The sequence below is a fragment of the Ammospiza nelsoni genome, chromosome 5, assembly GCF_027579445.1.
Source record: "Ammospiza nelsoni isolate bAmmNel1 chromosome 5, bAmmNel1.pri, whole genome shotgun sequence".
Taxonomy (NCBI): Eukaryota; Metazoa; Chordata; class Aves; order Passeriformes; family Passerellidae; genus Ammospiza; species Ammospiza nelsoni.
In genome coordinates this window covers 50,589,016-50,704,471 of record NC_080637.1, presented here as the reverse complement: position 1 = coordinate 50,704,471, position 115,456 = coordinate 50,589,016, and the positions used below count along the sequence as shown (strand labels likewise).

Sequence of the window (115,456 nt, the reverse complement as noted above, 5' to 3'; positions counted from 1 at the left end):
AACAGCCCTGCAGTCTGCATCCAAGTCACAGCTCTCTTTTGTGCATGCTTAATCAGCTCCTTCTGTGCTAGGCATTTTCTGTCATACTTCCAGGGGACCATGCCCTCCACCAGTGCTCTATAGTTTAATTGCTAGAGATGTATGCTTTCTAGTTTGCACATTATCCTCCTTTCAAGAGCTGACTTATGCAGTACTCTTCATTCACTCCTGATGAACACCAGATACCCTGCTTGCTGCTTTACTCGTTGTTCCATCAGCTGCATCACTACAAGAGTTTCATTTGTTTTTCAGGACTGTAGCACATCGGTTTTGCCTTTCCAAGTCAAAGGGAAAAAGGATGTAATCTGTTCAGGCACTGCTGTAAACCCCTTAGCAGTAGTTTCAGGTACTTAAATCTCTGCACAGCCACTTGCAATCCCCTCTGAGGGGTGCAGCAATCCCAAATGCATGTGCAGTGCCCATTTCCAGACTCACATGGAGGGCAGTTATTGATCCAGCAGGCAAGCAGTCAGATTGCACAGAACAGTGCCCCTTCTCCTCTGCAGCTACACAGGGCTGGCCAGGCATGGGGAAGGAGAGCACCTGGGACTGTGGTTGCAGGATGCTGGAAGCTGCATGAATGCAAATTTGATGATGTAATGGCAGCCTTCACCTTCATCCCAACTCATTCACTGGTGCCCGGCAGGTTTGCCCTTAAGGAGTGATGTTTCAACAGGAGGAGGCAACAGACAGCCAGAGCAGGGCAGCTGTCACACCACTGAGGTTGCCACCACAGCATGCCCAGCTCTCCCAGGGCTGGGAGAGCCAGGGCTGTGGTCACAAGTCCCACAGGCACAGCCAGCAGTGAAGCTGGGCTTGGCACCCTGGTGCAATGCAGAGAGAGAGCTCACCGCACTTCCTCAGGCAGAGCTGAAACCTGCCGGCTGGGCAAAGGCTTGCTGGGGAGCTGGGGCCAGTCAGTGCTTGTCCTGCTTGCAGACAGAGCAGGACAGGGACTTGGTCCACCTGCAGCCAGGGTGGTGTTGAGATGCCACCAGCAGTGGGAGCCAGGGGAGCCGCCTGTGCAAGGCTGTTGTTTGTGATAGTTGTGCAGGTGCAGGTGGGTGAGAGGCAGGCTTTCATCCAGGCAGCCAGTTTTCCTGTGATAACAGCCAGTGTGCCAGCATTCTGCAAAATGTACAGCTGGAATTGTTTTGGTGGGTTATGGGAGGAACCCGTGGTAATCCTCCAGGGAGGAGTTTCCTTGAGAAATCTCGGGATCCCTGTTCTCATCCTAAAACACTGCTTGCTCACCGGCCATCCTCTCTCCCCCTGACCAGGCCAGCTCTGACTCTCTCTTGTGCTGCATGCTTAAGCCTGCATTCCCACCAGCACTGCTGGTGCTGCTGAGAGCTGATCCATGGTATGACAGTGCTGGAGATATCTGTTTAGGAGATATCATGCTGTTTCTGGAACCATCCATACACAAACCAGAAGACTGAACAGCATTGCATTAAAAAGAAAAGTAGGAAACAAAAGCAGTGTATTTCATGTTTCAGCCTCTTGGAGGGCCCAAAGGGTATACTTTCTGTAGTATTTAGAAATACTACAGAAAGCTAAAAAGATATATGAGCCCAGCTGTGAAATGTAATACATTTCTGCTTTCTGGCATCTCCTGGGGTTCACCCCTCCCTGCCCACTGCAGGTACCCATACCCTGGCACAGTTCTGGGGCTCTGCATGGCTGGGCTGAGCCACCCTTCCTTGGGCACTCAGCACAGAGGGAGGCCCTACAAACATACAGGGTGTCATTCTACCTTTAGCAGACCTGTGCCAGGCCAAAAAACCTCAAAGGACATCAACTTTTCTGAACTATGTGTGAGTCTCCCCTGAAAAAGGGAGAGCACATGCCCAGCAAGCTAGACCATCCCATCTCCAGCAGATCTCACCCCCTGCCTAGAGAGTGCTCATGGAACATTATTTGCCAAGAGCCTGCCTTTCTCAGAAAGTGTCCAGTGTCCCCATGAGAGTCAAGTTACTCTCCTGCCTCATCACTCAGAGCCAGGTTACCCTCCTGCCTAAAGAGGGATGGTCAGCTCACAGCATGGCCAAGCACATTCCCACTTCTGTATGGGAACAGCAATACAGAGCCCAGCATCTCAGTTTCACCCTGAGAGGTAAAACCATCAGTCTCCCAAGTGAGCTAAGATGCACCATGTGCTAGGCACAGCCTAACCTTTCTGCAGTGGGAAACAAGTTTCACAAAGGGAATCTTGATGAGGAGCTGGTTAGCATCCAGGCTCAGTCCTTGAGACTGCTCCCCAGGCAGCAGCAGCTCACCAGCTTTGGTCAGTCAGCTCTTCCCTCATATTGTATGCTTTCAAGAGATTCAGCATCTCTGAGGCTGACCTGACCAAACCTCATCAACCCTGTGATTCCCAATAATGGGTCTGAGGGGTTGGGTTTTCTCTGTCAGGGCTGCCCTGAGCAGAGCCAGGGATAAGGAGATGGGATTGCAGCAGCAGCAGAGGCCCTGCATGAACTCCATCTCCTTCCCAGCCCATGAGACACATCACAAGGATGGTTCAATCTACACAGAGCTTGTAGCAAGGCTCAGGTGTGGGTGTTTTCGCCAGAGAGACTTCCAGAAAGTGCTAGGTGCTGCCTGTGGTTTCTGTGCTGTGTGTGGGGTCCATGCAGGGCTGGTGGAAGGAAAAGAGTGGATACTGATGAAGCAATGGTGAGCTTGAAGGATGGCCAACTGAGACACCCTGAGAAACAAAGCAAGTAATAAAATCCCAGAGAAAACAGCGCTCCGCACCCAGCCGGGCCCTCTCCTGGAGCTGCCAAAAAGGCATCCTTGGCTCACAGGTACGCAGTCATAAAATGCAGGGAGAGACTTCCCAGGGAGGGAAGGTTTTACCTGTCGAGCAAGTTCATGGGTACCCTCCTCAGACCCAAGCCTTCCTGCATGGAGAAGCAGTTCTGTCTCCTCGTAGGACTGTCCCTCAGCACCCCGGCCCCACCAGACCTGATGGGTCCTTCTCTCAAACCCTGCTCCCCCTCCACCACTCATCCCTGCTCGCCCATCCCTGCTAGTGGGCACAGGTCCTCATGGACTCGCTCAGCAGGTAAAACATCCCCTGCCCACAAAGCTGAGCTTGCACCCCCAGGGCAGATGAATAAAGCACCACGTGGGGCAAGGCCCTGTTCTGCTCTCTGCTGTTTCTGCTTCCCTTTCCCCCAAATAAACAGAACACCACAAAGAGAGACAAATGCCTTTGTTTTCCAGGGAAGGACTGTCAGAATGGCGTGTGTCCCTGCATCTTGTTAGGGGTTAGATAAGTCCCCAGGAGCCATGGGGAGCTCTGTCACACAGCACAAGTCATTGCTGACAGTACCATTGTTAAGAAGGGGTGCATTTTGGGAGGGCTGGGGCTTTTGCCCCCTGCTTGTTTCTCTCCAAGAAAGTCACGGCTCATGCCTGCTTGCCCAGGGAAACTTCCCTCCCCAACAACTCTTATCCTGAACAGACAGTAGATTGGCAGTCACTGAGGGGTGTGGAGGCTGGCCTCCATTTCTGGACCTCTCCACATGCCCCTGGGCTTGCAGGCACTTCATGGGGTGCCAAAACTGAGCTCTAAAGAAGTTGCCTTCTTTTGGGGCTGCCCAGCACCAAGTTCACAGTGCTCCAACCAACATCTGCACCCAGCAGTGGCCCTTGGATTGCTCCTGCCAGCAGCAATCTCCCTCTGCTCCCAGCAGAGCCAGTGAAACAAGTCCAGGATGCTCACCCTGCCTGGTATGGGGGATGCCTTGCCCAGGGCTTGGCTTAGGGCTAGGTCCTGCAAAGGTCCTGTCCCACTCGGGGCAAGGTTACACAACAGCAGACTCTGCAGGGATGGAGCTTTCCCTATAAGGTTACCTCCTTATCATGGGCTTGACCTGGGGACTTCTCTCATCTTCCATCTTCCCTTTAAAAGAGAGGAGGTGGATTATACCACAAATTGAACCTGCCTGACTAAATATAGCCAGTGCAGAGTCCAGAAGAACCTCCCTAGTTTTCCCCTGTTTGCTTTGGTGGGAATGGAAATAATGAATCCCAGGTGTTGCCTGCTTCTGGAGCAAATGCCTGAGGACCTGGAGGCCAGTACCTCTCAGACGTCCATGGTTTTTGAACATAATCCACCCTGTACAGGGAAACTTTTAGATGGTGCAGTGGCCCTTGGCTTCATGGTGTGTCTGGTGAGCCCTCTGTGGGCTGAACAGACAGTGTGGATATGTCTCACAGGCTAGCTGCCTATGGGGAATGGAGGCTATGTCCAAAACCACCTGGCTGGCTGATGGACCCTCCCTTACCTTCCATGCTGGGTGAGAAGAGCAGGCTTCATGCTCACATGAGCAGCACTTGCCACCAAAGCACTGGTGTGTGGATGCTGCAAGGGAACGTCCATCCCTCTTCCCCCAGGTTCCCACTGTGACAAGGTGAATCAGAAGCTGATATTACATCTCATCAACTCCTTGCTCAATCTCTACCAAAACATCTCTCAACCAGCAGCCCATGAGCTAAATATGCTTCATAAAATCCTCAAAACTGTCCCACAGAAAAGCCCCCCCACCTAACACATGGTCAGGCAGTTGGCTGGCATGTCAAGATTTACCCCTTCAGCAAAAGGCAGGAGTTTGTCAGTGCTTGGCCTCCATGTCCATCACAACAACAGCAAGACTACAACCCTGTAGAACAAAGCCATGTTGTTCACCTTGGCACTAAGTGCATCAACATGCCTCCCGCCCTTCTCACAAGTCACCCACTTCTACTGGGATATGAGCTGGTCCTTGGCCTTCTTCTTGAAAAATGACCCAATTTTTGTTTGGGAAAGGAGCTTCTGCCCAGGAACACAGGCCAGGAGAGGGAGAGTACATCTGTGCTGCCTGTGCTGGGGGTGTGTGAGCTCATGCTCCTGACAAAATGACCTGCATTACCACCCCTCCAGCTGCTGCTGTGAACCTGCCCCAGCTCAGGATCTCTAGGAGGGAGCCAAGGAGATCCCTAGTGTGGATCCTATCTTTTGCATGAGGTGTGGACAGTTGACACCTGGACTAGGCTAAGCACAAATGGTCAACTCTGTCCAGGTGCTGCAGGCTGGCAAAGCCCAGCTTGGGTGTTGGTGGGCTGCTTCAGCACCTGCTCTCTGCCCAGGGTGCAAAGGAAGCTGGAGAAGCCAGAGGTAAGGGAGAGCAGACCCTTGTGAGGGACATGATGATGAGTGGTGGATCTTCTTGGTGGCAGCAGCAGAGATGGCTCTGCAAAGGGCTTCTTTGGAAGGATCCATTTGCAAAAACTCCCAAAAGAGCAACACAGCCTCACCACAGCAATGATGTGTGCATGCCCACCAGCCTCAAAAGTGTCTGGGCCCCCTTGCAAGGGAGTGGGAACCAGCAGCATGGCAGAGAATGACACATCCCAGTGCTTTCCACAGCCTCCAAACTGTGATAGCATCAGAAAGTGCCCTGCACTTTCTTCCCCCCCCCAATAGTGTAAGCCTCAGGAAAATGAGGGTGCCAAGCCCTGCTGAAACACCCTCCCATTTCAGCAGCTGATCCTGGCAGATAACAGACAGCTTAACAGGATAATTGTTCCAGCTGGCTCTAGGGTGGCAGGCAGCAGCTGCCTAACAGAGCTCACAGACCCCTAAATGTTTGGGGCATCCAGTGAAGGATGGCACATGTTACTGGAACCCCCAAGGGTGTTTTGGGGGACTGAGGGTCCCCTGTGGAGGACAGTCCCAGGCTGCACCAGCTCTGTCCCTGCCAGAAAGATGCATCCATGCTGGGGAATGATGAGCTAGCTGCCCACCCCCCACCCCACAGGACCCCCAGGAAGAGCAGCTGCATGTCTGCCCAACACAATTCTGTTTTCTCCAGCCCTTGCTGTCTGGTGGGGCCCCATTCCCCTCTGAAAAGGCCAAGTTGGTCTTTTGCCTGCCTTGGCTTCTGTTCAGCTCTGTTGATGCCTTGTGGTCCCATGTGCTTTGGAAGCTCTCCAAGCACGAGATGTGCTCCTAATAGGGGCTCGTGGGCTGGCTGCAGATGAATGCAGATGCAATGGCCCAAGCAGGGTTTGTCTCAGGGAGTAAAACCTGATGTGCTCAGGCTCCCTGCTGGTCTCACCTCCTGAGCATCGCTGCTGCTGTTTCTGACGTGTGGAGACAAACATCACAGTCTACACCCTAGGTACCACTTCCCATAAACACAAAAAAATACCAAACAGGTGTTTTCAGGCTTCTTGTCATTCCTGGCAGCAAATCCTGCTCATGGCAACCCTTGTCTTCGGGATTATCATTCCACACTGGTTTTTACACACATTGCTTACTGAAAAATGGCATGCAGGTGAGTTTCGGTCTCAAGGGTGTTGGAGAAGGACGTGCCTGTGTTCCATGAACATATTTCTCCTGAGCACTGTTTGTTGGAAGACCTGAAACCAGCACCTGGGTTGCTGCAACATGTTCAAACACAGCATCCACTTACAATTTGCATATTAAGTACAGCAAACAAATTCTGCCTGGCGCATCTCAAAAGTCACTTTAACAAAAGACAAAAAATGAGACAGCAAATATGCCTCAGCAGGTTATTTCTAGGCTTGAAATAGGCTCAATAAATGGCAGGTTCCTAAGGCACCTCAAGGACACCAATTTTGGTGTTGCAGCAGCACAGAGCCAGTGGCCACAGTCAGGCAATAGCCAGCAGCTCTCCTGCTCCGGCACACCTGTGATGAAACATCTGACCCTCATGCATGGAGCTACATTTCCTCGCCCTTGAACTTCCAGCACTAATGAGCAGCACAAGAATAATTCTTGGCGTCGTATTTTAGCACAATTATACTTTTCAGTCCTGCAGCGTGGTGCTGGGCTTATATTGCAGGCCCTCTGGAAGTCATTAGCCAACATCCAGACAAGCAGTGGCAATGTTTGCCCCTCTATAGTCAGCATCTGCTGAGCTTGCAGCCCTGCTTTCAAAATTTGTCATTTCTTATAGGGTAGGTTTGAAGCCTTGCCTTCAGAGCCCACACAACCTGAACAACACATGCTGAACCCCAACTCACTTTCAGTTTTATCTTTACCTTTCCTTCTATGTCTTTGCCTTGATTTATTTGAAGAAAATTGGAAATTCATGCCACCGGTCAGAAGTAGATTTTCCGCTTTTTATAAAATAAGAAAAATATTATCGGCTTCAAAGTCAGAGTTGTATGAGGTCCCTAACTGTACTTTGTTCACAACAGAACTTAAGACTTGCTCCATTCACTGTCCAGCTCTTCCCAGTTTGTTGTTCCACTCCAGCTCAAGCAGCAATTGCCAGGCTTTGTTTAACCTGTGTTTGCAGCTCTTGGAAATACTCTGCGTGCAGAAACCCACTGGTCCAGGCTATGTCATTGTGAGCAACCTCTGTGTCAAAACCAAGAAGGTGCTTTCCTGAAGCACTCCTCCTTGACTTGCCTTTGCTGTGCTGCCCTGGGCCAAGCGCCCTTAAACTGAAGAGCAGATGGCCTGGAGCCTTCCTGATTAAAGATCTGCTAACCCATGCTCCAGCCTGGCAGTCGGGATCCTTCACCCCAGCAGACAGAGGAGTTAGCCCTCATCAGTGGGTGTCTCCTTGCTGGTCTCACATGCCAGGACAGTACTTGAACAGCTTGGGCCTGCCACCTCCGCGGGCTGACACAGGCTGGTCCATGTTGCTCATGGCCACGACCCAGCACCAAGCTCCGTCCTTGCCTCCCTGGTCAGGGTGCTGTGTCCATCCCACAGTTACAGGGATGCCACCCCACTGACAGACCAGGAGCACTCCCTTCCCCACCAAGCGCTGCAAAGACCACAGACTTTGCATCCCAAGAGGCGAGATGGAGCCCAGTGTGAGCAGCCAGAGGTGCAGGGGAGGAGGTGGGGACCATGGGTTTGGGAACCTTTCAGAATACACTTAGAGGTGTGTCTAACACATCCCAGCATCATTAGTGCAAGGAGTCATTCCTGCTTCCCCAAGCTGTAACATCAGGCTCGCCCAGATAAATCACTTGTCCAGGTATGCTTTGATAACATTTGCAGGATTATCTTCACCACTTGGGAACATATTTCCATACTGATTTAATGAAAGCAGGGATTCTGGAGTCAGCAGGAGTTGGAGCCTCACAGACGGCTCCTAATCCAGGAAATTGGATGTGGTTGAAAATGTTTCAGCAGTCAAAGCTTGGGAGATCCTGCTGTGGCTCATTCCTGATGTGAGGCTCTGTGTCCGCAACATAATAAATCTGAGTTTAGCACACCTAATTCTTAGTTTAAAGTACCACAGGCCACATAATACAAAGTGGCTGAACAGGTAAAAAGGCTCCCTCCCAGTGGAAAGGTGTTGCAAATCACTGCAAGAGTAACTGCAGCCAAAAGAGGCTTTTGCCAGTTGAAGAGCACAATGTACAAGCGGGCTTTGGTCCACAGGCTTTTCAGCCAGGCCCTTTCCCAGTTCCTCCTAGGTCATCAGTGAGAATGCCCTCTCTGTTGCTGCAGTCCTCACAAGAAGATCTGGGGCAGATGTTTGCTCTTTTGCTTCAGACACTTGCCTGACTGAGTTTCTCCTTTGGCAGCTGCCAAACCACCTTGTTTAGAGCCGCCCCTCGGCTCGGCCCGTGTTCCAACTCAACCCCAGAGCTTGCACCAGCTGGACTCCAGCCCTCAGCCTGCAGCACCAGTCTGGCTATGCTGAGGCACACCAGTGCCTATCAGCCAGACCAGAAGGCATGCTCTAAATCAAAGCTACTCACAGTGATGAAACTCTCTTTTAGCAATCACGTTTCCCTCTTCAACCTAAGGTGTATTGCAGCTTGGAGGTTGGGAGGTGTGAGGATGTCCATGAGGGAGGCTGTGATCTCAAGAAAACGTGCCATCTCAGCATGGGGAGATCAGCCTGGAATCTTTGAGTGCCAAGGAGAGTGTAGGAAGATGGCTGAGGCCCTGAGAAAAGAGCCCCAAGGAGCACCATGAGCAGCCCTAGGGACAGATTGGGATATCTGGCCCCTTGTATGGGAAAGTTGAGTTACAGCCAGCACTGGGGGATGGGTTCAGGCCCCAAAGGCATTAAAAGCTCGAGGACTGTCTGGGATTGCTCACAAGGGCAATTTGCACTTTCCAAGGACAGTGAGCAGATTGTGCAAGGAAAGGCTAGCGAGAGGTTAGCCAGTTGCTCCCAGGAAGCAGGTGACTGAAGCACAGGCCACACTGGAGGTGCCCATGGTCAGGTCTTGCATGGGGTGCCTACACCTAGCATAGTACATGCTTGATGGGGTCTTTGCTGTGGTGCCTGGGCTTGAACATCTGTGTGAATTTGGTCTGTCCCATCATGGCAGCTGGCTCTTCTACACTCCCTTTTCTGGCCCCATCTTGTCTAGGACACAACCCCAGTTTGCAGAAAGCAGGTGCAGATGCAAACACCACCTGCCTCACCCTCATAACCAAAGGTGAGGCACAGCTGAAGTCATATCCCACAGTCATTACTCCTCTCTCCACACTCATGGCTCCCTCTGGCCAAGAGTTTGGCATGGACAAGGGCGCTGTTTGAAGCAACAGCATCACATCTACTCACTCCCTTTGGACTGAGCAAAGAAGACCTTTGCCTCCCAAGTTACAATGCAGATCAATGACTCTCCCTCTAATACAAAGCTAGGATTTGAAATGTTATGCAGGAAAGCTCTTCTGGTGAGGAGAGGCAGGAATGGTGGAGGAGAAGAGCCCTGACCCTGTGTAGAGTTCCCACACAAGCCCACAACACTCTAGTCTGTTGTGATCTGTCCTCATCTTCCTCATCTGCATCCTTTGCAGATCAAATGGGCTGCTAAATTGCTGGCACATCCCCTGGCTGGCCCACTGCACACTGATAAGGAAGGAGGTGACAGGTGGTGAAGACTGCCAGCTCTAGACAGTCTGGCTCTACCCTTCCCAGCCCACAGTGGCTCTTCCTACACCACATTGCTCCTAAAAATCACAGGCAAGCACCTCTGTGTCTCCAGTGTGGTGGAGTGGTGTCAGTACACCTGGGGACACCATCCCTGCCTGCTGTGACACCAGGATAAGCAGGGACCTTTCCTCCCCTCAGTTCAGCCATCCCTTGTGAGGAAGCTGATGCTGAAGTTTTAGAGTTTGTCATCTCATCACGATGTCTCCAACAGGAAGGCAGATGTGACATTGTCCTGACGGTGGACACCCTGTGGCCCCCTTGCCTGTGGTATTAGCCTGTTGTGCTAATGCCATTTAATTCAAGGTTTCATGAAAGCCAGTGGAGACACCTGGACTTCTATTAGACAAATGCAGGCTGCTCGAAAAAGACTCAAGCCTGGAACCTGAATTTCCTTGATGTGAAAAGCTATTTAAGCACCTTCTCTGGAATGGTAGCCCCTCCTTCATTATCATCTCTTAGCCATTAGCTGGTCTCTAATTTCCCCAGCAGCATTTGGAGGAAGGTCCCTGGACAGACATAACTCAAGGACTTGGTGGCTGCTAAGGTTTGGTCACAGTGCTCAGCTGCCAGAAATGCTGCAGAAAACACAGAACCTACCCCATAGCTTTTAAAAGGCCTCCTCCACCTCCATCTCCTAGAGAGCAAATATTTACACATTTCCCTTCCCCATCCAACAGTCATGACCAGTCCAGCCCCCTAGACCATGGATCTAGCAGCAGCTCAAGTACTTGGAGAGATGCCTGGGGTTTAGTCCCACAAAACCTTGGATTTGAAAGGAATTGATTTAATAACACACACATCCCAAGTAGAGGGAGGCTGACTCTATTTACTTTTTCTCCTCCTCATATGGAGCACTTCTTGTCCTGCACCACATGATCCCTTGATCAGGCTCAAGACTGACCCCTAAGGCAAGTGAAGAAGGAGAAAGGGGGAGCAGGCATGTCAGAGCAGAGAAGACCACTTTGGCTTTTACTCTAGGCCTCTTGTGTCACGGAGTGATCAGCAACCTGGACAAAGTCTGGGGCCTGTTTCTGCCCTCTCCAACAGGCAGGCAAGAGGGTCTCCCTGCTACCTCTGCTGGCATTGATGGCATCAGCTGGAAGTACTCAGTAGTGCCACCCTCAGGGGTCATACTGGAGGGGGGTAACAGGGCTGGGGACTCTCACATCCTCAGCAGAGAGGGAACCGATGGGCCTCACAGTCATGGAAGAAAAAATTGTTTCAGAGAGTTTCAGTTCTGGGCCTCTTAAGGAAATCACAGAGCGTCTTGTGACTTAGAGACAAATATGCAAGGCAAGGAGAGCTCTAAGCCACAGACTTGGCACACTGCCTGAATTTTTCCCTCCTCTTTCAGTGTAATTACAGTTGAGCCATGTAGTAATTGGGTAACTTTTTCCAAAGGAATCCTTTCACCCAGTGAATCATACTTGCCACAGAGAGAACACAGAGGCAGATAAAAGACATATAGATCCTATGGCTTATTGTGATGGAAGCATTTTGCCCCCATCCCCTTCTTCCTCAGGCCCCTAGCTGTGTTCAGGGTAGAATCAAGAGCCAGGCATGGCACATTTCCAGATAATTTCTTCCCAACCTTCCAAGGCTGCTTCCTCCTGACTCACTCTGCCCTGCAGCCAAGACAAACTGTACAGCTTTGAAGGTACATATGGGTTCTGTAGAAAAAGGACTGTTTTCCCACCTTTTGTTCCTATACCTACAAAAGTGGGTGGTAAAGGCTGGGTCAGCAGCTGGGCAGTCTCCAGGGACAGAAAGGATTCATAGTGCAGCTGGGTGACTCTGGATGCAGCTTCAGTCCTCTGTTACTGGGGTTTCACCTGGACTACAAAGAGCTTCTGAGGCACTATGTGTGCTCAGTGACATTTCTTCTACTCCTGATTTAACTAGTGAGCTGAAGATCCTTCCCCTCACTACAGACCCTTCCCGCCAAGTCTTGATCCATTTTCCATGTGGGATAAAAGCCTTGGATAATAAAACATTCATTGTAAAACTATTTTCCATTGGATTCATGGTCACACACAGCTGGATCTCCTCCTGGAGTGGCCCACTGCCTGCTTGGAAGGGCTGTGTTCAGCATCCCGGAGAGGAGGCTGGGTGAGTGTGGGAGGAGGCAGCTCTGTCTAATAGACCCTCCCTCCTCCCAAAACCAACCCTGCTCCCCTTCCCATTGGTGCCTGGGGTGGAGAAGGGCTGGCACAACTCAGCTCTGCATCTATTTAAAGCCTAGGGTGGGGCTCTGGGAGTTACTTGCCTGGGACCCTTGCGCCTCAGCGGAGAGTAGCAGTACCCTGCAGAGCAGCACCATGTCTTGCGTGAGTAGGGAAAGGGATGGGGCAGCTTTGCTGCAGGTGGGACTGTGTTGGCTGGGTGTGAGGGTGCTTGTGCTGGCCTGCACATCAACCCCGGTGTCAGAGGGTCTGTTAGAGCTGGGTGCCTGCTGCATCCGCTACCGAGTGCTGGCTGCTGTTTTGTGTTCTGGTTTTTTCCTGTAGGATCCCTTTGGGGCAGTACGTGTGGGGATCCTCCCTGGGTTGAGTCCTAACCTGTTTTACTGCAGCTCTAGTCGGGAGAAGCTGCTGCAGTAACATTTATTGCTGTCTGAGCATCTTCTCTGGCCTTGCTGCTTGCTTTCTGCTGAAGTTTTCATGAGTCATTGAATTGTTATTCTTCTCTTTCCTGGAAGGAGTGTGCCATACAGAAGTGTTCTGTGAATGTCAAGGACTGCATTCAAATACCTTAAGTTAGAGAGGTTATCTTAAGGGCAGGTATCAAAAGTATGGGGCCAGACTCTTTACAGAGTTGCCCAGCAACAGGGGAAGGGGCATGAGGCACAAACTGAAACAAAGGGAGTTAGAGTTGAATATGAGGAAAAACTTCCTCACTGTGAGGGGACTGAGCACTGGAACAGGCTGCCCAGAGTGGTTGTGGAGTCTGCTGCTCAGGAGGTATTCAAAAGCCACCTGGACATGACACTGCAACCTGCTGTATGTGAACCTGCTTTAGTAGGGGAGTTGCATCTCCAAGATCCTTTCCTTAGCTGTTGTGCTAGGGAGATGCTTGTGTTTGAAGAGTGATTACACTTCTTTGACTTGATTAAGCAGGGATTGTCCCAAGTGCAAGCTTATTTTTTAAGGTGGGATAGGAAAAGATTTTCAGTATTCTTGAGGTCCTGGCTCTGCTGTGATGAAAAATGAATACATATGAGTTTGCCAGGATGCTTTGGTCCTCCTAGAGAGAAGGTGGAGGGCAGGTATCTCTGTGGAGCAGAAGAACGTTCTTGCAACTACTGAATCTACATAAAAAAAAGCTGCAGCTGTTGGGAGATGGGAAGCAAGGTGTCTGAGTCCTTGGACCTGGGCAAGGCTTGAAGTTCAAACACGAGCTAGGGGAAGGGAGTGGAGTCTCCATCCGTGCCATCCATCCCAGACAGATTTGTGTGGGATGACACAAGACCCGCAAGGCACATGGGTGTGTTTGGGATGGGGTGGGTGTGATTGGAGTGTGCAGGTACTTACACTTCCCTGCTGTGAAATACAGAGATGTTGATGAGAGCAGCAGGAGACAGATTAGGAAATCGAGCTCCAATCAAAGGTACCATGTGATTGGGGTAACTTCTCTGGGATGTCCTTGCTGCCTTGCCCTAGGGCAAGGGAGCTTCCCTGTTTCTCTGTGGGTCCAAAGCAAAGCATGTCTTGTGAGGCAGCAGGGAAAGCTGCCAATTCAGAACAAGTGAGCCAGCAGGTACTGAGCTAATGTCTCTGCTTCCACATTCCCCAGGGACCAGTGTGCACCAACTTGGGTCTCAAGCCTGGCCAGCGCCTCACTGTCAAGGGGAAAGTTGCACCAAATGCCAAGAGGTGAGTTATGCTGTGCTGCCCAGGCATGGCCAGGGCACCGCACTGAGGGGTCTGCAAAAGGACTCTGTCCCTTGGGGAGAAGAGGAGAAGGGGTTAACACCAGCAGTGCTTCCAGTGAGTCATCACCTAATGCACATTGCAGACACAGTACTGCCAAGGGGCTAAGCCAAAGCAGATGTGAAGTTCCAGCTGCACACACTGGCAGTGACCACATCCTTCTAGTGCAGGGTGAAGGAAATGGAAGCGTGTCTATACTGAGATCTGGTTTGAGATCATCTGCTCCACCACATCCTCTCCCCTGCACGAAGATGCCAGGAGTAGGGACATTTCCATGCCCCAGTGGATTTGGTGCTCTCACATGGCAGTGGGGAAAGGAGGAAGAAAGGTGGTGAGCAGGCAGGTGGGCTGAAGGGGAAATGTACCCCTAAATGTGCAGGGATTGGGGTGGCTGGAGTCCCAGTGAAGCCTGTGCAGCAACCCCCAGCCCTTGTGCAGGTAAGGTGGAGCCTGTAGCTGCTGTACCAGAACTAGCGGTGTTCCAGGAAACAAGTCCCAGCTCTTCCCAGTGCCTTTGAAGTTTGGTACTGTCTGAGTGAAGCCTCCCAGGCTTTCTCTTGCCAAATAATGTGCCTCTTCTCATCTGGGTGAGAGGCCTGAAGGCAAGGTGGACACAAGGCTAGGAAACTTCCTCCCACTGCTGTTGCAGATACTTTGGGATAGCTAATGACATGGTAATTATTTCAGCTGCCTGCAGGATGGGGAGAAGACAGTGGCTGTCAGGCAGGATGCAGCACTAGCTAACTGTTCAGGACTGAAAGGAAATCTATGGAAAGCAACCGACTCCCTGGGAGTCGGTTTGCGTGTGTGAGAAGTCTGCTCAGGGCACTGTGTACTGAACCTTTCTCTTGTTAAAAGGTTTGAGGAAGTGGTGTTCTCCCAGGGATGGCACTCTGCAGCCTATCACCCCAAAAAAGTGCCTCTTACAGCATCATCTTTTTAGGGAAGCTGTGCAATTTAGCAGAGGGTTTCTCTTAGGTTACCCTCGGCAGGGCTTGAAGAAACAGACCCAGGGGTGCTCATGGTAATGAGAAACATGCTACCATAGTATTGATTTTATTTTTTTCAGCTGTATTGATGTCTGCCTTTTTTTTTTTCTCTGCAGCTTTGTGATGAATCTGGGCAAGGATGCTACCCTCCTTGGACTTCACTTCAATCCCCGTTTTGATGCTCATGGCGATGTGAACACCATCGTGTGCAACTCAAAGAAGGTGGAAGAGTGGGGTGCAGAGCACAGGGAGGCTGTCTTTCCTTTCCAGAAAGGGGGCACAGCAGAGGTGAGCCATGCAAACATTTATATATGTATATAGACTCTCTGTACATGCTGTGAAGGGAGGGTGTTTGGCACAGGACACCCAGCTGCAAGGGCTGTCTCAGGGCTGTCTGTACAGGAGCTGGCTGGCTTCTCCTGCTTGGCCAGTGCCACCACTCAGGGCTCTGAGCTCTGATGGAGGGTGGGGATCAAATGTCTAAGCTCCATCTGTCTCAAAGATGTTGCTATTGAACAGAGCAGGGAATGGGCATCTCTTGGGAGACCAGAGTAACACTCCTGCTGTTGAACAGGTTATTCTGCTGAGCTTGTTCACCCTATGAAGCAGAGGGTGGCACAGCAGTGCTGCAGAGGCTCAAGGAAACTTTCTCTAACTTTTCCATTTGCCTTGCAGATCACTTTTGCTGTCAACCAAAGTGATGTGACAGTCCACCTGCCAGGCCACCAGTTCACGTTCCCTAACCGGCTTAACCTCTCTGTCTTTGACTACTTTGATACACAAGGGGACTTCACACTCCAGTCCATCAGCTGGGAATAACTTCCTCTGACACCTCCATCTCAAAGATACAGAAAAAGCAATCAATAAATAAGAGTTTTGATGTATTAAGTCTCAAAATCTAATCTGTTTAATATTGCAAGTCCTCGTGGGTTGGGCACCTTGCTGGGAGTGGGTGGATGGGGTAGCCAGTGTTGCTGGAGTACCCTAAGTGGAGGCAATTGCCCAGCCTTGGGCCTTGAAAGTCATGGATGGAGAAGAGAATGAAGGTTAAAATCCTGAAAACACAGGTTAAAAGTCCAAGGAGAGTTGCAGGCGGAGGCATTGGGGCTAATTGTCACTCAGAGGAGCGTAAAAACATCCTTTAAGCAAGGTCACAAGCTGTTGAGGTCTAGACTGACACTTTACACTGCCTGAATTAATTACCTAAACTAAGCACTCCTGGCTGACATCAGACAGCATTGAGTGGCTGGGCTAGCTGAGCCTAGTGGGGCATGGAAGAGGGGAGGTCCTCAGCTGTGCTAGTTTTGGCTGCAGCCTTCTGTAGACGCTGTAGGAATTCCTATTCCTGTGTCTGCTTGGGACCTCTTACTGCTGTATGGAGTCAGTAGAAAAGCTGCCTTGCTGGGTGTGGCCGAGCATGTAGAGGGTTCCTCATCCAAGTCCTTTCTTCCAGTAACTGTAGGAGCACAAAGTGTGCTGTGGCACAGGAGGGCAGTAACGTGGAGGTGTCTGATTTTATTCTGCCCCTTCTGCTTTGCCTGTTCACATCCAGAGCTGAGGGAGGCAGCAATGTCCAGCTGGAGGGTGGATGCTAAGGATATGTGCTCTATGCTTTCATTCCCGTTTTACTTGGCCCACATGAACCTGAGCACTTCTCAGTCTAAACTAAGCCAGACTCTGAGGAGACTGAGGCAGTCAGGCATGTTTGATGTTACTCATAGCTGCCTTGGGGTCTCTCAGTCTAATGCTGCCTTGGTGCTGCTGCTGAGCATGCTGGGCCTAGTGGGTGTAGGAAAGGTGGCATCTGCCCTCTCCACAGTGCACAGCAGTTACCAGGTCACTCTGAAATGAAAGGCTTGGCCACAAGCAACACAAAGCACTAGCAATTTGATGTACTACAGAATTCCCTGCAGGCCTGGCTGGGCTAATTCCTCACATTAAGCAGTCTCCAGAGCAGCTGGAGAACAGGGACTTTCCCCTGCAGCAGCTGTACCTGCCATTCTTATTTCATAATTCATGAGGCTCTGCCAGGTCCTGTGTCCTGGGTGCCTGTGCAGAGAGAGGCTGGGCTGCTAGGAACTGTGAGTCTGAGAAGGAAGAGAGATGAGAGCTTAGCTGAAAGGTAGGGGCACTTGGGCTGTATAAGCAACTTGAGGCTCTGCAGCTGGATCTCTCTTGAAGTCCTGTGTTGCCCCAAAGCCCATCTGCTTTGGATGATCACATCAGACTCTTTTTAAGGCTCCATCTACAATTGTAAACGTGACATCTAGCATTGCCACCCTGCACATAGGCATGGTAGGGGGACAGCATAGCTTGGGGACTCTTCTCATGGCGTGATAAGGATGAAGCCATCCTTTCTGGAGAAGAGAGGCTCAGCAGTATGGAAATGAGCTATGCTAGGCTAGATGGTCTCAAGGCAAGAGACCGGGCTCAGTTTACACAGTGGTGCTGGCACAGTCTGGCAGATGGGTACATTTGGTAGGCCACAGAATTGGGTGTTTCCCTCAACCACAGCAGGGCCATGGAGCTGGTGAGGGTGCCATGAACTGTCATGATGGAGACAGAGGAGAGCTCTCTCCTTGCAGCTTCCTCTGCTGGGCTGATCTTGAAAGCTAAGCAAATGTACTGGACTCCCCGGACTGTACTACAGGGGAATCTCGCAATGCCTCTTAATTGCGCTTGGCAATCTTTCTTTAGATTCTTCAAAGATTTTTCTGTGACGGTTTCTCGAAGAAAGCTCAGTGTTAGCTTTACCACAGGAGTATGAACCTTAGTGAGGTCTCCTGCTCGCCTGGCTGTTTCTTGCAGTGACTCACTGTTCTTGTGAAATCTATGACTCACTGTTGTCCTGACTGTTATGGCTTGGCCCGTTGCTAGCAAGGAGATGAGGGGTGGCAAAGGTTCCCCAGATATATAATTTAGACATATCGAAGCTGACTGCTCCCTTCCACCCACTCCCCAGCCTTGTGCAAGGTGGAGGCTGCAAGGTGTGTGAGAGCTGATGGATCTGAGGATGAAGTCAGGATCCCTGAGACAAGCACTCTCCCCACCCAGCTGAGCAGGATGAGCAGCCATGCAAAGGGGAAAGCACTGCAACAACATTGATGGAAGACACTGCATGCTGGCATGGAAGGTGGCACACTTTTATTTCTCAACATGACCCAGCCAAAGGTCAGATGTTCCCAGCCTGCTCAGCCCTCGCTTTCCCTCACAGACCCCAAGAGCTCCCTGAAAGCCAGGGGGATGCTGTGGCTCCCCGCAGCCTGCTGCGAGGGCACTGCAGGCCGCGCCATGCCTGTCCCAGTGCGGCCACGGCGCCGGCGGTGGCTGCTGGCAAGCAGGGTGTACAGGAAGGGGTTGACACAGCTGTTGCCATAGGCCAGGCAGGTGACACCGAAGTTGAGGTAGGCCTGGGCGGTGGGGCCGATGCCCAGCCCCTCTCCCTGGTACAGCCCGGCCAGCTGCCAGGCCCAGAAGGGGAGGAAGCAGGCCCAGTAGGTCACCACGATGGCAGAGATCCTGCAGAGGAGCCGCCGCGCTGGGGCCCGGCCGGGCAGCGGCAACCCCAGCCCCCAGGCCGAGGAGCGGTACGCCCGGGCCAGGCGGGCGTAGACGATGCCCAGCACGGCGCCGGGTGCCAGGACGCTGGTGCTGAACAGCACGGTCAGGTAGAGCCGGAAAGCCGATGGCGTCCAGGTGGGGACGCAGATGCGCTTGCGAGGGCCGTCCTCCTCCCGCAGCCGAGTCATCGCCATCATGGGGGCCGTGAGCAGGAGCGAGAGGAGCCAGAGGATGGCGCTGGCCAGCCTGCGGCAGGCACTGCTGGCCCGCCGGGCCCGCAGGGGCTGGGCCACCGCCCAGTACCTCTCCAGGCTCATGGCGGTCAGGAGGAAAATGCTGGCGTGCATGGTGAGGAGGTCCAGGCTGAGCAAAAGCCTGCAACCCACATCCCCAAAGAACCAGTCGTGGGTGAAATAGGTGCAAACCACAAAGGGGATGGTGGAGAGGTACAGGAGGTCAGCCAGGGCAAGGTTGATCATGTAGACCCCCAAGGAGCCTGCTGAGCAGCCTGCCACCCTGCCAGAGGCCACTGCCACTGTGTAGATGTTCCCCACCATCCCAGTGAGGCACATGACCAGCAGCACTGCACCCAGCGGCCCTGTGACCAGGCTGTCCCCTCCTAGGTCATTGCTGTCATCACCCCCACCACTGCTTTCTTCCAAGAAACTGCCACCCTTGGGATCCTCTCTAGGACTTGGGCTGATGAGAGAAGTGTTGTAAGACATCTTTGGGTAAGTTAAGCAAGAGCAAATCAAGCTCTCAGAGACCTGTTCCTTCCTCCTGCCTTCCACCCTTGCTGTACTGGACACGACTATCCTTAACAGCAAAGCAGCCAAGGGAAGAATGGGGAGAGTTCATCAGACACAGACAGGGTGCTCCAGAGAAGTCTATTCCTCACCTCCAGCTGCCCAGTTCATTTTGCTGATGTTGTCCATCACAAGCTCTGTCCGGTTGTTTTCCTTAACCATGGAAGAGCCAAGAAAGGGACACTGCCTTTTCCTTCAAGACCAATATAAGCAAGGTAACCTCTGCCAGCCAGGAGGAAAGGTCTCTTTTCTTTGCTAGCTTTGTTGCTTCTCCAGAGTGTGCTGGGCCCGCAGAAACAGTGGATGAACAAGTAGATTTCTGCTCCTAAGTCTGTCAGCTCAACTCAGACAGACTTTGGAGAGGTGGGCCCTGCCTCGCTGAGCCAACCCCCTGAGAGCTACCTTGACCACTGCATGGAGGAATGTGCCTGACTCACAGCTTCACACACTGGTGTGAATACAGTTCCAAATTTATACTGGGCTTTTAGCCCCTAGCTGAGGAGCCCCACTGGCTCCCTCCTCTTTCTGGCAGACATGCTTTCTTCCCCCATATCTTCCTTTATCCTGCTCCGTCTTCCTTCTTGTTCTTATTTCCCTTTCTTTATCCCATTTCTCCTTGTACAGTTGTCCTCATTTGGGATGAGACAACTGATCCATAATATGGCAGGGAGGATGGAAAGCATCATGCTGTGGCTTTAGAAGGAAAACAGGGGCCAGCCCTGGAAGTGCAATAGGCAGGGAGCAGCCACACAGCTCTCCCCAGCCAAGCCAGACTGAAAGAACCTGTCCCACACTCCCTCCCAAGCACATCAGGGCCCTTTGAGGTTTGGGTGTTCTGGATATAGTCCCCAGTTTGCAAGCAGGCCCACCACCTCTCACATTGTCTGTCCTGGCCCTTTTCCACCTTTGCCCACAGGTCAGCAGCAAGCTCCTAGAGACACAAAGGACTGGATATTTTAGACTCCGTTTTTCCTTCCTCTCCACAAAGACCATCCTCCTCCTCTGAGCTTTCCCCCTCCTCCCCTCGCAGCCCCGGGAAGCTGCCCCGGGGCAGAGCAGGGAGCAGCAGCCCATTGCTTGGCACCACCGCCTTCTAGCGAGGCACCAGCACATGACACCCGCGCCCAAAGCTACCCGGCCCTCTCCTCACTGACAGCTGAGCCTCCTCGTCTCAAGGAAGACACGGTGGGACAGAATTTGCTAAGCAGAGAAAGATGTGCCATAGCTTCATAGTGGCTGAGTCAAATGCCTCTGCTCATATTCAGCAGTGGTAATTCAGCAGCAAACAGGAGGAAGAGGGGGCATCCCATCAGTACTCCCCTCACTGTGCAATGACCTTTGGTTTTCAGGAAAATCACGCTCCAAACTAGGAGAGATGAGCACAATGCAGTGAAAATATACTTTTAGGTGGATATTTCCATTGCACCATGGTAGTAGGGTGAGAGATGCTTCTACTCATCCAGAAAGTTGATGCTCCCAACAGATTGTGGTGGTCTTGGCATAGAGTGGGGTCCCCAGAGAAGCAGAGGAGCACCATGAGTCTGCCCATTTGGCTCTGATGGGAACAACCACAGTTCACATGCCCCAGGAAATACAATGAACAGCTATGGCTTTTTGTTTGATCGTCTGTACTTTTTTCCAAGAAACAACCTCATACCTCAGCAGTTAACATGTCAGCTAATTTAAGACGTTAAAATAAATTACAATGATATTTTTAAATTATTTCTTTAGGAGCTAATTAAAATACTGGTTGTCTCATTGATTCCATTTAGCTCCCCTTAACACACGAGATACCTTCTCTCACACTGCCTGATAAAACTGCAAACACATCAGATACTACAGCCACCAGCAGAACTCAGCTACTCCTCCCAGCATGTGTAGCACAGCTCTCCCAAGAGAGCTTCAAGAGATGAGCTTTAAGACATGAATCATGGGTTGATTTTGTGTTTTAGGCTAACTCTTACTAAGAGAACATGAACATACAGATATGTATGTGTGATGGGCAAGATAAACATATGCAATGTGCAGGTCAGAATGAAAGTGCCAGGCCTTTGACATACAGGGAACGAGGAAGAAGAGATCCATGTATTACCATATTCAGCATCAACCCTAGGCTCTAGTAGAGACAGCAGACTCTGAACTCTATACACTTTATCAGCTCCTCTGCAAGACCCAGCCCCTCTCCATTGGTCTGATAGAGACTCAAGTTGGGCAGCTGATCTTCAGTGGCATGAAAATCCCTCACAGTATCTTCCCTAGGGCAGTATTCCACCTCCATCACTTTTTGTTATGTGTGTGCATGTACATTATCCACATACACAAATGTATATCCACATTATTTATCCACATACCCAAATGTATATCCACATTATTTTTGATATGATCTCTTAATCTTCTCTGAAGCATTTGGTGGAAGATCTGCACACAAATGTCATCTGAAGAAGCTTTCAAACCCATACATGGCAGAAGGAAACAAGCCTCACATCTGGCTGTTTCGGTTACATTTTTAAGTGACCTTTCTCAACCACTGCACTAACTGGTCAAATATCTAGATGTTTGACATCTCTGTCACCCGCAGATATGGTATTTCTTGTAAAGGAACAGGCTCTTTTAGTCCAGCAGTCCCTGTAACCCGCTGTGGTGCCTGGCTCCAGCCAGGCAGCTCTTTTATTGCATCAGGTGGGTGCCTGTCTGCAGTTTCATGCAGGAGTGATGCTGGGTCTCACGTCCAACATAGTAAGTGCCAAAGTTTTCAAGGCCTGACTGACAGGCAAGACCTGTCAGCATCCAGCCACATAACAGCAATTTAACAGGGACAGGTTGTACTGAGGATTCAGACACACAAAATCTTGCACTTGAAAAGAAGCAGCTTAATCAGGCCCTCAAAATAAAGTGGATATCCTATGGGGGCAAAAGTGCTTCAAAGGGTGCTCCAAGAGCACTGTGTTTCTCTGATGTCAATCTCCTCTCCTGTCCTGACAGCCACCCAATAGGACCAGGCAGAGTTGAGTCATAGTGAGATTCCTGCATGGCTTCCTAGGATTTAAACTTGAAGTAGGCTTCAACTGAAGAGAAGAGAAGAGAAGAGAAGAGAAGAGAAGAGAAGAGAAGAGAAGAGAAGAGAAGAGAAGAGAAGAGAAGAGAAGAGAAGAGAAGAGAAGAGAAGAGAAGAGAAGAGAAGAGAAGAGAAGAGAAGAGAAGAGAAGAGAAGAGAAGAGAAGAGAAGAGAAGAGAGAGAAGAGAAGAGAAGAGATAGAGAAGAGAAGAGAAGAGAAGAGAAGAGAAGAGAAGAGAAGAGAAGAGAAGAGAAGAGAAGAGAAGAGAAGAGAAGAGAAGAGAAGAGAAGAGAAGAGAAGAGAAGAGAAGAGAAGAGAAGAGAAGAGAAGAGAGGTGGTGCATTAGGGAAATACCCTGAATGGGAGTAGCAGGAGGGGAAGGAAACAGCATCCAGGCACTTACTTGCATATTCTTGTGGTGTCATGGCCTGGTTGATGACACTAGTGAAGGCTCTGACCCACTCCAGCTGGTCAGTCTCTGTCTCGCAGGTGAAGAGGTATTCCCGGTCAGGGGTGACAATGGTGATGCCGTAGTGCCAAGAGAAGTTGCCCTGTGTCCCCGAAGGCAATCCCTTCTGGACACTGTATCCATTCTCTCCACTGCCCACAAACACCTCACCCTTAGCAAAGGCATCCTGCACATCAGGAGGGAAAAACAGTGATTTATGGAATCCCAGAAGAATAAGAGAACAATTACAGGACACCTAAGGACAAGAGGACAGTGTGTGAGGATCAGGAATGTAGCAGCAAAAGGTTTTGGAGGTGGTCAGGGGTTCAGAAGAGCAGTGAGCCTGTGCTCAAAGGCAGTAGTGAAAAGGAAAACATAAGGCCATGAATCTCAAGAGGTCTGAGAGGGCAGCTGCTGCTCTCATCTCTCTGTGTCACCCTCCCATCGCCACCTTTACACTGCTGCCCTCCCTGCTCCCATTGTTTGCAGGCAGTGAAAAAACACAGAAAGCATGTGATGAACTAAAAGGGGTGAAAAGGGGAAGACCTGGAGTCCATTCACAGCTGCTGGGAAACCAGCAAGCCGCGCTCACTGCAGAGCACAGGCTCTGTGCGCACTCTGACCCTGCCCCCAGCACCGCTGCCCTCAGCTGCCGGCGGTCCATCGCCCTCTCACCAGAGGATCCTTGAAGTACATGAGCCTGCGGTGATCCAGCGTGAACCAGCGCTTCTTAAAGGCCTCTCTCTGCTGTGAAGGGAAGAGGCGACATGTGTGAGGGGACAGTGCCCTCTGCTGCGAGCAGTGCGAATGGATACCCAAACTCATCCCAACCGCGTGAAGCAAGCCCCTGCCGTCAGCAACCTCCTCCTCGCCCTTTCTGAGCCGAGAGCCGGGTCAGTATCGGGTGATTCACTCCCAGCTGCTGTCCCCAACTCCTGAACTTCGATGAAGGAGCCCAGAGTTGAGACAGGAGAAATCTGGACACTAAATACCTGTAAGGTCACGCACACACAGACCCATGCAGAGAGATCTGTTGCTCTGGGAGAAAAAAGGGACTCTGGCTTCATCTACTTTCATATATGTCCTTCCCCTTCCTTTCATTCTCCCCTCCCTTGGTGCCCACACACTTTTCCCACGGGTGTCTAAAGAGTCAGGGGGGAATGAGGAAACAGCAGGAGAAAAACATTGAAGTAGGGAAAGCCAGTGGTGCTCTGGCAGGCCCCTGTTTGATTTTTTCTACCATAGCAGCTCACCTTGGGACCAGTCTTCTCCATGTATCCCTCCTTCAAGAAGTTTCTGGTCAGACGATTTTTGATCTGACAAAATGGCAAGAGTATCATTCTCTTAGCTGTGCCTCTCCACTATTCATTTCCCTCCCCCACCCTTCTATTCCCCCAAATTCAGTCACCTTCTAAATTTATATTTTCCAAACTGCCTAGCTAGGCATCACTTCTGCCTCCAAAACAGCAGAGAGCAGCTATTTTCTGACCACCACAGGCCCTTTTAAAAACACCTTCTCATCCCTCTGTCTTTACCCTGCAGTTTCCACTTCCATACCTGGGGTTATAACAGTAACTAACGAGCTCTTTTATCATGCAAGCAGCGGGAGGCTCAGGAGGAGCTCCAGTGCTGCCTTACCTCATTATCGCTGGCAATGGGAAATGCCACCTTCAGGTAATGGAACTGCACTGAGCGGATGGCATTGAACCAGTCCACTACCTCCTGAGGGTAGAACAGGACAGAAAGCTTAGCCAGAGCAACAGAGGGGCATCTAAACTCACCCAGCTGCACCCAGCCCTGAGTTAGCTACAAGCACACTCAGCTCTCCCTCTGCAGCATCTCCCTCACATGCACACAGCCAGCACGGCTGCCCCATTCCCCACATGCACAGGCAGCACATCTTCTGTAGAACTCCTCCCACACAAACCAACTCAGCCAGTGCTCCTGCCCTGCTCCCTGCAGCAAAACTCTCTCACAGATACACAAACACGCAGCCAGAACCCCCACCCTATTACCTACAGCAACTCACACTCACACACCCCATCCTACCCATGCTTCATACTATTTAATATCAGCAGCTGCTCAAAGCACCTCAATGGCTTTGCAGGGTTTGATGCTAAAACCAAATACCTTTCCACTTTCATGGTAGACAAATATATTCCGGGTCTTATTGTCTTTGAGATAGGTGATCTGCAGGCCATTGGGGTTCCCAATCTTCTCTGGCTGGAATGTAGCATTGATTACATCTATTTTAACGTTGATTTTGGGTTCTTTGGCCTGAAAACAGAATGGCATTGACCATGCATGAGCAATCCTAGAAGGAAAGAGATCTGAGCCACTAATTACCTGGGGTAAGGCAGGGTCAGAGGCCTGATCAGGTGGAGAACCTTGTACTTGGCATTTTTAAACCTTCTGAGGTTCATATCAGCCCACTTCTGGAGCTTGTCCAGGTTTCTCTGGATGGCATGTCCTGCTTCTCCCTACCCTGAGCCATTCCCACCCTTGTGACAGCATTTTAGCTCTTGCCCCACTCATTTCAGAAATATGAATGAGCAGAAAAACCTAAACCTCCTCAAAACCAACCTGAGAAAAGGTTTTTGCCAACTTGGCTCACAGTGGGGTGAGAGGTTGGTTACAGGAATGGTGCAGGATTACACATCCAGGCAAATGGGTAGGAGTGAAATAGAAGATCAGTCTTTTTCTCAGTAGTGAGGGAAGCACAAAGGGAGAGCATGAGGAAAAGTCACTCTGACAGTAGGAAGGGGACCCTTCTCCTTAGTGACATGTTTTGTTCTCATCTCTGAGCTGGGATGAACAAAGCAACCTCAGAAACATGCATAGGAAGTCAGAACATCTCTGTGACCCCACTGCTACGGGTGGAGCACACACTGAGGTGGGAGTTGACCACCATACTCACATCCTGCTTGGTGAAATACTTCAGACATCCCTCTCTCTCAGACAAGAGGAACTTGCGGGGTAGGAACTGCCCGTTGTCTCGGCCTCGCTTCCAAAGGATGCCTTCCTTCACCCCTTGGAGCAGAAAAGGCACTTGTAGTAGCATTCCCCACAGGCACTGTAGGCACCAGAGAGCTGCATGCAGCCTGGGGCCCAGCCACCCCTCTGGGACAAAGAACATGATGGGCTCTTGCTGAGAGTAAACACTTGAGATGTTTCACCTCTGACTTACAACTAAAGATGCTGTGTTCTCATGTTTGCAGTGCAGATAAGCGCTCACCAAAAGACATTCCCAGATACTTCCCACCTCCTAGTACTGCTCCTACTACTACCTCTGACAGTGTGACAGCTGTCTCCTGTGAACACTAGAGTCCTGGCCCATGCAGACTCTGGTGTGGGACCAGAACTCTTCCCACTTGACTCTGCAGGCTCTTGAGCTCCAGTGCCCTTTGTCACAGTGCCGATTCAAGGACAACTGACCGGGTTATAGGGGGTGTCATGCAGCAGGACAGATATTCCTTATTGCAGGTATCTGTCTCCAACAAGACAACAAATGTCTTTGAAAAATGCCACCTGGTAACACCAGGCTTCTAAGCTACCTGTGGCAGTGCCAGCCTATGTTGTCCACAATTTAACACCCCCAAAACGAAGCCCTGTAATGACCACTTGGGTTCTCAGGAGTACCTGTGGGATTTGCAACACTGACACCTCATGGCACTCAGAAGTTGCTAGCAAAGACAACAGGCAGGTTGTTATGATGCTGTATTCTGCTCTTACCATCAGAATATGGCAGCTGTTTTCCCAGCTCAGTAAATTCTTTGCGTTCATATTTGGCCCGTATCCACTGTTCTCTCAGCACTCTATGGAGAGAGGGGACAGGTAGCTCAGAAACAAACTAGAGGAATTAGAGGAACAGAGAATTGCCCTTCCCCCTTTCCTTCTGCATGCAGCAACTTACTGGCAGTCATGGTAGGTTGGCTGGTAATAGTAAATAGGGATGTGAGCTTCATATATGCCTTTAGTCACAGCATTCCCATGCTTGGCCAGAAACTGCAGAGGTAGACAGAGAGTAAGTGCCTTGCCTTTGATGCACACTCATGTTGGACCTTTTCTTTCCTGACCCACTACAGAGTCAGATGCATATCAAACTCTAATGGAGCATTCTCTTTCCCCTCCATTGCAACATTCCAGCAGTCTGGCAGCAGGAAGGTGGGTCTCAAAGGTCTCATCTACTCTCAGACATTACAGTGATTGCACCTGAATCAATAGAGTGCCATAAATGTCACTTCCGTAAGGCTGGGTGCTCACACATTCAGTGGATTTGCTGCCATGCCCCACATCTCCTGGAGAGCTTGACAACAGCTCTGCAATGGCATCTGGAAGGACATTCCAACCTCTTCCAAAGAGCAACAAGACACAGATTATTCTCTTTGGATCTCCAGAAAATATTTTCAGTCTCCTGAAAATTAGTGAGTTGAGGGGGCTGTAACGGGAAAAAGTCAAGTTCTCATAAGAACCATTTATCTCAAGAGATTGTATTATATCTGGAAACTTTTCTTGGAGAATGGAGTTGCCCAAGATTTTCCCCTCGGACTGCTGAAATCAAGAGGAGACATTGAGGCTGGATGACCTTGGCAAGTGGAAAACAAGTAATCTGAAGCAACAAAGACCCTAAGCCTTAGTATGAAACATTGCAAGAGCTCTGCATTTGCCATAAAGTAACAGGACATGCAGAAACACATAAGGCAAGTGTGTCCTCCCTCTCCCAGTGGGTTGTGGGGAGTTATCCCTGATTTTCATGCGTAGAAAAGAGACTGATTAAACCAGATTACATTCCAACTCTGTGAGGTCAAAGGACGAATTTTGCCAGGACACTGAGTGTATAGCCTAGTCCACACCACCTGCCCTACCCATGGGGATAAAGATCTCACCTGCACCTGAGCATCATCCCAGTAGTCCATCTTCAGGGATTTGACTTTGCTGATGCTAGGGATGTTGCGGTGAATTCCTGAACAGCTGAGGCATATAAAGACACCCAAAGTAGAGGATGCCCAGTCAGGATCTGAGAATATGGAAAAGGGTATAACTAGAAGTGGTGAATATCCCTGGGATATATGCCTCACCTGAGAATGTAGTCCTGAGAAACAGGGAGCTGATGACCACAGTTTCATCTGAGCTGAGTAATTAATGCCCAAGGCACGGATGCCAGTCAGAAAAAACACAGCTATTGGTCCCTCACTCCCTGTTCCAATCACTTTGACTGAATTTTTAATGACCCGTATCTTGAAAAACCCCAAAGTGCTCTGTGAACTCCCTTTGTGTAAAGGATCACCCAGAGGAAAATGAAACCACCTCTGGGAAAAGACCCCAGGAGTTGTTCAGCGCATCACAGCAACCCCCTAACAGTGTTTAGTTCAGAAAGTGGAAAACAACCTTGAATCTAAAACTCTCCTGGAATAATTAAAAAGGGCAAAATTGTACTAATTTGCCCAGTCTTAATCTGGCTTGGCTAGTACACTCCTTTTGGAGGTATATGATGGGTGGTTTTAGCAGCACTTGTAGGACCTCAAACTGGGTACCCTTCTGAGAGGGCAAGCCCTTCAGTAAATGAAATTTCCCAGGCAGCTGTGGCAGGTTGTCAGTTCAGAGCTGAGTCATGGCGGAGACAATGCCCTCCTGAATCATGCCTTCTTTCTGGAGAAGTTAAGATTTCACTGCAAGCTTTCCTGTCAGGTCCTGACTGGGCATGACCTTGGTTTGCATTTGCGATCTGACATGACTACAACCCACGGTGCTGCAGCCATGGAGCCCCTGCTAATCTGGCACCCCCACACCCCTGTCCTTCCCACCAGTGCTATGGCAGCATCTTCTCCCTCCTCCCTTGCCAACCCACCTGAAGGGAGAGGAAATGAATACCCAGAGCGATGCCTCCCCTTTCTCTCCAGCCCAGGCTCCTGTGCAGTCCAGATAGCCAGCACTAAGTGGCTGCTAGAGATCAGCCCCAGCTCCCTGCTTCCAACTTCTACTGCAGCATCCTTCGGGGACTCACCTGGCTTCCCGCAGTCCGCACACAAAGAGTTCTCTGCTCTTTTCCACACTTCCTTCAGGGCCTTCATGCTCTGCTCGTTCCCTGCAGCCATCGCCTCAGAATGGTATCCCTCCAGGCAGGGCAGGACAGGGCCAGGAGGGCAGCTACCTGCACCTTATGCACCTGCAGGCCAAGCCACTGCGTTACCCAGGCGAGAAGGAGCCACCAGAGAGACAAGCTCTGGCAGCCAGAGAGAAAAGAGGAAGGCAAAGAAGCCTAAGGTTAAGGTAAATGGGAAGGGAACAGAGGCCTGTCGGTGCACCTGAGCCGGCTGAGCACAGGCGGAGGCAGAGGCTGGAGGCTGAAGTGCACCCAGACTGTGCGTGAGGCACAGGCGGAGCAGGAGACCTGCCCCATGGGCGTGGAGGGAAGTGCAGCAACTAACCACAGAACTGGTTTTTCCACATTTCTGCTGGTGAAAGGACAGACCAGGAAAAGAGCGAAAGCAGCAAGCAAGCTGATAAAGGAAAGCTGGCTGTGGACAAGTGACTGCCAGGCTGTGACAGGACTGTCAGGACTCGTCATGCTCTGTGGGCTGAGGGGGCTGGCTTTGGCTGCCCCCACAACACTTCAGAAGCTTCCACCTAAGTCAGCCGGCCACCACACAGGCATTACACCCATTTTTAAGGAGAGAACAGGGGAGCAATAAAGGTTCAGGAGCTCAGCCAATGTCACTCTAAGCCATCAGAACATGGCAGTCTTTCTTGATGCCCCCACCAACTCATGCCAGTACCTCTCTCCACCACTACACAAATCATGGCTCTCCAGCCAGACGCTGCGACTTGGACACAGCATCAGAGCCAAGACCCATCTCCATAGCTGCCCTCCCCAGATTAGAGGAGCAGCACATGCGCTGCTAACACCAAGAAATGACAATAGCTTGAAATGTACACAGAGCTCTATTCAAGAATGCTCAGTTGAAGAACTGCAGATGTTAATTATTCGGAAGAGTGGCATTTATTTAAGAGATATAGATGCAAAACACTCTGGAGTGCCAGAACGAATCTGGGGCTACACTGTGAGAGCGGGTGCTACGCTGCCATGTTCTGGCTTAGAGCGGCCTCACAAGGCAGCGCCACAGAATCTTTTGCTAGGAGGCAGCTGAAGAGGAACACAGCCGGCGGCTCCCACAGGCCTCCGCCCGGGATCAGGCGCACGCAGGCCCCGGCGCTGGGCGCTGGGCGCTGGGCGCTGGGCGCTGGGCGCTGGGCGCTGGGCGCTGGGCGCTGGGCGCTGGGCGCTGGGCGCTGGGCGCTGGGCGCTGGGCGCTGGGTCCCGCCCGGGCCGGGGGCGGCGGGCAGAGCTCCGGCTTTCCGGCGGAAGGGGCGGGCGGCAGCAGCCGCGGCAGCAGCAGCGTGGGGCCGCCATGGGCCGCAAGAAGAACAAGAAGGGCCCGGGCAGCCGCGAGAGGCGGCTGGTGGTGACTTTCGATGAGGAGCGGCGGAGGTGAGGCCGGGCGGGCCCCGGGGCGGGGAGGGAAGGGAAGGCGGCCCCGGTCGCTGAAAGCCGGGCGGTTCTGTGCTGTCGGCGGCAGGGAGTACCTGACCGGCTTCCACAAGCGGAAGGTGGAGCGGAGGAAGGCGGCACTGGAGGAGATCAAACGGAAGCTGAAGGAAGAGGAGAGGAAAATTAAGGAGGAGGTGAGGGAAGGGTCTCGTGTCCCCCCTCGCAGGCGGGCAGTGAGCGGGGCAGGAGGGGCGGGCAGAGGCGCCCCATGACCTGTTTCCCTTCCTCAGCGGCACCAGGAGTACCTGAAGATGCTGAGCGAGAGGGAGGAGGCGCTCGGTACGTGCTGGGCCCTCGGTGGGGAGGGCGGTGGGCGCCCGTGGGCCGGCAGCCTTGAGTGGGTGTTGCGGGGTGGGGCAGGGACGCTCGCACACTGTCCCACAACAACAGCTGCTCGGTCCTGTCGTGTTCCCCAGACAAGCTGGGCAGAAATCTGAGCGGTGACCGTGCAGCCCTCTGTCCTGACAATCATGGGGGTCCTACAGAAAGGGAGGAGCAGGAGAACATCTCCAAGGTGTCACCAGGGCCCCTCAGGGGGGAGAAGCAGCTTGCCCTCCAGGCTTGCAGTGCCAGGGCCCTCTGCCCTTTATCCCTGCATGCCAAGGCCAGGTGTCACCCCAGCCCAGCATGGTGCATCAGGAACAAGTGAGTTTATCCCGTGAAAAGTTGGGCACTTTGCAGTGCAGGATTTCTTGTGTTCCCAGAGGAGGCTGATGAACTGGAGCACTTGGTGACATCGCGGACAGAGTCTGTGAACATAGACCACCCAAACCACATCGTAACAGTGACCACCATCAGCGACCTGGACCTCTCGGGGGCACGCCAGCTGGGACTGAGCAGCCCCCTGGTAAAGACATTTGCCTCCTCTCTGTATCACCTGTACACTCTCCTGGGGCTGGTGAGGTAGGGCTGGTGGTCCCTGAGTATGTCCAAGGCCTTGCAGCTGGCTGGGAACAGGGATGAAAAGGGGAACTCGTAACTTTTCTATTTTTCCACAATTTAAACTGGACCTCTAAGGAGAAGGAAATGTTCTGTATGAATAGCTCACTCCACACCTCTCTGGAACCCTTTGCTAGTCCCGACTGACCCTGGTTAAATGAAAGTCTTACTGGACTGGATTGCAACAGTGTAATACTTTAAAGGCTGATACAAGACAAGCAGCAAGATTTCAGACATTGCCAAATGGTCTATCCTTGACCTCTTTTCTGTGTCCCGGTCAGAAATATTACTGTTAGCATGAAGAGGCATTTTTCTCTCCATAATCTCGTGCTTGGACCACAAATAAGGAAACCATTCAGTTCTGTTTGTGGTCACTTTTATTCTCAAGATACATAGTAACTAAGAGCTTGTATTTCTTTCATAGAGACTCTCGGGTGTTGGTTGTACTTATATTTGTAAGGTCATCTAATCTGAAAGTCCACTCAGGGACATCTTGGTAGTAATTTAAGCAAAAGCCAAGACCTTTGGTTCATTCAAGTTTAAACTTCAATCGCATGGCTGTTAAGGTCATGCTGAAGATTTGGATCTTGGGGTGGATTACTGTAGAACATCTCTCGTTGTGGGACTGCAATAGGAAACCGTGACACTTGGACAGTGAGGGGTATGCAGAATTAAGAAATCTTCATCTGTGACTAGTTAGTTCACAACACAGGATGAAACCAAGAAGGCAGTAGAAACACCAGAATCACAAAAGTGCTTTATTTTTAAGGGAAAAACTGATGGATCTGAAGAAGAGAAAGAGGAAGAGGTGGAGAACAAGCCTGTGAGAACAATGCCCAAGAAGTCCAGAAACCCCTTCCTGTCTGAAAAGTACGTACAGGTTCCCTCAGGCCTTCCCTGCTGGGCCCTGGGAGCCGCTGGGAGTGCTGGGTTCCGGGGCGCGCGTGTGGCCGCCGGCGGGTGCGGTGCTGCGGGGCCGGGGCCGGCAGGCGGCGCTGGCGGAGCGCGGCCCGCCCGCCCCGGGGGCGGCGGGAGGAGCGGCCGGCAGCGCGATGGGCGCCGTGCTCACCTCTCACCCGCGCCCCCACCGTGCCGCATTCCGCAGCGTGCTCAGCTTCCCTCTGGGGCTGAAGGTCAGAGGCTCCTGAAGCTGAAACTAAGGCGTTCTCTACATTTTTCAGTATCCAGGTGTTACAGCTGCTTTGAGGGTGTGGAGAGTTGCTTTACTCTGTGGGGTCTGGGCAGCACGATGCTCACATTAGTTTTCGTTGTCGCTGCGCACGGAGACTTGCAGGTTTCCTTCCAGCTTAGAATCTCCCTGGGTCTTGCTTTGTCTGGCGTCCATTCCTGCTGGGCCACACAGAGCTCTCCAGCTATTGTTGTGGTGTTGCCTTCCTTCTGCAAACTTTGGTCCCCAAACCCTTTTCTCTTTCTGCCCTGCACAGAATCTCTTCTCTTACTGCAACGCTGCACATGCACAGCCAGAAGAAGACAAAAAGAAAGAGATCCCAACGTGGGCAAGGCCCACGTAAGAAAATACAGAAGTCCAGCACAGGGCGAACCACCAAGACTCAGCGTCGGAGGCTGACTGGCAAAATGGGCCGTGACCAGGATTAACAGAGAAAGAGAAACTAATGTTCAGACCACCAGCTGGGACAGTGCTCCACATCTGGCCTGCTGCTCTTTGGGACCCTGTCATTGTGGGCAAGCACCTTGTTTACATGGCATTCTGACTAGCCATTAACCCAGGCCAGTTCAGCCTTTCTGTAGCCTCCTGAGCACTGGCCAGGGTCACTAGACACTCTGCCCATTTATTTTTGGAGTGATCTCCAGCTAAGTGTCTAGGTACCACAAAATCTCTTAAAAACTTCTGCTGAAGGTCATGTTCTCTACTTCTGTCCTTGGCCTCCCCTTTCAAAGCTGATACTTGGCTTTATCACAGAAGGGGATTTGGGGCAGACTGCAACAGGCACATCATTGTCAGGGCAATTTGAGAGACTTGGGAGAGCTCTGCTTGCACTCCTGCATCAGTGCCCTGGCATTTCTCCGGTGCAGTAAATCCTTTTTCCATGGAGACATGGTGTCGTCTCCTGTGTTTCTTTACCACACAACACAGTGCCACACCTGAATGCAGGGGTACTTTTTGATTGGTACATGTGCCAGGTGAAATTGGGTAACTTTGTGAATAAATTTGAAGTCGTTTTGCTAAGAAAAAAAAAATCTGTGACTTATTTGAAGCATAAGAGGAGCTGTGCTAACGCCAGTACCAACTGGAAAGAGGGGGAGGTAATTCTTGGTGTTTAAAGGATATTGAAACCCACTGGTGCTTGGAAAATGGAATAGCTAGGAGCTATTTCTGTGGCAAGGCAGAGCCAGCTAGAGCAGGAATGGCTCATTCCATTGTCTGCTGAATGTGCTGATCCTGACTGCGATAACTCAGGGGAGTATGAAATGCCCTAATGCCCTTGCTGTGTGTGTGTGGCCCTCTCCGGGTGGGAGTGGCACACAAGGCTGCCCTTGTCCTTTACCTCAGGGTTGTTGCAGTTATTAGCAGCTAATTGCCTTTCTTCTTAGGACCTCAGTGTATGTTTTTTACTGTGGTTGCCCTCAGCAGGGGAAGAAAAAAAAAAATGGTTGGGATTTAGGAATATCCGGGGCAAAACTCTGAGTGAATCCTCTGAGGAGGAGAGTGAGCCCAGGCAGTATGCTGGCCTCTGTCCTGGAGTATCCTGGAGTATTCTGCCTCTGTCAGCCAAGCTTCCTCCCATGCCATGTGTGCACTGAAAAGGAAATGACAAAGAAAGAAAAGGCCGATGTGTCCAAAACCCACACCAGAAAAATTTGCAACCCAGCAATGGGCAAGTAAATAGATTCCTCATGCCAGAAATGGGAGGGAAAAGAGTAAAGCAGTGCCTGAGGCTGCATGGAGGAACATCAGAACAATGCTGACGGCCACCAGCTGCTAAAGTGGATGGCAGCAGCCTGATGTGTCTCTCCATCCTTTCTTGGAGGGTGTGCACACAGAGCTGCTCTCCAGAGTGTGAAGGGGGAGGGTTTGATTTCAGCACTGACAGCAGCAGCACAATTTCTGCTAGAGGGAGGCTTCTGGAGGGAACCAGACAGCACACCACACACGTGGTAAGGAATGGGGCTCCCTTGCACTTCCCTTTCCCTTCTGAAGAAGGCAATTGCTGGGGAAATGGACACTCTTATCACTGGTGCCTTGTATGCTTGGATTCTGGGTACCACCCGGGGCTGAGTTCTTGGGCACTAACACAGAACAACTCAGTCACATTATTAAGGTGTGTGTGTGGTTTTCTTGCCTCACCTTTTAACACTGCCTCAAAGACCACTCCAGAAAGGTAATGGGATTTAATGGGTGAGCTTACCTATCCATCTGTCTCACCTGGGGTTCTTGGGTGTTACAGAGCTGCAAAAACACAACTCGGGCAAGGCCAAAAGTGTTATGCTGAACTGGATCTCAGCCAAAGTATCCAAGAGGTTCCGTGTGTGGAGCATAAATTATTTCTTGTTCTGGTTTGGGAGTTACATGCTCTAGAGCATTCTGTGCTTGGTGGGTTTGAGAGAGATGAAGGAGAGGAGAGGGAAGTTCTGTTTGGAGACGGGTATCACACTACGGGGACTGCAGCTCAAAGCTGGAGGACAGGGTGACATCCTTGTCTGGATCTACAGCAGCTTTCCCTTTTCTCCAGGACATAGTGCCTTGTGGAGTGACTGTGGACAGAAGGTGACCTGTGTGCTTCCTCACCCGAGGAGTTTGCTCTGGAGCTGGGATGGCCACTGTAAAAGAAATGTACTATCTGGCTGAGAAATCTGCTGGAGTGTGGAGTGTGGAATGTGGATCAGTTGCCTTCCCCAGCCTGTAGGCAGCCTGGCACGGTAGCTGGGACAGAGCTGGATGACCTCATTGTATTCCGGATGAGGTGCTAAGAGTGCCTTCAGTTTTTGTCGTTTTGCTGCCCGGTGATTAGAAGAACCTCACTTTTAGTTAGCTGTTTCTCTGGCTTAATAACATTTTTGAGCCTTTCTCAAATGTCGGCTGAAGTTTCCAACAGCCCCTTCCATGCTCCAAAATCCTACAGTTCCTGCTAGAAAATGAGTTTTCAAATTAAAAAAAAAAAAAAAAAAAAAAAAAGTGTATGGAAAAACTGAGAACAGAACTGTTAAATCCTGTACAGCATTAACCATCAGGATTGTTCACTACACTATTGATTTCTCCATTTGATTGATTAAAGCTTTATTCTGAAATGCGAATTACTGACTCAGTCCTAGTCTGCTGGTTTTGTTATGTACAGGGAATACAGTCAGGCTACCCCTGGATATATTGAAATGAGAATCTGAGTTTTGCGCACAAGTTAGTGAGTGAAGTGTTTGCCAGACACGTCACAGTTCATACCAGACTGGCTCAAAATTCTTCTTTGCTGCTTCCACTTCTTTTCAAGACAGATTTGAGCATTTGGGGTTTTTTTTCCCCCTTAGCTGCTCAGGAGGAAGCTGCTTCCAAATGTAAGGTACTTGCAGAATGTGAGGTACTTGCAAAAATCAACATGCTAGTGCAGTTGCTGCTCCATGAAGGAAAAGCAGAGACCAGCAGCTCCTGTGAAGCCCCTTTTGCACAGGCATTTCATACGTGGCTCTGCAGCGAGGTCACTTTGGGCACCTGCACAGCGCTGTGCACATGCCCCAGGCTGGCACAGAGATGCAGGGCTGTGACATGGGCTGTCACGCTGGGGCTGCCATGCATGATGGCTTTCACTGGCTAGACTGCAGCTACACACACATGCACATACAGAAATATAATTGGGATTACAGAGGATCAAAAGCAGACTGGCAGCCAAAAAGATCAGACAGTTGGGGGAAATTGGAGCGCAGCAAAAAGGAGGAATGGCTTCAGGGTGTGCATGAGCTGTGTGGTAATGAGTGCACTGTAGTTATTGCTTTTGTCCTGTATCAAGCTCAAGGCTGTACTCAGTGCAGTCACACTGCTGCTTCCAGCATTGTGTTCCAGAAATGAAATCGAGGAAAAAAGTTACTAGGAGTGATGAGAACTTCAGGGGACTAAAAGGGAGCTGAAAAATGGGTTGTGTGAGGTAGATAGGTTTGAGGAGGGGATTGCAGACTGCCCCAATGAATGAACAAAAAGTGAGATTGAATTTTTTGTAACTGTTACCAGCATCGGGAAGAGAAGGAGTTTGAATTGTAGAAGGAGCAGTGGAGAACAGATTTTAAGAGCGTTCTGCTAGAAATAGCGAGGGTCAGGCAGGGCTTGTTCTTGGCAGGTAAAGCCCACGTTAGACAAATCTCTCTGAGTGCTGTGGGTAGGCATGACCCCCTGCTGGAGCTGTGCTGGGACACGGTGGCGTTTCGCTCTCTCAGTGCTCGCGGATAATCCGCTGCTTTGGCATCTGTTTCGGCTTCGGGATAACTAGTTCTTGGGGTGCTGCCTGGGAGGAGCACTGGGTAGCCCTCGGCAGGCGGCGAGGCGGTCCCTGGGAAGGCGCCGCCGAGGGGAAGGGCTGATCCCAAGCACGGTGCTGCCGCCCGGCCCCGGCCCGATCGCCCGCGCGCCCGCTGCCCGCGACACGTGGGAGCCCGCGCCAGGGGCGCCATGGCCGCGCGCGCCGCCGGCCACTCAGGAGGCGGTATTCAAATCGCTGCCCGGCATCAGCCAATCAGAGGGCAGGGGGCGGGGCCTCGCGCTCCGCGGTTCCCACGGCCCGCTTCATTGAGGGGGGAGCGCGGCGGGCGGCGAGGCGCTGGGAGCCGAGGGGAAGCCGAGGTACTGGGGATACTGGGAGGTACTGGGAGCACCGAGCACGGCCGGCTGCATGCGTGCCAGAGGCCCTGGGGATCGCAGCATTGTCCTGATTATCCTGACAGTCGGCCCCAAGGGTTGTGGGGAGCAACGATTTGCCCATCAGGCGCTGGGGTACCAGGGGCTCCAGCCACGGGTGGCAGTCCATGGGCAGTGGTGGGCAGCGATGTTGGCGAGTTTTGTGCTGCATCCCTGGCAGGGGAGTGATTAGGCTCCTGAAAAGCCTTTTTTGCGAACAAGTCAAGCAAACATGGCCCAGTGTGAGGAAGGATGCTGCAAGGCTGGCACCTAGTGCAATTTGCTGTACCGAAAATGAGTGCACTGGCAAACAAAAATTATAGCTTTGTTTTGGCATTGACGTTTGGCCTTGGTTGTTTTGGGGAGCAGCAATAGCCTTGATCAGTTGCTCTGACTCAAATGTCCATGCTTAGGGCACCGGTGGCATGTTCACATCCCAGATGCTGGTCTGATTTCCTGTCCTTCTGTTGGTGCCTCCTCCAGGCAAATTAGGCAGAACCCTCCCAGCTGAGGTCACATTATTAAATCCGAGGACTCACTCTCAAACCCTGCAGGACAGAAGAGGTGATGGTGGGCAGGATGCTTGCAAGAAAACAGAACAGAAATGTGGATCCCAGCTGTTGTGCTAGCAGTGCTTGTCCCCTTCACAGTTTCGCAGTCCACTGTCCTACAGGTCTCAACATTTTAGCAGGATTAACAAGAGTCTCAATTTCCTAAACTGCTTAGAGCCATCCTTTTATGACCAACATAATTAAGTTTCGTTTGTGTGCCTTTTAAGAGAGAAAGAACATTTCCATCAAACAAAAAAGCAGGACATGAGCATCATTCCCTGTTCATAAGGACTCCCAAACTGAGAGGTGTCAGCAGTTGTTTCAGGGTGCAGTACCCCTTCTAAAAGAGGTCTCTGCTAGAGCACATTCTTTTATTACCTGTATTTGCATGCATCACCTTGTACCTGAGTTCCCTTTGATTCCAGGATTGACAGCTGGGAGCAGCAAACTTCAGCCTGGAAATAACATTCCTGCTTCCACAGCTTCTTCTGCTGCTGTTCCTTCCTCCTTTTTCTCCTGGCTGGCCCCTGCCAGTAGCCCATCAGCCAAAGATCCTCGTCCCTGCTGTGCACAATGTCTGCTTCAGTGGATGACGTGCCTTGCATGAACTTTGAAGCCAACATCTTTGCAAAGAGCCTGTGCCAGCACTGTTTCCGAGCCGCAGGGGCTCACCAGCATGCTGTCCAGGTGAGCTCCTCCATCCCACCTGCAGGCTATGGATACTTCCTTAAGGGCCTCTTTTTTCTATACTGGGACTCCACCTGCCTTTTTGGAGATAGAAATCCCTAAGACAAAGGCTTGGCCAGGATTTCTAGATTTCTCAGTGGGGAAAAACTCTATGGGCATTCCTTTCCAGGCATAGGAATACTTAATTTAACTGTGTCAGATCAAAGCTGGGAACCAAGCTGAGCAGTGAAGTGCTGGACACTGGATCTGAGGGGCTTGATAGCCTGTCCCTGGAAGGGAAAGCAGGGGTGTCACAGATGCAAAGCTACAAGGAGGGAATTGGAGACTGGCAGAGCAGGAACCCACCCTGTATTAATCTCTGCTTGCCGCTTGCTGGCATTTGCAGCTTTGCCTCACCTTAAATATGGCCTGGTCGATCCCCTATGGCCTCAGCTGCTGGCTTGGGGCCAGGGCTCACTTCTGTCCCTGAGGCAGCTTCAGCAAGGTGTTCCCAGAGAAGGCAGGAGAGGGGTAAAGCTCATGGGGTTTTGGGCTCCAGACCCCTTGATCCAACACGATCCTTTGGGACAGGACTGGACACACAAGCTGCTTGGCTGTCTCTGACTGGGCAACAGCTGGTTTCATGTTCACAGAGGGTTTCGTGTTGTTTGACGTCCTCCAGGAGCGACTGGCCAGGGATGATGAAATAGTAATGAGCCTCCCTCTCTCTTTCTCACCCTCTCCCCCTCTCCTCCTGGCCTTGGGCCCTCTAAGGTTACCTCAGCCCTTCACCCTCGATCTGCTCAGAGCTGTCAGCTCTGGGTGAATCGTAGTGCAGGCGAGACGCTGGAGGGAAGCGGCGCAGACAGCCGGCTCCCCGGAGCCTCCCCCACTGCTGCTCATAAGCCCCGCAGGTAACGGGGGCCAGGGAGGATGCTGAGACGCCTGCAAGCCCTGACAGAGCGAGGCAGAGGCTGGGACTACAGCCTTTTCTGCAAAAATCTTCCTTCCTCTTGGCTCCACTGCCTCTCCCTGAGCTATCCCGCTGGTGGGGGAGAGCAGCTACCAGCAGCATTGGTGCCAGCATGGGGGGGCAGTTTCCCTGAACCCTCATCCACACGTGCAGTCTCTGGGATGTCTGCAGCATTCAGCATCAAATAGGAGCGTGCTGGGCCTCCCTGGCCTCTTGATGCAGGAGAAAAACCTCAACGGTGGGCTGGGAGAGATATCAAGAGCCCTGGAGGCTGGGCTGCTCTCGGAGGAGGTAGAAGGAGCAGGCATTTCCAAGGGGCAGCCTTCGTCCTGATCCTTGGCACGCTGACAGCACCATTGCACCCCTTCTTCCTCACAGGATCATGGCACGGCGGTCACGGGGCGCGATGCCTGCAGCGACGCGGCCCCGGGAGAGCCCTGGGACTCCCTGCACATCCTAGCCCCGCAGTGCGAGGTATACGTGTGCGTGGGCCCGGCCGAGGGCACGGAGCGGTGAGTACCAGCCGGGAGCCCTGCTGCTCCCACCATGCCTTCGCTGGGGAGGCCCGAGGAGGGGGAGCGGGAAGCCAAGCAGGGGGAAATCAGCTCCCTTTTCCCTGGTGCTCTGCACACTGGTGCCTGGGAAAAAGAACTGAGAAACCCCCATGCCATGCCCTCTAACCATTCCTCTGGGCTGTCCCTGGAGAGGTCAGGGAGCCCCTGAAAGAATCTCCTTCATCCTTCATCCCTCCAGAGCAAGGCTGGTGGTCTCAGGATGGGCTCTGCCAGCCTCTGCCCATCCAGCAGAGAGTGAGTCAGTGTGGCTTGGGCTGCCCGTGCTGTCGCTCGCCCCTGAGCTCTGCGGGCTGTGCTGACCACCAGCTGTCCTCTCTCCCTGCCCCACAGCTGGCACGAGAGCAGGCGATATCCCCCACTCAGCCCCGGAGCTGAGGGTGAGCACAGAGAAACTGGCACCGACCCCAGCGCCTGTGCTGAAGCCAACTCCACGCTCGCCAGGGTGAGATGGGCATCTCTTGTGGTTTGGGTTATTTTGGTCTCCTCAGCTCCCTTGGCCCTTCAATGCCACTTTTGCTGGGCCCATCCAGCAGGTTCCTGGGCACACAGACATGTTGAATTTGCCCCTCTGGCTCTCCTGCCTTGGGCAGATGGAAGAAAGAACTCATCATGTGCAGGGAGGTGGATTTGATGATCCTTACGGGTCCCTTAAAACTTGAGATATTCTATGATTCTAAGGTCCTGAGATACAAGGGGGGATCAACTGAGATTCTTAGTCCCCACAAAGGAGACTCTCCCCCTAAAGAGCTCATGAGATTTGCTCTTGGATACTCCCATGTGGCCTTTTCTGTGTTGTTCCTTGCCGTCGTTGATCTGGAATCATCTTATACTCACACAGCTCCTCTTCCGGTTCCTTTTTACCGGCAGCTTTGAGCTGAACAGGCTGTAAGTTTTCATACGTACTCTTACCTCCTTGCAGCCCACAGAAGCTACTAGTCCCCATTGCAGAGATCTGCCCTATCCTGTCTCCCAGGAAGGGGAAATGACCCGGTTGTGGGACAACACTTTGGGATCAGGCAAACGGGACATGATGAGCTACTTGGGCCGTAAGGAGGAGGTGCGGTCACGAGCCCCACAGGCAGACAGACCCAGGTGGGCTCAGCCTGTTCCCTCTGGATCCTGGGTGAGAACTGAAGCCCAGGGCTTTAGGAAAGAAATCTGTCCATCGAAAGCAGGTACTCTTGGTTTGCTCCTGTGTGAGATCCTGGTTCTGGTTTGCTTTCCACCCAGGGGTCTCTGAGGTTCCAGGCAGATCTCTCTTTAGATTTAGCATCTCTTAATATAATTCTGATCCCAGGAAGTGTTCTACACATCCATGGGCACTATGTGAGAGTCTCTCTTTGTGCGTGCTGACTGTGAACCGTGGGCATCTCGGGTGCTCTCTATCCGCATGGTTTGGCATGCCCTGGGCTCGAAGTGCTGTGTTCCAGTGCTCCCACCCTGCCTCGAGGGAGTCTGGGTTTTATCTCTGCCCTCCTGGCCCATTTCTAGCTCTCCTCCGAAGACCTGCTTTGCCGTGGACGTGGTGGCATCCCGCGTCGCTCGCGCCTCCCCCAGTAACGGCCTTCTCCCCGTCCCAGAGCGCCGTCCCGCCAGCCAGAAGCCTGAGGAGAGCTGGCCAAAGCACCGAAAAACTGACCCTCCCTGGGCATCCACCGTGCCGCGTGCCGCGGCTGGCTCCCCACCGGCCCGCAGCGACCTGCTGGGTGCCCGCGGGCACCTGTCTGGCGCGCGAGGCCGGGAGTGCCACGGGCAGCCCGGCGGCGGGGCTGCAGAGGCGCGGCACGGGCTGGAGCGGCAGCAGTACACGGTGCTGGCAGACTTGCCCAAGCCCAAGCGCCTCGGGCAGCGGGACGCTGCTGACCGCTACGGCTCCCGGACACTCAGCCCCGGCCGAGTGGAGGTGGAGAGGATATTTGGATGCGAACGCAGGTGAGAAGTAATGGGACCCCACGGTGGTCACAGGCAGGGGATTGCCCTTCCATGCTGTTGGGGGGCCCCCTCTGTGTCGCCGTGCTTCGGGAGGAAGGCAGGACTAGATGGCAGAGCTCAGCTTTCAGCTGTACTTAAGTTTCCCTCAAAGCAAGGGCTGGATCTAGGCTCAGAGCCTCCTCCATTGTGGTACACAGGCAGCTGAGGCTGTTGGAAAGGTGGAGCTAAGCTGCACTGCTAGAAGAGAGCAGCGCACCTTCCTCATCCTCACAGCCACCTGGAAGCTGCAGGATATGCTGCAAAGCAGGGCTCCCCACAGTTAAAGGGCCAGGAAAGAGGTGTTCCCCAATCCCAGCATCAATAGCTCCCCAGGGATTCCACATTCACTGTAGAAGCCACTCAGAAAATGATAGGCGATGCCAAGAAGTACCCAATAGCTGTTTAGGCTTTAGCTGGAGGAGCAAGAGCAGCTCCAGGACTGGTACCACAGGGCAGGAGGGGACATAAAAAGGGACTGGAAAAGTATCCTGGACCAGTGGGTGGGATATAAAGATGGAGGGAAGCCTAAGGAATATTGTGAGGAAGACATGGGTGAGGCAGCATGAGGTGATATGAAAGCTGAGGTGGTGGGTGGGGACAGGGAGAGGCTACAGCACACACAGTGTCTGGGGCAGGTGGAGGTCTGTGGGGTCAGGCTAAGGTGGACCAGGGTTTGCAGGGGCTCTGCTTCCAAGCTGAGCAGGGTAGCAGCTGGACCAACTGTGTGTGCCCACAGGAAATCAGAGACACTGGAGGCCTTCCAGGCTCTGGAGGAGGGCCGTGTGGATCGGCTCGATGGCAAGACGCCGGTGCCACCCAGCAAAGGCCACCTAACTCGGAGGAGGTCCAGCCCCAACCTGCCCAGGGAGGTGAGGCTTGGCTGCACAGCAGGACCTCATCCTAGCTCTGCAAGCTGAGTTACTTTTTCCTGTCACATTTTCCTCTTCTTCTGCTACATGCTTCTCTCTTTCATTCCCCTTCTCCCTCTTCCCTTTAATCCCAGCTCTCCTGTCATAGATTGGGACCCTTGGCTCTTAAAATGCAGCAGCACTTTCACCCTTAGGGTGCAAGAGGCTTCTCTACAGTATGGGCTGGCTCCATGCACAGGCATGCAAGTGCTCTCTGGGGAACCATTTACCAAATCACCTGCCAGCCCTAATCCGATCTTGTTCTGCTCAGTGGCACTCTTTTAAGAGGATCCCTGCTCTCTCTCCCCTGTGACCCAGGGTCAGCGACTCTCCTGGCCGTTCGAGCAGCGCAGCAGAGACCCCAAGGAGCCCCGGCGTTCCCCCAGCCCAGCTCGGCTCCCCGAGAAGGCCAGCAGGCCCCGGGGGGACTCCCCACGCCCGGCCAGCCCCGCCTGGCTGCTGGAGAGAGGCAGCCGCAGCCCGCGCTCCGCAAGCCCGGCCCGCAGGACGGAGAGGAGGGCAGGGCAGCCCGGGAACCCTCCCTGCCACACTGAGAAAAGCTGGAGAAGCCGAGGGGAGCCTGCCCGCCCCCCAGGCTCAGAGAGGGGCCGAGGCACCTGGCAAGCAGGGGGTATACGGCAAGCACTGGAGAAGAAGAGCCGGGGGGATTCCCTGCACCCTGCAGGGGCTGGGAAGGGCTCAGACGTCAGGCTGAGCCGGGCAGGGCCACCCCCACGGGCCCTTAGTCCCGGGAGACGCACAGAGAGCACAAGGAGAAGCCAAAAGGAGATCTCCCCTCCCAGCTTGGTGCAGGGCGCAGAGAGGCAGCGAGTGAAGCCTGGGGAGCCGCTGCACCTCGCAGGGCCCAGGAAGCCATCGGAATGCAGCTGGCAGAGCCTCCGGGAAAAGGTGACCTCCTCGCAGCCCTCAAAAGGCACCAGCAGTGACTGCAAAGGCCGAGGCAAGCCCCTGCGCCCCACAAGTCCAACACGACCCCTGGAGCAGGACTGGAGGGGCCGGGGCGATGCCCACCAAGCGCAGGTGTGGGAGAAGGACTGGAAGCGCCAAGCGATGCCCGTGTGCCATGCAAATGTGATGCGCCAGCTGGAAAGGGACTGGAAAAGCCCTGCTAGATTTCTGGAAGGAGGACTACGGCCAGATGACAGCTGGAAAAGGCCTGAGAGTCCAACACAGGATCTGGAGGAGGACTGGAAGGGTCCCGAGCCTGCACGAGATGCACACAGCCCTGAGAAGCCATTGGAAACTGACTGGGGGAGCAAGAGTCTTCTCATTTACCATGTGAGTAGGGCAGGGGCCAGAAGTGATGGGGACCCTGCAAGGCCTAAAACTGGCAAGCACAGGCTGGGTGGGTCCACTGGGTTGCAATTCTGTGCACCCTGATTCCCACAGATCCTCTGCTTCTCCAGGGAAACTGTACTGCCTGCCTGGCACTGGGAGGAGGGAAGATGCTTTCTTCCCTGCCTCACGCCAGGAGACAGATGCTCGGATATGGGAAACTGAGGTGAGGACTAAACCCCAATGGCTTCAGCTCCTGCTTTCTCCCCTGCAGCCCCAGCTGGGTGGAAGCACCTTCCCACCACAAAGCAGCACTGGCTCCTCAGGAAGCCCGCAGCCACATTTGAATGCCAGTAAGAAGCACAACAAGGTAGGGGCCAGGCCCTGGGAATTGTGAGGAAGGGCAGCTGCCCTCCTCTGGGGGTCACTGAGGGCAGGACTAGGTCTCCAGCACTTGACCTGAGCAGATCCAGCGTGGTGCTGCGTTCCCATGATGTCCTAAATGCCGTGCTCATGAGCACTCCCCTTCTCTTTGTCCTTCACCCATTTCTCAGGTGGGGAAACTGAAGCACAGAGCTTTTTGTAAAGCCGGAGAAGGGCATACAGTAGAACTGGGACTAAAATCTCAGTACAGCTGCTTTCCTTTGCTTTGTTGTTGGCCAGTGCTGTGATGGCACCGAGGGTTTTACAGGGATGAAGTGGGCTTTAGTGGTGTGAAAGAAGATACAGTGTATTGTGTTGGCATTCCTGCAAAGTGGCATTGCAGCAGCTACGGGGGGGCCGCAGAAAGTATTCCAGGAGCCCATGTAGCTGGCAGCCACACACAAGTTCCTGCCTCTGTCCCCCTGTGTGCACATCACTCATCTCAGCCAGGTCATCCTCTGCTAGGACCTGCCTTTGTTCTTTATACAAGGACAAACTGCAGCCAGGAAAGAGGCTGTCAAAGGCCTCTGAAACTCGAAACGGGTGACATCCTCTCCCTCACTTCCCTGCATCAGGCCAGAGAGGAGCCCAAAGCCCTGAAATCACCCTGTACAACCGGGCCAGATCACCCCACCTGTGCCAGGTTTCTTCAGCACTGAGCTCTGGCACCTTCCCTTTACCTTGCAGCAAGAAGTATCACCTTGGTGTGATTGCAAAGTAGAGCTTGGCATTTTGTGATGCACAGCCCCTCTCCCCTTTTCCTTTGGGACCCTCTCTAGCAGTTCCCTTTCCTGATGCCAGCTTGCATGGCTTTCCAGGGGCACTAGGAGTTTCCCCATGACCTCCTACCACCCCTGCCACAAGCCCAGAGAGGTTCAGTTGGTTGGATAAAACCGAGCAGCCCCAGGATCCAAGGCGAGGACTCCATTGTGTGTGCACTGCTGAAAATCCCTGCCTTCGAAAAATCCCAGCCTGAGAGCAAATCCTGCCTGGATAAGGGCTGGGCTCCCGACAGTCCCGTCCCGGGGCAGCAGCGGCTGAACCCGTCCCTCCCAGGGCTTCACCTCTCCCGGGCCAGTGGGGCGGGAAAGGGACACGGCTCGGCCCCAGCATCGCCCCCGTCCCGTCCCGTCCCCAGCGCCCGGGGCCGCCGCCCCTTTCCGTGCGGACCGGCGGCCTCGCCCGCCCCGGCGGCTCCATTGGCTGCGGGCGGTCGGGGCGGCGGCGGCGGCTGCCATTGGCCTGTCCGGGTCCTCCCAGGAAGTTCTTGGGGGAGGAAAGAAAAGTTTTTTGGGGTGGTTTTCTTTTTCCCCCCTCCTTTCCTTTTCCTTTTTTTTTTTTTTCTCTTTGGGGAAAAAAAAAAAGAAAGAAGGAAAGCGGCGGGCGGGATCGCGGGCGGGCGGCGGAGCGGGCATGGTGGGGCCGTGGGAGCCGCCCGGGCGCTGAAGCCGCCCCGCCGCCCTGGCTGCGAGCGCCCGGCCCCGCCGCGACCCCGGCCCCGGCCCCGCCGGCCGCGGCGCCCCCGCCATGACGGTGAGTCGGGACTCGGGTTCGGGCTCGGCGGGCCGGGGTCGCGGGGACTCCTCCGGGGCCGGGGGGGCGGGGGACCCCGGCTGTCAGCCGCCGCCTCCGGGGGTCCCTGGAGCCGCAGCTCCCTGGGGCACTCTGACCCCCGACTCGAGGCTGGCGGTTCTTCCTTGGTTCCCTTCGCCATCACCGCCGGGGTCCCCCCGAGCTCCCCGTGGCCGCTCCGGCCCCGGTGGGCACCACCCCACCGCGATAAGCGTGAGCGTGGAGCGGGCTGAGGCCAGGCCAGCCCACCGCACCTTTGACCGCAGTGGGATGCGATATCGGTGTCCCCCCGGGCGTGGGGAGCTCCGGCTCCCCGTGGGAAGCAGATGCGGTTTGGGGCAGGGAGCATCCATCCCACCCCTGGGGCGAGCTCTGCCTGGCACAGCGGCTGCGGCCGCCAGCGGGGTAATGGAGGTGACAGGCTGGGCAGTGCCCGCGGCGCTTCGCACGGCGGCGGTGGGAACGAGAGAGCCCGTCCTCCGCTGGCTCTTCTCACCGCACGTGTAGGTTCGGGAGCTGCATGTGTGCTCCAGGCTGGGAGTGATTTTGCTTTCACCCAGCTGAGCTGGAGCGGTTTTGCTTTGTGTTTTGGCCTGGGGCCCACGCCTTATGAAGTGGGTTCCCTTTTTAGAGGAGAGGAGACATTGTGTTTTCCGGGAGGCTTGAGAGCCCCTTGCACCATCTCCCGGAGGTGGGAGCAAGCAGTGCCTCAGAACCTGCATTGCTGAGGAGATTTGGGGAGAAGCAGGAGGCAAGGTGATGACAAAGGCTGGTGATGAAAGGACACACCTGACTATCCTGCTTGGACACAGCTTTCTCAGCCTCCCGCAGCCTCTTCTCCTCCACTTCTCCATCCTGGCGCCTCAATACCACCCGGGAGCAATTCCTTTGCTCCCACCCTGTCCCTTTTCCTTCTTTGGTGTTTACATTCTTCGGATACTTACAGCCTGTTATCACCTTCCCTGTAGCCCTTCTTCAACCAGAGCAGGCAGCTGCCGCTCCTTAACCTGCTGTTACAAGCCAGTCTTTCCAGAAATCACTCATGTCCCCCGCTACCTGAGACCCCCTCCAGTGCCTTTACCTGGCCAGCTGTGAGGCTGAGAGTAAAACTCTGATGGGTATGGATGCAACTAGGCAAAATCACTGCCACCACCTCCCAAGCCATCCCCGGCCCCGAGTGCAGGGCCGTGCGTTTTGCCGGGGGTGCATCCTGCCACATCATTGCATCTCTGGCACCCGGATCTCTCCCAGCAGCTCGGCTTTCCTGGATGTTTCCTCCTCCCACTGCTGGGCCATTTCCTCTGGATGAGGGGTTCTATTTGAGCCCCACACTCTTCTCTGAGCTTTTTATGCTGGGGGAGGAAACTGGATTTGCTTGTGGGGAAGGGAAGAAAAGTGGCTGACCCCGCTGTGACAAGAATAGTTCCAAGACAATTCTATAGAGCTGCAGCTTCGTGTCTAAGGCTGGCAGGGAAAGCAGAAACTGTGCAGTTTGCCTGCTTGGGAAAAGCCCTCCAGGGGAATTTTCTGGCCCCAGCACTGCATTGAGGGCAGCAGTTTTGGCAGGACTTTGTGGCAATTTTTCCAGCAGCATGCATCCTGTTAATATTAATTATTTTGGCACCTAATGCTTTGGGATTGTAAATCCTCAATAAGATGAGACCCAGCTGATCTGTACAACAGCCCCCCTGTCTCCCTGTATTGTTTTTCTGCCTCCATGGAGCCTGCCCATCTCTCTCTCTTCTGTTGAGTGCACGTGCGTCCCAGGAGGGGGGGTGGTTGTACTTTGATGTTTTGTCTCCTTTCCTTCCCTCTCACCACTCTAAATTCAGAGCTGGAGCTTAAGTCACCGGACTGGAAGGAATAACGGGAAAAAGGGTGGAGCTGCTGCCACAGAGAAAGAATTAATTTTTGGGGTGCTTTCTCAGGGCAGCAGCGGAGCCACCACAAATCTGGGTTGATGGGGGTGCATTAATCCCCCTTGTCTCCTAGGTGCCAGCAATGCCTGTCACCTCAGCAGGAGGTGAGGTTTGGGAGCCCCCCATGTCCTTTCGCTCTGATTTCCCTCCCTTCCCAGGGAGCCCAGGACTGCCGGATGCTTCTGGCCAGGCCTGAAGCTGAAGCAGGCGGTGACCTCCCCTTGGCAGGACTCCTTGCTCCTGCTTGAGCCAATAGCCAGAGCGCCAGGGTGGGCCGGCACACACTCTGCTCCTGCCGCCCCATAACCTTGGGTGTAACCCACGAGCAGCAGCTCAGGGAGATGAAACCAGGGACAGGCTGGGCCTGGCTGGACAGCCAGGGAGCTGGGCTTATGGGGCAGCTGTGGCTGGCCACTGGGCTTGTTCAGGGCATGTGGAGTGGCCATCGGCTGCTGAGCCACCTCCTTCTCTCCAGCTCCATCTCAGCTGGTGGTTGTGACATGTGGGGACTGCTGGTGGCTTCCACAGGACTGGCAAGTCTGGTGCTGGACCTCTGGGAAGTCCAGTTCTGGTACTGTCACTTCTCCAACACTGTCCTTGCCTGCTTTGGCTGTCTGAGAGAGGGCAGGTTGGCAAACTGAGTTCCATGGGAGAAGAGGCGTTCGACTGAATTCTTTGATGGTGCAACTTCCTGGGAGCTGGCAGGGCTGGGAGGAGGGACCAGCTCGAGCCTGTTTGGCTGAGGGCAAAGCTAGGGAGAGAGGTTCCCCTGAGTCAGCTCTCTGGTGCTCCACCTTGGGAAGAAGATAAACTGGTTGGGATGCTGCAGCAGCAACGTGAGGTTAGGAGGAGGCAGAGAGTGCATGGAAACTTTGTGGCACAGGGTAATCTGGGTGAAATTCTCTTCATCCTTATCTTCTGTAGCTGTGGCTGGGCAGAGGGCAGACTCTGTAGTGGGAGGGAGCAGACAGAGCTGGGTAAGAGAAAAACTCTCAGAATCTCAGAAAGGGTTGAACATTGGAGGGAGAGGGGAGAGGATCAGGCACTGACTTCATCTCTACCCTGGGGCACATTGTTTAAAGTCAACGTGTTTTCACAGCTGTTGAATTGCCTCCTGTAGGTTTTTGGTGAGAGCTGAGCTACTATGTTTTTAATAAATGATTGGTGGTGAAGTTACCAGAGGGACGTAGCTCTGGGGCATGGACAGCCAGGGTTGGGACAAGGCGTGTCTGGTTCTTTGTGGCTTTGTCTCCATCTCTGAGGCAAGCCCCATTGGTGGTGGTGGAGCACTCCCTTCTGCCCACTCTCTTTGTCCCTGCCTCCCCCTCTCTGAATAAATACCTCTGAGGCACCTTGTGGAAACCTCTTTGCTGCATATTTTCCTTTACTTTTTTTAAACCTCTTCCCTTATCTCCTGCTTCCTCTTACAGGACTGACTGCTGCTGAGAGCTATGCCCAGTTTTCTTTTGCCATAGGGTTGCATAGCCCCATGAGTTTCCTAAAAGGCTATTCCCATTTTTGTTCTGCCACAGGAGACTCACCTTCCACCCCTGGCATGGAAAGCCCTTTTGTGGGTCACTCCAAGACAGTAATTTTCTGTTTTTTTTCCAGCCGGATCTTCTCAATTTCAAGAAGGGATGGATGTCCATCCTGGACGAGTCCGGAGAGGTAAGCCTGAGACGAGAGTCTTCCTCTTCCCCTATCCCCTGCTGCTGGAGAGCCCTGGTGAGCCAGCTGATTTCCTTCCTCCTTGTTTACTGAGGTCTCTCCTGCTGGGAAAGGCAGTGGGGAACTTTTGGGAGGTGCCTTGCTCGGTGTGTGGACACAGAGGTTCATCGAGCGCCTCTCTCCCAGCTGAGGGTCACGAGGGGGATCTGGGAGGGAGGAGGGGGAAGAGAAGGCCAAGAGGTCATAGTGCAGAGCGTCCCTCCTTGTTCCTACACTTTCCCTGGTAACTGCCTGTCCATTTCCCTCCTGTCTTTTCCCTTCCCTCCCCCTGCCCGACGCCTGCAGTGGAAGAAACACTGGTTTGTGCTGACCGACTCGAGCCTGAGGTATTACCGGGACTCGAACGCAGAGGAGGTAAGTGTGGCCAGCCTTCACCAGCCCTTTCTTCCTTCCTGGCCAGGGGCAGAGGAGCCCAGCTCTGGTGTGACCAGGGACAAGCAGCAGCACCATGTCCTCCTGAGGGATGGCTGAGGTGCCAAGCTGCTCTTTGCCAAGGGGTGATGAAGAGGATGAAGGCAGGGTGGCAAAGTCTGGGGGGGCTGTCAATGGTGGGAGGTGGGGAGAAGGGCTGTTCCTGTGGCTGGGTATGTGGGATGCTCTCCATCCGTCCATGCTGCTGGCAGCCCTTGGGTTAGAACACGCCATGCTGTGCTGGGGAACTGAGCTGAGCCTGGCTCCCAGGGAGCTGGGGGGTGAAGGCAGAGGTGGCCTTTCTCAAAGCTGCCTGTGCGCTGATGTCCCAGCGGGTGGCTGTGCTTGCAGGCTGATGACCTTGACGGAGAAATTGACCTGCGCTCCTGCACGGATGTGACGGAGTTCGCGGTGCAGCGCAACTACGGCTTCCAGATCCACGTGAGTGCCGGCACTGCGCGCACGGAGCCGCAGCACCCAGGGGCACGGGGGGACGTGTGCTCCTGCCCGTGCCGAGATGCTGAGAGGCAATTCGTACAGATCCTGTGCCAGCTGGGTGGCCCAAGGTTGTTTTATTGGCTCAAGGGGGACAGTGCTCTGGGGCATCAGGGCTGCCTGCCTGCAAAGGAAGGAAGGAGGAGGAGGAGGCTTTGCAGGGCTGGCTGAAGGCTGTACTGGAGGCAGTCCAGGAGCCAAGCTAAATGCCAGGAGTGTGTGAGTGACATGTTGGCCAAGGCAACTTTCCCACAGCTGCAGGGGGGTGGTGAGCACTGCAGATCTCGATGTAACCTGGCTGACCATGCTCTAAGTGACAACCCGTACCCTGGATCCAGCCCCAGCACAGTTCTGTCCTTGGCTATTTGTTGTAGCAGCAGGAGATGGCTGCTGAGGCAGCATGAGAAATTATATCTCTGTGGGTGTGCAGGGATGGGCACTTCATGGTCTGGGTTTCCCTGTGCCCTGCTGCTGTACACCCGTGCTGGCAGCTGAGCATCTATTGTACAAAGTCTCTGGAAGAGCTGGGAGTCTTCAGCCTGGAGAAAGGATCGTGTATGTATCTCTCTATCTAAAAATACCCGATGTGGGTTGGGCAAAAAAAAAAGGAGCCAGACTTTTCTTAGTGGTCCCCAGCGACAGGACAAAAGGCAATGGATACCAGCTTGAACACAGGAGATTCCACCTCGAAATCTAAAGAACTTTTTTATCTGTGAGGAAGGTAAAACAGTGACCACAGAGACTGTGGAGATCTCCTTAGAGATATAAAACCCCAGCTGAATACAGGCTAAGACCAAGCTGCTGTAGCTGACCCTGCTTGCAGGAGTGTTGGACTGCTTGGTCTGCAGCTGGATTGCACCAGTGCATGTTTGGCCCAGTATAGTAGATATTTTTGCCCCTGATGAAAGAGGAAGAATGATGAGGAGTCTATCTTATCAGAAGTCTAATTAATTACTTTATTATACTATATTATTCTATACTATATTACGCTATATTACATTACATCTAAACTGAATCTGCCAAGCACTTAATTGCACTCCACCGCACTGAATCTCATGGCTGTCAGCCGACAGTCCCGACACACACACCTGGATTCAATTGGTCAGTTGACCAAATTGACACTCACGACAGAATCTAATTATCAATTCCTTTCAGGTAAACAATTTTCTACTTTGTATTCTACTTGTGAGCAACACAGGAGTAGTAAATCAGATAAGAATTGTTTTTTCTTTCTCTGAGGTTCAGAGAATGTGAAACCTAGAAATATTCTTGGGAAGAATTGTGCCTTGCTTTTCTCTATAAAGAGAAATGTAACTACAGCCCAGTGTGCCAGCAAGGTTTCTTTTGCCTTTGCTTGGAGATGGTCTCATGAAGGATCCCCCTCAAGCATCCCTCCCACCTCTCCCATCCCTCCACCTGTCCCCAAGAGCCTGAGACAGAGGGTGGCCTTTCTAAGAGCCCAGCACTGCTGTATGCGAGTGGCTGTGGGTCTCAGGGAGCAGGAGGGAGCTGCTGCACATCCACTGGGTGATGAGAGGGCCTCTGTCACCTCCCTGTTGCAGACAAAGGATGCCGTCTTCACCCTGTCAGCAATGACCTCTGGCATCCGGCGCAACTGGATCGAGGCCCTGCGGAAGAATGTGCAGCCAGTCAGTGCTCCAGATGTCACCAAGTAAGAGCTGCCCAGTGCTGCTTGTCCTCTTCTCCCTTGCTGTCCCTCTACCCTGACTGGCAGGGGCAAGGAAGGCCCCTTTGGAAATGTCACTGCTACCAGAGCAGCCCTGCCCTCTGCTCCTTCTGGAAGTGGTTTGGTTACACCAGCCAGTGACAGGGGTTGAGAACCTGATGGCTCCCTTTCTTGTACCTGCTTTTTGCCTCACCACATAAGTTTAGATTGGTTTCTCCACCAGCCTAGCTGGAACCAGGATGGATCCTTGCTGCCTGGTGGAGAAATCCATTTTCCTGGGAGATGGGATGCTACAGGCCCAGGTCTGCACTCGGGGTGGGGTTTTGTAAGGATGGGCTGAGTGAGGGTCTGAGCCTTGAGCAGTTGGCAGTGCCTCTGCTGGCATCCTTTCCCACATGGGGCCTCTCCATCACCAGTTCCTGCTCTGCTTCCAGGCTCCCTGACGGTGACAAGGAGAACTTCCGTAACTGCGTTCCCCAGAAAGGCTCGCTCCGGACGGAGGAGCAGCAGCGACTGGGCTTGGGCTCCGAGGGGAACTCCAAGGGCAGTCCCTGGAAGGCGGATGGGCAGCGCCATGCCTTTGACTATGTGGAGCTGTCCCCCTTGCCACAGGAGCCTGGAAGTCAGGGGTCCCTGCAGAGGACGAAAGGGAGCTTGAAGATCTCGGAGCGAGCTCCCAGGTATGAGGAGCTGGAGCGGGATCTGGCCATCCGATCGGAGGAGAGGAGGAGGTGGTTTGAGAGCCCCGATGGCAGGGTCCCCAACAGCGATGGCCCGGCAGGAGACCCTGCCCGCAGGGCCGGGGAGCAGGACCTCCCCACCCCCCCGCTTTCGGAGGAACAACGCATCCGTCTGAACGAGGAGATAGAGAAGAAGTGGCTGGAGCTGGAGCACCTGCCCTTGAAGGACTTGCGGCGAGTGCCCTTGACAACACTGCTGAACCAGAGCAAGGAGGGCCAGGGAGACACCAATGAGGCACTGAAAAAGGAGGTAAGAGCATCCCTTCTCTCTGAAATCTCCGGGGTTCTGGTGGCCCCTAATGTGGTACTTGGCTACAGGAGGCTCTGCAGAAGAGCCTCCTGCAGAGGTGCAGGGAGATGTCAGTTCTTTCTGGCTCCTTGAGTGCATGGAAGCTTTTGGAACCTGGTAATGCAAGGATAGAGGCCCTCTCTCAAGACACCTAGACCACGTTTAAGTCCAGGATAATTTATTTGGTGGCACTACTTGTGTGGAATCTATGCTTCCTGGGAGTACATTCACAGCCTTTCTTCTCTGGCTATTCCCAAGCCTTCAAGCTCTTCACCTGCCAGCCTTTGAAAGGAGCCCTGCTGTGGTGGTATTCTCCAGCATGGATCCACCTCTGAAAGCTGGGATGTCTCCTCCCTTCCTTACTGGCACTGACCAGGCTGGGGCTGGCTTTGCCAGTGCGATCTCTTGGCAGGCTGCTGGGGAAGCAGAGGCCTCCACTGACCATGTGTTGTCCTCCCCATCCCTAAACCCAGGGTTTGGATGTGGCACATTGGTCAGGCCGTGGCACTTCTCCACCCTTGGCTGAACATCTTTCTCTGTCCTCCCTGGCATAGATCCAGTCACTGCGGGCACAGCTGGAGTCCTGCCGGGCCAGAAACGAGAGCCTTCGGGAGGCAGCAAAATCCCAGGGGGACAGCCAAGTGCCCCGAGGGTACATCTCACAGGTGAGCAGAGTGCCAGACCCGGGGCTTGGGGGGTCACTCCCGTACCAAACTGGGAAATTCTGGCCCACAGCTTACTGCCGAGCAGGTATTGCTAATCATTGGGTTGCCATGGTGACCCTAACTGGGCCCATTTGTAATCAATGTTAATTACATAAAGGCTGGTGCATGTTGCCTGGCCTTAAAGGGGCCAGGGTTATAAAGGGGGAGAAGGATAATTTGGGGAGAGGTGCAGGATCTGCGTCCCTCTTTGCATGTGAGCACAGTGCTGTCCTGGGCCGTGGGGGTGAGCCATCCCCCAGCTCAGGAGTGGGTCAGCAGCTTCCTGATGAGCCTCTGGTGGCTGGTGCTCACCACATGTGGTTCTTGCTAACTGGGGCTCCCACGTGTCTCATTAAAAGCAGTCAGTCAGTCAGTCAGTCCCTGGGGACAGCCCGAGCCCTGAAGGTCACTTTGACAGCACAGCCCTTTCGTTTGCTGGGGCAGCACGTGGGAGAGCCAGCAAAGCAGAATTTGCTCATGTTTCATCCTCTCACTTCTCTTTGTTTATTTATTTTCCCCTCTCATGGGCTGATGCAAAGCAAGCAGGGTCACATCCCACAGGGATTTCCTGTGTGGAGGCTGCTGTTTGACCATAGAGTGGGATTTTCAGGATGGGCCTTATGTGTTGGAAGATACTGGGGCAGAGGGGATTGGCAGGGCAGGAAATTTGGGCTGGTGAAGTCTGTTCCACAGGGTTGGCTGTACCCAGCAGAGATAAAGAAACCCAGAAGCCTTGTAGCACCCAGCCTAGACAGCCCTTACCAGTCTCTGTGTAATCATGATTTAATATTTACAGCTTACAGGCCTCTTTATGGTCAAAAAAAAAGAGCAAAAGCAGTGGGGAGGAACTTCCTTATCTTCCTAATAACTTGGCTCAAAAAGCCAGCATTTCACATCTGAGGCCAAACTTGGCCTTTCCCCAAAGGATTCACTCTGTCTGCCAAGGGTTGTAGCTGGTCCCTGCATAGATCACCAAATCGATTCCTCACCTTTTCCTCTGTTGTTCTGTGAAGCTTCCAAGCTTCCCTCATCACAGTAGAGAGGAGTAGCCAGGAAGGGTTTGCATTCACTCAACACGTTCCAGTGTCTTTGTATGAGCCTTAGTCCTCAGTGGGGAAGGAATGGGATGGCAAGGAGCTGTTGGGGGATGTGATGATGTCTTAGCTCTCTGCTGATGTCCTTGAGGCCCAGGCTATTAATCATCATGGTATAGTTTGTTGGTGAACAAACCCTTCCTGAGAGGCTCAGGGAGACACTGCCAGAATCTAGAGGGGGAGTGAAGGCATAGTGCCAAGGTGGGAACCCATTTGCTTTGCTCTAACCCGAGTTAATCATAGCACTCAGCATAGAAAGGACCATCCCCTTGGTCTCAGAGCCATCAGAAAGGAGGGAGAGCTGTGTGAGGAGGATCCCTAACCACTAGGCTGTGGGGAGGGCTCTTTGGCAGCTTCCATCATGTCACAGGGTAGTGCAGGGTGTCACTTTTCAGGAGAGGAGGCTCGGTTTTCATTGATTCCAGGGGATGTGCTTAATTTAAAAGGCAGATACTGAGATGCAGTTCCCTCTGTTGATCTCTTCCAGCCAGGCAGTGCAGCCCTGTGTAGGGTTGGGACTGTGCTGTTGGGCATGTTATACCCAGCTCCTGGACCAAGAGGGATGTTGCTGTCTTGCTGCTTTAGTTTTAAGAGCTAGAGGAACATTCTTCCTCTATAAAGCACAAAGGGGTGTTGCAAGATGTGTGTCCCTGTAAAATGGTTGTGTTCATGATTAAAGTGCCACCTCACTTTCAGAAGGAAAAGATCCTCCTGGGAAGTAGTCTCACTTCTTTCAGAACATCCCTGGACTTGCAGCCAGGTGCCTGTTCTTGCCCAAGCCCTTCCTCCTTCTCTCCTCCTCTCTCTCACCTCCTTTCCTCCTCACACCAGGAGGCCTGTGAGCGCAGCCTGGCTGAGATGGAGTCATCCCACCAGCAAGTGATGGAGGAGCTGCAGAGGCACCACCAGCGGGAGCTGGAGCGGCTGCGGCAGGAGAAGGAGCGGCTCCTGGCAGAGGAGGCAGCAGCAACAGCAGCAGGTAGGAGCAGACACCAAGCTGTGCCTCTGCTCAGCTGGGTCCCTCCTGCCTCTCCCCAAATGCCTCATGCCAGAAGCCAGACATCCCAGTCATCTGGAGCCACACTGCTGACTGTACTGGAGTGAGGCTGGCGCTCCTTGGAGCACGAGCTCTGATGCTTCTCGCTCCTGTGGCACTGGTGGAGATGGGGTGGTAAAGAACCTGAAGGAAATGGGGTCATGCCTCTGGATGGGTGGGAGGGGACCAGCACTTTATTGTAGGTGGGCAAGGCGGAAGTAGTAGAGAGCTCCCAGAGTGCCCTGTGTTAGTCCTCTTGGCAGCATGATTATCCTGGAGTGTGGAGATGGTGAGGAATATCCTGAGGGAAGAAGGGAAGAGGAGGAATCTGCAGAGACGGATCCGGGAACCTGCAGTGGAGAGAGCTTAGCCAGTTCTCCGGTGTGTTTTCCATGAGGCTGGCACAGCCTGATCCCCCATTTCTCACTGTCCCCCTCTGCAGCCATTGAGGCACTGAAGAAAGCCCACCGGGAGGAGATGAATAAGGAACTGGGCAGGACACGGAGCTTCCAGCAATGCAGCTCGCTCCCCGAAGCCCTCCAGAAGCAGCACCAGTAAGAAAGCATCTCTCTCGCTCCCCTTGGCTGATGATGCCGCCTTGTGCCGCTGTCACCATGCTCCATCTGCAGCTCTAGTCCTGAGCTTTTCCTCCTGCCACTTCCCCAGCTTCCTCCTCAGGGCTAGTGGGTGCCCAGTAGTGGCTGCAGCTGTAGGGAAGGGAAGTTTGTCCCTTGCTTGGCTCTTTTCCCTATAGCACCTCCCTCATACCTATAGTTATTTCCCCTCTATTTTCTTTATGGAAAGCTCCTCCATTTCTTCTGCATGGCTTGGAGCTCCAAGAAGCACCACGCTCATGTGCAGGAGTGTGGGAATTGAAGCTCAGGTTCACAGGGAGCATTGTCCTGTGAATGACTAATGACTGATGTGGGCAGAGGCTGGCCATGGCAGGGGGGAAGGCAGTGCCAGGGACCAGGAGCTGGCAAGGGGTTTGGGGCAGCAATGAGCTGGTGCCTCTTTGGCAGGTTGGACGTGGAGTCGCTGAAGCGGGAACTGCAGGTGCTTTCTGAGCAGTATTCCCAAAAGTGCCTGGAAATCGGGGAGCTCACGCAGAAGGCAGAAGAGCGGGAGCAGATATTGGAGCGCTGTCAGCGGGAGGGGAAGGACCTCCTCCAGAAAAATCAGGCAAGAGAAGGGCTTTCCTGACAGCAGAGAGAAGCATTGGAGATGTTCCTCCTTCACAGAGCACAGCCCCTCTGTTAAAACTCCCCTATTTGTTCATATTTCTTCCCTTCTGAGATTTTATCATCAGAAAGAAAAGGATTTAGAGTTAGAGGCCATCTTAACTGTGGCGTTAAATATGGCGAGTGTACTCTGCTGGATGTAGATCTGCCAGTGCCTATGGTTATAACATGGTCTCCAGGCTGAACAAGGGCTGCCATGGGGATGGAATGGTCAGGAAAGCAAGAGCTCTGTGCCACGGCTACTCTGACGTCTTTTGGCTTTGCCTGCAGGAGCTGCAGACGCGCCTCTCAGATGAGATCGGGAAGCTGCGAAGCTTTATTTCATCACGGGGCTCTGGGGACCGAGCCTCGCACAACAACGAGCGCAGCTCCTGCGAGCTGGAGGTGCGGGATCCCCTGGCTGCCCCCTGCCTCCATCCCCGCCTGTCCCGGGGCTCTTCTCTTGACGGCTTTGGCTTGGAGCAAGCGGGAGGGGGTGACGGATGGAGCGGTGCAGGAAGCAGAACGTGGGGCACCCCTCCGCTGCTCTCTCCGGCTGCTTGCGCCGTTTCCTGCCCCAGCCCTTCTGGCCCTTCCTTCCTCTCCCACCGCTGCGCTTGCGCCAGGGCCCGCTGGCCTTTCCGAGGCGGTGGCTCTTGAGTCACCTCTGGTTCCTCTCCCTCCTCTCTGCCCAGGTGCTGCTGCGGGTGAAGGAGAATGAGCTCCAGTATGTCAAGAAGGAGGTGCAGTGCCTCCGGGAGGAGCTGCAGATGATGCAGAAGGTCGGTGTTTTCTGGGAGCAATTGGGAAAGAGCAGGAGAGGGAAGGCAGGGAAGCAGCAGGGCTGTATATCAGCAGGCTCTGGCTGGGTTTGATGGGATGCTCGAGACAAACTCTCCTGTTGCCTGTGCTGCTTGTCCTTGCTGACTGCAGAGCACAGAGCAGCTCCAATAGCACGGACTGGCATAGGCTGACCTTGTACAAGGGAGGAGTCACAGAGCTGCTGGTTTTCCCAGATGTATGCACACATGAGCATGGACAAGACAGGGGGCTGCCTTCTGCAAGTGGGAAACCTGGATGAAGGCTGCCTGGCATTCTGCTTCCCCTAGTTGTCCCCTCTCTGAGTGAATGGGTTTCCTTGGGCACTGTTTCTGGGTGTGCTGCTCCCTCCACTGGCAGCAGCTCTTTCAGAGGAATTTTCAAATGCTCCTGCCACAGGGGAACCTGAAAGAGGCTTTGGACTTCAGTGATGCTCCAGGAGTTTATAACTTACTCACATAAGTTTTTGGCCATATAAGGAGCTGCACCCACCTCTCTCAGTGGTCTGCATTCATGTTGGGGCTATGTTTCCCATGTGGCTGCCCCACATGCACACAAGCCGTGTTAAAGCCCACATTACCTCCTCAACCTGGTGCTATACATCCCTGCTGCTGTGGGACCAGTGTCTCTGCGTTCTTCCCTGGCCTGATGTTTGCAAAGTGGTACCTCCATGCTCCTCTTCTGAATAGTTTTTGCCTGGCCCAAATTGGGATGGGCTTCAAACCCAGAGCTAGCTCTCTCCTCCTCACCTGCTGGCTCTTCTGCTGGGCTCACCTTGCTGCCACCCTCCCTAAAATCAGCCCTGCAACCTGCCTGACCCCTCTCCCTCCCCTGGCAGGACAAGAGATTTGCCTCAGGGAAATACCAAGACGTGTATGCAGAGCTGAATCACATTAAGGTGCGCTCGGAGCGCGAGATCGAGCAGCTGAAGGAGCACCTGCGCCTGGCCATGGCGGCTCTGCAGGAGAAGGAGTCGCTGTGCAACAGCAAGTAACGGTGAGCCTGGGCACGCTGTGGGGGCAGGTGGCTGACACTGGCTGCTGCAGGCACATGGAAGCTGCCAGTTTCTCCTGCTCCACTCAGTTTTGAAACTTTAGGCTTAAACTCATCCTTCTCTGCTTCTTGCATCCTCTTGGCCTGCACTGCTGGCCCTCCTGCTGTCCCTGACGTTCTCCCGAGGGCTCCAGCCCCCTTTTTATGGTGCTCTTGATGCAGCCAGCACCAATCACTCCTCAACCTGGCTGCCTGTGGGAGCCAGGCCAATGCTGGCCTTCGCCCCATGGCCTGGGTGACGGCGTGGGTGGTTACATATTCCCTGTGCAGGCAGTGTTTCTGCTCCCTTCACCTTTGAAGTGGTTTCCCTATGGCAGCACAATAGTTGTAGCTCTGCATCAAAGCAGGCCCGACTAGACCCAGCCCTTCTCCCAGACTCACCTGCAGGCATCTCTGCCACAGATGGGGGGAGCAAGGGGACAGGAATGAGGGCATCCTGTTGTCCGGAGTGCTTCTGCTTCCTGCTTGTACTGGGCTCACCCTGCTCCACCAGCGCTTGCTGATGGGTGCTGAGGTGAGTGGGGGTGCAGCAGGGCACCAGACAGTCGCCTCCCCAGGGAGCTGAAGGGAGGGCATGTCTGCACTCACTGCACTCTTTCTTAACCATGTCTGCTTTTGTCTCTCTCTAGGTCTGCTCTACATTTGTTATCTGTTCTTGTTTTGTATTTGCTCCATTCCTCACTCGTGGGGAGAGGGAGGTTGAATCCCTATCCGTTGCCACCTTGGCGAGGAATCCCACACACCCCCAACCTCCTCACTCCCCTCCCAAAGCTTTTTTGATGAACCCTTTTTGCCGGCATACCTGAGCACGTTGTTTGGACTGGCTCCTTACATGCACCTTCCTCAGGATTTTATATGTGAAAATTATATTTTATAGAGGAATTTTTTTCCCCATGGAAAGGAGGGGAAGAGGAGGAGGAAAACTTTTACTACATCACCGGCATTTTTCTAACCTGAAAAAGAGAGCCTGGTTTTTCCCCCTTTCCTAGCTCCATTTCCCCTGGCCACACACAGCCACCTTTGGCACATATTCCCTCTCTTCCAAATGTCTCCACGGTCCCCGTGGGATGTAGGGCAAGGACCGTGCTCCCCCTCCCCGTGCCACCCCCGGGACCTGCGGAGAAGACACAAAAGCCATAGGGGGAGCCGCTGGGGCTGTCTGCCGTGGGTGTGCTTGCCCGAGGCGGCTGAAAGAGGACACCTTGGCAAGAGTCCACATGACCGAGCTCTCTCTCCGTGGCTGCCCTTTTGGCTCCTGCAAGAACCTTCATTGGCAGGAGCCCAGAGCCGCGGGGCTTCTCCTTTCTGGGGGAGAGGAGCTGTGAGGCTGCTACTGCACCCGCCCGAGCCAACCTCCCCAGGGTGACAGCTGCTGCTGCTCCGCTGTGCCCTTCAACTTTTAACTTAATAAAATCTTCCCCTTTCGCTGAGAAAAATGTGTTCCTTGAGAAGAAGTCTTGCCATGTGGCCCTAATCCAGTGGTGAGGGCTCTGTGTGTGTGCGCGCGCGTGTGTGTGTGTGTGTGTGTGTGTGTGTGTGTGTGTAATTTTCTTTGAGGTTTTAGTGTATAGTGACCAGTTGCTTCCTTTCTTCAGGATTTGGTGAGGGAAAGCAACAGGAGCCCCCCTGGCCAGAGAGTGAGAGGAGCCTTGCAGTGCTGTTATTCAGCAGTTTGCCCCACCTTTGGGTTTGAGGGAGAAAATAATGTGCTTCACTGCACTGCTCCCAAAATTCCACATGGACCCTGAGCCTCATGGAGTAAGAGCTAAGCCTGGGCTGCATTAGTAAATCCAGCATTGGAAGGGTACATGGCACTGCAAATTGCTGGCAGAGTAAACCGTATATAGAGATCCTGGGAAGATGACAGAGATCATAAATGCTTTCCTCCTCCTCCTGTTTTTTGTGTGAAGCGTGTTGCTTTTATGTCAGGATGGAGGACCTGGTGGTGACTACTACTTATTCAGCCCCATCCCAATATAAATAGGAGCTGTTGTTCTACAGAGAGATCTAATTGTGATCACATGCTGGGGCTGGAGGCAGCATCTGAAGAAGGAAAGACAAAAGGATGGAGGTGACATTGATGTGTTGGCTGAGAGACTGGAGCACTGTGAGACCTGGGGATGGAAGCAGGGTGTAAGAATGCAGTGGCAGCTGAAATGAGGGTATTAGGGTGGCACTCTTTTGCTCTTTTGCCATGGTATTGGCATCCCCTAGGACAAGTGGGTGCAGGCCTGCCCTTCCCTTGGGGAGGGCTGCAGGGGCTACTTTCCCTAGGAAAGGCAGATCACTTTGTTAGTCACAAATTCTGGTAAAATTAGGTTGCAGATTTTAGTCATGTGCACAAGGCCCTTGGGCAACCCAGTGGATGGTGCAAGAGTCCAAGCAATGAGCTCAGCTCCCTACTACACCTGTCAAGCACCAGGGCTTGCTGTTGATGGTTTTTGGCTTCCTGCCTCTGGCCTAGAAACCCTTCTGTCCCTGTGCTGCCCACGGTCCAGGCTTTTCCCTCTGCCTCCCAGCAGGACATGGCCATTGTCTTCGAGTTTGGAAAGGGGCGAGCATTTGGGGGATTTGTCCATGGGATGGCAAGAGGTGAAAGAACAGCTCAGGGCAGCTGTTTTCAGGCTGCAGAGCTTGGTCTTGCCATGGGGATTTATAGGAGCCAAAAGAGGAGGAGAAAAAAGGGTTCAGGACACAGTGTGGTTTTTAGAAAAAATAACCACTCAAACAACAGTCTGCGTAGTTGTACCTACTCCTGGGGGAGGAAACTCCCAAAAGTGGGGACTGGGGGCAAGCAGGGGTGAACTGCACACTGGTCTTTTCACAGTGCTCAGCAGCCTGATGACCCCTCTCTTCCCCTCCTCCTCTTCCCCTCCTTTCCATGGGGAAAAAAGAGTTTGGTATCTTGTGTTTGGGTTGGTTTGTTGGGGTGTTGTGTTGTTTTTTTCTGCCTTTCAGACGAGGGCTGCTCAGCCTGATAAGCGTGTGGCGCAAGCACGGGTGAAATGTGCGTGCCCCTGACATGTGGTGGAGCTGCCCCTCCTTGAGGCTCTGTGGCTGCAGATCAGCCCCAGCAGGGCAGAGCCAGCCCCTCATCCCGGGGCCATGGGGATGCACCTCGGAAATTGGCGCAGCGTTAATCGGGCAGAGCCTGTGTCATCTGCGTCGCAGCGATACGCTCACCCCGCGTCTCCACGGCCTTATCTCCTGGCAGCAGGGGACCTGGCACGGGAAGAGTGGCTAGGAGAGGAGATGACCAACATGCCCGGGGGTGACGGGCATGATGGCTGACAGAGCCCAAAAACATCCCAAAGCAATGGCTGTGCCCCATCCGCTTGCTTGTAGTCGGGCTGTGGCTGTGAGGAACATCCCAGCCTCCAGCACAGGGAAAACCCACAGCTGTGCAGCACCGTGGTGGTATGGGAGCCAGCATCCCAGCTCACATAAGGAGCTTGGCCTTAAAAACAGCCCATAAATCTTTTAAAACAGTAATCAGTCCAGCAGGCAGGGGTGATGCCCCTTTGCCATTTATTTGTGTCCTTCAAGCCCGCTCTGCCCCTAGCAATGGCCAGGCTGAGTGGCTTCATGCTGGGCTGGCCACACTGCATTGCACACCGGGGCCTCAGAGCTGAAACTCTTATGAGCACAGCTGGAACTTCAGCTAGTTTCCCTGTTTTGCTCTTAAAAAAGCACAGAAGTACTTGGATCCGAGTACCACCAAGACCAAGTTCCACTGCTGGGGATTTTGAGTCTCTCTGAAATGGAAACTGGGTAAAATGAAATGTTATCTCTGACATTAATTACCAGAAGCCCTGGTGCTCCCAAAAGCCTATGAACAGCTGTCCTGCCCCTACAAGGCAGGGGCTATTACCCCATGGATCTGTAGCACAGCCACAGTGGACATGGTTTGACCATTTAAGACGAAATCTGCAGCTGGAAATGTGTAAATCCCCATGGGGTCTGGTTGAACTCAGTGCAGGCAGGGAGGAGAAGGTAAACAGGATTACAGAGAGGATTCTTCTGCCAGGCTCTGTCCTCTGGGATTTGTTGGAGATGTGGGATTTCCCAATTTCTGCAGAATAATGCCAGAAAGGGAAGGCTTGGGAGGTTTGGAGTGGTTGGGTAGCAACTCCTGAGGAGAAAAGTGGATGCAGGGGGTAACCCACCCCATCCTGGGCATGGTGGAAGGTTCCTGTGGCCAAAAATACAGGCTTGAACCCAAGATGGCCTTGGTGGCATGGTGTGCCTATGGGAAAACCTCTTCCTTCTGGATGAGTCCCCTGTGCTGCCTGCAGTGGGGTGCCAAAAGCACTGTACCCACTTCCCAGAGGCATCAGGGCTTGCATTGCTTGGCATCTGCCTTCAACCTCCAGGCCTGACATCTTGCCAGGAGCTGGAAAACCCTCTCATCCTCTCAGTCCTGACCAGTCCGTGTTAAAGATGCATTGTGAAAACAGTGCAAAGTTCAAGGGGTGCATTCCAGTATCAGCTGGGGTGCTTGGGGGTTTGCCTTGACCAGGTTACCCCGGTGTGCAAAGCCAGCAGCAGCCTGATGAGCTGTGACTCCCTGTGTGCCTGCCCTCCAGTGAGTTGCCTGGGGGCACGGGATCTTCCCCTTAGTTTGACTGACTGAAAATAGGGATCTAGAGAGTATGAAAGAGCCAGAAGGTCCCTGCACAGGGGAGAGCATGTTTGTTTGCCAGCAGCGGCACCCGCCGGAGGAGGACAAGCAGCCCGGATCAGCAGCAGGAGCTGCCCAGGTGAGCCAGTGAGATTAGACCCCTAAGGTGCCAAAGTTAGGTAAAGCATCTGCCCTGTCCCTCCCCATCCCTGCACTGGATTGATAATTGCTGCCTGTCTTTTAGGGCTGGAGGCTCTGCAGGCAGCCCGTGGTGCTGTGCCAACCCTGGGGCCAGTTCCTAACCCCCCCTAAGCCTCCTGGTGTCCCCTCAGAGCCTGGCGCGGGCGAGCCACGCGCAACAGTTGCAAACTTGGATGCAAATAGAACCAGATGTGCCTTATCTGCGTGCCTGGGTTTGCCTACGTGCAGCAGCCAGCGCCCACGGCTCATTCCCAGATAGGAAAAATGAGAGGTCCCTCGGACGGTCAAAGTGTTGCACAGAGGCCACCAGAGCTCCTGCACTCCATATGGGATGGAAAGCCATTTATTTATTGCATCCTAAACAAAAACAAACCCCAAGGGAGCCAGGAGGGTGGTTATTCCTCTCCACAATTAGGAGCAGTTTGCTCCTAATTAAATCAAAAAGTTTGCAGGTGCTGAGAACCTTTCCCACTCCCCACATGGAATAGAGCCTGTGAAGAAACTCCATCAGGGAGGAAGGCTCAAAGAGATGCACTTGGTCCTTCCATCTGTGGGAAAGCATCAGGGGCCTGAGTGTCTTCTGCCAGGCCAGGTCTTCACATCAAAGATTCCTATTTCTGTTTAAATGTAGTGATGGGACAAGGGAGAATGGCTCTAAACTGAAAGAGGGCAAGTTTAGATTAGATATAGGAAGAAATTCTTTACTGTGAGTGTGATGAGGCACTGCAACAGGTTGCTCATGGAAGTTGTGGACGCCTGGAAGTGTTTAAGGCCAGGTTTGATGGGGCTCTGGGCAACTTGATCTAGTGGAAGGTGTCCTTGCCCATGGCAGGGAAATTGGAACTGGATGATCTTTAAGGTCCCTTCCAACCCAAACAATCCTATGATTCTATTGTTCTATTTCTATTATCTCAATTTCTACTATTTCTATTATTTGAATTTCTGCATTTATATTTGTATTTATATATATATATATATATTGATGTTTTATTGATGCACACTTCTGTGTGTCCCTGGCTGGTGGTTTTCATGGACCTGGACACCCAGGGCACTCAGAGGCTGTTGAGAGGTGCTCACTGTGTATTTTAATGCTAAACTGAAGCACTGGGAGGTTTGGCTCAACTCTGAGCCCAGCATGGCATGTTGGTGGGCACCAGGTGGCTGCACCCGCGTGTTTTTAAAAAATAAGGGGAAAACATCATCTAAATCCTACAGGCAAGATGAAGATAGTGGCTATATTTAATCTCCCAGGAACAGCCGACCGCTCACCCAGCGGGGAAAGGATGTCTGGCTGATTGCCACTATGTCCCTGCTCTGTCCCCACACTAGGAGTTGTGTGTGTCTTCCAAAACAAGGAGACAGCCTGTTATTTGTGACCCCTCACCATCCACATGCAAGGGCTGAGCTGGTGTTTCTAAAGCATGGAGTGGAGAGCAAAGGGGCAGAAGAGGGAGTAGTGGCACTTGGCCATGGGGTATTGCTGCTGAGCTGACTTGTGCCCAGTGCTCCCCGTTTTCTCCTTGGTGCCGTGCCCAGCGTCTTCTCTAGTGTCCCTTCTTGCTCCCTTAATATGTTCCATAGTGTATTTCCTTGTCCCCTGATATTTTTCCAGCACATCCCTTGTGTTGCCCGTAAATGTCCCTGTGTCTGCCCTGTGTCCCTCTGCATCTCTTGATGTTGCTCTGAATATCCCTGACATACCAGTGTCCCCAATGTCCCCCCAGTGTGCTTCTATGTCCCTACACGATGTTCTTCCAAATGCACCTTGTACCTGAGTGCCCCACTAAATGTCCCTTACAAGTCCTCGCTCATATCTGTCTCCCGCTAATCCCACCGTTGTCCCTCCTGGTCCCCACCATGTATTCCCCCAAATACTGTTGTTTACTGCACCGTGTCCCCGCACTGTCCCTGCGGTGGCTCGGGTCAGGGCGTGGCAGGGGACACGCGGGGACACGGGCGGCGCGCGCGGGGCAGTCCTCCCCGCGGTCCGCACCGCGGCTTTAAAGGGAGCCCGCGGCGGGCGCGGCCGCAGAGGCACCGGAGGGGGCACCGACGGGGGCAGAGCGGCACCGGCTCTGCTGCGGCTTCGCGCACCCACCGCTCCCTTCCAGCCTCTCCCCGCCCCGGGGCGGGGGTCCCAGGCCGTGCGGGCGTAGCGGGGCATCGCGGGACGAAGCACTCGCCATGAGCGACAGCCCGATCCCACTGCCACCGGCTCCGGCCACCAAGCCCAAGCGGGCTCGCTCAGCCCGGCGGCCAGCAGCCCACCCTGCGTACTCGGACATGATCAAGGCAGCCATCCGGGCCGACAAGAGCCGCGGCGGCGCGTCCCGGCAGTCCATCCAGAAGTACGTGAAGAGCAACTACAAGGTGGGCCAGAACGCCGACGTCCAGATCAGGCTGGCCATTCGGCGCCTGCTGGCCACCGGAGTCCTCAAGCAGACCAAAGGAGTTGGTGCCTCCGGCTCTTTCCGCCTAGCCAAGCGGAAGAGGTCTCCATCCAGGAAGAGGTCTCCGTCCAGGAAGAGGTCTCCGTCCAGGAAGAGGTCTCCTTCCAAGAAGAGGAAGAAGACAGCCAGGAGATCCACTTCGCCCCACAAGCCAGCTAGGTCCAGGAAAGCCAGGTCCCCGGCCAAGAAGCCCAAGTCTGCCGCCAGGAAGGCCAGGAAGAAGTCAAGGAGCCCAAAGAAAGCCAAGAAGCCAAAGACTGTTAAGGCCAAGTCCCTGAAGACGTCCAAGCCCAAGAAGGCAAGGCGGTCGAAGTCCAGAGCCAAGTCCAGTGCCCGCAAGTCGCCCAAGAAGAAGTGAGAAGTCTAGAGGCGTTTCGGTACTCTCCCCATTGGTTCTGTAAATAGCTGTTGCCTTTCTCCTGCATTTTATAAAGAATTGCTCTATTCATGAATTGAAATAGCTGAAACAAGGCAGTTGATGAATGAAAAAAAACAATTTTAAAGTGTTACTGGTCTGGGTTTTTATTCTGCTATCTCAAAAATTTCTTGTGTGTCTGGTGTCTGTTGGTTTTATTAATGCTGGAGTGCTTGTTGTGCGTTGGGAGTGATGGTGACTCTGTGTGCCTGTTGGGGTTGTGCAGGATTTCAATTCCTGGTCCTGCTGCAGCTCCTGGGGGGTTATGAGTTTGTTGGGGCTGGGCAAAGACATGGGTGTGGAAGCCAGAAAAAATGGCTGCGAAAGCCCTGGCCTTCCCCAGAGGAGGAAAAGGGGTCTCTGTTCCCTCATCCAGTGCTGCAGATCCCCACCATGGGGATGAGGTGAGGAATGTTGGGCTGCTGGGTGTGAGGTCAAGCTGGCACTGGAGATAACCGGGCTGCCTGCCAGCCTGTGGAGCTGCTCAGCACAGCTGGGTGGTGGCAGGGACTTTTGGGGCAGGGATGGGACAGAGGAGATGGAGTGGGGCCAGAGTCTGTCCACATTGGCTTTCCAGGAGTTGAAGGTGTCCATTAAGTGGGAAGTGGGATCACCGTGGGGAGCAAGGACAAACACAGCCATAAGCATCTTTGCTCCCCATGGAGGAGCACCCTGAGGCAGTGGACAGCTCTGCAGTTGGGATGTGGTGGGCAGCCAGGGCAGGGTGAGGCAGAGCTGCTGGGCTCAGCCCTGCTGTGACCCGAGGGCTCTGGCTTTGTGCCCAGTGGGGGCTGGAACGACTCCAGGGCCTGCCTGTCCCCTGCCAGAGCCCCTCCCTGGGCTGGGCTGGTGATCCTGACAGCCAGGGCTGGCAGAGAGCCTGTGGGCTGGCCTCACTGCTCAGCAAGTCTCAGGCAGGGGCTGCCTAATCCCTCTTGGCTAGAGACAGATAAACTTCTCGACCATCAGGATCCCAAACCACCTGGGCCAGGAGCTCCGAAATCCCTGGGGCTCTGGGTGCCCAGGGCCCTTGGACTTGCTGTGCCTAACTGTCATATGCCCAGGGTCTTCACCCTCTCCTGATGGCTCCCAAATCCTTCAGCCTGTTCTTCCTAAATCACTTGGGCAAATGGTGCCTGAGTCCTTTAGCCATTAACAATTCCAAATTCAATACTTCAGGATACTGAAATCGTTGGCCTGGATGCACCTAATCCCTGTGGGCTCTTGCTCCTAAGACCCTTGGATCAAAGGCTACCAGAACACCTAGACTGAAGACCCTGAACACTTTTCAAGAGCCTGGTACCTTAGTCCCCTGGAATGAGTGGTCTGGCCACAGAACTCCCCAGTCAGCTGTAGTAGAGGAAGGACATACCTAATCCAGACAGAACAGAGAAGTTGTGGATGCCCTATCCCTAAAAGTACTCAGGCTGAGTTTTGATAGGGCTCTGACCACCTTGGTGTAGTGAAGGTGTCCCATCCCATGGCACAAGCTTGGAACTACATGATTTTTAAGGTGCCTTCGAACCCAAACCATTCGATCATTCTATGGCCCTTTGTGTCTAAAGCCACTGAGCCTATAGTTTACAAACACTTTTGGCCAGAGGTGCTCAAATCTCTTGGGTCTAGGTATTCTAATTTTCACCTGGTAAATCCTAAACCTCTCTGTCCAATGGATTGTTGGTCGCCTCAATTGGATACGCCCACATACCACAGACCCATGGCTCATTACCCCCAGTGGTAGGAACCCATTAATCACCTATCTGCAAGGATCCAAGTCAGCTGTGCTGAGGACCCCAAATCCCTAGGCAGAGGCACCTAATGCTCCTGGGCTTGTTGATCCTTGAGGTCCGTGATGCCCTGTTGGTATGAAATCCCTCAGACCCTAGTAAGCGACCCCATTACAGTTCCTAAATCTCACGGATGGCGTTCTCCCAAAATCCCTCAGACTCCGGGCTTCACATATCTGGCTCTGCGGTGCCTAAACCCCTTGGGACAGATCCTCTCCTCCAAAGAAGACGCCGAACGCCTCCTAGAGAAGGCGCCCAAGCGCTCCGAGCCGCTGCAGCACGGCCGGCGCTCGCCCCGCCCACGGGGGGCGGTGCCCCGGCGGCCAATGGGCATTGGTCAGTAATTAACCCGTGGGTAATTAGCGGCGGTGGGGCGCGGGGCCCGCCCCCGGGCGTGCGGGGCGGAGCGCCGGGATGTGGCGGACGGTGGCGGTGCGGGCGCTGCGCGGGGCCGGGGCCGGGGCCCCCCGGGCCGCGTCGGGAGCGGCGGCGGCGCAGCTGCGGCGGCGGCTGGAGAGCGAGCTGGAGGAGATCCGCGGCGCCGGCACCTGGAAGAGCGAGCGCGTCATCGCCTCCCGGCAGGGTCCCCACCTCCGCCTGGCGGGCGGCGGCGCCGGTGCGTGCGGGGGGCGCGGAGGGGAGGAGGAGGCTCCCGGTCCTTTCCCTCGGTGCCATGCCCTTGCTTTCTCTTCTGCTCCCGCAGGGATCATCAATTTCTGCGCCAATAACTACCTGGGGCTTTCCAGCCATCCCGAGGTGATCCGTGCCGCTGTGGAAGCCCTGGAGAAGTTCGGCGCCGGGCTCAGCTCCGTCCGCTTTATCTGCGGTACCCAGGTAGCGGGCAGCATCCCTTCCCCTGCCCCGCGGGCCTTTCGCAGGGTGTCCACGTAGACTCCCCTCTCGGCATGCGTGCGCCGCGCTAACTTACACGTGGCCCCGTGAGAAAAGGAGCCTGCCAAAAATCCCCACTAGCCAAGCATCTGGAAATACGCCAATTTAAACCATTACAACACCTGAGAGCAAAGAAACTGAACATCCCTCTGAATTCAGAAAATAAATGTCTTTTTCTCTCTCTTTCGGGTCAAAATTACAATGAACCTGATTTGAAGTGGCTCCATCAGCCCAGTTTATCCCTGCTGGAGCCTTTTTTGAGTGCTGCGTGGTTAAGTGCAAAGAACAAGCAGAGCTTCTCCCTTGTGCATGGGGAGCTTGGAGTCTCCCTGCTGAGCTTTGGCGTCCAAACCCATAATTATACTTTAGGGCTGCATTTGCTGAACACAATTATCTTCTCCCACGCACACACACCTTTTCTGGATAAAACCTGTCTGTGTCCTCCCCTTTCAAGTCAGCATTTAACAGCAGTGGGCAAGCAAGGACTCGTGCTAGCCCAGTGTTGACTCCTGCTCCTCTCTTCTCTTTAGAGCATACACAAGGACCTGGAGGAGAAGATTGCACGTTTCCACCAGCGGGAAGATGCCATTCTCTATGCCAGCTGCTTTGATGCCAATGCTGGTATCTTTGAGGTTCATGAGGCTTCCCTTGTGTTGTGCATGGAGGAGGGAGGTGACAGCAATGTGGCTGCCATGCCTCCAGAGGCTCTGCTGTGAGCTCTGTGCACCAGAAAGGATGGCAGTGGCTGGTGGTGAGGAGCCTGCCTTGGGGCCCTTGCACCAGGGAAGCCATGCAGAGGCATTTAACCACCCTCATCTCTGCTGGCTCCAGCCTGCTTCTGCTCTTGGGGAGGGCTCCCATTTCTGCTGAGATCTGTACTCCCCCTGAAAGTGTAGGTGAGGGGCAGGGGTGATCTCACATGTTAGGAAAGGGGGAGGGAGATTTTGAGCTCAGAAGCCACAAGCAAGAGCCTGGCATAAAGAAATATGGATAAGGTGACTAGGAAGGAAATACAAAGTCTAGCAGTGTCAGGAGAGACGTGGCCACTGGAATCAATCACAGCCTTGTTCTCTGTACTGAGGGAAGCTGGGAGATGTCAGTGAGGTGGCATCCAGAGCAAAGGATGATCCTTTCTGTTTGGCACGGCCAGGCCCTGCTGACCCCAGAGGATGCAGTGCTGTCAGATGAGCTGAACCATGCTTCCATCATCGATGGGATCCGCCTGTGCAAGGCCAACAAGTACCGCTACAAGCACATGGACATGCAGGACCTGGAGGCCAAGCTGAAGGAAGCTCAGGTATGGAGTTCTGCTCTCACCCCAGCACCAGGGCACTTGTTTAGCTGTGCTGCCTGTGCAGCAGCCAGTCCTGGGGGTGAGTTCTGCCCTTTCCCATGCCATAGGCATTTTTTTTGCCAACAGGCATGGATGGGCAAGATGGCAAAGCAGCTGGTTGTGATGCCAGTCCCCTCCATCTCAGTTAGGCACATCCTCTCCGAACAGGAGTGTGAGCATGTCCCTTTGCCAGCCCCTCTCCTCAGGGTGACATCTTCACTCCTGGGGATGCCTTTTTCCCTCCAACAGAAGCATCGGCTGCGGCTGGTGGCCACTGACGGAGCCTTCTCCATGGACGGTGACATCGCGCCGCTGAGGGAGATCTGCCAGCTGGCCCACAAGTACGATGCCCTGGTCTTCATCGATGAATGCCACGCCACGGGGTTCCTGGGACCCAACGGGCGGTGAGTGACTGCCCTGGTTCTTCCTCCTACCCTGACTAGTTCGGAAGCAAGGACCAAGGTGCTGATGGCCAGCATGTTTTTGTGTGGGGACTCCTTGAAGGCTTTGCACCTCACCTTTGGACTGAAAGGAGATCCTTCAGCAGTGATCCACTCCCAAGTGACAGCTGCTTCTCAGTGTGTAACAGATGGTGTGACCATCTCATCTGGGCACCACCTCTCCTGGCAAGTGCTTTGCTTGGATTATTAAACTTCTGTGTGGGAAGTTTGAGCACTTTCCCATCTCTAAGGGATGAAGAACCCATGCTCTTACTTGATGAGGTCCCAGCTTAGGCTTTCTGCAGGAGAGGAAGGTCAACACTTGGGTTGAACTATTCAAGGGGCTGTTCTTCCTTGTCTAGAAGGAGGGATGCCAGAGACCTGGCTGGCAGTGCTTTGTTTTCCTTGAGGTATCCGGCAGCTTCCTTGGTGCGTGCTGGCACAGCTGATAATGTGATGTTTCTTTTCCTACAGGGGTACTGATGAGCTCCTGGGAGTGATGGACAAAGTCACCATCATCAATTCTACCCTGGGAAAAGCTCTTGGAGGAGCTGCAGGTGAGGGCATTTTCCTATCCAGCATCCTGCATGCCCTAAAGAGCTCTACAGCATCAGTCTTACATTTCCTTCCTCTGCCTAGTGATAGAGTAAAAAATGCATGTTATCCTTTTCCACTGGTGGCATACAGCTTGGTTTGTGATGTTGCTGCAGGATTAAGGGAGATCCTGCCATGTGTCCCTTACACTTTCATCTTTTGCATGCATTTGCCTTTGGTGTCAAGGTGGAAGCTCTTGGTCAAAAGCATCAGCTGTGATGTTTACACCTGTTTTGTACCTAAATTCCTGCTATAGATGCCAGGTTGGCTTTATCAAGAAGCCTCACTCTAAACAGGTCACCCTGGGGTGCCTTGTCCATTTCTCTCTCCTCTGTCTGCAGGTGGGTACACAACAGGTCCCAAACCCCTCATCGATCTGCTCCGCCAGCGTTCCCGCCCATACCTCTTCTCCAACAGCCTGCCCCCTGCCGTGGTGGGCTGTGCATCCAAGGCCCTGGACCTGCTCATGGAGAGCAATGCCATTGCACAGTCTATGGCTGCCAAAACCCAACGGTGAGGGGGCCATGTGGGGGTGGGAGCAGGGGCAGCTTTGTTAGGCATGAGCTGTCTGTGATTTATTCACCCCTCCTTTCCCAGTGATAACTGTGAAGACAGTTGGCAAATCAGGGCACAGGGAAAGCTGCAGGATGTGCCTGTCTGTGTCAGGTAGATGTGTCACATCTGGATGCTGTGTGAGCTGGGGCACATTGTCCACTCAAGGCTCTGCAGTCCCATTTTGCTGAGCAGAACACGGTAGGAGGTCACTCCAAGAGGAGAGATCTCTTCCCTGCACAGAAGATGAAGAGTGGAGCAAACCTTACCCAGTTCTCAGTGGGCAGGGCTCCCAGGGGAAAGAAAGGCAGGGGTCTCCAAGGACAGGGTTGTTGAGGATTTTACTCATCCTGTTGTTCCCTTCGCCAGGTTCAGAAGTAAGATGACGGCGGCTGGCTTCACCATCTCAGGGAAAGACCACCCCATCTGTCCAGTCATGCTGGGGGATGCTCGGCTGGCCTCAGTGATGGCAGAGGACATGCTCAACAGAGGTGATCTGGGGAGGGAGCTCAGTATGCAGACACATTCCCTGAGGAAAGGGGCTGTTGGTGGTGGTGCCCTCCTTCAGAGAATGTTCCTGCATGAAATCCAGTACTCCTCTGCCTTCCAGCTGCATACGTCCTCATGGTCTCCCCCAGATGTTGCTGGCTGCACTTTCTTTCTCTGTTAGGGAGGGGATTTACATTAATGCTCTATGCTGGACTTCATCCCCATTGCTGGCCCTTAACCTCATTTCCGTGCTTGGGAGCAGATGGCACTTGAAAGCCTTGACGGCTGGCAGTGGTCATTGGGAGGGGAGCCTTTCTGTCACCCCGTGCACCTCAGCCTGCCTCCATCCCAGCCAGCTCTGACTCTGCCTGCGCTTCCTCCCCAGGCATTTACGTGATTGGCTTCAGCTACCCCGTGGTGCCCAAGGGCAAGGCGCGCATCCGGGTGCAGATCTCGGCCGTGCACAGCGACGAGGACATCGACCGCTGCGTGGAGGCCTTCACCCAGGTGGGACGGAAGCACGGAGCGCTGCCCTGAGGGGCTAGAACCAGGAAACACCTCTTCAGCACCATCCCTGCCCACAACCAAGTGCCTCTGATGGGGAAAAAGGCCGGAGCAGCACACTGCCAAAAGCAGGACCGTTCTTCAAGAAGGCATCACAGCCTGCACCATGAGTCAGCCAGCTGCTATTGCAGTGTGCTGGCAGTAGCACTGGCAACCAGCACGTGAAAGTGTCATTAAAGGTGTCCTGCAGTGCAGCAGATATTTGTCTGCCTCGTATTTCCTCCTCCAGGAGCTGCACCCCATCCCCATTGTCTCACTCTGTGACCAGACTCTCTGCTATGCCTTCCCTGAAGCCTCAGTCCCGATGCTGAAGCGCTGCAGTTCCTGCTGTCTCCTGCTGATGGAAATAACAGCATTGCTGATGTTGCCTGCTTCTTCTGTGCTGTCCTGTGGGTCCAGCAGCATCACCGTGGCAGATCTGACTGCTGCAGTTCCCCACTGAGGCAGGCAGGGGTGTTTCCCAAGCCCTTTGCAACCTGTGCAACCAACAGCTGGTTAGGGGAAGAGGACATGGGCCCACCAAAGCTCCAGTGCTCCTTTCTCTCCTTCTCACTCTTAGGTGTTAAATATGAGGCTTGCTTGGTCCCCAGCTACAAGGCTTTGCCAGTTGCTTCAGTGGTCCCAAACCTGTCCTGGAAAAGACATTCTTGCCCCAGAGAGGCCATCAGGCAGTGGGCAAGCTGAGGTGGCAGAGGCCACAGCAGCATGGGGAGAGGATCTTCATCTGACTAAGGCCAGGGGCACAGCAGGTGACAGAAAGCTTTAATTTTCCTCCAGGCAGGAATCTCTGGAATTGTTCCTCCAAGCTGTGCTGTAGTATTTCAGCTATTCAAAAAGACACAAGTGGCACCTGGGCATCTCTTAGGATTACTTTGTTTGCATCGGTTTTGTTCCAGATCAGAAACTGTGTCCTGCCAGCTGTCCATGTGCGGAATGAGTAGCTGCAGCCAGGGACAGATTCTAGCTGAAAAGGAGTGTGCTGTGCCTGAGTGCTGGAGCACTGGGTTGTATCAGCAAAGATCTGCTCTCAAGTCCTTATGTGTCACTGGGTTGTCAGGGAGCAAACCACAGGGCAATAATGTCTGACCTGAGCCAGAGTGACTGCAGAAGAATACAGGTGTTAATCCAGGATTGTAGGGCTTTACAAGGATGCAAAGGACAGGGGAGAAGTGTGTCTTGTGGGTTCAACAGGAGTACAACCAAACCCTTTTAGAACAGCTGGTAGTGTGACTGTGTGCTGATTTTGTTTAATTTTCCATCCCCCAGGCCCTGAGCTCAGCCTGCTGATAAACTATGGTATGGAGTTCCCTTTCTGTGGCACCAGGCCCTCACAGTGCTGCAAACCCTTTTCAACAGGCAGTATTTTGGCATGGGGAAGGCAGGGAGATTGCTTTCAGGCCTCTCATGCAACCTGGAAGAGATGAAAGTTCAGCCAGATGGGCTCAAGGAGGTTTGAGACCCTAAAATGAATCACTGCTGGTTTGAGCCCAATGCATGTGCACCCCTTGCTCCCCCTACCTGCACAGCTCCATTGCACGCCTGAACCGCCCTCCCTCACATTTCTCTCCTGCTGCTCCCCAGCCCTGTTCTCCCTCTCTCCCCTGGCCCTCTGCAGGCATCCCTGCTGATGCCTCTGCTCCACTCAGGGCAGACAACCCAAGCAGTTTAACCCTGCTCCAGCTTTCAAGTCCTCCTCATTGGCAGAGCAGCCCTACAGATGTGTCTCTGCTCATCTGCAGGCTGGAGCAGCAGGAGCAGCCTCCCTCCTGTGATGCTCATTGTTTTTGCATGCATGTGTGGGCTCGCCCTTCTGCTCCTTTTCTTGCCAGAGGCACTGACCTCCCTCTCCCCTCTGTATCTCCTGGGTGCCTCAGCAGCCAGCTCCCTGCTCTCTGCCTGCCTCAAGGCCAAGCTCAGCAGTAGGCTGGGGAGCTGTCTGGGGAACAGACTGTGTAGTGCTGGAATCCCAGGAAGGCAGGAGGGTCAGATGATGGCACTCTGGTAATGAATAATGCCATACTCATTGACTTGGAGGCATCATGTTAATGTTGAATTGAGGCATATCCTCCTGCTCTTTATTGCTTCAAGGCCTTCCAGCCTAGGTCTGATCTACAGCTTTTAGCTCAGAAAGCGGAGGATTGTTTTGCTGAGTGGAATGTAGAGGCAGGTGTCACTTTTTGAGGATGCAGGACCCACCCTGGGCTCCCTGACCTACCCCATATCCTGTATGCTGCTCAGGCAGTCCTCAGTCTGGAGCTGTCACCCTCTGCACTGTGGGATAGGTGGGAGATCCACATATTTCACCCATTTTACCTCAAAGTAGGGGACTATCCTATCCCATCCCATTTTCATACACACCTAGCCCCAGAAATGCTTCCAGCCCTGGATCATGTCCCACCTCCCACTTCTACTCTCACTAGGCTGCCTTGTTGCAGTCCCAAAATACCCCACAGCCCCATGACTCCCTCCAGCCCCTCTCCACATTGCTGTTTCCACCCCAGCAGTGACCCACCTGTACCTTCTGCTGGAATTCCCTGGCCCTGGCTCCCTGCCTGCAGCCCCATCCAGGCAGGCAGCGGAGCCTCAGCTTGGACTGAGCCAGCTGGGGTGGTGCAAATGGGGTCTGAACCTGCCGTTCGGTGCCATAATTTCTCTATCCCTCGTCCTTTGCTGGAGATAAAAGCTGCACAAGGGCCTCCGCTGGTGCTAATGCCTCACGGCACTGGTGGGTGAGGGGCGAAGCAGCCGCACCCCCACCCAGGGGTTTTGGTGAGACACAGCAACGACCACAGCATCCCCGCTTCCTTCCTGGAGGTTTATTTCTGTTTGGGGGATTCCCCCCAGCTCCGAGGGCGGGTCCAGGCAGATGTTTGCCTTTTCAGGCCTGCAGGAGCAGGCCCCGGGAGGTACCTCCGCGGCCCCCTCAGCGGCAGGAGCACTTGCAGGCGGCCACCACGGGGTAGGGGATGTGCCGCCAGGTGCAGCTGGGGGCCGCGGGGGGCCGCGGGCTCCAGCAGTGCCAGGCCAGCAGCTTGATTCGGGTGAGCTGTGCGGGCCGGCAGGCCATGCCGGGGGGCCAGGAGCAGCCGGCCGGGCCGCTCTCGCACGTGGTGTGCCGCACCCAGCGGGGCCAGAACACGGGGCCCAGGTCCACCCAGGCGGAGGTGAGGCGGCAGGCGGCCCGTTCCACCAGCCACTGCCGCAGGCCGCGGGCCAGGGCCCCCGCCAGCTCGGGGGGCAGCGCTGGGCCGGGGGGCAGCAGCGCGGGCAGCTCCAGCTCCTCCGCTTCTCGCCACAGCTTGCGGCGATACCGCACGGCGCTCTCGGCCAGGTCCCTGCTCATGGACTCCAGGTTCTCCTCGAGGATGCTCCCGTTGCGACCGCGGGGCTGCTCGGTCGCCATCCAGAAGGGGTCGAAGGCCGAGCCCAGGAGCCGGCGCAGCCGCCCGGGGCGCAGGTGCCGGGGCCTGGGGGCGTAGCGGTAATCCTCGGGGGACAGCGACAGGCTGTAGGGCCGCACCGGCGCCGAGGGCTGCCCGCGCAGCAGGTGCGCGGCGGGGTCCGCGGGGCTGGACGGCGGCGGCGGCTCCCGAGGCTCCTCCAGAGGCGGCGGTGGGCCTGGGGCGCCCGGCGGTGGGAGCAGGCAGAGGAGGAGGAGGAGGCAGCTGCGGTGTGCTCCCTCCATGGCGAGCAGCGCTGTGACAGGCTGTGCCCGGCTGCAGGCTTGCACTCTGCCGCATCCCCTGGGTTATCACCGCGTCCCGAGGCATGGCCTTCCCCTTTTCCCTGGTTACAGGCTGATAGGGAGCTGGCGGGGACACCTTGCTCCTTCCCACCAGAGGGGCAGGTCGGGGGGAGAAGCCACATGGTCCCTCCTGCCACTGAGCCAGTGGGGATAATTTGGGCTGCTGTGAGGGGAAAGGGGCCAGTGCCTCCTCCACATCCTGCACCGTCATTGGAAGAGGTACCCACAACATTCCCAATGAAGGGAAGCTGGTGGCCTTTGATCCTTTCTCAGCAAGACTCACCAAGCTGTACGCAGTGCAGTTGGAAGTCCTCAGGGTGCAGGTCCTGTCACCAGGATGGACCTGGCAGTAGGACTGCGTGGGTCACTGTCCTCTCCTGGCACCTCAGCCAGCCCCCATGTGTCTCCAGGCAGCTGTGATGAAGCTGGACCTCTGGAGGTGGTCATCCTGGAGATTTTGTCCTCCCTCCCATACTGTACCACTGATGGAGTGGAGACTGGACTGGATGGAATCCAAAACCAGCTTTCTCCTCCTTCCCTAGGTCAGACATTGTGGGAGAGGCTCAATCTGCTCAGTGCTACTAACAATGAATTAATAAAATCTAGTGAGAGCAATTAATTGCTCATCCTCCAGAGGGTTTATGACCCTATATTGAGTGACAGGGCAGGGGTGAGGCTCACAGTTGTGGGATATTTACATTCCCTGGAGGTGTTGAAAAACACATCCTGAACACCCAGCATTGAGAGGTGGCTGCTGAGGTCCAAGGGACCCTTTCCCCCTCCATCCTCCCTTTTCCACTAGAGAGTGGTGAGATTTCTTTCTGCCACCCCCTTCTCAGCAGGAGGAGCTGGGAGCAGCTGAGCCTGCAGGAAAGCTGGGCAGAGAGGAGTTAACTCCAAACCCAACCTCAGGGAGAGGGAAAAAAAACCAACAGAGAACTATGGATCAGCAGCAAGAGCAGAGGGAGGGAAAAGGGGGAGTCAGAGAGAGAGGAGAGGAGCTCCAGAAGAAGAGAGATCAGAGCTGGTGGTGGGCAGGGGGAGGCAGCGGAGCACCGGGAGGAGTGAGTGGGATAACCGGGCTGCCCAGATAAACTCCTCCGTGGTCTGCGTCCTCCCGCTGCCGCTGCGTGGGCTGCGCTGGACGTCTCTCCCTAAGCTGCAGGCCCTTCCTCAAAAAGGTGAGTACCGGCTTCCAAAGCTGAAAGGTGGCCTCAGGCTCCCTGAGCAGAGACACCCTGGTGCATTTTGCATGCCCAGAGGAGACTGGGCTCCTCTGCCTCAGTGAGGAGATCCATCCCCCATGGGGCCAGATGGATAAGCGGGAGGGTGGCTATAAGTGGGACAGAGGGGACCAAAGACAGAGAGAGGCAGGGACACTCTCTTGGTGTGGTACACAAAGAAGCTGGGAAGCAGAAGTGGCGTGAGCTGAGGGATGGGGGAGCATGGAGCGAAGGAGCTTGCATGACCCAAAACCGAGTTAATTGCTTGTCAACAGTAGCTAGATAACAGTGTCTTTCCTTCTCTGTTTTTGCTCACAGAAGGACAATTTGTTCTAATGATAGCATAACAAGGAGAAGGCTTATTCAGAGATAGGCTGTTGGTGTTCCCTGCCTGAGCACAGTGTTACTCAGGGCTGGAGGAAGTTTTGCAGCAAATCACAACACCTTGAGCTGTGATAATAACAGGCTCATCATGTTGTATTTCAGGCAGCTCCAGGGTCTCCTCCCCATCCTCACCTACCTGCTACCATCCAGCCCTTGATCACTTCTCAGCATCAGGAAAAGGTGCATTTAGTTGCCTTTCCTCTGTGGAGTGTAGCTACTGCACAGGGAGAAAGGAGCAGCCAGCTCCAGGGTGGAGGGGTCCCAGCTTAAGGAGTTCCCTTGGGGTGGGAATGTGTTGGGGTGCAGCTGCTGTGGGGTGTGATCCAGGCATCAATTCCCTGCTGCAGGAGGTGGCACAGCCCTGGGCTGAGTGTGCTGGCACCACTTAGAGCCCATGGGAGCCTCCTACCCCCTGGCCCTGTGGCCAGACCCTGTTGAGCACTAGCCAGGGTTTAGACTTGCCAAAGCAAGCAATCCCTAGGGGTTTAGCAGATTTGGAAATGTAGGAGGAAGGTGGGTGAGGCCAGGTGGCAGGGCAGGAGGGCTCCTTCGGGTGCTGGGAGCAGAGATGTTCTGATGGCAATGTGAATCTGGGCAGGAAAAAGAGGCTTCAGCTCTGCTCAAGCCAGGCAGATGTGGGCTGACTGACCACAACAGCATTCTTGCCAGTGATGTCACGAGGGTCTTGGTGGCACATTTAACCAGCTGGTTGGGACTGGCATCTCTGGGAGAAATGGGAGTATCAAAGGCTGGGGTCAGGCACCTTGTGGCCTATTATCCCTTTGTCCCAATGCAGGTCCCTGCAGTCTGACAGGAAGATGCCAGGGGGATTGAACATCTCTTCTGACAGCCCAGAGCTACGAGCAGCAGGGATTATTGTGCCCATCATTTTCTCCCTCATCTTCCTTATGGGTACGGTGGGAAATGGGCTGGTGCTGGCAGTGCTGCTGTGGAATGGCCAAGTCAAGTACTCCACCACCAACCTCTTCATCCTCAACCTGGCTGTGGCCGACCTGTGCTTCATCATCTGCTGTGTCCCTTTCCAGGCCACCATTTACACCCTGGATGGGTGGCTCTTTGGGGCCTTTGCCTGCAAGGCTGTGCATTTCCTGATCTACCTCACCATGTATGCCAGCAGCTTTACCCTGGCTGCTGTCTCTGTTGACAGGTAAGTGTCCCCTTCCCTTTGAGTTATGCAGCTCAGGGACACTGTGTTTGCCACTCTTGAGCTAAGGGTGGGAGAAAGGCCACTACTTACCCTGTTGGGTGTCCTGTAAGAAGCAGGTTGGGTCTCCCCAGAGGTAGGGCCAGCAGAGCCAGTCTCCCCAGCTCCCCATGCCCTCCCCCTCTAACAAGCCAAGCTCTCAGCCTAATTACCCCGTGCTCGCTTGGGAAGGAGGAGAGTCCACCATGCATAAGCAAGAACAGCAAAACCCCAGGGCAGCAACACAACTCAGAAGGAACAGGAGAGTCCTGTCCTGCTCCTATCCTTCTCTTACCTGGTTCAAAAGATACACTGCTTGCCCTTCCTGAGCTGGCACAGCAGAGTGGGTGATAGAGATCCCAGGCACACGGCTGGAATGACCCTGATAGTTTTGTGAATTCACTGTAATCCTCCCAAAAGATTTGGGAGGGAAGAGGTGGGTGGCTGCATGGGAAGGGGTATGCAGATGGCAGCTCCACAGGGCAGGAGGAATACCTCATCTCACCCATGTTGTGCTTTGTCTCTCCTTCTCCTTCCCCTCCTTGCCAGGTACTTAGCCATTCGCTATCCCCTGAAGTCCCGGGATCTCCGCACATCCCGAAATGCAGGAGTAGCCATTGTGGTGATCTGGTCACTGTCAATGCTCTTCGCAGGGCCTTACCTCAGTTACTACCAGATAATCCATTACCATGGTGTGCCCATCTGTGTCCCCATCTGGGAGGACCAGCGCAGAAAGGTTCTGGACATCCTCACATTTGTGTTTGGGTACCTGCTGCCTGTGACTGTGGTGAGCCTGGCATACTCTAGGACCATCAAGTTCTTGTGGACTTCTGTAGACCCCATAGAAAGAATCTCAGAGTCTCGGAAAGCCAAGCGTAAGGTCACCAAGATGATTGTCACAGTGGCCATCCTGTTCTGCCTCTGCTGGCTGCCCCACCACCTGGTCATCCTCTGCTTCTGGTTTGGCCACTTTCCCTTCAACCGGGCCACTTACGCTTTCCGCCTGGCTTCCCACTGCCTCTCCTACACCAACTCCTGCCTCAACCCCATTGTCTACGCCCTCATCTCCAAGCATTTCCGCAAACGTTTCAAGCAGGCCTTCACCTGCCTCTTCTTCCAGAACAAGATCAGGAAAAAGAAGAAGAAGAGAGTTGGAAGGAAAGTCCATATGGTCAATGTGGAAGGAGGTTTTGCCAACAGGACAGGAGATTTCTATGGACGCAACACTGAGGTTACCCAAGCCCCAGAAGGGAGCACCAGGAAGAGGGACCATGAAGGTGCCAGTCATGCCAGAGCATGGACTCAGCAGGTACAAGATGCCATGGTCTCTGTTCAGAAGGAGCTACTGGAGGAGGAAATTTTGGCAACAGCTGGCCATTCCCTAGATGTGACCCCTCTAAGAGAAACTGCTGGACAAGACCAAGAAGAAGCCCTAGAAAAGGGCTAGAGAGGCAAGAAAGAAGTCGCTATTTGCATCACATTTTATGACCACATCACAGTGGTTTTGCTTTCCTCTAGGATTCTAGGATCATCATGCCCACGCCTTATCCCCGCTGAGATGGTTTTATGTTAGCAGTTAGAGATCAGCTCACACATTCAGACCCACTAAGTCCGAGTTCAAGTCCCCCAGAACTCCTCAAACACCTCCTCCATGATTTTGTAGTCATGTCTGAGACCTGCCATCATCCCAGCTCAATATTCACAGTAAACTTTAAGTGACTGCAACAGCTGTCCTTTTCTTTAATTATGTATGGTGTTTTATTAGTGCTGTGTGGATCCTGAATATGTAACCCTTAATGTGAGGCAGGTCTGCACCTGTAATTTCTTAAGAGAAGGTGAAAATTGGGAAGCTTAGGAGAAAGGGGAAAGCTGTGACATTGTGGGACAGCCAGACTTCCACACTTAAGCTGGGAAACAATTACAGGTAGTCATGGCACTTACAGGTGTCCTGAGCCCTGTGTGGGCTACAAAATCCTCTGGTGTCCTCACTTGTCCCCATGCATGGTGCTGGAAGTTGTGTCAAAAGTAAAGGAGTTTTGGCCTCAGCCAGTGCTGTAGGCATTGTACAGTGGGGCTGGCTGACATCAGGCAGCTTGCAGAGCTGTGATGTGCATGAGCAGAGCCATAATCTCCCCCTTATTTCTCTTTTTCTGTTCCCTACTTCTGTTTGCGTAAATCTTTCCTTTTTGCTTTGTCCTGCCCACTCTTAATTCCCAGCTGACATGGTATTTCTTACGCTCACTGAAGCTGTTGTTCACCTCGCTAGAGCTCAGCTCCAAGGACATCCCTTTTTCTGTGTGGAGGCTAACTGAAGAGAAAGGCCAACAGTGCTGGGAATTAGTTTTCTTTTTCCATTCAAGTGCTTGTTGTTGCTTTCTGCACTTTGAGCCTCCCTTGCCTCTCTCCCTGTTTCTGATTTTTCCACCTCTCTCCTTTTGTGGTGGCTGCCACTCCTCTACAGTGGATCTCTTTCAGAAACATGTCCAGTGTGCCTTCCTGGGAACAGTGAGTTCTGCAGCCACCCTCTGCACATTGTGCCATGGCTGGTGGCCAGCCCACATGGTCTCATCATTTCTTCAGGTGAAGGCTCACTCCACAGCCCAAAATGTTGGAGGGAGAAGGGAACAGCAGTCAGGAGCAATGACGTGGCACAGCTGGACACTGCCTGTTCTTGCCTAGAAGCAGCTGGGCTGTTGCTCACCCCTGATCCTGTTCCTCCTGGTCCCAGATTGCAAATGGGGCAGATCAGATCAAGACTGACTGCTGCACAGTGAGGTGAAGCCTAAATGAAACAGGACAGAGAGGACAGGGAAGATCTTGGGGAGAAGGTGCATTTAGCATGACAAGTGGCTGCAAGCCCTGGGCCCCTTCACTATGTTCTGCTTGATGCTAAGCCCCAGTTTTGGGGAGAACATGAGCAGGAAGGGCAAATGCTGAGCCTGGGTTGGGAAGGCTCTGGAGCCAGAAGGGAATTCTTGTCTATCCAGTACCAGTTTATGTGCTCCAACTGGCTTCTCAGCTCAAAAGCAGAGGTTAAACAAAGATGTCACATCCTTGATAGAGAGACGGGTTTAATTAAAACTGAAGGAGTTTGATTGCTGCTTTCCACGCAGCCTTCCCTCCAGACTGATTGGCATTCTGCAGTCTCTGCTCCCAGCTTCTTGCCTTAATTAATTACTCTTTTCTCTTATTTTCTATCCTACTTTTCATCACTCAGGCTGACAAGCTTGTCTTTAACCCTGCAGGGACTGGTTTGCCACATCAGTAGAGTGCAGCTGTTCCAAGGTCTGGAACAGGGTAGATGAAATGGGAGAGGTGTGAGCAGGTCAGGGTTTTGCATCTAGTGGTAAGCATCAGCTCTTCTCTGTGGAGTAACTTAGTCCTGCCAACTGTGTGCTGATTCTGGTGTCTGGCATCTCCCTGGCATGTGTGACAGGAGCCTGACATACTGGGAAGTGCCAGCCCAGTGCCAAGAAACTCATCCTGTTTATGACCCTGTGTGTAAATCTGGCAGCCCTGGGAAGGAAATTCTTGTTATTTGCTTTTGGGTTTAGCTGCTGGTTGCTAATCTATGACCAGCACTAGCAAGTTGCCAGGTGATTATTTTAATTCTTCCATGTGCTCTCTTCCCCTCTGAGAGATTTCATAAAAAAATCCCAGAGGAACGCTGTTTGCCATACCTCCTTTATTATCTTCCTAATCAAAACTTGCTGATTCCTCCTCCTAGTCACCCCATGAGCCCTGGCCTGCTCAGGGCTGCTCCCCAGGCTGGCCAGGCACAATGCATGAAGAAGGCATCTTTTTGTAACTATATTTTTCTGTGATGGAAGAGACCTTTGCTCACAGAGTGAAAAAAGGAAGTGCATGAAAGGGTGAGAAGTTTACCAAAGACGCTTCATGGGGCTTCCTTAGCAGCACAGATAATTGCTGTGCTGGATTTGAAGTCTGCTAGAAAGGCAAAGGGGGAGAAAGTAAATGAGTTTAGCTGTTGGAGATTAATTATTTTGGCTGCTGAAGAGCTGAACAAATTCTTGATGTTCACAGACATTGCAGTGTGTGCTTTGCACTCGATTGTGTGGGTGAAGTGACTGCTCCAGAGAAAGGTCATTTGCTTAGTAATATCCATGCAGCTTTGCTGGGAGGCCTTGTCAGAGCTGCTGCTTCTGATATGGCTCCTCTGTGAGACACAAGCAGGTTCTCAGCTGTTTGCTTGCTCAAGGCAGATCCTCAGTCTGGCTGGTTTTGGCTGCATCTTACAGTACAGCAGCAGCCTTAGAGCCAGGGAAGTTGCTGCTGGGTTCAATGGCTGGGAATTCTGCAGATCCCATGCTCTGAATCAGGAGAGGAGATAGAATGTATTTGGAGGTCAGGTAGTGGTGAGGGGGAACCAAAGCCTAAAGCCCCAGTTGATATCATGGCCCTGAGATGGGGACTAATCATTACCCAGGAAGGGATCTGGGGGATGCATTTGATGTTGTAGCACAAAGAAAATAAGGAGTTTGGACTGATTCTAATGGCAAAATAAATAGCAGAGGGAAACCTGTGCTGTTGTTTCTATTCTCCATTACTGCAGCAGACATCTCTGGGAGACACAGAGAACTGCCACCAGCGTCACGGGTTGTGCAGGGAAATCTGTGGCACAGGGTGCACGGACAGAGAAAAGCTGCTGGGAGAAGCTGAAGCCTCTAGGCCAGAAGCAGAAAGAAAACCAGGCAGTGCCAGTCAACAGCTCCCAGCACAGTGGGAAGCCATGCTTTCTCCTTCCCTGGAACAGCTTCTTTCCTGCCCAGCACCTAATTCTCATTCTGGATACAGCTGCTGAGCATGACAGGGTAGTTAAGGCTCTGGGTATGACTGGCTGATGCAAAGAAACCTGAAACTTTTCTCCATCCAGTGCCAAACAAATGATAGGGCTCAGGGCAGCCCACAGCTTCAAGCCCTGAGGCAGGAAAGCAGAACTGACTGTGATGATTCATAGAATACAATTCCTATGTGATACATTTTTTTTCTCCACTGAAAACCAGATGTGCTTTTCTCTTTCTTACCTGGTGTTACTGCTAAAGCAGTGGCAAAACTTCCTATAGCCATTTGGTTTTTATTGCCTCTCCTGCCATGGTGGGAGCAGTGTGGCAAAGCAGCAAGACAATTGCTCCTGGCTGGCTGCAGCACCCCCACCTTTCCCCTCTGTCAGGAGCTGTTAAGAAAAAACCCATCACTAGGCAAGAAAAAAACATGAAAACCTGTCGACAACATCACGTGTGCCGAGACTAAAAGCTTCACTCAGAGTCTCAGCTAGATGTGTTCCTGGGTTTGAGGAAAGGTTGCAAGAGCTGTCTACTTAGAGACAACGTCAGCAACTGAAGTAACTGCAGGGATAAAGAGCATTTTAGCCACGTGCTCTTCAGGCACCTTAATGGTCTCCTCAGCAACAAGGCTGCTGAGGGCAGAAGCGCTGGCAGCTGGGTGTATGTGGACATCAAGGCTGGGCTGTAAAGATGGGAAGAGACAAGGTCAGTAAAGACTGGACATGAAGGACAGCTGCTCCTCACATAGGGGCCACGCTGGAAGTTCTCTACCCCGCCCAGATGTCCCTCCCCAGCCCCTCATCCTTGCTGTCTCTTCAAAGCACAGCCATTTAATTCAGCATGGGGCAAGACATGACTTCTGCCACTGGGCAAGGCTGCTTTTCCTCTCTGCAAAATATCTCATCTTGCAGCTTGAAGCACCCCTGCTGAGATTCCGTCTCCTCTGTTTGTACAGTTTCACAGCAACTACCTAGATTTTAAATTTGGATTTCTTGGCTGTGGAAGTCAGGATCAGAAAAGGTCAGCCAGCAACCCTGTACTTCGATCTGCAAACAGAATGGTGATTGAACTCAAACAACTTTGTGTTGTCATTTCTGATTTGAGGACCAGGTATGAGAGTAGTGTTTAGCAAGTCCAGTGCTGTGCATGGGGCCTGGAACAGACGTAAAGAAAGAGAAATGGGTCGCTTTGGAAAAGAGAACTTGGCCGAGGAGTCACAAAAGGATGACAGGATTTTATTGAAGTTGAAAATACAAAAAGGTCAGATTGTCTCCCACCCTCTCGGCATCCTTCCCATCCAGCATATCATAATGAATATGCACAGTGACAGCTCCAGCCCAGCCATGGGACTGCTGCTCCCAGCTGTGTTCTCCAGCAGCCCACAGATGAACCCATCTAAAAGCCATGCCTATTTCTGGTATCTCAGCTTTGAACAGAAGTCCACTCAGCCTCTTCCTGGACAAGAGGCAGGTATCAGAGAGCATGCTGACCTAAAGATCTCTGAAGAACTCTCCAAACTGTAGTTGCTGTGTATTTAAGGTGAATCTTAATAATAACCTCTTTCAAACCAGTGACTCTCAAGCTGTGGGATAGGTGTGGCTACCAGCACACCATGGTGTGGTACATAGGTGGGAACTCAGATCACTACTGACATGTTCCTATCACCCTGTTGCTGTAGGTGCCCTATCAATGAGATTTCCTGGATCTCTGCTCCACAACAAAGCAACCTAAATCTTCATTGCTAACCACAGTGGGCAGAAGCAAGAGAGCAGCAGGAGCATCTCCCTGCATCCTTCATAGCTGCATCACTTCAGGCTCCCAGCATAAACCATAATTCGTTTCTCACACTGCACTTAAGGTTCTCCATGACAAGCAAGAGATGGAGAATGGCTGAGCAATGGGTTTGGTGGTGCTGAGGCAGAGGTAAATCCACCTCCATCCTCCTGTCACAACTGGACCTCTTGCCTGAGACTGCCAGTAGCAGGAAATGTTAGTTATGGTGGGGCTTTTTTGCAAGACGTAGGTGTCTGACTAGAACTGCGTTAAGATTGTCACCCCCCCATCCTTGTTCTTGCAACAGGGCAGCTCTGACCTGCTAGCTGGGTACTTTTTGGAAGTGTTACACTGTAATATTTTAGCACTAACTTGGCAGCAGACTTAAAAAATGGGTCCAGTGAAAGGTGTTAGTCTAGCCATGAAAAACTTTGTATCCCATTTGCAACCAGATACATTCTCTGCTCTCTGATAGCAGGCTCTGGGGAAGGTGAGGATTAAGCCTCAGTGCATGTTTCTTAAGGCAGAAGGTTTGCTCAGCTTCTAGCATGCAGAATTAAATGTGTGTTCTTCTCACAGCACAAAGCCTTGCGCTGTTCAAGGCATTCACTTTCTCCCTCATGCAATTGAGCAGTATGGAGGGGGCAAAAGATGCCTTTTCCAAGCAGGAATGTTCCAAGCTTTTCTGTGATGCTGGCCAGCTGCTGAGTGCACTAGTAAAAGCTGGTAACTGCACATGGCATTGGTCACCACCTACATTGAGCTGATGTACTTAGGAGAAGGCAAAATATCTCTGGAAAGGGTACCCTAGTCATCGCCAGCCCCTAAGGTAAAAAGCAGAGCAGCTCTTTTACCCCAAAGTCACAGCTGCACCATTCTTGTCTGTTGCCTTTGTTGTGCAAAGCCTGCTGCCTTCCTGTGGGGCAGCTGTGGCAGCACCGACAGGAACAGTCTGAGCACCACTGGAGAGTCAGTCTGGGCAGGAATGGCTGCTGGCAACTATGTTTAGTCAGTGATCTTAGAAGCAAACTTCAGCTTCCTTTTCTCTCTAAGGCTTCTCCTGCTGCTGCAGGAATATTATTTGGCAGCCCATTACCTGTTGTCCATCTTCTGCATCTGCAGGCTGAGTGACGTGAAGCTGGCCAGGAGGTCTGTAACCTCATCCACCTGACAGAATACAGATGGCCATCAGGGAGGGGAATGCAGCTGTGCAGCCACCCAGCCCCACAGAAGAAACCCCCATGCAGCAGGGACCACCTTTGCACTAGAATTGCCAGTAATGCCCATGCTGAACTTATACTAGGACAGGATGCTTTTGGTGCCAAGAATCATGCAGAAGGGCCACTGTCCTCATCATCAAACAAGCCCTAATCTAAGGCAATTGGAGTTTCTCCCCATTCTTCAAGAGGTGATGCTTGATTTCCATTCTGTATGATTTAGCCAGTCCCTAAAATACCAGCATGTTGCTACATTACCCAAAACTCAAATATGATATCAGGGCTATTTCCTCTAAGCCTGCTTCTAGGGGCCAGTCTTTTGTATGAAAAAACCCCCAGGCCCTGCAACCCTATGCAGTTGTGCTGATCCTGGCCTTGAACTGACTGTCCTCAGCCCATCTGATCCTCAGCTTCCCTGCTGCTTGGCACTGTCATGCTTTCTGCATTTTGAATTTTCACCTAAAGGAGTACCATGAGTCATCATGTAACTTGCCCACTTGCCCCAATGTGAGCAATAACCATGTCTGCAATGCCCCACTGCTCATGCAGTTGCATTCTCCCAAATGCAGGAGCCCCAGTGCAAGAAGGTGAGTGAGAGCAGCTCAATGCTGCCTACCTGCTCCTTTGTGCTAGTCATCTGTAGCCTGGAGCAGAGGTCATCCAGCTGTTCCTTTTGCTCATGCCTCCCCAGACGGTCCAGGTATTCCCGCAACATCTGGATAATCTGAAACAAACAGGCGTAAGAGGCAAACATCAGAGAGCAGCACCGGGCTGGAGTGTCTCTACAGGAAAAATTAAATTGCCAAGCACACAGCCTTGAAGCTGCAGAACATGACAGAGTACACGACCCCTAGAGACAAACCCAGGCAAAGCAACTACATGGCACTAATGGCAGCATCAGAGTCCAATGAGTCACCAGTCACAGATGGACTAGCTGTGATCCTTGTGCCTGGTTAAGAACAGGGAAGAGAGATAAGCCCAGCTGAAGCAGCAAAAGGTCTAGCCCTGAAAGCACCAAACTTTTCTTTATGGCTAGTCAGCTCTCCTCACTGTGAGGAGCAGGGACTTCTAATTCCAGCAGGATCTGCTCATGGACAGACGATAAAAATCCTTGTGTCGATGTGGCTCCTGAAGTGAGGCCCATGCCCCATGCATTTGCAGGCCCAGGAATGCTTTCCTATTCCATGCCTCTACATACTGGAGCAGGACAGATTGCGTTAGGAATACAGAGAATATGTACAGCACAGCTACAGCCTCGTGCCTCGTCCCTCTCCTGCCACAAGGCCTCTCTTATATCATGGTTGAAGAAAAGACTATGCTTCATACAGCCCAAGAATCCACTCAATGCATCCTTAGCTTACCAGAGCCAAGGGAGGCCTTGGAAAAAATTAAAGTAGAGGCTGGGAAAAAGGAAGGTCTCTGAAAATGGAAGTTAAACTCTTCCCACAGCAGTTAAGAGCGTACAGACAGGCATTTAATAAAGGGGGCAGGAGGCTGCCAGGGGCTGCACCCCATTACCAAAACATGGGGCTGTTTCTTTTACCTGTTTCACTTCAAGGCGTACAGCCTCCAGGCTGTGGGAGAATCCTTCCTGCAGGATATTCAGCTTTGACTTAGCCAGGTGCAGTGGGGTTCTGCCAGCTCGATCCAAGGCATCAACTCTGGCCCCTGCAAGATGCACGAGCAGGGACAGTGAGGTCTGTCACCAGGATTTGGTGTCCCTGGAGAGTTTCAACAGGGCAGGAAGGGAACAGGCTGTAACTGTTATAGAGGAAATGTTACCTCCGCGCAGCAGCGTGGTGATGACAGGAACGTGGTTCGTGCAGGCAGCTGGGGAGGGAAAACACAGGACACACAACTCAGAGGTACAAACAAAAATGAGTTTCTGCTCCAGCAAAGAGCTTGCTGCTTCCCAAAGGGCTTCTCTGCCAGAGGAAAGAGGAACGGCCCAAATGCTAAGGTACCCACCCACTCAAGCCTGAGTACTCTATCTGGAACAGATCTTGCACTCCTTGGGGCTGGCAAAGGGAGGGAAATAAATTTTTTAAAACCTTTTCTTTGACTTTAAATCTTTGTGAGGAGTGAATCTAATGAAATGCAGAGTCCCTTCTAGGTCCTTAAATTTGGGGATGCATTCTGTGAGGCACAGGCAAGAGGAAGGTGGAGAGGAAAGGAACAGTAAGGAGATTCTCACCTCACTTTTCTGCATGCAAAGCTCATCTGCGTGGCACTTACCCAAGTGTAAGGGAGTATTGCCCAGCCCATCTCTCTGGTTTGGGTCAGCCCCATGGTCCAGAAGCAGTTGGACTAGAAACAAGGAAACAGAGACACATCAGTCCCTTCCCTTTGCCCCACAGGTCCATGTGGCAGCCACCAGGCTGCCCTACAGGTGCTTCTGTTCAGCTCATCAGCTTCCTTACTGAGACAGGGACAGAGCTTTGCACAGCAATGCAGAAGGACCCAGCACAAGGCCATGCAGTGCCACTGCTCCTGGGCTCCCTGATGCGAAGAACTGGGAGGAAGGACACCCTTCCCTCTGCACCAGTACAGTCCTAGAACTGGGACTGCTCCCCTTCCAAATCCTGAGTCCAGAGTTGGCAACTATGACACAAAACGAACAGAAAAGAGCAACCTCTGACAGGTGCTGAAGAAAAATAAAGAGCACCCTTCAAAATTCCCAGCACAGAGAGGCTGGAAGACAGAACTCGCCCTCCACTCACCAATGTGATCGTTGCCATTGCAGGAGGCAAAGTGCAGGGCTGTCCGGCCCTTGTCGTCCGCAGCACAGGGGTCAGCTCCATCCTCCAGGAGTTGCTGCACTGACAGAACCAAGGAGAAAAAAGCAGGTAAGCTGGAGGAGCACCTGATCAGAGAGGTGATGCTGTCTGCTCTTTTGGGGGTAGAGAAACGCGCTACCAGCTGCTAAGTCAACTGGACTTGAACCAGTTCCCACCAGTATCCTAGCTCAGCAGAACCAGCAGAACCTCCACCCTCTGATTCAGCCTTCACCACCTTCCACACGTTGCCATGAAAGATAAGCCAACAGCTCTAACGGCTAAAGATCCACCTAGCCACATTTTCAAGCTCCAAGGACAATCAGCAGCAAATACCTAGAGAAGAATACAAAAGGATAGGAAGGACATGGGGCTAACTCTTGGCTTTAGTCAGCTGCATCTCAGGCACTTCCCAAGCTGGAATTAGCATCCTGTGCTTACTACTATCCCTCCAAGGGCTTTCCCTGTGGATTTTCACAGTCATTTTCTGCACCTGTGTAAACTTTTGATGTCAACATGGAGCCGTGGTCAGAAGTTTCACAGTGTAAGCACAGGTAGTGAGAAAAGCCACTTCTTCACACCTGTTATTATTATTTCAGTGGCCCTTTCCTAACCAATGGTGGCTACAGTTTGGGAACAGGAAGTGGAATGCACCAACCTGCCAAGAGCCAAGCAAAGAGATCAGTAAAGGGTGGAAAGATCAGGGGCATAAAAATAGCACCTACACAACATGTGTTAGGGGCATCTGTAAGTGCTGTTACTTCTGCTGTTTTGAGATCACCCTGATATACTACCTGGTGTGTACAATAGAGCTCATTCCATAGCTGTTTAAAATGCTGACAGGTTCACTACATTTTGAGATATTTAAACAGCATATTCTAGAACAGTCGAGACTGTTTCAGGCCACTGAAAGTCACCATTCATCTCAGCTTCCAGAAAGTGAATTATAGCCACCTTTGAATCTCTTCCTGTACACATCCTACTTCAAGTGGGGTACAGAACTGAAAAGATCACCTAAAAACATGGAAGTGGTGTTAACATGGAATGTTTGATACTTCAGAAGAAAGAATGGGAAACTGACAGTGCCCCAGTGAGAACCATATAGGAACAATTTAGCTACTCTTCCCCTGGACCAAGTAGGAATGACATAACCTCTCCACCCAGTGCCACCACAGGAAACAGCAAAGATGTTTACTTGTGGATGAAAAATAAATTAATCATAGCACACTTCCTCAAATTGCAGAGTAAACAAGAGACAAGAGGACTGTAAACATGGGAACCTGTCTATCAAATCCAATGTGGATTGAAACCAAGACTTCCATAAAACTACATTCTTTCATCTTCCTGTTGGAAATTATAAATCTTTTAAATAATTTTAGTTAGTGATTTTAATTAACTTCTAAATTAATTGCTTTAGTTAATCATAATCTATATATGCAATTATAAAGTGTGTGTGATTCCTAAATTATTCTTAGCCAGTACTTAGCACAGCTGTCATAACGTACTTTTGTAGGAACACAGCCTGGGGAAACTACCAACTTTAACTTTTGATAAACTGATTCTGATATGCTTCAATGAACAAAACCAGAGAAAGATGTATGGTTGAGGCTGGACATGTGGAATGTAGAATTTATGGACCACAAGGACTTTGCAGAAACCAGAAGATAAAGAAGGGACTAACAAGGACTCAGTGTATGTGTTGGAAAATCCCTACCAGAGGAAAAAGATAATAAAACAACTGAAAATATGGACTAACTAGCATGAGAAGTGAGAAGTCAATAACCCACAGAGGACAGTGTACTAATTAATAAGAGAGAATTATGTAATTTATACCAACAAACATTAATTTCTTTGTTTGCTAAAAAGTATAAATAAGTGAAGAAGTTTTATATCTGTGTCTAAGGGGAGGCCAGAATTTGTGAGCCACACAAATCCCTCCTGGCCAACAACAAAGTAACATCTTTGTAACACAATAACACTAACAAGAAAGTGTTAGAGGGGTTTATTTACTCCCACAATTTTGAAGGATTTGGTACAATTTTGAACAATTTGCTGGTGACCCAGGTGAGACAACACATTTGATGTTCCACAGACTTACAGGAACAAGGACTTTGGTGCACACTGACAGACTTTTTTCAGGGAAATTTTTCAATCATCTGATCCAAGTGAGTTCAAGGCAAAAAGCCCTGGGACTTTATTAAGACATTACTGAAGGTTTTAAAAGGTATACTTAATCATAAGCTTGCACTCTCTAACATATTAAGAGTTAAGAAAGTGATGATATAGTTGCTATTTCCTATTAAAAGTTAGTGTAAAACTCTGTAAGTGAATATTAATGGAATTCTGTTTGAGTCACACTGGAAAACTGTATTTGTAAAACTATATAAGTGACTACCAAAAGGTGTGGTTTGAGTCTTCACCCTCTGCTTTGCCCACAAATTAGTCAGACAGTGCTGCTTGCACAAAGAGCCACGCTGTGGAAGGGCTTTGCCCAGATATTGCTGTGTTTATTGAAGCCTATGGTATCTATTAGTGCTGGAAAATGCTAGTGTGTGGTAATGTGAGTGTGTCATAAGTATAAACTGAGTTTGTATGAAAATTCGTTGGCTGTAAGAGTGTTGAAGCCATTGTATGTGAATTTTAGGATATTTGGTGAGTACTAAGTGTTTGGGAAATGTAAATTGTCAAAGCAAGGATCGTTTGCTCAGAGCTCTCTGCTGGCGCTCCAGTGACCGGAATTGCATTGGTGTGCACAGAGCGCTCTCTCGTGTCCGTTTTAGTCATTGCTGGAATCCCTATTTACTGCGGGCTTCCCTTCTCCTTCTCGAGCCCAGGAGACGGGAATACCCAAATGTTTGCCTTTAGGTTGTACTTTGCAGCACTGGAAAGAATTTAAAAGCAATTCTTTAACTTGGACACAGGTAATAGAATATTGTATTATTTGGTGGCTAGATTATCTATTAGATAATAAAGAAAAATGGCCAGTTCATGGTATTTTACACCAAAATGGTATTTTAGAGTTGATGTTATGTTGCCAAAAGAAAGAGAAATGGAATGACATACCACACATAGTACTTCAAGCAGTGATGAGACAAGCAGCCAAAGATAAACACAGAAAAACACACTGGAGAGCAGAAGCTATTAGAGATAACTTAAAACATCAAGTAATTAGTGTGAAAACACCAGGAATCTGAAGTGTAGTCAGCAAGTGTAAAATATGTTTGCAACACAATCCACGGCCCTACAGAAAACATCTTTGAGGGACTACAAAAAGAGGAAACTGTCTTGAGTTTACAGGCAAACAGATTTTTCTGAGTTACCTCGACAAGAAGGATACTGATACCTATTGGCTTTAGCTGACACATTTTTTGGATAGCTGCTTGCACCAACAAAGCAAGAGAAGTTACCAAGGTATTGTTAAAAGAGATAATACCCCAATTTGGAATGAATGATCTATGATATCTTATTACAAAACACAAATAAAATTTTTCTATTTTAATGGCTAGATGCTCAATGATTTAAGTGGAAGTAATCTTAAAGGAAAATTAAGATCACTTCCAAAGGGGGGAATTGTCAGAAATGTCAGAACTTTTTAGTAATTTTAGTTAATGGTTTTAATTACCTTTTAAGCCGATTTCTTATTCCTAATCAATAAATATTTATTAATTATAAATACCGTGTTGTTCTTTTATTACTCTTAGCCAGCACCTAGCAAAGTTGTCATTAAGTTATTTTTGTAGGAACACAGATTGCAAAAACTACTAAAACTTTTAAGTTTTTATAAACTAACTCTGATATGCTTCAATTACCAAAGTCTGAGAGAGAAAGATGTAGTGTTGAGGTTGGACATCAGGAAAGCAGAATTTATGGACCATAAGGGAATTTTGCAGAAACCAGAAGAGTCCAGCTCTGGCCCTGGTTCTAATCTACTGGGTCAGGCTGCCTCATTATACAGGGTATGGCTTAATTAATTGTAACTTTTCCACCTAAATCAAAACATATCTCTTGCTGCTAACAACAGGGCAAAAGAACATACCAAAACAGCTGGGACAGTGCAGTGCTGCTTTAGCTCCAAGCAGATGGAAAACTAACACTATGAACCAGGTGCAGTGAAAAAGTGAACACAATAACCAGCCCCACTCTGCTCAGAGAACAAAAGCTGGGCTTTAAAAAACCATTTTCTAGATCTGAAGCATCTAAAGCATCCTGTCCACAAACCACCTGCACTCACTTCCTCCTCTCCAAAAGTAAGAGCCCTAGAGACACTGTCATTCCAAGAAGAGGTCCCAAGTGGGGCTGACAGAAGCCTTACCTGTGTCCAAATCATTGCTATTGGCAGCTTCACGCAGCCTTTTCAGAGCTACGGAGGAAAGAAAGCAATTACTGGAAAGCACCGAGGAAAAAGGCACGTTTCCCTACTGAAACACTCCATCCCGGAGCACAAGTGCGGGGCCAAATCCCGCTGCTACCGGCTCCGGAGAACGGGAAGCAGATCAAGGCTCCAGGTAAGGATGGTTCTCCCCGTCTCCTCCCGAAGCCGCCCGCTCCTGACGGGCACCCTCCCCTGGCAGCGCCGGGGGCTCCCCAGCCGCGCTCCGAACAGAGCCCGCCTCCCTCCCGCAACCCGTGCGGAGCCGGCCGCAGCAGGGGCCGTTCCGCCGCTCACCGTGCGCCTCCTTGCCCGTGGGCCCCAGCCGGCGGTGGAGGCGGGCGGCCCTGCGCAGGCGGCGGGCCGGGATCTTGCCCGCGGGCTCCTCCCGCTGCCACAGGACGTGCAGGTAACCGAGGGGTGCGCCCGGTCCCAGTGGCGGCAGCGCGATGCGCGGCTGTGGCTCCGACTCCGGCCCCGGCTCTGACTCCGGTCCCGGTCCCGGTTCGGGCCCCGAGCCGGGCGCCCCGTCAGCCCCATCGCCGCCCTCCATCCCGTCACGGCCCGGGCCGCGGAGAGAGGCGGGGCGTCGCCATAGCAACGGGGCGGGCCGCGTCCTCTCGGCCAATGAAAGGCGACACAACCCGTGCATGCAGCCAATGGGGAGGAAGCGGATAGGAGGGAGGCGGGGCGGGAAGTGGAGGCTGTGGGCAGGAGAGCCTGACGGGCAGTTGTTTTCTCCAATCAGAAAGAGAAGGAGGCCACGGCCGGCCCGTGGCGGCTCAGCAGGCTGAAGACAGGCAGTTGCTTTAGCCAATAGAAAGGCTCACCCGCCTCCCCGCCTGCCCCGCCCCTGTGCCCGCGCCGCGCCAGTCCCGCGTTTCCGGCCGGAGCCCTTTCCGTGCCGCGCCGCCGCCATGGCCTACCCGGGGGAGGACTACGACAACGAGGTGCGGCCGGGGCGCCGGGGGCGCGGGGGTCGGGTCTGGGTCTGGGTCTGGGTCCGGGTCCGGGTCCGGGCTGTTCGCGGGGACTCACTGCCGCCCTCTCCCCACAGGCTGCCTACGACCCCTACGCGTACTCCAACGACTATGATATGCACACGGGTGAGTGTGAGGGCCCCGGGCCCGCCGGGTCTGTGGGGCCGGGCCGTGCGGCCGCTGCCTCACTGCTCCTTCTTCTCCGCAGGAGACCCCAAGCAGGACCTGGCCTACGAACGCCAGTACGAACAGCAGACCTACCAGGTGATCCCCGAAGTAATCAAAAACTTCATCCAGTATTTTCACAAGACGGTGTCAGATCTCATTGACCAGAAGGTGTACGAGCTCCAGGCCAGCCGTGTTTCCAGTGATGTTATTGATCAGAAGGTGTACGAGATCCAGGACATTTATGAGAACAGGTACAATACTATTTTTCAGCAGATGGAAATCACTATTTTAACTGTGATGCTGTTAAAAGGAAGGGCTCACTACCTCTGCTGTTCCAGACTTGGGCTTTCTCTGAAACAGGTTTGGTTTGGTTACTGTGGGAAAAAAACTCCTAGGTATTTCCAGCCCATGAGGCTAATGTGAGTATACAGGAGTTGTGATCTGTCTGAAGGGAGATGTCAGGCCTAGCCTAAAAGGAGTGGAGGCTGCAGAGAGGACTCTCAGTGGTGCTAGTCAGGCAGTTTGCAGAAAGCCGTCAGGTGTATCTTTTGCGTCCCTTCCCAACAGCTACTTCCATTCCGGCTTATAGCTGTGTCAGCTTGACATGAAGGGAATGTGGAAGTAACATACATGTCTGTTTTGTGCCTGGGAGATAAATTGAAGTCTCACTGCTTAGTTTGTGATTCTCATCATTTGCTTCAACATTGGACTTACTATCAGGGGTATGTCATGCCCTCAGTTTTCACCAAGTCCAAGGCCTCTCTCTGTTGTCATCTCTGACTCCAGCACTGTCATGCTGAGTGAGACGTGGCTTTTCATACCACATGTGTGTCTGTTTTTCAGCTGGACAAAACTGACAGAAAGGTTTTTTAAGAACACTCCATGGCCAGAGGCTGAGGCCATTGCTCCTCAGGTTGGAAATGGTGAGTCTTCCACTTTCCCTTGGGTTCTCAGGGAGAGAAGGAACTGAATCCCTCCTGATCCTGAGTTAGCAGGTGCACAGAGTTGTTGCTGCCTGAGTCAGTCGCCTTTGTTCACTCTGGCAGCTCCTTCAGCAGATGCCTGGCAAGAAGTCAGACTTGAGCAAAGTGTCTTTTTGTGCCTCCTTTCATTGTTGTGGCAGGAGGCTCTCAGGCCTTGTGGCTTGCTAATGTGCTCCTCTGTGGTCTTTTCCAGATGCAGTTTTCCTGATCCTATACAAGGAGCTGTACTACAGGCACATCTATGCCAAAGTCAGCGTGAGTGTTGGCCCTGTGTCTTCTTGTGGATTTTGCGCTGCCTTCTCTGTGCCAGCAAACTTGACAAGTCTTGCTGCCACTGCAGTATCAGTGGTCCCCTAATCTTTGCAAGGCAAAATTGCATGGGTTCATGAGCTCTAAGTCACATTGATTTTAGGGAAATTCTTGCCTTTGTTAATTAAAATTATTGCTTTTGTTAGTTTAGTAAGGATTCACTGATTGCTGAAAAGCAAGAAAGACTTGACTGTCTATTTCAGGCTCATTAGCTGTCCAAGCTTGGTGGTGATGAGTGTACAGGTTTCTCTGGTAGCTCAGATGAATCAGGAGACTGGATCTGAGTGTTCAGGAGGCTCTTTGTTGCTAACAGCAAATGTGATGGTTAGTGAGTAAGGGAAGAAGGAGGTGTTGGAAGGTAACTGAATTTTCCTTTTTATTACTTATGTGTGGTTCTTTGTGGCTCCTCTTCAAATGAGCAGGCAGTGAGAAGGGGTGTCACAAGAGGAAGGTACATTATTTGCCATGAAAAACCTCACATGGAATCAGAGTGCCTTGTGAAAAGGGAAATGTGGGTACCATAAAGGATGGAGAAGAAGGAAATGAAAGGAATAATGCTCTGTGAAACAAAAACAAACTTTGCTTTTTTAAAGCCTATTTTTAAGACTCTAATCAGTGAGACAATTGTAGTATTTAGTTCTTAAAGAAAAAAGTCTCAATAGATGCATGACTTATGGGTAAATAAGTAATACCTGCAGTTTTTACTGTGGACCAGGGGGTGGAGAAATGGACACTTAAAAGGCTGCTGTGTTAGCCCAAGCCAGGCTTCAACAGGAGAAACTGGTTTCTCAGGCTGTGCTGTTCCTGGTTCTCAGACTCAGTGTCTCCAGCTGAAACAAGAACCAGTAGGTCAAGTGCTTAGAAATGATGTCCAGAAACAGAATTGTTGGTCTATTAGGAATTCTCATGAGCACAGAAGGGAAGGAAAGTTGGTGAAGGTAATGGGAAGCTCTTGAATCTGAACAGTAGAGGGGAACAGGGAAGGTTAAATGCAGAATATTCACAGGAGGTTTGACATCCTGGGAGAAGCTGTCTGCATAGGAAAAGTCATCCCTGTTTTGTGGGACAACAGTGCTACAATTTCTGGTTTTCTGGGTGATGTTGGTGGGTGTGCTGGTTGAATACTGCCTCTAGCACTCCTGAACTAGATCCTCTACTACTGTGACTGTCCTTCTTATGCTGTTGCCCATGAACTCCCTCCTGCCCTGCTTGAGTTGAAGCAGACTCTGCTGACTTCTCTTTGCAGGGGGGGCCCACACTGGAGCAGAGATTTGAGTCCTATTACAATTACTGCAATCTCTTCAACTACATCCTCAGTGAGTTGCTGCAATTAATTTCTGGTTTGTGACTTTTGGAGAGAAAGATCAGCTGGAGAGGGAAGAGCTGAAGAAAGGGTCAGAAGAACTGCAACGTGTTTGTTTATAAATAATAGAGGGAAAGGTAGTCTGTAAGCTCTCTGCATGTTTGTTGAATGAAGAGCAATTTACATCCATGGATTTAAAATCACAAAAAGCAGAAATAGTTTACAGTGCTTTCTGAAATACTGTAAAGAATAAAACTTACTTAGCTTTCTGTCTTGCTGAGAACTGCTTCACCTATCTTTATTAAAAAGTAAAATGGTTCAGTAAGCTAAAGAAAACCTGCAGTGTTTCATGACTTTTAACTGTTGTTCACTCCCCTTGGAGCAAATGTTAATGTTTGTGACTCCCTGCCAAGCCTCATGTGGAAAATGGATCAGTTAGGATAAACCCCTGCAGTCTCTGTGCAGCTTTTGAGAGCTGATGCTGCTGAGCAGTCACACTCCAGAGATTAATCCTGTGCATGTTCATAGTTTTTGAAAGTGAAGGCACTTGAGGTAGTCAAAGCTGCATCTCAGCCCTGCTGAAAGCTTCATTCATCTGCTGCTCCATCTCCCATTTCAGGGAAATTCTGTGTTCTTTAATTTAAAGGGTATTAACCCTCTCATCTGTTCTCCTGCAGATGCTGATGGTCCCGCTCCTCTGGAACTGCCAAACCAGTGGCTCTGGGATATCATTGATGAGTTCATATACCAGGTATGTGATTATAAAACTGGGCCATTTTGAGGTGGCCTTGCCTTTATTAGTTGTAGAAATTTTCCATCCCTTCCTTTGCTGTGATTTCCATAGCAAGGGTGCCATTGCAGGTTGAAAATCTTTGGTAATCACTGTTACTCTTTTGTTACCAGGTGGATGAAATAGTTGTAAACGTACAGATTTTTAAGTTACAGGGTGCTCTTTAAGGAGTCCTTTTGGGCCTATTTCTCTTTCAGAACAAAATTTCTGTCTTTCTTAGTCAGTAGGGCCTTTATGTGTGCACTGAGAGATTGATGACCTGATTTGGAGTAATTGTCTGAGATCTTGACATTAAGAAATATTTTTCCACTTACTGTTCTGAGTGTAGCAGTACAGATCTCAAATGCTATTGGTTTTTCTCTTCAGAGAATATATTCTCTTCTCTGTAACTTTTTATTATAGAGCTGCCTGGAATTCCTCAAGTGTTGTCTGGTCAATCTTGAGAACAAAAAGGACGTGTGCATATAAGGGGAAAAGATGCGTGTATGCAAACACGTCTTATAACTCGGTCGTTCTTCTTTCTACCAGACAGCAAATTTGTGTTTAGTTGCCTTTCCTAATTGCTTAGGAAATCCTTTTCTGCTTCAGTCTGTCTCCTGGCCTTTACCCTCTGTGCTGTATAATTCTTTTAGGTGCTTTAAAGGTGGTATAATGTGCCATTTTGATTTCTATGTGATCTCATGTGGAACTTTTTTTTTTCCATGCAACTTGTAGTTTCTTGTAATGCATTTGTGTTGTGCAAATTGTAAGCTTACTGCACTTACCTGAGCATCTCTAGACAAGCTGCTCATCACTGAATCTCTGCTTTTTCCTGTAGTTCCAGTCTTTCAGCCAGTACCGCTGTAAAACAGCCAAGAAGTCTGAAGAGGAAATTGATTTCCTTCGTTCCAACCCCAAGATCTGGAACGTCCACAGTGTCCTTAATGTGCTGCACTCTCTGGTTGACAAATCCAACATTAACCGACAGCTGGAGGTCTATACAAGTGGAGGTGAGCTTTGGGAGGTGCCAAGCAGCACTGGTGTCTGTGCTGCCTTACTTTGATTTGACCCAAGCTGCTTAACTTTGTTTAGGAGCTGGATCAAACCCATAATCAGTGGATGGATTGGCTGAGAACTGGTTCTGTTGGCCTTAGGTTAGAAGTACCAGTGATTACATTTCAGGCCTTGCTCCCTTTGTTTTGAGCAGAAAATTTTGAAAGGGAAGCTTGCTTCCTTGGAGGATGGCATTGTGGTTCCTTTTTTCCCTAGGTGACCCTGAAAGTGTGGCTGGTGAATATGGGCGCCACTCCCTGTACAAGATGCTGGGCTACTTCAGCCTGGTTGGGCTGCTGCGTCTGCACTCTCTGCTGGGAGATTACTACCAAGCCATTAAGGTGCTGGAGAACATTGAGCTCAACAAGAAGGTAATACAACATGTTTTAACTCTTCTTTTACACTCTTCCAAATGCCTCTGTTGAAGCATGCTGGTGAAAAATTGCTGTACTGAATCTTCCAGCCGAGGAACTGTTTGTATCTGCTGTAGTTGTCAGGAGTTTGTGGCTGGGCAGAGCTAGAGCTTTGGCATTAAATCAAGCCATATGATAATGCCTGATGCTCTTGCAGCACAATTGCCTGGTTTTTTAGGAGGTTTGCTGTGTTCTGCAATGCAGTGTTGCTACAGAGAATACTGCTGGAACTACAAGTGGTAGTGTAGTGGTAACTACCTGAACACACCATTCTTACTTTTGCCAGTGACTCTTTCTTGTATTTTTGACTTCTGTTCTCACTGTGCCTGCTCCCACCTGGGCTGTTTTTGCCTTAGAATTGAATGCTGCTTGTGGCTAAGAAAAGTTCAGCTGCAATGGGTTTGGGCCAAGGCTTGGCACAGATCTACATATGTGCTGTCTGGCACAGGATGTGGAGTGAAACAGGGGGAAAGGGAACTGAGCAGAGCAATGTTAGGCACAAAGCAAGAGTCCTGTCCTTGCAGGAAGCTAAAACTGGAAAACATAGGAAATGGGATGATCTAATAAAACAGTGAGGAAGCTGCTGCAGGGATGGGTGGGAGGTGAAGTAGACTGAATTAACCCTTTCTTTTCTGTATTTGGGATGGGATTGAAAGCAGAGGTGGCTGAATTGTGGCTAACAAGCAGTGTGGATTGCTTCCCCTAACATAGCATGTTACTTCTTCCTTCTCAGAGCATGTACTCCCGGGTGCCTGAGTGCCAGGTGACCACCTATTACTATGTGGGCTTCGCTTACCTCATGATGCGGCGTTACCAGGATGCCATCCGTGTCTTTGCCAACATCCTCCTCTACATCCAGAGGACAAAGAGCATGTTTCAGAGGACAACCTACAAGTATGAGATGGTAAGAGATAGAATAGACTACACTTCCCCAAAGAAAAAACCACTAGACCACTAGAAGGAGGGTCTTCTTTCCCATCCCTCCTCTATCACCTGGTAGCTTGTGTCTAACAGTTCAGCTTTATTATCCTGGACTTTGCTGGTGGTGATGACTGGGGATCCTCTAAACTCCTTTGCCATGGGTGACAATATTTTCTCTTAGCTATGTTACTGGTTACTTTGGGTGTTCTCCATACTGTTGTCCCAGGTCCATCTGCACTCTAGCTCTAGGCAGCATTGTTAATGAGTATGAGCTGCTGATGATACTCTTGTCAATGCTTCCTTCTTCAGATTTAGTTGTGTTTCTAGTCCAGTGCTGCACTTCAGGTTGCTGCCATTGTCAGATGAATTTCCATTATCTGATAGTCGTAAAGATTTGGCTGTAGCAAAGCTCCTTTCTCTTTTTACCTAAGCTGTCTTACCTCCTGATTTTGGTGGCTGTTTTACCTGCGGTCTCCTTTTTATCCTTATGATCAATTCCTAACTCTTTGTTTAGCCAAACCTGCCAGTCTTAATTCCACGACACTTCAAAAAGTTGGTTATGTCTGTTTCAGCCACACAGCTGTCCATTTCATCCCATACTCATATAAATCTTCTTTCTCAGTCTATTCTTCACTGACCTCCCTGACAACTGTCCCTTGCCAAAAGATGGTTGTTAAACTATCTGCCTCCCCTTCTCTGCATGTTCTTGTACCAAAACAGTCAAATGCACTTCTGGCCTTCTGGGTTCTGCATGGCTCTGGATGCATTTACTCTGCACCTTCCTCTTGCCCACCCTCTCTTTTATTTCTAAGAGCCTTGGTGTGTGGTTCATCCATTTGCTTTGCCTGGAGGCACTGCTTCTTTGTGCTGTCCCCCTTGAGCATTAGGACCATCAGTGCTTTGTGTAAAGGATCTTCCTCTGCAAAGTGCAGCTGCCAGCTCCCTTGGGCACCCTAAAGCCTGAGCACGCCATGGTGCTGACAGGGTGTCTGTCCTGTCTGTGTCAGATCAACAAGCAGAACGAGCAGATGCACGCGCTGCTGGCCATCGCGCTCACCATGTACCCCATGCGCATCGACGAGAGCATCCACCTGCAGCTGCGCGAGAAGTACGGGGACAAGATGCTGCGCATGCAGAAGGGCGACGCCCAGGTCTACGAGGAGCTCTTCAGTTACGCTTGCCCCAAGTTCCTCTCCCCTGTGGTGCCCAATTATGACAACGTGCACCCCAACTACCACAAGGAGCCCTTCCTGCAGCAGCTCAAGGTCTTCGCTGATGAAGTTCAGCAGCAGGCCCAGCTCTCAACCATCCGTAGCTTCCTCAAGCTCTACACCACCATGCCTGTGGCGAAGCTGGCCGGCTTCTTAGACCTCACAGAGCAGGAGTTCCGTATCCAGCTGCTCGTCTTCAAGCACAAGATGAAGAACCTGGTATGGACCAGTGGCATATCTGCCCTGGATGGAGAGTTCCAGTCTGCCTCTGAGGTTGACTTCTATATTGACAAGGTTGGTATCTGCCACTTACTGCCTGCGAAATTCTTTCACCTAGGAAATTTTGGAATTGGCAGCACCTAGTTTTGTTCCATTCTGTGGGAGACATTCCTTCTTCCTTTGCCATTTATAGAGCTTGCCTGCCCACAATGAAGTTCTAGCCCCGCATGAAAAGAGTGTCAGTGGAAGAAGAGTGATGGAATATCACAGGCAGCTTTATCAGTCAACATAACTAGAAAACAAACACTTCCCCAGGACAGAGAGAGCTGCTTGTCAGTGTTCTGGGAGGTGATAGTTGAGTGACAGATAGTGCTGCTATTTGTGTCTCTGGTGGGATTGTCCTTCTGGTGTCCCCCACATCTCTCCTTTGTTTGACAAAGCAGAGATGTTGCTTGGTCATCTTACAGGTTTGCTTTGCACTGGAACAGCATTTAGTTGTGGCTGCTCTAGGAGGAATCTAAACACAAGGTGTGGAGCTGTCGCCATCTGCCCTGGAGCTCCAGCAGCAGGAAGCATAGCAAGGAGTCTTGTAGGACTGTAGTGAAAGAAGACAGCAGTAACCATTAGGTTTCTTGCTAGGAAGGAGATCAGGTTACTCTGTGTTCTTGGTCCTTGTAGCAGACCTCTTCTTGCAAGGTCTCATGCCATGTCTCAGCCGAGCTGTCGTGGGCATATAGCATGACTGAAAAGAGGGAAGCATGAACTGGGGTTGGAACTGTCAAACTGCTGCAAGGAAGACAAAACCAGTGTGTAAGAATGTGGGAAGTAAATACCACGTGAATGGGGGACCCATCCCAGACAAAGGTATGAGGGAAGGCAGCCCAAGGAGAGCTGGATGGGTGCTGTGGGACTAGCACAGGTCAGGTATGTGTGGTGCTGAACCATGGCTGGGATGAAGCCCCTTAGGTTGATCTTTATGTTTGGCAGTTCTTGCTCTCTCCCTGCTGGTAGCATGGTCCTTTTCTTAATCTCATCCTGTCCTCTTCCCAGGACATGATCCATATTGCAGACACAAAGGTCGCCCGACGCTACGGGGACTTCTTCATCCGTCAGATCCACAAGTTTGAGGAGGTGAGGCCTGGGCAGGAGAGCTGTGTGGCTCTGTAGGAAACATGGGGCAGTCACTGGGCTGTGCAGGCCCTCAAGGGTCCACACTTGTGTGAGACAGCTGTGTAATTCCATGCTGCACTTAGCCCTGGCTCTGCAAGGCACTAGGCAAAGGCAGGTGTTCCAAGCAGCAGCTGCTGGCCTTTGAGGAATGGTATGTTTTTGTAAGAAGTACTCAGTTGAGCCACAGTGGAAAAGGAGGAGAGTTTTACTATTCAGGAATGCTGAATTCCATTGTCTCTAGGTAAATGTGTCCCTGTCAGTAACACAACCAAAATCATATCTCTAACTTCATAACTATAGCTCTAGAAAATGGCCTCAGAGATTTCTGGAGCATAGATGGCTTCAGCACTGAGCTTGGCCAAGAGCTGACATTCTGTCTCCACTCTCCCAGGGGAGGTTGTTCTGCACTGGAAACTCAGAGGGCAAAATTCTGAGATTCGGGGACTTAATAGAGGGTTGTGATACTGCTGCTACAAGTTTGCATCCTCTCTTCTCCCCACATCTTTCTCTGCTAGCTTGGAAAGGAGAGAGTTCTACTCATTCCCCTTTTGCTTGACATACTGTGAGAGCTCAAGAGCTCTCTTGTCAGAGAGTTGGAGAGGAAGGAGTTAAGAGCCTTGGATAAGGTCTGCTGAGGGGAGCAGCAATGTGTATCAATCACTGTGTATTTTTCTGACCTTTGCTTTCTCTAATTCCAGCTGAACCGAACATTGAAGAAGATGGGCCAGAGACCCTAATGTGGATGCACTGCAGGCCTGGGCAGAGAAGTGGGTGGGAGAGATTATTCTCTGTGTTGAGGGAGGGGAGCTCAGAGTTCTGGCATTTCTGGAATCTCCTGTGGCTCAGAAGGTATTTTGTATTTAAATAGGCAGACTTGTTTGGCTCAAACTATCCTACAAAGGACAAGGCATCTAATAAATTAGTGGAATTTTCCTGATGAGCATTTGTACTTATTTATTTTTCCTCTGTATAAGAATATAACTGCATCTAGAGACATGGGCAGCTGCTCTTGGCTTGGTGCTCTTGTTGGTCCATGTTGCAGGTAACAACAGGGAGCAGATCTGTTTAGGTGCTCTGTATGTTCACCCTGCACAGCAAATGGGAAAGGCTGCAGAACTGATTGACAGGAAAAAATGAGCTGTTCTACAGTATCTTCACAGGATTTTGGAAAGAGATGTAAACTAATGCTGTTCCTTTAGCTTTCACCCCATACAGTGAATAGACCTGAGTTGCAGTTACATTCTTAGAAGGTTACTTTTTGGCCTTTCCTCCCCTCTATTTTATTTTAGTTGCTATGGAGTAGAAATGCTCCAAAGTGAATTGTCATGTTTTTAAAGGAGAGGGGAGAATTTTTGTAAATATTGAACCAATATTAACTAGTCATCTGATGAAATGTCCTTGCTGGAGGATGTGTTTTATTTCAGCAGAAGTGATGCCTGAAACCTGGCCCTTAATTTAATTGAGTTCAGTTTCTCTGGAAAACTCCCTAAGGGCCTTCAATTTATTAAAACCCTTTAAATGCAAATTTTCCCTGCTCTCCAGCTGCAAATTTGTAGTGCCTTGAAAAATGGGGAAAAAAGTTGAAAACAAGTCACGTAAAGGGAATCAAGGACCTGCAAGTATTGGGTAAGAGAATGCAAAGAATGAATCACATCCCTCCCCAGCCTCTCTCCTTTTGCCATCTTTAAATAGTTTGGTGTTTGAGTGGTAGAAACAGGTGCAAGAGGAAAACCTGCATGTGTAATAGAAAGCTACACAAAGTGTGTTTCAGATACACCATGTAGCCTCTTTGTACCTCTCTCTCTCATTCCTTTCCAGAGAGGTGTCCTAGCTGTCCAGTTTGGCTCTATGTGTGATTCTGTTTAAACAAAGGGAATAATTAGCCTTTATTGGATTATATTCTGTGTTTGAATGAGGGTCAGGTTTCCAGTGTCCTAGATACTGCTCAAAAGTAAACTCTGTTTCCCATCACAAAGTAACTCAGGCAGTACAGGCAGCACAGTGAGATTAAAAGAGCAATTCCTGTTGGCTGCCTAGCTGCTGGCATTGGTGTTATGGATGCTAAGAGCTCACTGTCTCCTGTTCTGGAGGGTTTGAGGCAGCCATATCATTAAGAAATTAAAGGATTGAGATGCCACTGCATTGCAGCAGCCCATGGGGAGCTGTGTTCATATCAAGCAGAATCTGCTCCTTTTTGATTTTAGGGCTGGCATTTTTCCTTCTGCGTATTTGCTAACAGCAGTACAGTAAGCATATCCGTCAACAGCAACTGCCCTACTTTCTTTCTATCCAAAGCCCAAATCTTTCCCAGGAAGTGCTCAGGTGGATGTGATACACAACATGGGAACCCTGGCAGGTATCTCCATTAGTTCTAGTTCATAGCATAGCAAAAAAGTCCAGCGTGTTGCTGGTATTTTAATATCTGCTTGGCATGTCAGAATTACAGATTTTTTAATGCATATCTGTATCATCTGAAACACTCCAGTGGTTACAGGCTGTTCTCAAGTCTGTGAATAAGCTGCTGCTTTGTTTCCATCTGCCAGAGCAGTTTCCAGAGGGTGCACAGAGCCCATGCACTGATGTCCCTGGCTCGCCTCCTCTGCGGGACTGCTGAAGGTTAACCGAGCAGGACTGGCACTTGGTGGAACGAAGCCAGGAGGAGCTTGCAGCTCTCGCTGGGTGGAAAGATGGGCTCAGTGAGCTGCGGTGCCTGGCACTGCTGGAGGCTGGAGGAATGCAGGGTGTTCAGCAGCATCAACACAGCTGCACTGGTGCTGGGAAGGCATTCCAAAGGGAGGTGGGGGTGGCTAGAGCTCCAGCCTCGCCTGCTGCAGCAGCGTTTGGTGAGTGGAAGTGGTTCTGGACAAAATGGTTTTGTCAGAGGGAACCACAGTACAGGGGCATGTGCTCTGTGTCTCTGACCTACAGTTGTGAAGGGGTGAGTGTAATTATAGAACCTGGAAAATTCAAGAAAATCTACCTCATCCTGCTGTCCCTTAGGATACATCAGGAAGATGCTGTCAGGCGGCTTGGGGGATGCTGAATAGCCAGCCCAGTAATTACAAGACTGACACAATGTTTCATTTCCTTTTTTGCTTACAGAGTAGTTTTTCTTGTGATCTATGCCACAGCTTATCTTGGGATGTGGGGATATTGTACAAACCAGTCAGAGAATTTATTTTTCACTTGTTACAGTTCTGGGACCATAGAATGATAGAATGAACAGTGGAGTAGAAGAAAGAGGGTCGGTACTACTGATGAAATCTGAGTGAAGGAAGGAGTGTAGAGCCCATACAAAATAATTGCAGAGATTGGACTCTTAAAGATTTGGAACTGGCAGCAATGAGCTCAACATCAGTGTGATGGTTTGGTCTTCCACAGAGGTAGCTGTTGGAGGTGAAAAGAAGGCTAAGCCCAATAAAGTAGCTTTTAATAGTGTGCTTCCCCCCCTTGCCAAGCCATCGCCCCGAGCGTGCACACCAGCTCTCGTGACAATCCATCGCCTCGATGTTGTTCCTGAGATTGTATCGCACTCTTCCTCCACGTCTTCCTGGGCTTCCTGTGAAGCGCTGCCTGTGACTCCAAGTGTCTTGATCTTCAAAGCTCTCCTTGGCCCTGAGCCTACCCTGGGAGCCACCTACGTCTCAGATGTACTCCACTGCTTGTGCCCCTAGGACTGCTGAGAGCTGCTTCTGCCTGGAGCAGCCTCTGTCCAAGCCTGAGAGGGTTTCAGAAATCAGGCTGCCGAGGGGTTTTTAATCTAGTTGAATTTGTGTTCAGGCCCAGCTCTTTCCCCGAGGTGGCAGAGGGAGCTTTCCCCCGCAGGCCGCCCTGCTCCCCGGGAAGCGCCGGGCCCGGGGCCGCGGGAGCTTCCGCGGCGTGCCCGGGCCCCGCCCCGGGAGGCCCGCCCCGGGAGGCCCCGCCCGACCCGGGCTGGCGGCGGCGGCGGCGCTGGGAGCGGCCGCCCCGATGTCGGGTCCGCGGGGCGCCCTGCAAGCCTGGTGCCGCCGGCAGTGCGAGGGCTACCGCGGCGTGGAGATCCGCGACCTCAGCACCTCGTTCCGCGATGGACTGGCCTTCTGCGCCATCCTGCACCGCCACCGGCCCGACCTCCTGTGAGTGCAGGCCGCGCCTCGCCGCCGCTCGGACGGGGCGCCGCGGGGCCACGGCTGCCGCCCGCGGGCGCTGCTGGCAGGAGGAGCGGGGGGCGCGGAGGTTTGGGGCGCGGGACCCCCGGGACCCCCCTTTCTGGAGAGGTTGGGCCGCCTGTGCTCAGCAGCGATCACGGGGGACTCACAGGGGTTTGGGGGGATGGAGGAGCCGTGGGAAGCAGCTCCAGGCTGGCTGGCAGGGAAGCTCCCTGAGCGAGGACGTGAGGGGCTCAGAGAGCGGATGTGTCTCTGTTGCGCTGATGTGCTAGTAGGGGATGCGCTGAAGAAGATGCTGTCGAGAAATAGTTGGGTACTGGGAATGAAGAATTCCATATTCCCAGGCAGTGCTCAAAGCCAGATTGTATGGAGCTCTGAGCATCTTGGTCCAGAGGAAGGTTTCCCTTCCCATGGCAGCAGGGTTGGAATCAGATGATCATTCAGGTCCCTTGCAAGCCAAACTATTCTATCACTCTGGGTTTCAGCAAATGACCTTCTGACCTGGTCCTGCAGACCTGTCAAGGTCAGGGTTAGCAGAAGTCGTGCAATATAAGGGTGGTGAGAGCACGGAGGTGGACTAGGTCCATGTGCCCTAATGGGAGCGGTGCCTACTGGAGAAGAGATGTGGTGTTGGTATCTGGGTGTGGGGGTGTTTTGCCTCAGCAAGAGGTGAGCTTTCACACGTCAGGAGGGCCAGAGGCCTGTCCTGCACAGGGACATTCCCACAGGCAGCCACTCTTAAATCTGTAGAGGCCTGGACCAGGTTGCTGCTTGCATTTGCTTCTAGCTTGTTTTCTCTGGATGCCACAGTGAAAGCAGGAGGCAGCAAAAGCCAGCAGGGGTGTTGAGCCTCTCTAGCCTCCCGCAGCTTAGGTATCTGTGGGGTGGAATGTGATTTTCAGGAGGCAGACAGTGAGTTTGGGATTGCTTGGGGGTGCAGCGTCAGGCTGGAGAAACTGGCTGGGCTGCTGGCAGGAATCTGCCCCGACCTGCGCTGTAACCCTGTGCCCCGGCGGTGCTGGGAATGCAGCGCCCATCTGCTCTGATCCCTGGAGCCCTTGCAGGGCAGGTAGGCATCGCCCCAGCTCGCTGTGCCTGCGGCGTGCACGTGCTCCTTGGCCTGCCCTAAAGCCGGCTGGGGTGGTGTGTCCCGTCACGTTCTGCTCTGGGGTTGGTGGTTCTTCCTCTGAGGCTGCCCATACTGGCCAAGTTCTCTTTCCTCAGCTGGCCTCAGGAAGGCCTTTTGCCATGACAGCAACCTCTGTCAGGCAGAGGGTTGGCTGTGACTCCACTGTGGAGCTGTGGTGTCCATGAGAGAGTTGAACAGGCTGGTGTCCTTACGAGCTAAGGCTGAGCAGGTAGGCTGGAAACTGAACTGCTGCCTGCTGTGTTTCAGGTGGTTGCCCCAAAACCCTCAGCATGGTGTTCTGGAATGACTGAGAGCCAAGACATAACGGTGTCTTTGCATCAGTCTCTGGGTCTTGAAGGAGCTGTGTGGTCTTGTGTCCTGCAGCTCTTGGATGGTATGGCTCACTCTGACTAGCTACAATGGAGCCTCTGAGAATAGTCCCAGTGACAAGGCTGTTGGGTAGGAAGAGGCGTATTAAGGACAAGAACATGTGCAATTAATATATTTTTTTGTAAATGGCACAGCAGCTGGGAACTGAAAAGCAGAGGTTCAGTAAAAGCTTATGATAAGCACCACTAAAACCACCTGATGGTTTCCCATTAACCATATTTGCCATCCTATTAAGGCAGAGGCTGGTGCTCTTAAGTTGTCAGTGGGCTTAAATCTGCTCCTGGAAGATGTCCTAACTACATGCTTCACAGGTCCTCTGCACAAGCTGCAGTGTAGAGACAAGGCCCAGGGCCTTACAAGGACATGGCATGTTGTAGAAAGATTTTCAGACCGTCAGGAGAGCAGCATCATTTCATCTGATTCCAGCTTCTTCAGCCTGTCCCAATTTGGAAGTGGGAAGATTGGATCAGAGGCAGTAAATCTCCTGACGGCAGAGGAAAAGTGGTTGCCCTTCTTTTCTTCTAAAGTGCTTTCAGTCAGTGCAGTAATGGGACTTGGCAGGGATCTGCAGTGCCTTTCTGACCTGTGTGGTGTTTCTTTGTGCGGGGCTCTCCTGGCCCACACAGACAGCTGTGCTGCTCCCCAAGGCTGGGGTTCCTCTAAGCTCCACAGAACTGCCAGTTCCTCTGCTTCCCTGCTTCCTGCTGCCTTCCCCTGGGATTGCTGAGAGGAGCAATGGGCACATCCATCAGAGAGCTGAGCTGAAGCTCTTCTCCACCTGTGTGACACCACTTCTCTGCCACCCTGATCCCTTGGGCAATGCTGCTGTGGTGGCTGTCCGCCTATCCCAGTTTTCTGACCTTGCCTGGGTGCACCCTTGTTGTGCTGCTGTGCTGGGAGGGAGCACATGAGGAAGGGGCTGCCATGAAGGACCCCATGGGTAAGTGAGACTGAGGACAGTTTTCTGCATGACTCCTGGTTTGAACACAATTATTGTGGAATAAGGCAAATTGGTGCTGCCCTGGAGAGCTTTGGAGCAGCTCCTGCAGAGCTCTTGAAAACACTATAGATATGGGCTTTTTGAAAGAAGTAGACTGGAATTCCTCAGTGTCTACTGAATAAAGGTGTCTTGAAGTGACCACCAAGAACAAGGTGCACACCTCCAGGACCTGTGTGTTGAACCATGCAGATAAAAATCCCTGACTCCATTGTTGTAGGCACTTCACTTGGCTTTGTTACCTCGCTGTCTCAGTCAGGAAAATGGGAAACTTGGATTTAGCCTCTGACTGTGCTGCTGGCTGTGTGATCTAGAGATGAGACATTTAATCTCTTCTCTTCCCTTTTCAGTTAAGTTGTCAACAGCCAGACCAACTTGACGGTGAACTGTGAGGTTTAATGAGTTTGTTTGCTCAGTGCTCTAGAAATCTGAAGCATGAAATTAGTGCTTACAAGGCATTTGCTACAGATTAATGAAGCAAAGAGCATCTTTCAGCATCTCAAGCTGTACAGCCTCCCTGCCATGCAGGGAAGGATCTTGGCATTCAGGGGTTAGAAGAATAAAGGAGTATGGCACATGCCTTTGGAGTGTTGGGAGAGATGGAGGCTTGAGGATAACAGGAGATGAGAGTTGTTTTAGAAACGCTGTTTTGTGTCCCTAGAGCCGTGGCTTTGGTTACAGGCAGGATCACAAATCTTGTTTGTTCCTTCCCATGTACTGCCTGCATTTCCCTGACAAGACCTGGAAAGCTGAATGGCTTATTATGTGGCACAGCCTTAAAGTGCTCATGATTTATATTTGAGGAATCCAGGAATTTGCTCTGGTTTTAGCTGTACAGCACACCCTCCCCCCTTCCCTGGATCCGCTGTTCTCCCTGGCAGCTGCCCTAAACCCTGGAGTGCTTAGTGGCTCTGCATGTATCTAATTAGGTAAGTGCTTGGGATGTTATTTGCATAGAAATATTACTCCAGGATATGGTACAACACTGGGATTTGCTGTGTCAAGGCAGTTGTTCAGCTGGGATAGCCAGAGTCTTGCCTGTTCCTACATCCAGTCCCCTGGATGGGTATGTTGGCAGGAGAGGAGCCTGAGCAGAGCTGGATGAAAGAGTGCTGAGATCAGGGCAAGGAAATAATGTGACATGCAGCCACATGTCACAGAGCTGCAAGATGGCAAGTTCTGGGCTCTCTGCATAGGAGTCAGTTTATAGAGGGGAAAGGGGTGTGTCTGGAGTGACTTTTCCCCATTCCTGAGAGGCCGTGCTCCTTGCACATTGGTGCTGGGAGCTTGCCTGGAGCCCCAGGGATGCCACATGACCAAATGGCATATGGGAGTGCTCATGTCAGGAGCAACACAGGGCAGTGTGGTCCTGCTTGGCTTCTCAGAGAGGGAGCTGGAAAATGCAGTGGAGAGGAACGGAATAAACTGATCCCTGAGGCCATGTACTGATGGACTTCAATGTCTCAGATAAAGTTGAGTCTGCAATCCTACAGTAATGGAAAAGAATCTTCTATTCCCTTGCTGCTTGGTAACCCCTTGATACCTCTTGAGCTTCACATCCTCTCTGCTGGCATCTGCTTTTCCTAATGGAGTTGCCTTGGTATACTAAAACTAAAACAGCTTTGGTTTGCTGGGGCAGAGTGGAATGGACACGATGTTTTGTCTGTCAGAAAATATTCTCCCAGCCCAGCCCACCAAGGAGTCTTCGAGCTTCCAGCTACACCACTCCCATATCCTGAAAGTGAAGGCGTTCAAAATGGAGGTCATGAACGTTTAGAGGGCAGTTGATATATAACTTTGTTGTCATTGCTTCTCCTCTGTTCCAAGTTGGCATTTTCTTTAAAAGGAAAAAAAAATACTGCAAGGTTAAAGGACTTCTCTTGGCAAAAACAAAACAAAAACTTAGGGAAAAAACATCTCCCAGTGGAGACTAGTTATAATTACAAAAATGGCAGTGGTTTTGACATTAAAGCATAGGCTGCAGCTGAAACTTTTGCTGATCAGCATATAGAGAAGAAAAAGTTGTATTTTGAGCAGCCAGAGCTGTGTACATGTATTTGCATGAGCTTTCAGGAAGGTACCAGAGCTGGACATCCATCCCACCTTTCTGTGTCTCTGCTGCATTTGCTCCTGCAGCAGTGAGTGGCTGCAGCTTCGTTTGTCTGTGAGGAAACGGCACCAGCAGCCTCTTGCTTTTGAAGGGAGGAAGTGTAATTTTCTGGTGGTGTAGGCAGCCGGGAAAACCTTCCTGAGCTCATCACAGACTTCCTCTGCAGCTTTGGGAAAGCTGCATGAGGGGCTTTGAGAAGGGGCTGGCTGCCCTGCTGTGGGGCACCAGGACAGGTTGTGTTCCAGGAAAAGGCAGTAAAATCCAGAGGGGGATGGAGAAAGGAGGTTCATGCAGCCCCTCTCTGCAGGTGTGTGGTGCCACCTCACCTGGATCCTGGACAGCACCTTCAGGAGGGGGAATGCATTCCCTCCTCTAGTCTGAATTGTCCTTCTGTGTCGGTCTCCCAAGCTTTGGTCTCTGTGGTCCATTGGGGTGGCTTTGCTTGACCCTAGACCTCTCTGGAGTGCATCCTCCTGTGAATCCAGCTAGCAGGCACACCAGGCTGCTGCATGAGGAGTTTTTTGTAACAAAGCTGAGGTCCTTGGCAGGCAGGAGCTGTAAGCAGTGCAGCGTGTTGCTGTTTTCACACATTGTACCCACACGCACATGCAAAAGGCATAACTAACTCCTTCCTGCATTTCTCCCCCTCTTTTGAAAGCCTGCAGACTGCTTTAACTTTCTGTCCCTCTGCCTCCCTGGTGAAGGCAGCTAATCAGTCCCTGTGGCCATGCTGAACCCCCAAAGGGCTCCAGGGGAACAAGTGAAATGGGTTTGAACAAATGGATCCCCTGGGCTGGAGACTTCTGGGATTCCTCTGTGTGCCCTGAACACCTTGCATTCAGCTCCAAGGGCTGCAGCTGAGGACTGTTTGTTGTGCACTGTGAATGTTTGGGGAAAAGAAATGACAGAAGTGCAGTTGAAGATCTTCTGTGTCACCCCAGATTCCTTAAGGTGGTGCAGGGAGGTTTTTGTAAGGATCCTCATAAAGCCACCTGTATCTGTCCTTTCTTTCTCTTGAGGTGGGTGATCTGTGTCCCCATCCACCACTGTTGTGTCAGTGGCCTTGGAAAAGCAAGTTTGGGGTCATGTCATGCAGTGTTTGGTGCAGCAGTGTGTGGTGCTAATTGAGACATGGCCCTGGTGTTTCTGCAGCCTTTAATCTCAAGGGCAGAAGTGGGTAACGAGAGACAAGAATGACATTTTAGTTTCCTGGTCACCACCCATTTGGGACTCACTTTCTTTTTTTAATTGCAATTTCCCTTTGGTTTCCTTGTCCCGTTACAACCTGAAATCTGCTTTGCCAAGGTTTTGTTTATCTAGGATCTTAGGTGTTGAGTTGTTGTAAGGTTGACTGTCCTTGGAATCTATGTGTGATGGCATAGGTCCACTTTTCCTCTGCACTTCATGTGGCTATTTTGTGCTTTCTCATTTCAGAGACTTTGATTCTCTCTCCAAGGATGATGTCTATGAGAATAATCGCTTGGTAAGTTCCTGTTCTGCAGTACACAGAAGGAAGAAATTATGTGAGAATGACTTGATGGAGGTCATGTAGTGTGGGAGGAATTTGTGACAGTGCTGAGGGTATAAGAAAAATCTGTGTTTGTAAGTAATAGGCAGGAGCTTCTCTGGAAACAAGGGAATCTGAAACATCAGCTTCCAGCCTGTTTATCCTAATGGTTGCCAAGACAACATCTCAGGTGAAGATTTAAATGGTGCAACATCTTGAGTTCAGTTGTTCCAGATTTGCAGGCAGTGGAAGCAGGAAGCTAGTTTTACTTCAGGCATCAGCAGAGAGAAAGGTCATGCTGGACCCTGGTCTGCAATGTTCCCTTCCTGCTTGGGACAGCTGGAGCCCATAGCAGGAGCAGGCACTGTGGAATGGGGAGGTGCCCAGCCCCAGGGGCTAGTGGTAGGACAGAGCAGCAATAGCCCTGCCTTTTTTAAATGACAGAAAGACCTAGTTGCTCCATCTGATAGTCTGTGGAAAGGCATGGCCCATCACCTGCCCAAGATGAGTTATGCTACATACAAATATCTCAAGGGTGGATGTCGAGGATGAGGCCAGACTCTTCAGTGGTGCCCAGCAACAGCAGAAGGGGTAATGGGTACAAACTGAA

At 52.1% G+C, this 115,456-nt stretch overlaps 12 protein-coding genes across 19 annotated transcripts in view; 8 read left to right on the top strand and 4 right to left on the bottom strand.

Annotated features, from left to right (window-relative positions):
- The first annotated feature begins 12,223 nt into the window (after window positions 1–12,223).
- Window positions 12,224–15,776, top strand: LGALS1 (galectin 1). Its single transcript, XM_059472742.1, has 4 exons — window positions 12,224–12,301; window positions 13,767–13,846; window positions 15,009–15,180; window positions 15,568–15,776. Exons 1-4 carry the CDS (start codon window positions 12,293–12,295, stop codon window positions 15,709–15,711), a joined length of 405 nt encoding a protein of 134 aa, XP_059328725.1. The 5' UTR covers window positions 12,224–12,292; the 3' UTR covers window positions 15,712–15,776.
- A 2,307-nt stretch (window positions 15,777–18,083) lies between these two features.
- On the bottom strand, window positions 18,084–20,348 carry LOC132073926 (urotensin-2 receptor-like). Its single transcript, XM_059473241.1, has one exon. It carries the CDS (start codon window positions 19,176–19,178, stop codon window positions 18,084–18,086), a length of 1,095 nt encoding a protein of 364 aa, XP_059329224.1. The 5' UTR covers window positions 19,179–20,348.
- Window positions 20,349–20,870: 522 nt separating this feature from the next.
- LOC132073925 (arf-GAP with dual PH domain-containing protein 1-like) lies at window positions 20,871–29,051 on the bottom strand. The gene is made up of 11 exons (XM_059473240.1): window positions 28,768–29,051; window positions 27,650–27,780; window positions 26,677–26,768; window positions 26,496–26,578; window positions 25,681–25,793; window positions 24,894–25,040; window positions 24,402–24,485; window positions 24,017–24,079; window positions 23,439–23,510; window positions 22,719–22,950; window positions 20,871–22,324 (listed from the first exon to the last, which is right to left on the bottom strand). The coding sequence occupies exons 1-11, from the start codon at window positions 28,856–28,858 to the stop codon at window positions 22,296–22,298; spliced, it is 1,137 nt and encodes a 378-aa protein (XP_059329223.1). The 5' UTR covers window positions 28,859–29,051; the 3' UTR covers window positions 20,871–22,295.
- Window positions 29,052–30,079: 1,028 nt separating this feature from the next.
- Window positions 30,080–35,407, top strand: NOL12 (nucleolar protein 12). The gene is made up of 6 exons (XM_059473333.1): window positions 30,080–30,252; window positions 30,341–30,446; window positions 30,543–30,591; window positions 31,017–31,159; window positions 32,021–32,121; window positions 32,697–35,407. The coding sequence occupies exons 1-6, from the start codon at window positions 30,173–30,175 to the stop codon at window positions 32,866–32,868; spliced, it is 651 nt and encodes a 216-aa protein (XP_059329316.1). The 5' UTR covers window positions 30,080–30,172; the 3' UTR covers window positions 32,869–35,407.
- Window positions 35,408–45,729: 10,322 nt separating this feature from the next.
- TRIOBP (TRIO and F-actin binding protein) lies at window positions 45,730–60,671 on the top strand. Its single transcript, XM_059472891.1, has 14 exons — window positions 45,730–46,001; window positions 49,571–49,627; window positions 49,973–50,041; window positions 50,450–50,539; window positions 52,156–52,265; window positions 52,715–53,270; window positions 53,864–53,974; window positions 55,939–56,086; window positions 56,586–56,697; window positions 57,166–57,325; window positions 57,655–57,768; window positions 58,059–58,145; window positions 59,021–59,178; window positions 59,865–60,671. The coding sequence occupies exons 1-13, from the start codon at window positions 45,996–45,998 to the stop codon at window positions 59,174–59,176; spliced, it is 1,776 nt and encodes a 591-aa protein (XP_059328874.1). The 5' UTR covers window positions 45,730–45,995; the 3' UTR covers window positions 59,177–59,178; window positions 59,865–60,671.
- Window positions 60,672–66,079: 5,408 nt separating this feature from the next.
- On the top strand, window positions 66,080–67,016 carry LOC132072963 (histone H5). Its single transcript, XM_059471558.1, has one exon. The coding sequence runs from the start codon at window positions 66,242–66,244 to the stop codon at window positions 66,863–66,865; it is 624 nt and encodes a 207-aa protein (XP_059327541.1). The 5' UTR covers window positions 66,080–66,241; the 3' UTR covers window positions 66,866–67,016.
- Window positions 67,017–69,111: 2,095 nt separating this feature from the next.
- On the top strand, window positions 69,112–73,766 carry GCAT (glycine C-acetyltransferase). The gene is made up of 9 exons (XM_059471557.1): window positions 69,112–69,325; window positions 69,413–69,543; window positions 70,131–70,232; window positions 70,751–70,897; window positions 71,183–71,337; window positions 71,848–71,930; window positions 72,309–72,480; window positions 72,889–73,010; window positions 73,394–73,766. Exons 1-9 carry the CDS (start codon window positions 69,124–69,126, stop codon window positions 73,543–73,545), a joined length of 1,266 nt encoding a protein of 421 aa, XP_059327540.1. The 5' UTR covers window positions 69,112–69,123; the 3' UTR covers window positions 73,546–73,766.
- A 2,626-nt stretch (window positions 73,767–76,392) lies between these two features.
- On the bottom strand, window positions 76,393–77,296 carry LOC132073892 (noggin-like). The gene has a single exon (XM_059473193.1). The coding sequence runs from the start codon at window positions 77,255–77,257 to the stop codon at window positions 76,496–76,498; it is 762 nt and encodes a 253-aa protein (XP_059329176.1). The 5' UTR covers window positions 77,258–77,296; the 3' UTR covers window positions 76,393–76,495.
- A 988-nt stretch (window positions 77,297–78,284) lies between these two features.
- Window positions 78,285–81,803, top strand: GALR3 (galanin receptor 3). 2 transcript variants are annotated; one of them, XM_059472797.1, is made up of 3 exons: window positions 78,285–78,498; window positions 79,721–80,092; window positions 80,678–81,803. In XM_059472797.1, exons 2-3 carry the CDS (start codon window positions 79,743–79,745, stop codon window positions 81,573–81,575), a joined length of 1,248 nt encoding a protein of 415 aa, XP_059328780.1. In that variant the 5' UTR covers window positions 78,285–78,498; window positions 79,721–79,742; the 3' UTR covers window positions 81,576–81,803. The 2 variants fall into 2 exon arrangements, with proteins under 2 accessions (XP_059328780.1, XP_059328781.1); XM_059472798.1 differs by lacking the exon at window positions 78,285–78,498 and having other exon boundaries at window positions 79,589–80,092.
- A 1,995-nt stretch (window positions 81,804–83,798) lies between these two features.
- ANKRD54 (ankyrin repeat domain 54) lies at window positions 83,799–95,619 on the bottom strand. 7 transcript variants are annotated; one of them, XR_009418515.1, is made up of 11 exons: window positions 95,364–95,602; window positions 95,010–95,057; window positions 90,644–90,742; window positions 90,344–90,524; window positions 90,159–90,230; window positions 89,706–89,753; window positions 89,467–89,591; window positions 88,540–88,647; window positions 87,803–87,873; window positions 85,174–85,322; window positions 84,285–84,459 (listed from the first exon to the last, which is right to left on the bottom strand). XR_009418515.1 is itself a non-coding variant. In XM_059472835.1 (10 exons), exons 2-10 carry the CDS (start codon window positions 95,022–95,024, stop codon window positions 84,327–84,329), a joined length of 852 nt encoding a protein of 283 aa, XP_059328818.1. In that variant the 5' UTR covers window positions 95,025–95,057; window positions 95,364–95,602; the 3' UTR covers window positions 83,799–84,326. The 7 variants fall into 7 exon arrangements, 6 of the variants coding, with proteins under 6 accessions (XP_059328818.1, XP_059328821.1, XP_059328815.1 ...); XM_059472835.1 differs by lacking the exon at window positions 85,174–85,322 and having other exon boundaries at window positions 83,799–84,459; XM_059472838.1 differs by lacking the exon at window positions 84,285–84,459 and having other exon boundaries at window positions 84,471–85,322.
- Window positions 95,620–95,944: 325 nt separating this feature from the next.
- EIF3L (eukaryotic translation initiation factor 3 subunit L) lies at window positions 95,945–105,505 on the top strand. The gene is made up of 13 exons (XM_059471953.1): window positions 95,945–96,016; window positions 96,124–96,172; window positions 96,255–96,465; window positions 97,058–97,137; window positions 97,391–97,452; window positions 98,753–98,822; window positions 99,487–99,560; window positions 100,417–100,588; window positions 100,848–101,002; window positions 101,778–101,948; window positions 102,973–103,470; window positions 104,446–104,526; window positions 105,264–105,505. Exons 1-13 carry the CDS (start codon window positions 95,984–95,986, stop codon window positions 105,300–105,302), a joined length of 1,695 nt encoding a protein of 564 aa, XP_059327936.1. The 5' UTR covers window positions 95,945–95,983; the 3' UTR covers window positions 105,303–105,505.
- A 2,995-nt stretch (window positions 105,506–108,500) lies between these two features.
- The window catches only part of MICALL1 (MICAL like 1), a 20,840-nt gene continuing 13,884 nt past the window's right edge, over window positions 108,501–115,456 (top strand). The window contains exons 1-2 of the mRNA XM_059473016.1: window positions 108,501–108,680; window positions 114,774–114,822. Of these exons, the coding sequence (XP_059328999.1) occupies window positions 108,535–108,680; window positions 114,774–114,822 (195 nt within the window). The 5' untranslated portion in view covers window positions 108,501–108,534. The remainder of the gene's footprint in view (window positions 108,681–114,773; window positions 114,823–115,456) is intronic.

Excerpts from the sequence above, each read along its gene's own strand:
- LGALS1 (XM_059472742.1), top strand. Across the intron at positions 13,847-15,008 it reads GTTGCACCAAATGCCAAGAG|CTTTGTGATGAATCTGGGCA; the intron begins GTGAGTTATGCT and ends TTTTCTCTGCAG. Across the intron at positions 15,181-15,567 it reads AGAAAGGGGGCACAGCAGAG|ATCACTTTTGCTGTCAACCA; the intron begins GTGAGCCATGCA and ends TTTGCCTTGCAG.
- LOC132073926 (XM_059473241.1), bottom strand. The coding sequence starts at position 19,178 with ATGTCTTACAACACTTCTCTCATCAGCCCAAGTCCTAGAGAGGATCCC.
- LOC132073925 (XM_059473240.1), bottom strand. The coding sequence starts at position 28,858 with ATGGCTGCAGGGAACGAGCAGAGCATGAAGGCCCTGAAGGAAGTGTGG. Across the intron at positions 23,511-24,016 it reads TGGAGAAGACTGGTCCCAAG|CAGAGAGAGGCCTTTAAGAA; the intron begins GTGAGCTGCTAT and ends TTCCCTTCACAG. Across the intron at positions 22,325-22,718 it reads GACACCACAAGAATATGCAA|TTGAAGCCTACTTCAAGTTT; the intron begins GTAAGTGCCTGG and ends TCTTCTCTTCAG.
- NOL12 (XM_059473333.1), top strand. The coding sequence starts at position 30,173 with ATGGGCCGCAAGAAGAACAAGAAGGGCCCGGGCAGCCGCGAGAGGCGG. Across the intron at positions 30,447-30,542 it reads AGAGGAAAATTAAGGAGGAG|CGGCACCAGGAGTACCTGAA; the intron begins GTGAGGGAAGGG and ends TCCCTTCCTCAG. Across the intron at positions 32,122-32,696 it reads AACCCCTTCCTGTCTGAAAA|AATCTCTTCTCTTACTGCAA; the intron begins GTACGTACAGGT and ends TGCCCTGCACAG.
- TRIOBP (XM_059472891.1), top strand. Across the intron at positions 49,628-49,972 it reads TCCTGGACGAGTCCGGAGAG|TGGAAGAAACACTGGTTTGT; the intron begins GTAAGCCTGAGA and ends CGACGCCTGCAG. Across the intron at positions 56,087-56,585 it reads GGCAGCAGCAACAGCAGCAG|CCATTGAGGCACTGAAGAAA; the intron begins GTAGGAGCAGAC and ends CCCCCTCTGCAG.
- LOC132072963 (XM_059471558.1), top strand. The coding sequence starts at position 66,242 with ATGAGCGACAGCCCGATCCCACTGCCACCGGCTCCGGCCACCAAGCCC.
- GCAT (XM_059471557.1), top strand. The coding sequence starts at position 69,124 with ATGTGGCGGACGGTGGCGGTGCGGGCGCTGCGCGGGGCCGGGGCCGGG. Across the intron at positions 69,544-70,130 it reads GCTTTATCTGCGGTACCCAG|AGCATACACAAGGACCTGGA; the intron begins GTAGCGGGCAGC and ends TCTTCTCTTTAG. Across the intron at positions 73,011-73,393 it reads AGAGGACATGCTCAACAGAG|GCATTTACGTGATTGGCTTC; the intron begins GTGATCTGGGGA and ends CTTCCTCCCCAG.
- LOC132073892 (XM_059473193.1), bottom strand. The coding sequence starts at position 77,257 with ATGGAGGGAGCACACCGCAGCTGCCTCCTCCTCCTCCTCTGCCTGCTC.
- GALR3 (XM_059472797.1), top strand. The coding sequence starts at position 79,743 with ATGCCAGGGGGATTGAACATCTCTTCTGACAGCCCAGAGCTACGAGCA. Across the intron at positions 80,093-80,677 it reads GCTGCTGTCTCTGTTGACAG|GTACTTAGCCATTCGCTATC; the intron begins GTAAGTGTCCCC and ends CCTCCTTGCCAG.
- ANKRD54 (XM_059472832.1), bottom strand. Across the intron at positions 90,525-90,643 it reads CAATGGCAACGATCACATTG|TTGCCAACTCTGGACTCAGG; the intron begins GTGAGTGGAGGG and ends TTTGTGTCATAG. Across the intron at positions 87,874-88,539 it reads TGACTAGCACAAAGGAGCAG|GTGGATGAGGTTACAGACCT; the intron begins GTAGGCAGCATT and ends GTATTCTGTCAG.
- EIF3L (XM_059471953.1), top strand. The coding sequence starts at position 95,984 with ATGGCCTACCCGGGGGAGGACTACGACAACGAG. Across the intron at positions 96,173-96,254 it reads CGACTATGATATGCACACGG|GAGACCCCAAGCAGGACCTG; the intron begins GTGAGTGTGAGG and ends TCTTCTCCGCAG. Across the intron at positions 100,589-100,847 it reads GGAGGTCTATACAAGTGGAG|GTGACCCTGAAAGTGTGGCT; the intron begins GTGAGCTTTGGG and ends TTTTTTCCCTAG.